A 144,179-nucleotide genomic window follows, 5' to 3' on the forward strand; every position below is an offset into this window, starting at 1 on the left:
AAACCACATCACGTGAGTGTCCCTCGGTGTGAGTAGGGGAATTGGGCCATTGAGAGACCAGAGGAGGATGTCAGGGAGCGGAGTTTGGAGCTAGCAGAGTTGTTAGATATATCTAGAGGAATGTTAAAGTCACCCAGAATAAGACAGGGGATATTAGGAGTGAGGAAAAAAGGGAGTCAGGCAGAAAGGTGGTCAGAGAACTGTGAGGTAGGGCCTGGAGGGCGATATATGAAGAGAGAGTGGAGAGAAAAGACAGATTGTGTAAACCTCAAAGGAACAGAATGAGAGGGAGGGAGGGCTTGGTATATTCTGGAAGGTGCAGTGAGGTGAGAGAAGGAAGCCCTCACCACCCTTCCTGCCATCAGGCCTTGGTTGGCTTGCGCATGTTGGCTGATTTATACAACGCCATCAGTATCTGTAGCGCCGTACAACTGTTCACCTCAAGCTGTACAGATATCTGCTGCTCTATCGAGACAGAATCGCCAGCACACCGTACAGATCAGCGCTCCCATGTTTAGTACTGCAGTTCACAGACTGCCAGCAGATGGCGACAGGTGGACACTGTAGGTTTTATCCCCATTCCTCTGGTTATTTCTATAAAAACATCTCTTCGATTAGTGAAAATCCTGCCTTTTAAGGGTAAAATATATTTTCCTATTAATATACATTTATGTTGCTCTTTGTCTCTATTTCTTAATATCTATTTACTTTTAAACAGCGCTGCGGCATCTGGTGCTCTCCCCCATTCCTCTAACATTAAACTGCCACACTCCCCCCATTCTTTGAACGTTACGGCCGCCCGGCAGAGACAGACGTCACCGGTAACAGCTTCTGTAGCATCACTAATAAAAATATTTTTCGCTGTTCGTTTTGTTTTATTTCTGGATGTTTCTTCTGCTTGAAATTCTTGGTTTATTTTATCTTTGCTATTTATATTCATTTAATGTCTCATTAGCGCAGAGATTGTTCTTAACTGTCGGGGTGCCAGAGCCCTGCCATCCCATACAAATAAAACAATGGACCAATCAGCGCCGCACCGCTTCGGGTTACCCAGCATCCTCCTGGAAAGACGCGTTTCCGTAGGATCGGAGCCAATTGCACGGGTCTGCCAGGAATCGCCTCTCTACCCGCTTTATTAACAATGAGCTCTGCCGTGCTCTGCTCCCTGGCATGGAAGGGGTTAAATGACTTAAATCCCCTGATGTGCTGGATTATAGATGCTGTTCCATGTGTTGATTTAACCCTTGCAGCCACGGATGGAGTGTGAAAAGGGGGGGTGTGGAAGCATTGCCTGCCGCTGAACGGGTTAACGCTCGGTGGGTTAGCTTCCACGTTCTCAATCGCGTACGACCCGGCGACATCCGTCTTCTCCATCAGACGTTCTGGGGCGCTCCGCACTCCTTTTTTGCCCCCATTCCGGTTTTCCCTCCCGAGCTCCCCTTTTGACCCATTTCATATTTCTTTTCCTCTCTTCCCTCCATTAACCGCACCAGACGGGGTGACCACACCACATCGCCCATGTTTTCCAGGAGCCATATCATCTTCACCTGTGCGCAGGTAAATAGTTTGTTTACACGCCACATACTTGACCCGAGCAGCCATACGTGAAATGTATCCAATTACTCGTTTTGTGTACAATTCGCACAGAATCACCCAAATTGGACAATGGAAGACTGGAGAGCGCTGCCGGGTCTGAGGAGTCTCCATTCCGGCTGCGACATTCAGATGGCCGGGTCAACAACATGAAAGGCGGGATTCGTCCCGCCTCGTGTCAGCGGGTCAGGCTAGTGGGGGTGTAATGGTGCGGGGGGACATTTTCTTGGCACACTTCGGGCCCCTGTAAGTTGTGAGGTGCGGCCCCAGAGGACGCATCCCGGTGCCCATTGCTCTCCAGCGACGCACGCGGCCATCCCCGTGATGTAAAAGAAAACGGGATTCATCAGACCAGCCGCCTTCTTCCTTCGCTCCGGTTCTTCAGCTCACCAGCCAGTTGTAGGGGCTTTCGGTGGTCAGGGGTCAGCACGGGCGCCCCACACACGCAACAAACTGCGACGCTCTGCATGTTCCCATGCCTTTCTGTCAGAACCGGCATTAACTCTTTCAGCAGTTTAGGCTCCAGTCGCTCGTCTGTTGGATTTGGCCCCACGGGCCGGCCTCAACTCCCCCGCGCATCAATCAGCCTCGGCCCCCAATGCGCTCCTGCAGACCCGACTCTCACGGGCCCCGCCTGCCTGGGAAAGGGGCAAATTCTGCAGAACCCCCCATGCATTCGCACAGCAGACGCCATTAAGATGTAAAGTGCCCGCAGAGTTATAAATACGCGTTAACCGGAATATTGGGCCCGACTGTCCCTTCAAGACGGGTGTTTCCGTTTCAGCAGCCTATCAGCACCGGCTTTCACGTCACATGACAATTAAGTCTTCTCAACAAGAAATATGGCCGGGACTAATTTTACCGATTAAATAAATATTTCTGGAAAGGGTTTGGGCGTCCGGGATTGCGTTTCCTTGGTAATGTCTTTTGGCGCGGCGTTTAGTAACGGGACACGGAGCTACATCCGGCAGCGCGAGCGAAAGAACAGCTTTAACCCTGTAACTGCCGTGCTATACAGTCGGCGAACTCTCCTGCAAATGCAATTCCCTTGGTGTCATTTGCCCATATTAAAGATGGCGGACCAAGCCGCGCCTTGTGACTCCGGTCGCGTGCCAAGCCTCTCTCTGAGTTCAGGGAGCGGTGCAGGCGTTCATTGGAAGGAGTAATCTTGGCGTCTCCATGGCAGCCCCTCCTAGCCCCGCCCTCCCGGTCAAGATGGCGCCGGTAACGATCACCGTCTGATGTGCAGCTAGAGCCGGAGGTGGAGCGGGACAGGCGCACGAGGCACCGGAGACCGGCCACGGAGCTCATCCAGCTCCACCCGTGGGGGAACCAAGCACCCTCGCCGCAGAGGGCATCGTCGGTTATGGCCTCAAACCTGCCTCGATTCTCGTGAGCCCCGGGGAACAAGCTGGGTACTGCTCACCGTCCTTGTGTATATCCTACCTCCCTTACCGTGTACCGGGCCCACACTCCCACCCTTACCGTGTACCGGGCCCAAACTCCCACCCTTACCGTTTACCGGGCCTACACCCACGTCACACTGTGTACACCCCTTACCGTGTACCGGGCCCACCCCCTGCCACACCGTGTACACTTCCACCCTTACCGTGTACCTGGCAACCTCGCCCCCCACCCACTGTGTACCCTGCACCGAGACTCCCCCACCCCTTTACTGTCCACCCCTCGCCTGGCACCCTCCACTCCCCCCTATCCTTCTAGCTGGCGCTGGCACCCCCTCCACTTGCCGGCCGCCCTACGCTCCCTCACCTCATACCTGACACCGACCCCTTCACTCGCCGAGACCCTCACTGCGACCCCCTCCATCACCTCACTCACCCCGCACCCGTCTCTCCCTCTTCTCCCCGCTCACCGCTTCGCTCTCTCTCGCCAGGTACTCGGGTGCCGGCGCTCTGTGGTGGGCCGGTGAAGCCGTCATCGTCTTGGTCTGACCTGCCGGGTTCGCTGACCGGAGGCACCGAGGCGTCAGGAGCTCCAGCCCGAGAGCGCGCATGGTGACAGCGCTGAGACAGCCCCCGGTGTGAGGACGGGGCCCTCGATGCATTGTACGTTTGGTATAACCTGACGCCGCGTGGATTAACCCCTTCCTGGGAGAAGACGCCGACAATAACAATGACCACCCCAGCTCTGCTCCCCCTTTCTGGGCGGCGGATCCCTGCCCTCAACCTGGGGACCTCCTCGATCCCCCACCACAGGGCCACGCTGAGGCTGTCCGAGAAGTTCATCCTGCTCCTCATCCTCAGTGCCTTCATCACTCTGTGCTTCGGCGCCTTCTTCTTCCTCCCCGACTCGTCCAAACACAAGCGCTTCGACCTGGGCCTGGAGGACGTGCTCATCCCTCACATAGACTCCGACAAGGGGGACAAGAACTCGGCCGGCTTCCTCATCCACGGACAGGGCCACGACCAGCACCGCCACAGGTAATCGCCGTGGAAACCCTGCTCCGGCGGGGGGAGGGCACCGGCTTGGGGGGGGTGGAGGGAATGTTACTTTATAGTGATGTCACGTCGTGTGCGGTGAGAGCGGTGACTGCGTTCTCGGGGTATTAACGCACTGATTTATATATCGCCGTCAGGTTCTGCGGTGTTGTACGACAGGAGGAAAAGTTTGAAAAGTAGTTTTATCACCATAGCAACCGGTGGGCTTACGTTGTCACGTTGTTGTCTGCACGCCTTTACAAACTTAAAGCGGATGAAATGTTTTTCATTTCGGCTGCCGGCAGCATGTATAGGTTAGGATGTATAGGTCGTGGCGGCAGCATGTATAGGTTAGGATGTATAGGTCGTGGCGGCAGCATGTATAGGTTAGGCTTTATGGGTCGTGGCGGCAGCATGTATAGGTTAGGCTATATGGGTCGTGGCGGCAGCATGTATAGGTTAGGATGTATGGGTCGTGGCGGCAGCATGTATAGGTTAGGATGTATGGGTCGTGGCGGCAGCATGTATAGGTTAGGCTTTATGGGTCGTGGCGGCAGCATGTATAGGTTAGGATGTATGGGTCGTGGCGGCAGCATGTATAGGTTAGGATGTATAGGTCGTGGCGGCAGCATGTATAGGTTAGGATGTATGGGTCGTGCTGGCGGGAGGTTAGGATGTATAGGTTGGGGGGGCTGGCGGGGATGTATAGATTGGGGGGGGCTGGCGGGATGTATAGGTTGGGGGGGCTGGCGGGATGTATAGGTTGGGGGGGCTGGCGGGATGTATGGGTCGTGTCGGCAGCATGTAGGAAGTTGGATGTATGGGATGTGTTGGGGGGGCAGGTGGGATGTGTTGGGGGGGCAGGTGGGATGTGTGGGTCGTGTTGGGGGGGCTGGTGGGATGTGCTGGTCGTGGGGGGGCTGGCCGGATGTATGGGTTGTGTGCAGTCGGTGTACAGAGTATTGGAGTTCAGTCAGTCCGTCGGAGTCGCTCCGAGGGCCGGTTCTGTCGCGTCGGCCGCTGAATGAATATCTCTGACGTCAGCCGGCTCCGCGCTTTGTTGTTGTTGTTGTTGTTGTTGTTGTCGTTAAGCGCTGACCTAGTCCGTGGCGCTGTACAGTACTGGGAGGATAACAAATACATAACAAGAGAACATTTACAGACAGATACAGCAGGAGCTGAGCACCCGGCACGTGAGCTTACAATCTAGCCTTATTACGCTTTATGCAACGTTCCTGGCAGCGATGGTGGCTCCTGAGGGCCCCGTGTGTCCTGGGATGGAAGCATGGGATTGGGTGATGGAAGCGTGTCTTGTGGGCGTGGCTGTTACATTTACATACATTGGGTGGAGTCATATCCGGGGTGTTTTCCCGCTCCCTCTGCTTGCGCCACGCAGGTCTCTGACTCACGAGTCAGGATCCACCCGGCGTTTGGTAAAAGCCTGATCCCGGGTTTCTAGAGGTTAACGTGCTGATATCCGGTGTGTGCATTCCGGCACTGAGGGTGTTAATGGGGCTGCGTTGGGGGGGGCAGTATAACCTGCGGCTCCTGCCCCCCTTATCGATGAAGCCCTTTGGTTCTGGCAGCCGAATATCTCCAATCAGCAACATAACAAATGGCGAGAGATGATTTAGTGGGGAGGAATAATCCTGCAGATCCCGGTGGGGGGGGGTTGGGGCAGGTAGTGATGACGCATGAAATGAGTTTTGGTAGCCGGCACCCGGGTCGACGACTTTGCCTGGCGGATAAGGGGTTAATTATTGACCGCAGCAATCAGTGGCCAACGAGGTGTTTGGATTGTTTCACCCCCAATAAAAGCCCCCCAAACAGTGTGAAATATACCCCGTGATGATGATCCCCGCTTTAATCCGGCGCTCTGGCTGGCTCATACATCCAGTGTGTCCTGCGGTTATACCCTGCAGTCCCTCAGCCAGGTATTGCTTTGCGGCTTAGTTGCATTGCACCGAGCGTCTCGCTCCATAATATTCAGAAAGGGCTTTATTCACTAAAGCGAGCGTCGGGGGTTGCAGGGTGAAGTTTCTCTGTAGTAAGGGCTGTATAGCGCACTCCGCTGCGTGTCTCTCGCATGTCACCGGCAGGGTGAAGCACGCGTGTCTCGGGAGGATCCGGTTACGGGGGAATACAGGAGCTCTAATCCTCGCGGCCCGGGTCACCTGACGGTAATGGGGCACCCGACGAGTTGGCACCTCGCGATGGCGTTATATACCACAATAAATAGTAACAATAATACCGCTGGCCGATTGGCCCCCCGGGGAGGGCCGAGAACTGATGTGTGGCGCTAGATCATTGGGTTCTCTGGGCCTTTTTTCAGTAAATGGGCCGATGAGGGCCGGCTTTACACGTCACGTAGGGAAGTTTTACTCTACTGAGAGGGTAGTAGATAAGTGGAGCAGCCTCCTAGCAGAAGTGGTAGAGGGTATTACAGTGAGGGGGATTAAACATGCGCGGGATAGACATCACTCTCTCGCCCGTTGTCTGGTCCGGTGACTCTTCTGACCGTGAGAATTCTTTGTCTTTAATCTCTTGTGGCCCCCATTATAACCTCCGGGGGGGTATTTAATACTTTTATATCTGATACAGCGAACGCCCCGAGGATGTCGCCTGCCGTGGCTGTGAAGTTTCCAAGCTTTCCTCGTAAATAACAATAATAATGACGGGGGTCCCGCGTGTGGCCCCTCTTTGGCCCCGGTGTCTGTGTACCTCCCTCCTCGGCGCGGCTGTTACTTGTGGCTGACACGGCGACATGCGCAGCGGGGGCAGGTCATCGTTCCGAGCCGGTGATGCTCCTGGGGGGATTCTCTGCTGATTGGCTGTGAGGATTAATTACATCCGGACCCCGACAAAACCCTTTACTTTTTCCTCCCCACAGGGAGGAAGAGGAGCAGCTGAGGAATAAGATCCGGGCCGACCACGAGCGGGCGCTGGAGGAGGCCAAGGAGAAGCTGAAGAAATCCCGCGAGGAGATCCGGGCAGAGATCCAGACCGAGAAGAACAAGCTGATGGACGAGCTGAAGAAGAAGGACTCGCAGCCCCTGCCGCTCGCCCCCGTCCCCAACTTCCCGGAGCTCAAGAGCGGGGACCCCGGGGACCCCGACGTCCGCCAGAAACGGGACAAAATTAAAGAGGTATTCCACGCAGGCGCCTGCATCCCCGGCTGTGCATTCTGCCCCTGCGCCGCTTTCATTCACTCGCACAGCCTATTCCTCCCCGTGCCTGCTCCTTCCTCGCTGCCGTTCCTGCCCCCTCCTGACTCGTCTCTCCCTCTGGAGAGAGATGCCTTGTGCCTGCGCCAGCCGCCCGCAGCTCTAACGGCAATGCAAAGCTTTTCTTCGTAGCGGGGCCCGGCGAGTGGCTGCCGGCTGGCTGTGAGTAGTGATGGAGAAAGCGGAGAGTGCGTGCGCGTCGGCGTGTCCGTGTAACGTGATCGTCTTTCCTTACAGATGATGAAACACGCCTGGGATAATTACCGCCAGTACGGCTGGGGCCACAACGAGCTGAAACCCATTGCCAGGAAGGGCCACTCCACCAACATATTCGGTACGTGTGGGAGGGGCAGCGAGGGGCAGAACGCTGCAAACCCGCGGGGCCCCCGTTACGTGGAATTAAAGGGCAGTCTGAGCCCCCCCCCGCAGTGAGGTATCTGGGTGCCAGTAATGTCCGTCCTTTATGCTGGGGATACGAGTTGCTGAGTGTTGTGGGAGTTGTCCGTTATATACGTGTGGTACCGGTCGCCCCTCCGTCAGACAGACCCCCGCTGCCGGTGAGAGGATTTCCCGCGCCGTCCAGTTGCAGTAAGAGGATTCGAAGCTTGCGCTCTAATCTCGTTTGCGCGGCCAATCTGTTTATCGGCTCGGCCGAACATCTGTCCTGCCGGCCCCTTACCTTCTGTCGTTGCCTCGCAGGGCCGATGAACATCGCCCATTAACCCTTTCATCCTTCGGACTTTGCTTCCGAGGTAATAGGCGTTCCTCTGGTTCTTGATAACATGAAACTCCTATGACTGCCAGCCAATCACGGGCAGGCTGAGCATGATGGGCTTTGTAGTCGGGTGACAGCCGGAGAGCTCAGCTGTCTTTTAACGTCTTTCTGTGTCCCGCAGGCAATTCGCAGATGGGGGCGACCATCGTGGACGCGCTGGACACGCTCTACATCATGGGCCTGCTGGATGAATTCAGAGATGGGCAGGAGTGGGTGCAAAACAACCTGGAATTCAGCGTGGTGAGTCTGCCGGTACACCCCCCCGCCGGCCCATGGACCCCCCCCCCCTGTCCTGCCTTTCCGCCGGCCCGTGGACCCCCCCTCCCCTAGTCCTGTCTTTCCGCTGGCCCGTGGACCCCCCCGCCTTTTCCGCCGGCCCGTGGACCCCTTTGCTCCTTAACCCCTTTGTGTCTGTTTTGCAGAACTCCGAGGTGTCTGTTTTCGAGGTGAATATCCGCTTTATCGGAGGCCTGCTGGCGGCGTATTATCTGTCGGGGCAGGAGGTAAGAGCTGCCAAGGCGAGGGCTGGGGGGGGTCGTGGTGCTGATGGCCTGATTGGCGCCTGTGCCCGGGAGTGCATGCGCTGGGGGGTGCTGTGTGGTACAGATGCCCCGGATAGGGTATTAAGGAGGCTTCCTTGTTGACGGGACACTTTATTTCTCGCAGGTGTTTAAGAACAAGGCGGTGCTGCTGGCGGAGAAACTGCTCCCCGCGTTCAACACCCCGACGGGCATCCCGTGGGCCATGGTGAACCTGAAAAGGTAAGAGTCTGCTGATCGCTCCACACGCGACGCGTTAAACAGATGAGGAACTCCCTCCGGCTGGATCCGGGAAGAAGGTCCCCATTGTCTTCACGCCTAATAACTCCTGGAGACGGCACCCTCTGCCCGGGGCTTCCCCCTGCTCCAGCTGCTTGATGGTTAATGGGCAGTACCTGCACGGCGGCTGGTGTTCGGAGGGCGTCGCTAGCCCTGGGGCTGGTAACTCCTCTGGGACGTCGCGCATGCTGAAATATGTCTCTCCGCAGCGGCGTTGGCAGGAACTGGGGCTGGGCATCGGCGGGCAGCAGCATCCTGGCGGAGTTCGGGACCCTGCACCTGGAGTTTGTGCATCTCACCTACCTGACCGGCAATCCCGTCTACTACAACAAGGTGCGAGGCTGGGGGTAGTTGTGGGGTCCACGGGGGGCAGCTCTGTTTGCAGCTGGGCCTCACTCATGGTGTCTTGCAGGTCATGCACATCCGAAAACTCCTGCAGAAGATGGACCGGCCCAACGGGCTCTACCCCAACTACTTGAACCCGCGGACGGGGCGCTGGGGGCAGCGTAAGTACCGGTGGGGGTTATAATCCGGGGTATAGCGGGGTAATGGATAATGCCCCCTGGCTGCAGAGCACCCCATCGTGCCGCCTGCTACCCTGGTCTGACACCCTCTGCCCTCCATCTGTTTTAACCCTCGCAGATCACACGTCTGTCGGGGGCTTGGGAGACAGTTTTTACGAATACCTCCTGAAAGCCTGGCTGGTGTCGGACCGGACGGACGTGGAGGCTCGCGATATGTACGACAACTCCATCGAAGTGAGTGGCGCGGCGCGTGACTGCGCTCCATGTACCAAAGTATTCATATCAGCAGAGTAGATGGGACAGCAGCTTTAATTACCTGCCACTCGCTCATTAATACCCCGGCCCCCGGGAGGTGGTGAGATAGAAGGGTTAAAGACGCTTGCGATGGGCTCTCTGTGGGTCTCGCTTGTGATTCCTGATCTTCCCCAACAGGCCATCGAGAAGCACTTAATCCGCAAGTCGAACGGCGGCCTGACGTTCATCGGCGAGTGGAAGAACGGCCACCTGGAGAGGAAGATGGGCCACCTCACCTGTTTCGCCGGCGGGATGCTGGCTCTGGGCGCTGACGGCTCCCCGGGAGACAAGGCCGGGCACTACTTACAGCTGGGCGCGGAGATCGCACACACGTGCCACGAGTCCTACGACCGAACGGGTGAGCGAAGGACGAGTCCGACCCCCAACAAATACCCCCCACCCCCGACTGCCGCCGCTCTGGGGTCATTTCTCTTTCTCCGTGTTATTCTCCTCTTCTTGACATTGTGTCCGATGTGCGTTTCCTCGTTAACTTTATTTTCTGTGTTCCGTGTGCGTCTTTCCCGTCCTCGTCCCATTTATACCCCCGTCCTCCATTATTAACCCTTGCAGTGCTGAAGCTGGGCCCGGAGGCGTTTAAGTTTGACGGCGGTGCCGAGGCTGTAGCCGTACGCCAGAATGAGAAGTATTACATCCTGCGGCCGGAGGTGATCGAGACGTACTGGTACATGTGGCGCTTCACCCACGACCCCAAATACCGGCTCTGGGGCTGGGAGGCAGCTCAGGTGAGTGCGATGCAGGTTCCGGGGCTCGCACCAACGCCCTAGCCATCTGCCCTTCAAACCCGTCGGGGCAGGTAACTGAGCACCTGGGGTTAGGTGATCCTCGGCTTTGAGTCTCATCGTTACATCCTTTGGTTACTAAAACCCCTGAGAGTAATGTCCTTCTCTCTGAGTCACTCGGACTCCCCCCCCCCCGGATTACTCGTGATCGCCCCCTCCTGTGCATTTCATATCCAGACAAACATCCAAAAGTTCGAATTTATTGGTTTGGCCCAAACTACCTCTGGTGGCGTCTTCCACGATGTAATCGCCTTCTCTATGTTGAGGACGAAATCTCCTTTCCTCCAATCTTATGTGACGCCCCTCGCCCCCCCCCCCGTTGTCTGGAAGATACCACTGATAGAGAGCTTTTTGCACCTACTTATAAATGTTCCTCATATCCCCACGAAGACTCCGTTCCTCCAGAGATAACATTTCCCGTTTACACCTCTCTTCATAGAGGAAATTTCCCGTTCCTTTCATCGGTTTTGTTGCCCTTCTCTAGACCCCTCGACCCTTTCTATTTCCATAATGTCTTTTCTTTTTTTTGTTGTTGTTGTTGTTGTTGTACTACAAACTGCACCGCAAATTCCAGATCCGCTCTTACCTGCGACTTATAAAGAGGCAAAGCGATGTTCGGATCTCATCCCCTTTCATTACATGACGACCTCTGGCTTGCTTTAGCAGCAGCTGCCTGGGGTTGTGCACAGCGGTCTCTTGTCGACGAGACCCAAAGCCCGTTGCGCAGACGATTCACCCGACACGCAAGCATTTAGCGTATTATTAGCGTTTGTGTTTCTTACCCAAGAAATGACGTCTCGTCCGGTTTATTGACGTAATTCTGCGTCGTCGGCAATAATCGAGGCCTCGCTTCCAGCTCCTTCTTCCAAGTCATTCATTAAAAAGGATCGGAGCGAGACCTGTGTGCCAATTACAACGCGCTCGTAACTCTGACCGGTGCTCTGTCTCCCCCCGCAGGCCATTGACAAGTACTGCCGCGTTAGTGGGGGCTTCTCGGGGGTGAAAGACGTGTACTCCTCTGTGCCAGCTTTCGACGACGTGCAGCAGAGCTTCTTCCTCGCGGAGACCCTCAAGTGAGTCCCCCGCGCGCAGCCCCCCCGTCTGCTACGTATAATGATTAAACGTATAGAAATATTCTAGCCGTACCCTATGGATTGATAATCGGATCGGATCGTATGTTATTGGGGAACGATCAGGACATAAAGTTTGTTTGCTTTTTAAAGGGGAACCCTTATATCTGACCTAAAAAACTAAGCGCTCGCTCCTGTAACTTGTAGCAGAATTCCGGGTTCAGCGCCGGCGGTTGGCGGTGGCGCGGTTGTCGGTGGCTCGCCGGCTCATGCTCTCCCCGCTCTTCTCCCCGCAGGTATCTGTATCTCCTCTTCTCCAGCGATGACCTTTTGCCGTTAGACAACTGGGTGTTCAATACAGAAGCTCACCCGCTGCCGGTCATCCGCCTGGCCAACAGCACTCTTCCCGGGAGTCACGTGGTGCGATAGGGCCGCTGGCGCAGGGACCGTTTCCTGGGACCACTGAGGGCCCGCGGGGCTTTTTCACGCACGTTCAGACTGGGACAGAAAGCCTCTCCCGGGGGCCACAATTCCATTTCCTTTTATTTTAAGTCACCCTGGTTTGCTAGCGGCGACCGACCAGCATGGCCGACTAGCGGAGACAACCGAGGGGCTCGTTCACTGACCAAACGGGGAGCTGGTGCCGGTACGAGGGGGCCACCGCGGTGGGACTGGTGACAGCATTGGGGGGGAGATTGTAAAACTCACTCTCTGGGGGGTTTCAGACACCCGAAGGGCTCTTTTGGAACTTGTTGGCAAAATGATCTGCAGATCTTCACGTAACCAAAGGCTGATAGACCGTCCCTGCGCGCCGCTGAGCGAATGTCCGCTTCTCCAATGACTTCACTTTCTGGCCGTTCCCGGGAACGGCGTCAGATTTAGAGCGACGCGGCCTGGATCACGGCGGCGAGCTGGAACCGCGCATGAACCTTTTCCACCCGAGTCCCACGTTTGGCCCGGGCCTTTGTCACGGAGGAGCCGCTCCTTCCGCCTTTTTATCCCGATGAGAATGTTCTTCTATATTTCCTACTTCTGGGGTTTCGGATCAAAGTTGAATTATCATGTAGCAGACGGTGATTACATTGATGTTCTTTTATCTTATTTTACGTTTATTTACTGTTGGGGGGCAGGGAGTGAGGGCGGAGCCCCGCGCCCTCCGCAGGCTCCCATTCCCTGTACCCCACCCCGGTGCGGAGTGGGGGTCCTCGGAGCAGCGGTGGGTTCTCAGGCTTTCACTCAATCAGTCACCCGTTATCACTTTGTCCTCCAGTAACTCCCGACCTCTGTAATAATGGGTTAGTGGTTACACAGCACCGAGCGCACTCCTGACGGAGCGGTCTCCACGCTCGTCCTCCTACCCCGCGGCATCCCGTCCTGGACTAAAAGGAGCCCTTGTGTGTTACTGAGTGGCCAGCAGAGGGCGGCAGATCTCCCCGGGGGGGGGTGTCGGTTGGTAATTCTATATATTAAGGGTTCATTCACTGACCTGGGAGCTGACGAGAGCGAAGCCCCCCGGATACACTTTGCGTAATAAAGGCAGAGCCCACGTTTCTCTTTAGAAGAGGAGGGCTGGCCCTGCATAATGTGTACTTCAAACCGGGGGGCTGTTTAAATAATACATTTGCTTTAAATCAGGTCATCCATCCTACAGCTGGAGCTAATCTCATGGTCCTTCATAATGTGAACTGAAACTGCATTAACTATACATTTTACGGGGGCTGGCTCACTGATTTATCTATACATTATACAGGTCGGGCTCGCTGATTTAACTATACATTATGCAGGGCATTTCACTGAGTCAGCTATACATTATGCAGGGGCCAGCGTCGCCCCTCCATAACGCGCAGTGAGCTCTCCCGTGATCTAGCAGTTTAGTGAATACAGCGGGTGTTTGCGCTCGGCACGTGATGCGGACGGCCGTGCGATGGAGCAGCCGTGTCAGGAGTGTAGTTTTTGGGGGTGCGTTTCCTGTGCTGTCCCCGGCGGCCCTGTCTGTCACTTCAAGTACTTTAATAAAGCTGGATTTTATTTTGCGTTAATTTATCTCCAGGCTGCTGGGCGCTGTGTGCCGGGGGGGGGGTAGGTGCTGGCGGGCGCTGTGTGCTGGGGGGGTGGGGTTGTTGCAGCCGGGCGCTGCGTGCCGATGCCGGGTCTTCACTCACATCTGTTTCTGGAATTGTCGAACGCGGTCTGCGCTGGGCCCAGAAGAGAATCTCGGTACCGGAAGGGATGTTGCTGGTCTTTTACGCCTCTTCCCCTCCCGATACCCTCTGCGAAGAACATGCGCTCCCCTCCCTCCATCTCCTTTATTCCTTCATGTAACTGTATAAAGTATACGCCGCAGCCCAATGACAGACAGAGGGCCTCATCCGAAGATTCATCTGCAACGGGGGGTAAAACCTGCATCTGTCCCTCCACTGGGGGAGAACGGAGCCGTTACTGGGCTGCACTGGTACCAGCTGTCTGTCAACTTCGTACTCCGGCAAACTACCTGCGACTGTTTAGTTTCTATTATATTTACTACTTATGGCCGTGAGGGCCGAGAAAGATTTGATCTGTTCTGAACATTCGCAACCAATTTCTGACTCGGGGCTGACTTTAGTCCCAAAACCAGAGAAAATCATTAAAAATTACAAAGAAATGAAAATTCCAGGAAATTAAACATAAATTATCTGCTGTATATTTTTTCCTGTTGGTTGCTTCTTCATAAACCACGTGATCAGCAAGTGAAATTCCTCATATTATATATTATATACTCTGCGGCCGTATAACTAATCCCGTTCTTATAACCCGTTATATCCTGTATATTCCTCATATTATATATTATATACTCTCCGGCCGTATAACTAATCCCGTCCTTATAACCCGTTATATCCCTGTATATTCCTCATATTATATATTATATACTCTCCGGCCGTATAACTAATCCCATCCTTATAACCCGTTATATCCTGTATATTCCTCATATTATATATTATATACTCTCCCCCCGTATAACTAATCCCGTCCTTATAACCCGTTATATCCTGTATATTCCTCATATTATATATTATATACTCTCTGACCCGTATAACTAATCCCATCCTTATAACCCGTTATATCCTGTATATTCCTCATATTATATATTATATACTCTGCGGCCGTATAACTAATCCCGTCCTTATAACCCGTTATATCCTGTATATTCCTCATATTATATATTATATACTCTCCGGCCGTATAACTAATCCCATCCTTATAACCCGTTATATCCTGTATATTCCTCATATTATATATTATATACTCTCCCCCCCGTATAACTAATCCTGTCCTTATAACCCGTTATATCCTGTATATTCCTCATATTATATACTCTCCGGCCGTATAACTAATCCCGTCCTTATAACCCGTTATATCCTGTATATTCCTCATATTATATATTATATACTCTCCGGCCGTATAACTAATCCCGTCCATATAACCCGTTATATCCCTGTATATTCCTCATATTATATATTATATACTCTCCGGCCGTATAACTAATCCCGTCCTTATAACCCGTTATATCCCTGTATATTCCTCATATTATAAATTATATACTCTCCATCCCGTATAACTAATCCCGTCCTTATAACCCGTAATATCCTGTATATTCCTCATATTATATATTATATACTCTCCGGCCGTATAACTAATCCCGTCTTTATAACCCGTTATATCCTGTATATTCCCCATATTATATATTATATACTCTCCCTCCGTATAACTAATCCCGTCCTTATAACCCGTTATATCCCTGTATATTCCTCATATTATATATTATATACTCTCCGACCATATAACTAATCCCGTCCTTATAACCCGGTATATCCCTGTATATTCCTCATATTATATATTATATACTCTCCGGCCGTATAACTAATCCCGTCCTTATAACCCGTTATATCCTGTATATTCCTCATATTATATATTATATACTCTCCGGCCGTATAACTAATCCCGTCCTTATAACCCGTTATATTCCTGTATATTCCTCATATTATATATTATATACTCTCCGGCCGTATAACTAATCCCATCCTTATAACCCGTTATATCCTGTATATTCCTCATATTATATATTATATACTCTCCATCCGTATAACTAATCCCGTCCTTATAACCTGTTATATCCCTGTATATTCCTCATATTATATATTATATACTCTCCCCCGTATAACTAATCCCGTCCTTATAACCCGTTATATCCTGTATATTCCTCATATTATATATTATACACTCTCCCCCCGTATAACTAATCCCGTCCTTATAACCTGTTATATCCCTGTATATTCCTCATATTATATATTATATACTCTCCGGCCGTATAACTAATCCCGTCCTTATAACCCGTTATATGCCTGTATATTCCTCATATTATATATTATATACTCTCCGGCCGTATAACTAATCCCGTCCTTATAACCCGTTATATCCCTGTATATTCCTCATATTATATATTATATACTCTCCGGCCGTATAACTAATCCCGTCCTTATAACCCGTTATATCCCTGTATATTCCTCATATTATATATTATATACTCTCCAGCCGTATAACTAATCCTGTCCTTATAACCCGTTATATCCTGGATATTCCTCATATTATATATTATATACTCTCCCCGTATAACTAATCCCGTCCTTATAACCCGTTATATCCTGTATATTCCTCATATTATATATTATATACTCTCCCCCTGTATAACTAATCCCGTCCTTATAACCCGTTATATCCTGTATATTCCTCATATTATATATTATATACTCTCCGGCCGTATAACTAATCCCATCCTTATAACCCGTTATATCCCTGTATATTCCTCATATTATATATTATATACTCTCCGGCCGTATATCTAATCCCGTCCTTATAACCCGTTATATCCCTGTATATTCCTCATATTATATATTATATACTCTCCGGCCGTATAACTAATCCCGTCCTTATAACCCGTTATATCCTGTATATTCCTCATATTATATATTATATACTCTCCGGCCGTATAACTAATCCCGTCCTTATAACCCGTTATATCCTGGATATTCCTCATATTATATATTATATACTCTCCCCACGTATAACTAATCCCGTCCTTATAACCCGTTATATCCTGTATATTCCTCATATTATATATTATATACTCTCCCCCCGTATAACTAATCCCGTCCTTATAACCCGTTATATCCTGTATATTCCTCATATTATATATTATATACTCTCCGGCCGTATAACAAATCCCATCCTTATAACCCGTTATATCCCTGTATATTCCTCATATTATATATTATATACTCTCCGGCCATATAACTAATCCCGTCCTTATAACCCGTTATATCCCTGTATATTCCTCATATTATATATTATATACTCTCCGGCCGTATAACTAATCCCGTCCTTATAACCCGTTATATCCTGTATATTCCCCATATTATATACTCTCCGGCCGTATAACTAATCCCGTCCTTATAACCCGTTATATCCTGTATATTCCCCATATTATATATTATATACTCTCCATCCCGTATAACTAATCCCATCCTTATAACCCGTTATATCCCTGTATATTCCTCATATTATATATTATATACTCTCCGGCCGTATAACTAATCCCGTCCTTATAACCCGTTATATCCTGTATATTCCCCATATTATATATTATATACTCTCCGGCCGTATAACTAATCCCGTCCTTATAACCCGTTATATCCCTGTATATTCCTCATATTATATATTATATACTCTCCGGCCGTATATCTAATCCCGTCCTTATAACCCGTTATATCCCTGTATATTCCTCATATTATATATTATATACTCTCCGGCCGTATAACTAATCCCGTCCTTATAACCCGTTATATCCCTGTATATTCCTCATATTATATATTATATACTCTCCGGCCGTATAACTAATCCGGTCCTTATAACCCGTTATATCCTGTATATTCCCCATATTATATATTATATACTCTCCGGCCGTATAACTAATCCCGTCCTTATAACCCGTTATATCCTGTATATTCCTCATATTATATATTATATACTCTCCGGCCGTATAACTAATCCCGTCCTTATAACCCGTTATATCCTGTATATTCCTCATATTATATATTATATACTCTCCCCCCGTATAACTAATCCCGTCCTTATAACCCGTTATATCCTGTATATTCCTCATATTATATATTATATACTCTCCGGCCGTATAACTAATCCCGTCCTTATAACCCGTTATATATCCCTGTATATTCCTCATATTATATATTATATACTCTCCGGCCGTATAACTAATCCCGTCCTTATAACCCGTTATATCCCTGTATATTCCTCATATTATATATTATATACTCTCCGGCCAGTATAACCAATCCCAGGTTAATGGATCTGGCCACTCATTTCTGGTGGGGTAAAATGGCTTAAAGGGGTATTAGATAAAAGGTCTTCCATAATCAGGACATGTGGATCATGAAACCCGCAATGAGCGGTAGCTTTGCTGATCTTGGTGCGCGTTGGGGTCTATGCAGTATATAATTGCCCTGTCCAAGGGGTGAGGTATGGGCAGAATAAGGTGGAGCGGCATCGTGTGACATTCTGTGACATTCTGTCGGAGCCGTCACGCAAGGCCAGAAAATTGGAAGGGGGACAAGTGCCAGAAGAGTTATCAAGACATGATAGGAGTTTTTCAGGCGCAATGCTGACAGGTGGCCATTTCGGACCCCAAGGCCGGAGGTCTCGGTGGAAATGTCTGGAGTGGGGGGTAGGAATCCCAGGGGTTAGAAAGCCAGGCCTAGGCAGAGAGATAAAGGGACCCCGGAGCCCATCCTAAAGATTCCGTAACATTAACCAGACAGAGAGGCGGCCCTCCCACTAGCCTTCATATAAACCCTAAAGATTTCAGGGATAATAACAGGGGGGGTTATTGATTATGATTATCGATTGGCTGATGGAACTGCGGGTGATTTAAATCAAGCGCCCATTCATAAGGCCCGCCTACTGTTTACTCGTTGCTTAACAACCATTTATCCCAGGACCAATCAAAACTACTTGGAACTCTCCGCGGACAGCGCAGGGAGATGAGTTGTATAGTAGGAAATAGTCCGGTGTTTGGGGATGTTTCCCCCGGTCCGGAAGGCACTGGAGCGGTGTTTCCGGTGGGGAGGCCCGGTGCAGGCACTCTCCCCGGGGGCTCAGGCCTGGCCGCGCTTGATTAAGGGTCGCAGTGATGGCGGAGGGATCTCTTGCAGTGAGCGGTGAGGTGATATATAAGGCGGCCGCAGGTGGCAGAGCTGTCAGTCAGTCAGTGGAGGGACTGGAAGGATTGAGAGCTTTTTTTTGCTAGGTGAGTGAGCGCTGGCGGGGTTAAGGGGTTCATGGTTGTAGTGGCCCCCCCGGGGCAATGTGTTTGTGGGGTTCTGTGACCTGTGAGTCCCTCCGTAGTAGTCTGACTCTGCTGGTGACCAACGGGTTAATCATTCCTCTTATGGGTGCGCAATAGTTCCCCTGCAGTCTACGGGGGGGCATGCCTCTGGTTGCCGTGGTGACTGCTCCTCGTCTAACACTTTTCACTGGAATCTAGCTATAACCCAGATGGTGGGGTGCCCCCCCCCGGGGATGACCTCGCGCTCAGGGGTTAACCAGCTGTGGGGTGTCCCCGGGGGTCGGCTGGTTCTGCTTCATGAACTTTTAATCCGTTTCTTTCTCTCCTAAAACGGTCTGCCCCTCGCTGGGGTAGTTCGCTGCTGTTAGTCTGTTAGTTAGTGTATGGGGCAATCTACCAAGAACCCAAACCAGCTGTGGGGGTGAATCGGTTGGTTGCTATGGTCACAACACTGCTTCTTTGCCCCTGAATGTGTTCCATCTGAGTCTGTTCTGGCTTAGTGAGGCTTGGTATGGGAAGGGTTAAAAAGTGTTAACCTCAGGCTGGCCTTAAGTTTCCCAAATATCAGTGTGCAGCCTCCCCGGGGAGGTGGTAAAATGACTCTAACAGATGCACCTGTCGCTCTCGGTGCTGAGTCCGGTTTCAGGAGCAGATAAGACCGGAGCGGGTGCCTGAAAGTAAACATTACCCCCCCACCCCCCCCTGCCTACAGAAAGTAACCCCCAGGGCTCTGGCTTATTCGCTGGGAGGCATGGACTGGTTTGGACTACTCTTTAAAGCTCCCAGAACAGTCGCCTGTCTATTTATCTGCCCTTATGATTTTTTTTTTTTTTTTTTTTTTTTAACCTTTTCATTCCGTTTCGCAGATTATTGCCCCGGTCGCCTTTGCTGGCTCTGCTGTTAACAGTAAAGCTATGAATATAAATTGCCCCGATACCTCTTTCCCCATCCCCCCCCCGACGTGTATGTTACACGGCATGCCCGTTGCGTGTTCCCTGTGCCGTGTTTGGGGTCCCGGGACTTGCTTCTGCGTCACCGCGCTATATTTACCCTTTAGGGCTGCGTGCCGTACACGTTAACCTCTTTTTTGCTGGGAACAGCTGCTGTAGCGGGACTTGGTTTTGGGACAGGGAAGCGCTCGCCCATGCCCCCTGGTAACCGGTCCGTGGCAGCTGCCCCCTGAGCCCTGTGGGGTATCTGGGTAACTAGAAATGTATTAATCCCTGTAAATGCTCCTTACTTGGCTAATTGACCGGCAAAGGGTTAATAAGATCTGTCTGCCGGATGCTGCTCCTGCTGTGTGCTTAACGGGTTAAACCCATATGCCGCTGCCCCCCTCCCTGCTTAGCCTTCAGTTGGGGGGGGGTCTGATGTGAAACTGCCATTTGGAATTCTGATACCGCGTATCAAGTGGAAACTCTCTGAGCCGTATCACTAACGGGGGGGGGGGGCAGCTTCCTGCCAGGGACCGGCAACCCCCCCCCCGCGCGTCTCCTGCAAAGGGCCGGGGCTGATATATAATCCTCCTGATTTATATATATCGCCATCATACGCCACAGCGCTGTACAACATAACTGGGAAAGGTGAGGGTCGTTTGCGCAGGAGCTGACAATCTAGGAACGGCTGATCCATGCAGGAGGAGCGGCTGCCGTTACTATGTTGGCGTTATTGGTAGTTTTGTTTTTAGAGTGTCAGCTCCCGGGGCTCTCCTCCTGCAGCGGTAGATAAACGTCAGGCGCTGCAGATGCCAGTAACCCTTTGATGCCCGCGCTGCTCCCTCGCTGAAGCATATGGTTGGCATCTCGGGCGGCAGTCCTGGTGTCGGGGCCCCTGCCAGCTTGCGCTCTCTAATCTGTTAGCGGACAGCGGGCCCCTGTGCCCCAGCACTGACGTCGCCCAAGAACCTGGGTTAATTGCCCTCCTCGGGGCAGTCTGCGTGGCTGGCGGGCGCTGCGTGTTCCCGGGTGACCTGCTGCTGACTCGGACCTGCTCAGACTGCTGCTTCGTGTAGCTGGGAGTTGCCCCTGGTTGCCCTCTGGATGTTTTGTTACCCCGAGGGTTTCCCTGTTCCACGCTGATGGATCCGCCGGTACCAAGCGGCACGGAATCTGCGCGCCCCACCAGTTACCGTCTAGAACTCTTCTTCCCGGTAGAAGTGAAAACCGTGCTAATCCTTTAAACTGCTTTCCGATTGGGTCAAAGCAGCCAATTGGATTGCAGCAATTACTGACTGGTGCCCCCCGGACTGCCCGGCAAATCTGAAATACGCACAGATTTCTGGAACATGCGCTTTCCGTTACAAAGAGGAATCGAGAACCCCTACCCGGTGCGTGTATGAATGAAATGCCCCCTCCCGGTATGTGTTCCCTGCTGGAAGGGCAGAGTTTAGTTGATACAGTGTCCCGACTCCAGGGAGAGACTTTAACCTCTAGGATTACTCAGCGCTCCGCGTGCTCTTCTCCTTCTACTTCCCATATCATAAAAACATTTACCGAATGCCAAGGCTTTGGGGGCCACAGCGGCTGGAGGGCCCGTAGGCTGTCGGCCCCTGGCCTGGCCCGTAGTTTGTTTTTCTGTTTATTTCGCCGCCGTCTCTCTTCCTCGCTAACGACTCTCTTCTCTCCTTCAGATATTCCAAAGTGAACCAATCGCTGATATGGCAGATAAAGAGAGCGCCGGCGCGTCCAAAGCCTGCAGCGTCCTGACCTGGGAACAAGTCAGCCGCCTGAACAGCTTCCTCACCGAGGTGGTCCCCATCCACGGCCGGGGCAACTTCCCCACCCTGAAGATCACGCTGAAGGACATCGTGCAGATGGTGCGCAGCAAACTGGAGGAAGCCGGCGTCAAAGTGCGGGACGTCCGTCTCAACGGCTCGGCGGCCAGCCACGTCCTGGTCAAAGACAACGGCCTCGGCTACAAGGATCTGGACCTCATTTTTGGGGTCAGCTTGTCCTCCGAGGCGGAGTTCCAGAGAGTCAAAGACGTGGTGATCGGCTCCCTCCTGAACTTCCTGCCCGACGGGGTCAACAAGGAGAAGATCAGCCCCGTGACGCTCAAGGAGGCCTACGTCCAGAAGCTGGTGAAGGTCTTCACGGACGCCGACCGCTGGAGCCTCATCTCGCTGACCAACAAGGACGGCCGGAACATCGAGCTGAAGTTCGTCAACTCCATCCGCCGGCAGTTCGAGTTCAGCGTCGACTCCTTCCAGATAATCCTGGACTCGCTGCTCTTCTACCACGACTGCTCCGAGAACCCCATGTCGGAGCACTTCCACCCGACGGTCATCGGGGAGAGCATGTACGGCGACTTCGAGGCCGCCTTGGGTCACCTACAGAACAAACAGATCGCCACGAAGAACCCCGAGGAGATCCGAGGCGGAGGCCTCATGAAGTACAGCAACCTCCTCGTGCGAGACTTCAAGCCGGCCGACAAGGAGCAGATCAAGTCCCTGGAGCGCTACATGTGCTCGCGCTTCTTCATAGACTTCTCGGACATCTTCGAGCAGCAGCGCAAGCTGGAGTCCTACCTGCAGAACCACTTCATGGGCGAGGAGAAGAGCAAGTACGACTACCTCATGATCCTGCGCAAGGTGGTCAACGAGAGCACCGTGTGTCTCATGGGGCACGAGCGCCGCCAGACCCTCAACCTCATCTCGCTGCTCGCCCTCCGCGTGCTCGCCGAGCAGAACATCATCCCCAACGCCACCAACGTCACGTGTTACTACCAGCCCGCCCCGTACGTCAGCGACGCCAACTTCAGCAACTACTACATCGCCAACCCCAGCGCTCCCTACAGTCAGTCCTACCCAACATGGCTGCCGTGTAGTTAGACGCCATCTTTCCCAAAGACTGACCTCTCAAAGAACGGGTTTTTGGTAACTTTTTTTTTTCTTGGTCGGCCTGACTCCTTGGGGAATTTTTATTTTTTTTTTTTTTTCCTCCCCACGCTTTAATTTATGGGATACTTGGCTCGGTAGAGATAATTTTGACCGGTTCCAGGCATGGAATCTTTTTTGTGGGCACGAGGCGATATGGAATATATTTCTGGAAAAAAAATACATAAAAAAAAAAAATTAATAAAAATAAAAAACTATGAAGAGACGGTGGGGGCCCCTGCGGGGGGGGGGGGGTGCACAGGTACGACGGGTCTCTTTTTAAAAACCCTCCTTGATAAGACGCAGCCTCCGGTCCCGGAGTGAAGCTGATTGGCTGCCGAGTGAGTTGGTTCAACGTGACTTTAAAGGCTCTGGAGAAGAAAAAAACAAAAAATGAAGGAAAAAAATATATAAAACTATGAAAAATGAAAAGCAAAATGTGAATTTTTGTTGTATGGAAAAAAATATAAAAAATGTCAGTATGGAAGTAGAGTATAAAGTGTTTGTTTAGAGTGCGGCGGCGCGGGCTGTCTCAGTGGTTTTGTGGACAGGCAGATGTGATATTTATGTTGGTTTTTGAATGAGGTTTTTGGGGACTTTTTATGTTTTTGCTTTCGAAGGAGTAGTTGGCGCCGGCCCCTCGCAGCGATGGGTTTCGGGCCGAGTCCTCAGGGTTTTTTTTTTTTTATTTTTTGGCTTTATGCAGGGATCTGGTATCGGGGGAATGACAGGCTTGTGGTGCAGACATTATTATTATTTAAAGGGTCTGATCAGGTTACAGAGAGCACGTGGGGGGGCGGGGGGGTTCCGGAATATACTGCCTTTGTCACCATGTGGCTTTAGTGTCATCTCGGTGCCTTCAGGGTGTAAAACTTTTGGCACTCAGTGGGTTAACAATCTATCCATTCCAGCAATGCAGCTCCTAATTTAACCCATTAAGGGCTGGCAGGTGCTTCATACCTGGGGGGGGGCATTCATATTGCTGCCTCTGAGTTGCATTAATGTGGGTGTTGATGGCCCCTGTGGGGTTGTTGCTATGGGTGACTGACCAGTCATGTAATGCTGCTAGAACTCCTATAATCCTCAGCCGGTAGCCTTCCCAAGCTTGAGGGGGGGTTGTGGGGCAGATGCTGTGATCATGACTTGCATTGGTGGGGGGGGGTGTAATAAGTCTGGCGTTCAAATGGTTAATGTCATGAACTGTACCGATGTAAACGGGTCTGTTGGTGCTAAAGATCCAAATAAATCCTTTAATAAATCCATGTCTTGTCTTGCGTTGCTCTGTATCCAAGGATCCAGTACCCATACAAGCGCCCCTGCCGCGGCTTTGCTCTCCTGCCCCTCAGACATTGGTGGGTCAAATGCGCCTTTGTTGCCTTTTTGCCCAGTTCTGTGGCTGGTGGCTCCTCTGGTGCGTGCCAGAACCTGCCTCTAGATGCCCTGCTCACGCTTGGCGGCGGGGGTTAATGCGCATGAATGGATGGGCGCTCCGGGGCAGGGGGGGTCAATGCGTGTGAATGGCTGGGCGCCGGGGGTCAATGCGTGTGAATGGCTGGGCGCCGGGGGTTAATGTGCGTGGATCACCGGCCTCTCGCCAGCTGCTCAGCCGCAGAACCCGCAATGGAAAAGCAAACACTTTGCCTCCCATTGTCGCTCCGGGGCCGTTGTTTACCCTCCGGGCCGGGCGCCAGCGGTCGGGGCTCTGACGGCATAAAAACCAGACCTTTAAACTCTTAAAGCGGCAGTGACCCTGTCAGGGGCCACAATCTCTACGATGACGTTCCGGGCGTGACGTGGGGTACGGGGCGGCTCGTGGGCTGATAAATCCCTGGTCCGGGGCTGACCCTTCCTGGGGATGCTGTGTGAGTGGAGGGGCTCCTGATGGGGGTGGGGCTGCTTTCTCTGACCCTTGAAACTAATTCTGATGTGACCCTGAGGGGTTAATCCTGGGCTCGGGTTCCTGAACCTTTATCTGCCGGTGTTGCCCGTGGGGCGTGCGGCCTCTAAATGTCAGAACCGGGTATGAAAGCCGAGAGTTGAGACTCCCAGGACTGGGTCCGTTCTGTGATCTGCTTGGCTGCCCGGGGGGGTGATTTTGGGGTAGAATCTGCAGATTGTTGCCGTAATCCCGACGCGTTTTGCATGTCGGGGGGGGGATCCGGACAGAACGTCCCTGGGTTTGGGTTTTTGCGGCTCTGTCTGTTGGGGGGGCCGCCCTGTTTTAGGTGACTTGTTGCCCGCGGCGCTGGCGCCCTCCCAGGGTCACTCGGGTGTCAGATTATTTCTGGCTCGCGGCCCCCGGACTGGAAGCCAAATCTCTCGCTGATATTTAAACAAGTCCCGGGAACAACAGAGCGTCTGCCAGAACACGCTGGAAAGATCCACAGCCGCCTAATCTACCGGCCGCGGGGGGGGTCGGGGTGACTCCGGCCCAGGGCATAACCTGTATTGGGGAGGAATAAGACAGCCTGGGGGTAACACTCTGATGCATTGAGGGTTGCCGTAGAATGTTTGTGGCTCTTAATGATTCCCTGGGAGGGTCCGGCGGTGATTCTGTGTCGGGGGGGGCGCACGTTACTTGCCCTCTGCATAGCCGTGGTTTTATCTTTATTTTTATATATATATATATCACACACACGCCTTCACAGGGGTAATTGGCACAGACTGCTGGGGAGGAATAAGCGGGCAATGCTTTTGTTTCCTGCTGTAAACAGGATCAGTGTCTCCAGAGCTTTGCCCGCCGGACAATCTGCTGTCCCTCTGACCGGGTCATCATCCCCTCGCCGAGGGCCGGCCGGGTCATCATCCCCTTGCCGAGGGCCGGCCAGGTCATCATCCCCCGCCCCGGTGAGGGTACTTTTTGCTGGGGCCTCAGTCCTGGTATTTGCCTCTCGCCGGCAGATCTGTGGGGCCCCCGTCAGATGTTTTCGGGCTCCTGGGATGGCCCTGTGGGGTTTTGGGGGGCGGTTTCTGCCCCCGGTTACGCCCCCCCCCGTATCCAGCGGACGAGCGGCTGGGTTGATAAATTATAAGTTTGGTGAATGTTGATTTTTGTTTTTTTTTATTCGTATATTTGTTCCAAAAGCCGTGTAAATGCGAATAATTGCAGGAAAATAAAGCTTTATTTTACCAAAATGGGGTCTTTCTGAACTTTTAAATTCGTTCTGCACCCCCCCCCCGGCTGCTCGCTATGATGAAATAATGCAGCTCCCGAAGTTTTTTTCCGCCCCGTTTGGTGTCGGATGGAGTTGCTGATCAGCGGATGAAAGCGCCGCTCCCCCCGCAGACTTTTTTCCTCCATTATTTGCTGACCATATCGGGGCCACAATCGGCCCCATTGTGCGCCTGGGAGCCGCGCCACATCCTCAACGACCTCATAGAACAAACAGAATCGCTCATCGGCACCGAGCGCCACCTATCCGGACGGGGAAACTGCCGGTATATATCTACCCCCTTTGGGGCAAATAGAGGGGGCAAATCACATCCAGCCTGGCTCTTCATGTGTCGGGAGAGACAAAACTAGGGCGACCCTTTTTCTCTGGCTGTGAGTGATGGGAGTTGGCGTCTCCAGCAGCCGCACACAATATGGCAGACTGTAATCCCATTCTGCCGGCTGTCTGGTTGGCTGAGGATGATAGGAGATGGAGTCGACTGGGGCTCCTGCGTGGGGGCTTCTTGGTGTATCCACCGGGTGAGAAAATAATTACCTGACTGGAGCAGAAACCGTTCCCTGGCGGTTTGCGTCTGATTGGCCCCCGGGGCCGGACCTGGCCGCCCGCGCTCTGAGCTGCTGCATGGTTTGCGTCACGTGGCGGAGGGACGGATGTGGCGCATGTTCTGAGGGCCCCGTGGGGTCATGGAAAGCATCCTGCGCCGCTGTCCTGAGCTGGGAGGTCCCGCTGCCCCGGTCGGTAAATACCGGCTCACGGGGCACCATCCGGGGGGGGGCAGCACTCATCAGCCGGTTATCCGGGGCCATCCTTTACCCAACGAATCCGGGGCCCCGGCCCAAAACATTAAAACGTCAGAACCCCCCCCCCGGTGTGTGATGTGTATCTGTTAACGGCCCCCCGCGCCCCCCCATGATTTGCATTGTACCCCCCCCCCGGGGGTGGTTTAGCTGAAAGCAGGTGTTGTTTTTTCCGGATCGGCTCCTGAAACCGAGAAATGAAACCAAAGCGGAGTCCGGACCCCGTCCGCTGGGGCCGCCTGTCACAGGTGCGAACACCCAGAGAAAATACGCCATACCGACCAAGTGTCCCTGTTTAGTTCACTAGTTCACCGGAGGTTCCCAGTGATGCCGTAGAGATGGGGGGGTTCCCGGTGACGTCGTAGAGATGGGGGGGTTCCTGGTGAAGCCGTAGAGATGGGGGGTTCTCGTTGACACCGTAGAGATGGGGGGGGTTCCCGGTGATGCCGTAGAGATAGGGGGTTCCCGGTGATGCCGTAGAGATGGGGAGGTTCCCGGTGACGTCGTAGAGATGGGGGGGTTTCCCGGTGACGCCGTAGAGATGATCCAGAAACCTGTAATTATGAAATTAGTGAAAAATACAAAACCAAAAATTCGGGTAAACGATGCATTGTGAAAACGATATTTTTTTGTATTGAAAGGGGGCGTCGCTGTGAGCCGGGGAGGAGCCATCTCAGGGGGTAACTGGGGGTGAGCGAGTTAATCGGGGCCTCTCCTGCCCCCAAACACTTTTTATGATCATTTGATCATTAATTTTAATAAAAATAGAAACCCCCCCGGAACATCAGCCTGAAGACCCCCCCCAGGACATCGCCTCCCGGGACCTCGAGGACGGACTGCGGGCCGCCGGTGATCCTGGATCCTTTATTTCCTCCAGAAACCGGTTTTGCTGGAAGTTCTGGTTTTTTGGCCCGAGCCGCGGACGTCACGGCTTCCCCGAAGCTCGGAGTCGGTTTTGAGAGCTTTGACGAGACGTCTGCGAGAGGGGAGCGAGAGGGGAGCGAGAGGGGAGCGAGAGGGCAGCGAGAGGGGAGCGAGACGGCCTCCATCTCAGAGCCGGGCTGGGGGTCCCTGTAACCGGCCCTCTACGTACCCTCCTGCCTCCAACACTAGTAATAATGCCTCAACCTAGGGTGGAAACCATACACAGGGGCAACAACGTTACCGGATTAACAGGCGGAGGGTTAGTGGCCCCTGAGTGCAGTATTTGTTGGCCCCTCATAACCATCAGAGTGATTTATCCTGGCCTCATACCCCCTCACACTCTCTCTAACACCGTACACTAATACCCCCTCACGCGCTCTCTAACACCGTACACTACTACCCCCACACACTCTCTCTAACACCGTACACTAATACCCCTCACACTCTCTCTAACACCGTACACTAATACCCCCACCCACTCTCTCTAACACCATACACTAATACCCCTCACACTCTCTCTAACACCGTACACTAATACCCCCTCACGCGCTAACACCGTACACTAATACCCCTCACACTCTCTCTAACACCGTACACTAATACCCCTCACACTCTCTCTAACACCGTACACTAATACCCCCACCCACTCTCTCTAACACCGTACACTAATACCCCTCACACTCTCTCTAACACCGTACACTAATACCCCCACCCACTCTCTCTAACACCATACACTAATACCCCCTCACACTCTCTCTAACACCAAACACTAATACCCCCTCACACACTCTCTAATACCGTACACTAATACCCCCTCACGCTCTCTCTAACACTATACACTAATACCCCCTCACACTCTCTCTAACACCGTACACTAATACCCCCTCACACTCTCTCTAACACCGTACACTAATACCCCTCACGCTCTCTAACACCGTACACTAATACCCCCTCACACTCTCTCTAACACCGTACACTAATACCCCCCCACACTCTCTAACACCGTACACTACTACCCCCACACGCTCTCTCTAACACCGTACACTAATACCCCCACACACTCTCCAACACCGTACACTAATACCCCCACACGCTCTCTCTAACACCGTACACTAATACCCCCACACACTCTCCAACACCGTACACTAATACCCCCACACACTCTCTCTAACACCGTACACTAATACCCCCTCACGCTCTCTCTAACACCGTACACTAATACCCCCACACACTCTCCAACACCGTACACTAATACCCCCACACACTCTCTCTAACACCGTACACTAATACCCCTCACACTCTCTCTAACACCGTACACTAATACCCCCTCACGCTCTCTCTAACACCGTACACTAATACCCCCACACACTCTCTAACACCGTACACTAATACCCCACACACTCTCTAACACCATACACTAATACCCCCACATGCTTTCTCTAACACCGTACACTAATACCCCCACACGCTCTCTCTAACACCGTACACTAATACCCCTCACGCTCTCTAACACCGTACACTAATACCCCCTCACACTCTCTCTAACACCGTACACTACTACCCCCTCACGCTCCCTCTAACACCGTTCACCAATACCCCTCACGCTCTCTCTAACACCGTACACTAATACCCCTCACACACTCTCTAACACCGTACACTAATACCCCCACACGCTCTCTCTAACACCGTACACTAATGCCCCCTCATGCTCTCTCTAACACCGTACACTAATACCCCTCACACTCTCTCTAACACCGTACACTAATACCCCACACGCTCTCTCTAACACCGTACACTAATACCCCCACACACTCTCTCTAACACCGTACACTAATACCCCTCACGCTCTCTCTAACACCGTACACTAATACCCCCTCACACTCTCTCTAACACCGTACACTAATACCCCCACACACTCTCTCTAACACCGTACACTAATACCCCCTCATGCTCTCTCTAACACCGTACACTAATACCCCCTCATGCTCTCTCTAACACCGTACACTAATACCCCCTCACGCTCTAACACCGTACACTAATACCCCTCACGCTCTCTCTAACACCGTACACTAATACCCCCACACACTCTCTCTAACACCGTACACTAATACCCCCACACACTCTCTCTAACACCGTACACTAATACCCCTCACGCTCTCTCTAACACCGTACACTAATACCCCCACACACTCTCTCTAACACCGTACACTAATACCCCCTCATGCTCTCTCTAACACCGTACACTAATACCCCACACACACTCTCTAACACCGTACACTAATACCCCCTCACGCTCTCTAACACCGTACACTAATACCCCCACACACTCTCTCTAACACAGTACACTAATACCCCCACACGCTCTCTCTAACACCGTACACTAATACCCCCACACACTCTCTCTAACACCATACACTAATACCCCCCTCACACTCTCTCTAACACCGTACACTAATACCCCCTCACACGCTCTCTAACACCGTACACTAATACCCCACACACATGGTGATGGGACGCCCTAATTCCCCCAGCCCCCGACTGGGTACTCCGGGACACCAGCGATTAACCCCTTCAGCGCCAGACAGAACCAGCGTTGTAGATAGAAGGGGGGTAATTTTGATAGAATAGACACAGCGAGCCACACGCAGTTCCCCATCAGGTCCTCCTTTGCAGTTGTCTGTAACCCGTGATCGGATCTCCTCGGCGGCTCAGACATTTGGATGACGTTTGGAGGGGCTTTACAGAGGCAGTCCCCACACGTGAACACGCGTGTAACTTCTGGTCGCGGGGCCGGTGCTTGTTGGGGAGGGTGAGACGTGGGGGTGCGTTAAGCTTTGTTTCCCCCGCGGGTGATGGGAGTTTAGACTCCGGATCAGCAGAGGGATCAGTTAAGGGGTTAGTTCTTTCCTGGGGGGGTATATCTGTGGGGCCGGTAGGGTACCCGGCGCTGTGCGCGTAACCAAGGAACGCGTCTCACCGGTCTCCGCGCGCCGAGAATTCCCGCTTTAGCTGCGTGTTTTATATTGAAATACAGGGAGGAGCAGCCGGTTAATGATACAAAGTATTTCTATTCGTTTCCCGTAACGGGATGTCGGCCCCGCGGGCCCCGGCTGGACAGCAGCCCCGTAACTGTCAATGATTACGCCGGTTTAGTGAAACCCAAAGTGTTTGTTTTGCCCTCGAATCGCCCGGCTTCTTGTTAAATCTTTATTTAAATCGTTATCTAAGACGAGGCCAACGACTGATTAAGGTTTGAGTCGTTACAGCAGGAGAAACGGCGACTAGACGGGGGCCGCCGGGGGCCGATCTGCCGGCGGGGATCCGTTTCACGTGGCTGGCGTTATGATCACTTTTTTTTCCATTGGCTGCGTTTGGGATTCTTATCTCTGCAGCCGGATCCCTCCAGCATCAGCCAATGAGCAGAGCCCGCGGGAGATCTCTTGCAGGTGATTGGTAATATTACAGAACGCGGTAATAAGCCGGGGGGGGCAGCACGAGGGGGGGCGTTGCCGCACAGGGGTTAATGGTTGCGTGAAGCGGCCCTGAAGCGTCGGCTTCCGTGGGATTTCCGTGGGCCGCTGACAGATGGCGTCGGCTAAATATGGATCCGAAAACAAAACCTGCAGCGGCGAGGAGCGGTAACGAGTGCCACGTCTGCTCCGCTCGCCTGTAACAGCAGCAGATGCCACCCGGGGGGGTCATGAAGGCACCCAGCGGGGTCAACGGCGGCACTTGGGGCAAATTATTCGCAGGGCGGGGGGACTTTTACCGCGTGACACGGAGTCAGATCCACAGGCCGTCGTCATCATCATCATCATCAGGATGTTATGGTTGATATCCCTGCTTGAACGCAGGTGACTCCAGGGTATAGAAATCACTGTCATGGCGTAATCGGAACCTGAAGGGGCCGCTGAGGGCCTATAAACCAATGAGGTTAAAGCTTTTCAGGTTTTGCTACCGACCTCCGCGAAACAAAAACATTCAACCCGAGCCGCTGAAATTCAACAAAAAAAAAAGACTCAAACCCGGGCAGCAAGGGGTTAAATAAATCAGTTTAATGAGAGGCGGGTGAGTTACCCCCCCCCACACCGGGGCCCACCAGGCCCTCAGCCTCCTCTTAACCCTCCGAGTGCCAGCGGGGCAAATGTCTGCAAAGACGGGGAACCCAACAAACCGACTCCCCTGAGCGGCGTGCGGAGGGTCTCACATGGGACGTCCAGCTCATCACACGTGACAGTTCGGCCCCCGACACGCAGCACGAGGGCCCTGGCAGGAGTCACCGCGGGGAGGAATAACTGCACCAAAAACAGGGCACATTATCAGGGAATTTATTCTGGCAGGGAGACCCCCCAATACGTCCACGCGTGGGGGGGGGTATTTACACGGGAGAGAATGATAAATAAAAGGTGGCAGTGCGTACACGGTTCCACCGCCCAGACACCGCATTCGGGGGTGGGGGTTGGAGGGCACAGCCCATGTTGACTGCTCCGGCCCCCACGGACACAGAATCACCCCGAGGAAACCAGGTCAGAGGCCGGAGAAGGAGCGCGGGGGGTAAAAGGGGCCGTTTTCCTGCAGGAGAGAAGAGAGAACGTTAATGACGAAGAGAGACATTCCGAGATACGACGAGAGCGCAGAACGAGGGGGTAAAGAGACGGGGGGGGGGGCAACATAAGGAGTGACTGCTCGTAATATATGGGGGGGTCTGTAGGACCCCCGGGTACGAATCCGACTCTCGGTGAAGCATAAGAGAAGTTCCAGAGGGGGTCTCACCCGGGCATCGTAAGCCAGAACAAACGGCGGGATCTCGATCTGCTCGGGGGGCACCGCGGAGAACAACTGCTGCAGGCTTTCTACCTGGTGGACCCTCTCCTTCAACCCCGAGACCCCGAACGTCGTGAAAAACCACGTGGAGACCTGCGAGGCCAACAGAGAGAGAGACGTTTAAATCCATAAAGGGGTTAATAAAGGACGGGGGGGAATTTATTCCAAAGGAGGAGAAAAATTACAACAAGAGACCGGAATCCAACACTAGAGAGTCAGAGACTGAGATGGAACGGGAGGCAGTTTTACTTTACTGAGAGGATGAGAGATAAGTGGAACAGCCTCCCAGCAGAGGTGGTAGAGGGTAATACACCGAGGGTATTAAACATGCATGGGATAACTCTCACCTTCGAGCGAAATGTCGGGTGGACGAAATAAAAGGCCCTCAAGTTCTTTTTGTACCTGAAAATTAAAAGCGGGGCATTAGCCAAGGATCTAACCCCCCCCCCGCAAGTGCCCTTTGTGTGCGCGGCCGGGCGACACGCGATTAACCCTTCGATTACCGCGACACGCGAGGGACCGGGTGATTCCGGCAGATTAACCCTTCGATTACCGTGACACGCGAGGGACCGGGTGACTTTAGTGCACAGCTGGTAAAGTTACCGTTAACCCGAGAAAAACAAAATTCCCTTCCGATTCGGTTGCTGCCCTGGTTGCTATGGCAATAAAAACAATTTTCTAACTTTGCCCCATAAATACTTTTCAGTTAATAACTGTGTGTGTGTGTGGGGGGGGCGGTCGGTCCGGATAAGGGGCACGAAGGATAAATGGCGTGCATACACCGCCCCCTAGTGCGCCGATGCGGAACTGCACACAGGACACGCTACGCAACCACGTTAAATACACGGACACCATAAAGGAGTAGCAGTTGGCGGGACGGCCACACAGATGAGCCCCCCGTCCCCGGGGGCCACTCACTTGATGTCCACGATGTCGTACAGGTTCCTGAGGAAGTCGGATTCGGGGTGGTTGTGCTCCCCGGTGAGCGTGTGGAAATACACCAGCACGTACTCCTTCGCTGCGACGTGGTCCATCATGTGAATGAAGTACAGCAGCGCCTGCGCGGAGACAGCGAGTGTGAGCGCACACTCCCGTACACACACACAGCAGGGGCCCGGGATCCACGTCCCCATCATACTCCAGGGCCCCATTAAAATACACCGGGCCCTAAAAGGTGCACAAATTGCGGCCCCCACCATTCCAGCGCCACTCACCTCCCAGCGGGGGGCTCCAGCGAGATGCGCAGCCGCCGCTTACCTTCTCCATGTCGATCAGCAGCACGGGAATGTTCCTTCCCACAACGACAACGACCGTCCGGCCGCAATTATCCTGCCCTGCGAGAGGACGACGCGTTAGAGATCTAAACACAGCGTGTGCGCGATGAGGGCCGGATCCAGACGGGTCACTCACCGGACTGATAGAGCGCTTTCAGCGCCGCGATGTCTGACAGGTCCTCAGTGCGTGCGCGAGAAAGCAGCCGGTTATAACTGCGGGGGAAACACACCAGTGAGACCGCGTGCTACAAGCCGGGGCGCTCTAATACGAGAGTGTCAGTGAGACCGCGTGCTACAAGCCGGAGCGCTCTAATACGAGAGTGTCAGTTAGAGTGCGTGCTACAAGCCGGAGCGCTCTAATACGAGACCGACAGTGAGACCGCGTGCTACAAGCCGGAGCGCTCTAATACGAGAGCATCAGTGAGAGCGCATACTACAAGCCGGAGCGCTCTAATACGAGAGCGTCAGTGAGAGCATGTACTACAAGACGGCCCGCTCTAATACGAGAGCGTCAGTGAGACCGCATGCTACAAGCTGGGGGTCCGCACTCACTTCCGCTGGTGCTGTTTCTGGAGGGCCGCCCCAGACATCTGCCCCTGGAGCGCCAGCCGCCGCTGCTTGTCGACGTCTCCCTCCATTCGGGCGAAAGCGTGAGAGCCGACGAAAGAGACGTCCGTCCCGGAAGCGTCCTCCTCCTCCGACTCGTCTGCAACGACATCGCAACCGTCCCGATTCGGCTCTTTCATAGGGAATTGTTTTTTTTTAAACGCAGGCCCAGCGGTTCTGCCACGTGGCCGGGCCGGCCTATTACCTGCTGATCCGCCAACAAGCAGGGGTGGGAAACGGTGGGGCTTTCCCAGCTAGAAGAGGTACGGGGGGGGAGGGGAGTTAGAAGGTGGCAGGGGGATTAGTAGGGCCCCAGCTCACCTTCGCAGGCCACGGGCTTCTCGGTGATCCGGATCTGCCGCTCGGGCACCACGGGCTCCCCGTCCGCGTTCCCGATGTCCGGGGGAAGTAAAGGCAGCGAGCGCAGCTCCTCTCCGAGCGACCGCGGGAAGTAGAGGGGCAGCAGCTGCAGATACGTGGCCTGCCGGGGGTGAACAGGTGAGTATACCGCGCGGCCCCCGCGGACGGGCACCCCCGCATACCGTGCCCCCCCCGCTACACTACCTCTTCCTGCTCCGTAACGGCGAACACCACCCTCTCCAGGTCCGCTCCGTGCGTCTCGAGGAACCGGCGCACCGTGCCTGCAGGGAGAGAGAGAGACTGTCACACCGGCTCCGGGACACTCGGCACAACCGCACCCCGCACACGCTGAACGGAACACGCTAACTAAACGCAGCATGAGCAGATTCCGGTGCATTCCCTCCCCCCGGGGCAGACTTACGGAGGGCAATGTGCGTGGCGTCCTCCAGCGGGTAGCACCTCTTCTGGGAGCTGATCACGCAGAAGCCCACCGAGGACACGGCCTGTTCCCTGCGGGAGAGGAGGGAGGGTCACGCAGGGTAACGGGGCCACAGGGGAGGGGGGGGGGGTAACGGGGCCACAGGGAGAGGGGGGTAGAGGGGTATCCGGGGGAGACGGGCAGCGGGGTCTCTCAGACAGAACCCCCCAATAACGGACCATCGATGACATCACACTTTGTGGCGCGGTGTCCACAGCCCCGGCCGGCGTGCGATCTGCAGGAGTCAACCCAAGGGCCGCCGACACAGAATCCCCCCCCGTTACCTGGCCAGCTGGAGAACGTTCCGGTAGCAGCTGTACAGCGAGCTCTCCGCCGCCGTCCGGTACCGGCTCTTGTACTTGGGCCCCACCGTGTGGATGATGTAGCGGGCGGCCAGGTTAAAGCCCTTGGTGAGCTTCGCCTCCCCCGTCCTGCAGCCTGACGGAGAGAGAGCCGAAGAGCTTACACTCTGACGACAACACTCACCGGGAAGGGGCGCTACATCCGTTAATATCGCTTTCTTAAAGGGGTCTCGTAATAGGGGGGGTCACCCCGGGGGAGCCGTCACCCACCTTTCAGCCTCTGCACGTCGTCGAGCAGCTCGGGCCCCGCCAGGCGGAATATGCTGCAGGACACGGGGTTCTTATCGGTCAGCGACTCGTTACTCGTATTCACCACCGCCGTGCAGTTCAGTAACGCCACGTCCCCCCGCCTGGGGCAAAAGCAGACAGTCAGCGATGGTGGCCCCCGCCAGCAGCAAAGCCCCCCGATCCGCTATCCCCTTAGTGATAACTTCTCCTCGTCGCCCTCATCGGGGCAAATCCACGGCTCAGTCACAGTAGGGGGCAGGAGTAACCAGGGGTAGATATACAGGATTTGCCCCTTCCTACTGAGCGGCTGCCCCTCGATTAACCCTCTCAGTAACCGGGGCTCACATATCCGCTGTTACCCCCCCATTGTGCTGTACCCGGGAGCCGCCATCTTGTTGCCCCATCACAGGGTTAAATTGCCCCCTCGCCCTGAGGTATTTGTGGCAGATTTCCAGACCTCGGTGGAGGGCACGTTGTGGTCTGGCTCAGGGAGGAAACCGGCCGACGGCTCCCATCAATCACAGGACTGACAGCACTCACGGTAACCATGGATACCGAGGCCGCAGCGCTCCGCGGGACACTCACCAGAGCACGATCTTCTCGTTGATGTCCTGGCGGTGCTGAAACGGCGAGCGTGGCCCCCAGCCCGGGTCCCGGTGCCGCGGGGGGTCCGGCACATCCTCCCCCCTCGTTACGGTCGCCCAGCTCGGCAGCGTCTCGGCATCTACAAAACACGATCTGGCGCCCAGCGGATCCATGGAGCGGAGCGGAGCCGGCCCGCATCGGGGCCCCTGCGTCACACCTGCAATCAGTGGCACAATTTATACCCGGGAGCCCCCAGCGGGCCACACGGGGCATTAGTGAGAGTACACGCCCCCACCCTGAGCCCAGAATTGCCCCGAGCACAGCTCTAAAGCCCTTAAGAGGAATCAGGACGGCCCGAACTCCGACACAAGCCCACGGCCCCCAGGGGCCACGCGGTTATCCTGCCCCATACAGGGCACAGAAGGGGCCCGTGAAATACCCACCGTATATAATACCCTCCGCAGTTACCCCGTACCTGCCTCTGTCACCCCCGTCACCTCTAATACCCCACAGACCCGACGCCTCTGGCGGCCCCCTGATACTCACAGCCCCCCCGGGGTTGGTGAGACTCCCCCACAGAACCCACCCCACTCGCCTCCAGCACATTAATGCCCCCTCCGTGTACCGGGGGCCAGGACTGAACGGTGTCCAGAAATCCGGTAAAGGGCCAACCGGCTCGGAGCCTTCCCACAAGATCCACGGACGGGGTATAACCGCAGAGCCCGTATCCACGGGGGCCAGGGGGGGGGCCGCACCACAGACACCGGCAGACTGGGGACTACACAGGGCGAGCTGCGTGACGCCCGCCTGTCTCTCCGGTGACTGCCCACGAGACCACAGAGTGATTTCCACGTGACACCAACACGCGTCACGTGACCCCTCCTCACCCCGTGAGCAGCCGCATTCCTCGGGGCAATACACGCATGCCACGGGGCAACGACAACAATGCCCATCATGCGCGACTCGATTAACCCTCTGAGTGCAGGATGCTGATTGGCTGTCTATGCCGGATGGAAGGATGGGGGGCACGTTATTTATTGATGTGTATATCGCCCTCATACTCCGCAGCGCTGTACAACTCCTTCATAACACATAACGGGCACGGGGGGAGCTCATCACTTCCTATAGATGGCATGGCTGGGGGGGGGGGCGATACATCTCAAGGAACTCGGGCAACTCACACTACCCTCATCCACCGGGGAGGCAAATTGTTACCTGGGATCAACCTGGGGGATCACACACACTGCTGTCTGTCCCGGTACCGGAGGGGGGGGGGTCACACACACTGCTGTCTGTCCCGGTACCGGAGGGGGGGGGTCACACACACTGCTGTCTGTCCCGGTACCGGAGGGGGGGGGTCACACACACTGCTGTCTGTCCCGGTACCGGAGGGGGGGGGTCACACACACTGCTGTCTGTCCCGGTAGCGGAGGAGGGGTCACACACACTGCTGTCTGTCCCGGTACCGGAGGGGGGGGGTCACACACACTGCTGTCTGTCCCGGTAGCGGAGGAGGGGTCACACACACTGCTGTCTGTGCCGGTACCGGAGGGGGGGGGTCACGCACACCTCTGTCTTTGCCGGTACCGGGGGGGGGTCACACACACCGCTGTCTGTCCCCGTACCAGAGAGGGGGTCACACACACCGCTGTCTTTGCCGGTACCGGAGGGGGGTCACACACAGAGCCGGCCTTAGGTGTTCCGGCGCCCTGTGCGAACTACTCCTCTGGCGCCCCCCCCTCACTACCCCCCTCTGCCCCTTCAAACTACCCCCCCCCCTCTGCCCCTTCAAACTACCCCCCCCCTCTGCCCCTTCAAACTACCCCCCCCTCTGCCCCTTCAAACTACCCCCCCCCCTCTGCCCCTTCAAACTACCCCCCCCTCTGCCCCTTCAAACTACCCCCCCCTCTGCCCCTTCAAACTACCCCCCCCCTCTGGCCCCTTCAAACTACCCCCCCCCCCTCTGCCCCTTCAAACTACCCCCCCCTCTGCCCCTTCAAACTACCCCCCCCTCTGCCCCTTCAAACTACCCCCCCCCTCTGCCCCTTCAAACTACCCCCCCCCTCTGCCCCTTCAAACTACCCCCCCCCCTCTGCCCCTTCAAACTACCCCCCCCTCTGCCCCTTCAAACTACCCCCCCCCCTCTGCCCCTTCAAACTACCCCCCCCCCCTCTGCCCCTTCAAACTACCCCCCCCCTCTGCCCCTTCAAACTACCCCCCCCCCTCTGCCCCTTCAAACTACCCCCCCCCCCTCTGCCCCTTCAAACTACCCCCCCCTCTGCCCCTTCAAACTACCCCCCCCCCCCTCTGCCCCTTCAAACTACCCCCCCCCCTCTGCCCCTTCAAACTACCCCCCCTCTGCCCTCAAACTACCCCCCCTCTGCCCCTTCAAACCGCACAGGGCGCCACACTCCAGGGGCGCCGCCGCCGCCGGGTCCTCCCCCGCCGCCACGGGGTCCTCCGCCGCCGCCACGGGGTCCTCCGCCGCCGCCACGGGGTCCTCCGCCGCTGCCGCCGCCGCCCCCTCTGCACCTAAATGAAAACGTTGTTTTTTTTGTTGTTGGTTTTTTTAACTTTATTTAACATCGTCCATGTTAAATAAAGTTAAAAAAACCAACAACAAAAAAAACAACGTTTTCATTTAGGTGCAGAGGGGGCGGCGGAGGGGGGCGGCGGAGGGGGGCGGCGGAGGGGGCGGCGGAGGGGGAGGACCCCGCGGCGGCAGCGGAGGAGGACCCCGCGGCGGCGGCGGAGGACCCCGTGGCGGCGGCGGACCCCGTGGCGGCGGCAGCGGCGGCGGACCCGGCGGCGGCGGCGGCGCCCCCTGGAGTGTGGCGCCCTGTGCGGTCGCACAGGTCGCACACCCCAAAGGCCGGCCCTGGTCACACACACACACACCGCTGTCTTTGCCGGTACCGGAGGGGGGTCACACACACCGCTGTCTGTGTACCGGGGGGGGGGTCACACACACCGCTGTCTGTGTACCGGGGGGGGTCACACACACCGCTGTCTGTCCCGGTACCGGGGGGGGGAGTATCGAGGGTTCCGGGTTCTCACCTCCAGCAACCACCACATTCCTTTCTCGCTTCCCCGGAAGCCCCCGGACCCCGTCCACAGCGCTGTCACCTGACCAGTTACCGGAAAGGAAGTGAAGAGGCAGGGACCTGTGTGATTGACGCGCGGGGCGGGGCGTTGTTTGCTGGGTTACGCGCATGCGCCACCTGGTGCGATCAGCGCTCACTGCGCCTGCGCAATAACCACGTGTGCGGCAGCTTGAGCACCGGCGAAGGGTGAGAGTGGAGCCAGGGCCCTAGGGGTAATAAACCGGTCGCTGGGATCTGCGTCGGTGTTTGCGCCGGCATTACCGCTAGGACTCCCCAAACGGCCCCCCCTTCCGGTACCCCCCCCCGTCCGTTTCCTCTTCCCCCTTAATTGTCACAGCTCCTGCCCCCATACTGTTTCCTAATTGCCTCTTTGCCTTCTCCCACTTTACAGTGAACTGCCCCGCTACATTCTCCTATCCAAAACTCATAACTAACTGCCCCTTTACCCCCTCTTATCACATAGGGATCACTAACTGCCCCTTTACCCCCTCTTATCACATAGGGATCACTAACTGCCCCTTTACCCTCTCATCACATAGGGATCACTAACTGCCCCTTTACCCTCTCATCACATAGGGATCACTAACTGCCCCTTTACCCTCTCATCACATAGGGATCACTAACTGCCCCTTTACCCCCTCTTATCACATAGGGATCACTAACTGCCCCTTTACCCTCTCATCACATAGGGATCACTAACTGCCCCTTTACCCTCTCATCACATAGGGATCACTAACTGCCCCTTTACCTCAGACCCCCCTCTGTTCCCCTTTTGCCCTCCTGCATTTCCTTATAAATAGCGGTTTGCAGGAGGGGGTTGCAGCTCATGGCGAGGGCTTTATAACGGGGTATAGAGCGGCGGGGGCTTTATAACGGGGTATAGAGCGGCGGGGGCTTTATAACGGGGTATACAGCGGCGGGGGTCCTGTACACGCGGGAGGTGGGATAAATGCCCCTCGCGGGGCAGATCTTCCTGCCCCGTCCCCAGGTGACCCGTGACTCCTCCCAGCCAGCGGCGCGGAACGTGTAACCGGTGACCCCGCGAACATGTGTGTGAATGAACGTGTTTTTTTTTTCCCCCGTGTAATTCAGACCCTTCGGACACGGAGCGTCTGTGTACCGCGTGACAGACGCGAGGGCGATGGGGCTCACCAAGCAGTACCTGCGCTACGCCGCCAGCGCGCTCTTCGGAGTCATCGGCAGCCAGAAGGCCAACGTCTCGTTCGTGACCCTCCGCGGGGAGAAGGGCCGCTATGTGGCGGTTGGGGCCTGCGAGCACGTCTTCATCTGGGACACCCGGAAGGGCGAGAAGGTGAGCGGGGGGCCGCACCGGGAGCGGCAATAAGGAGCAGAGTGGGTGATGCCTTTATAGATTGTAAGCTCTGGAGACCTGAGCACCAAGCGGTAGATGTTCGTGAGAGACGACTTTACGGTGGTGCCGGGCGGTAGGTGTTGACTGTGCGGTGGCGCCGGGCGGTAGGTGTCGGCTGTCCGGTGGTGCCGGGCGGTAGGTGTTGGCTGTCCGGTGGTGCCGGGCGGTAGGTGTTGGCTGTCCGGTGGTGCCGGGCGGTAGGTGTTGGCTGTCCGGTGGTGCCGGGCGGTAGGTGTCGGCTGTGCGGTGGTGCCGGGCGGTAGGTGTTGGCTGGACGGTGGCGCCGGCGGTAGGTGTTGGCTGGACGGTGGCGCCGGGCGGTAGATGTTGGCTGTGCGGTGGATGCGCGCGGTAGGTGTTGGCTGTGCGGTGGATGCGCGCGGTAGGTGTTGGCTGTGCGGTGGATGCGCGCGGTAGGTGTCGGCTGTGCGGTGGCGCTGTGCGGTGGTGCCGGGCGGTAGGTGTCGGCTGTGCGGTGGCGGCGGGCGGTAGGTGTCGGCTGTGCGGTGGCGCCGGGCGGTAGGTGTTGGCTGGACGGTGGCGCCGGGCGGTATGTGTTGGCTGGACGGTGGCGCCGGGCGGTAGATGTTGGCTGTGCGGTGGCGCCGGGCGGTAGATGTGGGCTGTGCGGTGGCGCCGGCGGTAGGTGTCGGCTGTGCGGTGGATGCGCGCGGTAGGTGTTGGCTGTGCGGTGGCGCCGGGCGGTAGGTGTCGGCTGTGCGGTGGTGCCGGGCGGTAGGTGTCGGCTGTGCGGTGGATGCGCGCGGTAGATGTCGGCTGTGCGGTGGCGGCGGGCGGTAGGTGTCGGCTGTGCGGTGGCGCCGGGCGGTAGATGTCGGCTGTGCGGTGGCGCCGGGCGGTAGATGTGGGCTGTGCGGTGGCGCCGGGCGGTAGGTGTCGCTGTGCGGTGGTGCCGGGCGGTAGGTGTCGGCTGTGCGGTGGCGCCGGGCGGTAGATGTGGGCTGTGCGGTGGCGCCGGGCGGTAGGTGTCGGCTGTGCGGTGGCGCCGGGCGGTAGGTGTCGGCTGTGCGGTGGCGCCGGGCGGTTGGTGTTGGCTGTGCGGTGGCGCCGGGCGGTAGATGTGGGCTGTGCGGTGGCGCCGGGCGGTTGGTGTGGGCTGTGCGGTGGTGCCGGGCGGTAGGTGTCAGCTGTGCAGTGGCGCCGGGCGGTTGGTGTTGGCTGTGCGGTGGTGCCGGGCGGTAGGTGTCGGCTGTGCGGTGGCGCCGGGCGGTAGGTGTCGGCTGTGCGGTGGCGCCGGGCGGTAGGTGTCGGCTGTGCGGTGGTGCCGGGCGGTAGATGTGGGCTGTGCGGTGGCGCCGGGCGGTAGGTGTCGGCTGTGCGGTGGCGCCGGGCGGTAGGTGTCGGCTGTGCGGTGGCGCCGGGCGGTTGGTGTTGGCTGTGCGGTGGCGCCGGGCGGTAGATGTGGGCTGTGCGGTGGCGCCGGGCGGTTGGTGTCGGCTGTGCGGTGGTGCCGGGCGGTAGGTGTCAGCTGTGCAGTGGCGCCGGGCGGTTGGTGTTGGCTGTGCGGTGGTGCCGGGCGGTAGGTGTCGGCTGTGCGGTGGCGCCGGGCGGTAGGTGTCGGCTGTGCGGTGGCGCCGGGCGGTAGGTGTCGGCTGTGCGGTGGTGCCGGGCGGTAGATGTGGGCTGTGCGGTGGCGCCGGGCGGTAGGTGTTGGCTGTGCGGTGGTGCCGGGCGGTAGATGTGGGCTGTGCGGTGGCGCCGGGCGGTAGGTGTCGGCTGTGCGGTGGTGCCGGGCGGTAGATGTGGGCTGTGCGGTGGCGCCGGGCGGTAGGTGTCGGCTGTGCGGTGGCGCTGGGCGGTAGGTGTCGGCTGTGTGGTGGTGCCGGGCGGTAGATGTGGGCTGTGCGGTGGTGCCGGCGGTAGGTGTCGGCTGTGCGGTGGCGCCGGGCGGTAGATGTGGGCTGTGCGGTGGTGCTGGGCGGTAGGTGTTGGCTGTGCGGTGGCGCCGGGCGGTAGATGTGGGCTGTGTGGTGGTGCCGGGCGGTAGATGTTGGCTGTGTGGTGGCGCCGGGCGGTAGGTGTTGGCTGTGTGGTGGCGCCGGGCGGTAGGTGTCGGCTGTGCGGTGGTGCCGGGCGGTAGGTGTCGGCTGTGCGGTGGTGCCGGGCGGTAGGTGTCGGCTGTGTGGTGGTGCCGGGCGGTAGATGTCGGCTGTGCGGTGGCGCCGGGCGGTTGGTGTTGGCTGTGCGGTGGCGCCGGGCGGTAGGTGTCGGCTGTGCGGTGGTGCCGGGCGGTAGGTGTCGGCTGTGCGGTGGCGCCGGGCGGTAGATGTGGGCTGTGCGGTGGCGCCGGGCGGTAGGTGTCGGCTGTGCGGTGGCGCCGGGCGGTAGATGTGGGCTGTGCGGTGGCGCCGGGCGGTAGGTGTCGGCTGTGCAGTGGCGCCGGGCGGTTGGTGTTGGCTGTGCGGTGGTGCCGGGCGGTTGGTGTTGGCTGTGCGGTGGTGCCGGGCGGTAGATGTTGTGAGAGATGACTGTATGGAGTATAACTGCCCCGTGTTTGTGCTCCCAGGTGCTCATCCTCCAGGGGCAGAAGCACGAGGTGACCCGTCTGTGTCCCTCGCCCGACGGGCTGTCGCTGGCCGTGGGGTACGAGGACGGATCCATCCGGATCTTCAGCCTGCTGAGCGGGGAGAGCGGAATCACCTTCAACGGGCACAAGGAGGCCGTGACGGCCCTGAGCTACGACCACCTGGGGGGCCGGCTGGTGTCGGGATCCAAGGTACCCTCGTAATACCCCTCATAATACCCCACACAAGGGGGCCCCCAATAGAAGCAAATGCATCTCATTGCAGGAATCTCGCCTGCTCCTGGGGGCCACAGTCTGACTAATCCCGGGGGGGGGGGATTGATCCGTATCTGCACCCCCTGTCTACACAAACTGCCCCGTATGATGCCGGGAGGATGGATATTAACCGTTTGTTACCAGGGTGGGGGGCGCTGGCACAGCGAGGGTTAATGGTCCCTTTCCTCGCAGGACACGCACGTGATCGTGTGGGATGTGATTAATGAGAGTGGTTTATACAGACTGAAGGGTCACAAGGACGCCGTCACCCAGGCTCTGTTCCTGAAGGAGAAGAACCTCCTTGTCACCAGGTAACCGCGTGGAGTCACTTGTCCTCGGAGCTAGCACTCGTTTGTGTGCTCGCCCTCTGCGGGTGGTAGGTGCCACGTATCTACTCTCCTTAAATGTTTAATGGCGGCCTCTAACCCCCGTTTCTGTCTCCTGCAGTGGAAAAGACACGTTGGTGAAGTGGTGGGACCTGGACACCCAGCACTGCTTCCAGACCATGGTGGGGCACCGGACCGAGGTACGCACCGGTAGAGTGTCAGCTCCCGTGACCAGCGTGTGTAGTTGCCGCTGCGTGGCGAGTCTCCGGCCCGTTACTCAGTGAATCGTCAGCTCTGCAGACAAAGCGTGGCCTGCAGCTGCTTTTGCGTCTCGGTGGTTCTAGAGTGATATTTTAGGACAGGTCTGTGTAGTGTTTGCAGGGAATGTTGCCCCGAGGGGGTGAGTCTCACGCGGCCACGTGTTTTAATTGCCCCCGATGCAGGTCTGGGGTATGACCGTCCTCTCCGGAGAAAGCCGTGTGCTGACGGGGTCCGCGGACAGCGAGCTGAGGGCCTGGAGCCTCTCGTACATGAAGGAGGTGAGTCGGCCCCCCGGACAGTCTCAGCGTGTCAGTCGCTCTGTATGCAGAGACTTTTGTGACCTTTGTTAACCCCTTGCATTCAGGGTGAGGACGCCGAGGCTCCGCAGACCAAGAAAGCCAGGGGTGTTTCGGAGGCTCCGGCGGCGGAGGACGGGGGGGACGCGGAGGAGGTCGGGGGGGATGTGGAGGAGGCTCCGGAGCAGGTGAGGATCGGGGGGTTCTGGGGGTGCGAAGGGGAGCAACGAGCAAACGATGATACCGTCTCTTCTGTGCGGCAGCGCATCCTATCCTGCCGCCGATACGGCTCCATCATGAGAGAAGGAAGGGACCGCGTGGTGACTCTGGGCACGGATCGGACGCAGAGGTTCCTGGCCTGCCACGTGAGTCCTTCATCAGATTTAACCCCTAACTGTTGATGGGGTGTTCCAGACTCTGTGTTCGTGGGGGTGGTTCCGACCCTGTGTCCCTGGTGTGGGGGGGGTTCTGGGTTCCGGGCTCTGTGTCCCTGGTGTGGGGGGGTTCCTGGCTCTGTGTCCCCGGTGTGGGGGGTTCTGGGTTCTGGGCTCTGTGTCCCTGGTGTGGGGGGTTCTGGGTTCCGGGCTCTGTGTCCCTGGTGTGGGGGGTTCTGGGTTCTGGGCTCTGTGTCCCTGGTGTGGGAGGGTTCTGGGTTCCGGGCTCTGTGTCCCTGGTGTGGGGAGGGTTTCTTTGTTCCAGGCTCTCTGTTCCTGGGGAGGGGGTTCCAGGCCCTGTGTCTGGGGGGGGGCTCCTGGTAGATTTCTCTGACCGCCGGGGGGGGGGTAGATTTCTCTGACCGCTGTGGTACTCCCCGCAGGGCGCCGACTCCCTGCTGGAGATCTTCTGCCTCCTGACCGAGGAGGAAATCGCCAAGAAACTGGAGAAGAAGCTGAAATCCGCCAGGAAGAAGGCGCAGTGAGTGACGGCCGGGGGTCCGGGGTCTCCCCCGGGGGCAACAGCTGGTGCAATAGTCTGTTACCCCAGGTCCAGCCCCAAACCCGCCATGTGCCCCCCAAATGTCGAGTCCGGGAGATGCACCCGGGGCAGTTTGTGCGGATGAGGGTAACGGGTGTATGTGGTTTGGAGGGGGCAGTCATCGGGTGCCCCCGGGGTTTGGGGTAACCGTGGGGTAAATCGGGTGAATAGTTACCCTGCGTGGGGTCACGTGGCGTCTCGCTGCGGCCCCCGTGTCGGCGCGATTAACCCTTCGGGGACACAATGTGACGGTTTCTGCTCTTTCAGGAAGAAATGCGGGGCCGGGGAGACCCCCGAGGAGCCGCTGATCGAACGGACGCTTCGGGACGAGATCCAGAAAACGAGCAACATTAGAACCTCCTCCAAAATCAAGTACGAGGGGCTTCTTCCTCCCCAACCCCCCAGTGTCCCCTCCTCGCGCCCCGCGCAGGCATATGTTAAACGTGTTAGAATTTCTGTGGAAGGAGTATGCTGTCACGGGGTAATAGTTACTTTATCCACGTGGATGATGTCACCCGTGGACCTCCCCTGCCCGGCGGCGGATCGGGGTCCGCGGGGTAACAAGGCCGTTCTGTTCCAGGTCCTTTGATCTCCTCGTGTGTCCGAAGGGGGCGCTGAAAGTGGTGGCGCTGCTTCAGAATAACTGCGTGGAGTGTTACTCGCTGCCGGAGGGGCCGCCGCAGCCCACCCTCACCGAGGGCACCAAGACGTACAGACTCACCATCGGGGGGCACCGCAGCGACGTGCGCACCATGGCCTTCAGCTCCGATAACATCGCCGTGCTGTCCGCGTCCGCCGAGGCCGTCAAAATCTGGAACAGGTGCGGCCGGGAGAAGGCGGCGGCGGGGGCATGACATCACCGATGATGTCACAGCCGATGATGTCACAGGGTTTACATCCGTGTCTCTGTGTTCCAGGTCCACCCTGCAGTGTATCCGGACCATGCCCTGCGAGTATGCTCTGTGCTCTGCGTTTGTCCCGGGGGATCGGCATGTCATTATAGGAAGTAAGGTAAGTGCCCCGGGGGCAAATAGAACATCCTTTGGGTATTTTCCCCAACCCCCCCAGTGTCACTCTGTACACAGCAGCCCCCATGTGACCCCGCACCCCACTATCACCCTTCCCACCCACCGGTGCCCCCTTTGCCCTCTGCTGTGCTGCCCCCCCATCTGCCCCTGGGGGGGGGTATTTCTCGTGCTGTAACCTCCTCTCTCCCGCAGTCCGGGAAGCTGCAGATCTTTGACTTGGCGTCGGGGAGCCTCCTGGAGTCCGTGGCCGCGCATGACGGGGCTTTATGGTCCATTTCTCTGTCTCCTGATCAGGTAACGATCTCCTGGTCTCGACTGGGAGGGGGGCGTCTGGATGGGGTCAGAAGTATTATTTCTGGGGGAGGGGGGTGTTATTGCCTCTGTGGGTGTGAGGGTGTGTTGTTGCCCCCCCCCCCCCGTCCTTCTGTCGGCATGAGAGCTTCTCGGATTAACCCCTTCCTGTTTTTTTGCAGAGGGGATTTGCCACCGGAGGGGCAGATAAATGCGTGAAGTTTTGGGAGTTTGAGCTGATAAGCGATGAGTCGGACGCCCAGAGCAGGTAAAAACCGACGCGCTTCGCCTTCTGTGCCTGAGCATGCGGTCACCCCGCCCGGCGGGCCCCCCCCAGCTCTCTCCTCCCCGCCCGGCGGGCCCCCTCCCCAGCTCTCTCCTCCCCGCCCGGCGGGCCCCCCGGCTCTCTCCTCCCCTCCCGGCGGGCCCCCCGGCTCTCTCCTCCCCTCCCGGCGGGCCCCCCGGCTCTCTCCTCCCCGCCCGTTGGGCCCCTGTCTCTGACGGCCCCGCCTCGCTCTCCCCTGCAGCCGGCGGCTCTCCGTGAAGCAGACCCGCGTGCTGCAGCTGGATGAGGACGTCCTGTCCGTGCGTCACAGTCCCGATGGGCGCTTCGTGGCCGCGTCGCTGCTGGACTGCACCGTCAAGATCTTCTTCGTCGATACCCTGAAGGTACGGATTCAACGCGGGGGCCGCAGGACACAGAAGTCTCTCCTTCTGATGAAAAAAATCGGCAGCGTGTTGTGTGACCACTCCGCTGGGGGGGTAGCGTGTTGCGTGACCGCTCTGCTGGGGGTAGCGTGTTGTGTGACCGCTCCGCTGGGGGGTAGCGTGTTGTGTGACCGCTCCGCGATGGGGTATTGGTGGTGTGTTATATGACTGCTCTGCGGGGGGTATTGGTAGCGTGTTATATGACTGCTCTGCGGGGCGGTAGCATGTTGTGTGACTGCTCCGCGGGGGGTATTGGTAGCGTGTTATGTGATTGCTACGCAGGGGGGTATTGGTAGCGTGTTATATCACCGCTCCGCGGGGGGTATTGGTAGCGTGTTAAATGACCGCTCCGCGGGGGGTATTGGTAGCGTGTTAAATGACCGCTCCGCGGGGGGTATTGGTAGCGTGTTATATGACTGTTCCGTGTGCCATATCCGTGTGTTAATGCCGTGTTCCCCCGCAGTTCTTCCTGTCTCTGTACGGACACAAGCTCCCGGTGCTCTGTCTGGATATCTCGCATGTAAGTTGACATCCGATTAATTCCTTCGTCTAAAGCCCTTTCACGTCACCCCCTCTTCTTGAAGGCCGCTCCGTTTATCCACCACTCCTGCGCCTCTTCCCATAGACTCCCTTTTAGTTTTATCTCATTGAATCGCGCTGTATGTGGGGTTTGTTTATACGAAGGCTGCTCGTTAGGTGGCGGCTGTAAACGAAGAAGTAGTAGGCGCCGTGATCCACTTCCGGGTGGCTTTGTGTATTCGCAGGACAGCACCATCATCATCACAGGTTCTGCAGACCGAAACATCAAGATCTGGGGCCTGGATTTTGGGGACTGCCACCGCTCGCTCTTTGCCCACGATGACAGGTTGGTGAATTGAGTTGTGGGGTAAATCTGGGGCGCCGTTCTGCCCCGGAGGACACAAAGGGCAAATACGTGGGGGGAAGGGGGGGGGATCTGCACCTTTACCTGCCGGTGGCTGCTTCCTGGGGGCCCGGGGTGGGTGACTCTGTGCTCTCTCTCTGTACTCTCTCTCTCTGTACTCTCTCTCTCTCTCTCTCTCTCTCTCTCTCCCTCTGTACACTCTCTCTCTCTCTCTCTGCACTCTCTCTCTCTCTCTCTCTGAGCGCTCTCTCTGTACTCTCTCTCTCTCTGTACACTCACTCTCTCTCTCTCTCTCTCTGCACTCTCTCTCTCTGTACTCTCTCTCTCTCTCTGTACACTCTCTCTCTCTCTCTCTGTACGCTCTCTCTCTACTCTCTCTCTCTCTGTACTCTCTCCCCCTCTCTCTCTCTGTACTCTCTCCCCCTCACTCTCTCTGTACTATCTCTCTCTCTCTGTACTCTCTCCCTCTCTCTCTGTACTCGCTCTCTCTCTCTCTGAGCGCTCTCTCTGTACTCGCGCTCTCTGAGCGCTCTCTCTGCACTCTCTCCGCAGCGTGATGTTCCTACAGTTTGTGCCGAAGACTCACCTGTTCTTCAGCGCCGGGAAAGACCGCAAAGTGAAGCAGTGGGACGCGGACCGGTTCCAGCAGGTGCAAACGCTCGAGGTGAGACGGGGCAGGAGGGCAAATCTGTGTGTGAACGGGGGGGAGGGGGCGCTGTGTGTGCTGGGGTAATGGGGGGGTCACTCGGGGTAGTGGGGGGCCAGTTTGTTGCACCCCGTTACACGCATGGCATTTTGTTTTGCCCCCCAGGGCCACCATGGAGAGGTGTGGAGTTTGGCCGTCAGTCCCAACGGGGACCATATTGTATCATCGTCACACGACAAGTCTCTGCGTCTCTGGGAGAGAACGAGGGAGCCTCTGATCCTCGAGGAGGAGAAGGAGCTGGTGAGTGGGGGGCCGAGGTGGGCCGGCGGGGGGTGGGCCGGGTGGTGTCAGGTCTGTCTCACCATCTCTAACGCGTCGTTTATTTCATTCGTGTTTCAGCAAAGAGAGGCAGAGTACGAGGAGAGTGTGGCCAGAGGCGGGCAGCCGGTGGTGAGTACTCCTGGCCCGCGGGTGTCTCTGCGCGTCTGTCTGACCCGCGGGTGTCTCTGTGCGTCTGTCTGACCCGCGGGGGTCTCTGCGCGTCTGTCTGACCCGCGGGGGTCTCTGCGCGTCTGTCTCGGTGCGTCTGACCCGCGTGTCATGTTTGCAGGTGGCTGGAGAGCGCGAGGGGGAAGCCGGTCTGGCGGGGAAGAAAACCATTGAGACCATAAAAGCGGTGAGTATCGTGGCGAGAGGACGCGGAACCCCCGCCTCTCCTGAATACCCCGACAGCGAGGACTTTTTCCTGTAATCCGCTTTAAATTCTTTTTCGGAATGTTTTTCCGGAGGTTCTGAGGAATCGGTTACACAGAACCTTCCGGAATGTCTGTAATTAGTGATAAGTGTGAGTTTGTCCCTCGCAGGCTTCCTGAGGATCTGTTAATTTATTTGTTAAATGCAAAATAAGTCAAATCGCGTGTGCTTTAAAGACACGCGTGTGCCCCGCTCACCTGGGATATAAGGATAGGTGTTATGGAGCAGATGCCCCCTCCCCCGCACCGGGTGAATCCCAGTCCAAGGGGTAGTCCCCCCTTCCCCCCCCCACGTTCCGTGCTGTGAGGCCGGTTCTGGTGTTGGACGGCGTTTGATCCGGAGTCTCTCTTTCAGACGGAGCGCATCATGGAGGCCGTCGAGCTGCACAGGGAGGAGAGCGCGAAGCTGGAGGAGCATCAGGCGCTATGCAAAGCTGCGGGCAAAGAGGTGCGTATAGACGGGGCAAGAGCCGGGTCGGGGGAGGGGAGGAGGCATGTGGGATGCTGCATAACAGTTTGACTGCGCAGGGGGAGGGGCCTGCTGTGTGACTGCACAGGGGAAGGGGCCTCCTGGCCGCACAGGAAAAGCTGGCCGCCATCGAAGCAGTAATGGGAATAATTATACCCCTGTGTCCCCTCAGCTGCCCCGTCGGACTCACCCCATCCTGCAGGCGTACGGGAACATCTCGGTGAGTGCGGTCTGGGTCCCTTTCATGTTCTGTGTTTGTCTGTGTGGGGTTCATAAAGTGCAGGGGGGGTGGGAGAGAAGGGCAGAGTGTGGAGAGGGTGAGGGCAGGGGGATGGGAGAGAAGGGCAGAGTGTGGAGAGGGTGAGGGCAGGGGTTGGGAGAGAAGGGCAGAGTGTGGAGAGGGTGAGGGCAGGGCGGTGGGAGAGAAGGACAGAGTGTGGAGAGGGTGAGGGCAGGGGGGTGGGAGAGAAGGGCAGAGTGTGGAGAGGGTGTGGGCAGGGGGGTGGGAGAGAAGGGCAGAGTGTGGAGAGGGCAGGGGGGTGGGAGAGAAGGGCAGAGTGTGGAGTGGGAGAGAAGGGCAGGGTGTTGGGAGGGTGAGGGCTATGTACCTCGGGCAGGCCGGAGGCGAGAGACGGGCAGGGATGGGATGAGGGCGCTCCGTACACTCCTGTCAGGCATCGAACTCTCTGTTGTGATGTAGGAAGTGATTGCTTGGATTTAAATGGGTGTCAGCTGGACCCCCACAGACCCCAATTCCCCCCCGGACCCCATCCCGCCACCGGTTACTAATATTCCCCCTTTTTCTAGCCCTCAGAATATGTTCTGGACGTCTTCAAGAAAGTGAAATCCAGGTAAGTCTCCGAGACGCGGTATCCGGGTGACACGGAACCGGCCCACAGATCCGAGCCACCGGTTCCACTTAATCTGTCCCTGTTTCCACGTTCCCGGGCCCTTAGCCCTGTATTCTGTTCAAGAGACCGCGTCTGCCAACCTTGCGAGTGTCTGTCGGGTGTAATTAACGCTCGGAGGCCTCGTTACGCCTTCTGTTATACCGGCGTCTGGCTGCCCCTCAGGCTTTACTGTGCCATCTGCAGTGCACTAGTAATGTCTGCCTGCAGTGCACTAGTGATGTCTGCCGTATTCTATTTACTATCTGTGGTGCACTAGTAATGTCTGTCTGTCCTTGGCATGCCTTGATTAATGTGCATCTGTAGTGTATTGGCAATGCCTGGGTGTCTGTGATGCACTAGTAATGCCTGGCTGCCCATGCGGTGCCCTGTGCTGTGATACTGATACCCCTTTTGCCCTGCGTGCAGCGAGCTGGAGGAGTCTCTCCTGGTTCTGCCGTTCTCCTACGTGCCCGACGTGCTCACGTTGTTCCGGGATTACATCCGGCGCGGTCAGGACGTCGAGCTGATCTGTCGCTGCCTTTTCTTCCTGCTGAGGTCAGTGCGATGGTGGGAGGGAAAGGGTGCAGGGCAACCAGTATTTTACTTCTTAAAGAAGGGGGCATGGAATAAATAAATGCATGAAAGAGTAAAGAAGTAGGGCGGTGGGAATGGTGTGGCAGGGGAGGGGGCAGGCAGGAGGGTTAGTCGGTGTGGTGGGGGGGTAGGTCAGTGTGTGGGGTGGTGGACAGGCAGCAGGGGTGGGTAGGTTAGTGTGGCAGAGGGTTAAGTCAGTGTGGTAGGGGGGACAGGCAGGGAGGGTAGGTCAGTGTGGCGGGGGGGTAGGTTATAGGGTTGTGGGGGGGGGGCAGGAGGGTAGGTGATTGTGGCAGGGAATGGATAGCACGCAGGATTTCGGTAGATCTGTTGGGGATCCCGTATGTGACACGCGTGCCGCACTCCCTGATCCTCCGTCTCCTTCCGCAGGATTCACTTTGGGCAGATCACCAGTAATCACATGCTGCTCGGGGTAATCGAGGACCTGAAGAACTGCACCATCTCGCGGGTGTCGGAAGCGCGGGTACGAACTCTCTGATCTCTGATTATTTTTAACGGCTGCCCCGCTAGATCCTGATCTCTTTACTCTCCCTCGTGTCTCCTCAGGACGTCATGGGCCTGAACATGGCCGGCCTGCAGTTCCTGAAGAGAGAGATCGAGGCCAAAGAGGAGGTTCTGTTCTTCGCGGACGCCACCGATCGCTTCGAGGAGCGCCGGAGGAAGAGGAAGAAGAACGAGAAGCTGCTCCTCGCCGTGGTTTAGTTCCCGCTGGACAGGTAGAGAGGATAACGATCCGTTAGTAGGATTTCGCTGCGCGATCCGCATCCCCAAAAGCTGCTCCACAATGGAAGAGGAGCTCCGGCATTGGCTCAGACTGTTGTCATGGGGACTGCTGTGCGTATCGGCACTCAGACTGTCCCATTTTCCCAGGATTTGGGGGGGTAGAACATCTTATAGTTCGATACCAGACCAGGTGTGTTCATGGGTTTGGGGTTTATCAGATTTTACCTGTACAGACCGGCGTGTGTCGGCCGCTTTATAATAAACATCTATTTTATACGATCGCTCCATAAGGGCCTGGAATGGTGAACATGCGCGACGTGCGCAGAGCTTACCGCTGTCCCCGCGTGTCGTATACACGGCATAGATTTACTGGCTACCTGCTCTGCCAGGAGGCGGATGTGGAGATCGGCAGATAATGAGAATAGATCTGTGAATCCCGGTTACCGCAAGGCTTCATTTTCATGCCGGGGTCCCGTGTGACAGCACCGTGTGTGTGTGTGTGTGTATGTATGTATATATGTATATGTATATGTGTGTGTGTGTGTGTGTATATGTGTGTATGTATGAATGTATGCACAGGCCACAAACTTCAAACGCATAGAACTTTATTGAAATGTAACAGAACAGTGTTTAATGCACGGATTCCAAGGCCCTCGAGTTGTCCCAAACATCCGGTTCAATCGCTCGGCGTCTGCGCTGTGAAGGGAGAGAGAGGACGTTACACGAGGCGCACGCAGGCCGGGTAACTGCTGCCCCCTGCTGGGGTATGGATGCAGTAACTTTCGGGTGACCCTGCGTTCCCTGCCTCCCTCCCTCCCTCCCTCAGGATTAAACGCCGTAACGCGCTCGGGGGGCTCTGTGCCTTCCCGGCCACCCACCTGTCCGCAGAGCCTTCGTGGGTCTCAGGACTCCCAGCCTGGCGTTGGGCTCGGTGCTCACCAGTCTCACTCCGGGGCTCCTTCCTTTCGCGAGCTCCTTCTCGCTCCTGCTTTCATACACCTTCTGTGTGAGGACTGGTGGGAACTGTTAAGGATAAGTAATATTTGCCTATACCCCCCCACTGTATATTATTACCCCACCACGAGGGGAAAACCGCGTAGAAGGACCCTACAATGCAGCGAATGTAAAGTCATTGAGGTCCCTCTCAGGAGGTTCTCCTCATCCTCCTGCACATCAAAGCAACCAAGAGGGCAAAGTTGGCAGCAGAGGGCATCTGATGTTTGATGGGCCCTGAAGAGCGGCCACTACCTGCCCCTGGGGCATCATGATACAGGTCGGGGCTCATCAAACCTCAGAGGTCCTCTGCTGCCAGCTTTGCCCTCTGGTGGTTCTAGGTGGTGCCGGAGGATCAGGTGGAGGGTAAAAGGTGAGGCAGCGGCCGCCATATTCCCCCAAATCAAGGATATTTGCAGTGAGCGGTAAGAAGAGGCTCTCCAGCTCGGTGTGAAGCTCCACGCAGTGACTCCACTCGGCTTCTCCCTCCGCTCCCTCCAGGCCGACGGCCATCGCAAACAGCTCCAGCTCCAGCTTGGTCTCCATCCCGGCGGCCACCTGCGGAAGCCACGGAGAACACGAATGGAACGGGCCCTGGGGTCCAGCGGACTGGGAATGCCGGGGAGTCGGCAGTAACTGGGAGCCCGTGGCATGTACCGGTACCTGCGCAGGAGGATCAGGGGTACTCACCGGTCCCGGGGTATATGTGACTCTCAGGCCGCTGCTGGGAGACGGACGCTTCACGTGGAACCTGGCAGGAGGAACACAAATTACACGTGAATTCAACTTCTTTGCATGTTTTATATGTTTCCGCCGCGTTATCAGGGAGAGGCCGTGTCTTTGCGTGTAATGTGTGTGTCATGCCTGCCGGTTCTCCCCACACCTTTGTTTTTAGTCCCCCAATTTTTTTTTTTTACATTTTGGAATTAATTTTGCGTTCGTTAGTTATTGGAGCTCCTCCCCCGGCCGCCTCTGCTGGAAGCAGGAAGCATTCTCGGGTACACTTCCTGCTCGCTTACAGGTTCACCTGCGTAACACATTTCTGGGAAACGGAGAATGAAGGGTCAACCCCGAATAATATTTAAGATGGAGGATACACTCTCCCCCGGGGCGAATGTCGTCGTGGTTTTGTGCCCTCTGGAGGGCGCTCTCAGACAGCGGGTGGCAGCGAGAGGGGAAGCTGGCCCGGCTTGTTAATGAATCCCTGGCAGGGGGTCGGTCGGGGGCCGTGGGGCCGGGACGCTCTCTGGCATCGTAGGAAGAAAGACGGTCTGAAGCCCGAGTGGCAGCCAAATGCCTCGTACAGGAAAGTGTTAACCCCGCGGGGCATGTATTATCCGGGCTGTGTTCCTCGTCCTGCACACCGAAGGGTTAATCACGAGTAACTGTTCCCTGTGAGAGAAAACATCCCTCACACAGCCGCTTTCTGCCCCCCGCCGGGGCGCTTTACTCTTCTACCCGTCACTAGGTGTCTGCAGGGGGCAACGTCCTCCCGCCATCCACAACACGTTCCGTTCTCCATGCGCGTTGCTCCGGGCTGAACCGGTGCTGTCCGCAGCCCAACTGCCCCACGTTCCTGCCCTGGCCCGAGCCCCGCGGGGTATAAAACCTGTTCAGGCACCCGGCCCCCTGGGAAGCCGCTCTGTCCCCGTTCGCTCTCCTCGGCTCCTTGTTTTATTGGTGGTTGGAGGTAAATGCCCCGGGGTCCTGTCTGCTGCCCCTCGCCAGCTACCGGGGGGCTTCTCCAAACACCGGCAGCTCCCAAACCCCAAAACTAACCCCGGAGCTTAACGGACTGCAAGCTCTTGTGCGGAGCCCACATTCTGGGAGCGACTCTTCGCAAAGCTTCTCGGTCTCGGATGAAGCCAGCGATCTCGGATAAAGCCAGCGGTCTCCGATAAAGCCAGCGGTCTCGGATAAAGCCTGCGGTCTCGAACGAAGCCGGCAGTCTCGGATGAAGCCGGCGGTCTCGCTGCGCCCCATAATTTATTTGTCTCCCGGGACTTCTGGTCCTGAGTTTCTCATCGTCCGTCGGGCCCTTTGAGGCGGCGCGGAGGCTCCCAGGGTCTCGGATAACCCGGCGTCATCTATCATCTGACAGCGTCCTGAGATCTGAGGCAGCGCGGTCTCTCCCACGGATTGGAGTGCCAGCGGCAGCCGGACGCGGGGTACGGAGGGAAGGACCATGGGGTGGGTGTCCAGGTGGCCCCTATGGTCACCTCACCAGATGGATAAGACTCCCCATCCCCCCAGGGTCCTCCCAAGCCCCTCAAAGGAGTCAGGAGACCCCTGTGTGTCCATCCTGGCGTCGGCTACTTCATGTTTTAAGTGTCATTAATCAGTCGTTGGTCTCGTCTTAGATTCAGGAGCCGGATGTCTATCCCATGCATGTTTAATACCCTCGCTGTATTACCCTCTACCACCTCTGCTGGGAGGCTGTTCCACTTATCTACCAAATCTGGACCGTCACTGGGTTGGAAGCGAGATGAGTATTTAGGGAATGGTTTCGGGATCCGGGCGCGTTCTCATCGCACTCCCGTCACATAACTTAACCAAAAACGGAATCAGCGCCCGTGTATCGCACAGCTGCCCCAAAATGAGAGTTCTCGGGCTCGTCGCCCTTTGACGGGTAATCGCCGGGGCGGGGGGGGCACTCGGGAACGTAACCTGCTAAAGTCCACGCCAACGTTCTTCACGGTGACCGCCGTGGCGTAGGTGAAGCCCTCGCAGAGGACGCCGAACTGCACGGCCGCCGGGAAGAGGTGGAATCCTCCGGGGAGGCGCTTAGTTCCCCTGCTTGTCGGGGCCGATCCGGACAGAGAGTTACCGCTGCATCTCACGGGATCCTCCGCCAAGGAGAGCTGGTAAGGGAGAAAAAGAGAAAATCACACATTTGGTGGATTCGGAACGATATACATTATCGGCAGCGGCAGTTATCACAGCGGAATCCGTCTCTGGGTGCAGTTTGCTGGCAGGCGGAGCGGCCGCACAGAGCAGTTGGTACCTTGGCGCGGGGGACGGATGGCGGTTTGGCGCTCCGGATGGAGGTCGGCAGTAATACTTTCCCTTTCCTCGGCTGTCCGGTCACGTCCACGCTCAGGCTCGGGGCTGGGGGGCGATAGGCTGTCGGTGACACCATCTCTGGCCCATTGGGGTAACTTCCACCTCCCTGCAGGGCTGGGAGGCGAGAATTGGTTACTTTATTAGGAGTTAATAAACGCGTTTCTCGTCTTCTCTCCGTGGGTTTGGGAAATTGGAGACGCGGTGCGGTGACGTCCGGCAGCCGCCGCTTACCTCTCTCCGGGCCGCCTGACTCCGCGCCGCTGCCGGGGGAGACCGCGATCCCGCAGACAGACAGCCTGTTATCCGCCTCGCAGGCTGAAGGAAAGAAATACATTTTATCTGAATAATTCATAACCAGCCCGGAATCACCAAATATCACCAGCGGGGGGAACCAAAGAACCCCCCCCCCGAGCTCACCGGCCCTCAATCATAATAATAATGCGGCATAAACACGGCATACGGGGGGCGTCCGCGGCATAAACACCGCATACGGGGGGCATCCGCGGCATAAACGCGGCATACGGGGGGCGTCCGCGGCATAAACGCGGCATACGGGGGGCGTCCGCGGCATAAACACCGCATACGGGGGGCGTCCGCGGCATAAACACGGCATACGGGGGGTGTCCGCGGCAGAAAGCTGCATACGGGGGGGCGTCCTGCGGCATAAACACGGCATACGGGGGGCGTCCGCGGCATAAACACGGCATACGGGGGCGTCCGCTGCATAAACACGGCATACGGGGGCGTCCGGGGGCATAAACGGGGCATACGGGGGCGTCCGGGGGCATAAACGGGGCATACGGGGGCGTCCGGGGGCATAAACGGGGCATACGGGGGGCGTCCGCGGCATAAACACGGCATACGAGGTTGTCCGCTGCATAAACACGGATTACGGGGGACGTCCGCGGCATAAACTCTGATCACTGAGTAAAAGGCACTATCCGCTAAGTGGTGCGGAGGTTATACGCGGAGCGCGTCGGTCACGTGGGGTTTAGACACCTGTTTGAGGCTCCGTAATCCTCCTCTCCGGATCTTTCTCATTTTCTCGCTCGCTGGGGAGCGGCGGGGGTTTTCTGGAATGGAGAGCAGCGTCTGCAGCCTGAGAGAGAGAGAGAGATCTGAGTTACGCGGGTACCGGGCCGGCGGGCGGCAGCCTCCATTACACATACATGTGACACGGAAAGGTCTATTCACCAAACAGCGTGTGCAGCTTGGAAACGCGAGGTGATCCCATTTGGCAAGCGCTTTGTTTGATCTAAACTGAAACAAGTAAGGAACTTGTGGATTCATTAAAAACTGTGTGTTAGAATGTGCGTGTGAGCGCATGGTATCGGTGCAATTGTGTGTTACTGTATGGCAGTAGAGTGTACATGTGTTAGTGTTTAGTGTCAGCATGTATGTGTGTGTGTGTTACTGTATGGTGTTGGAGTGTGTGTGTTAATGTATGGTGTTGGAGTGTGTGTGTGTTACTGTATGGTGTTGGAGTGTGTGTGTGTTACTGTATGGGGTTAGAGTGTGTGTGCGCATGTTACTGTGTGGTGTTGGCATGAGTGTGTGTAAGTAGTTGGTATCAGCATATGTGTGCGTGTGTTTGTGTTGTTAGCGTGAGAGTGTGTGTTGGTGGTGATGAGGGGTGTGCATGGGGTAAGTGGTGTGAGATAGTGTGTGTATGTGTAAGGTGCTATAGTGGTCCCTTCCCGTGATCAGCACCGGCCTCGGCAACCGTACCGTTGGACCGGCCCTGACTGTGGATCCTGCCGGTACGGCCTACATTTATCTTTGTCTCTACCGGATGCCTACGTCTGCGGCCCCTCTACATACTGGGCTCGTAACACCAGACCCCCAGCCGGGCCTTACACTAACTCTTCGGTTCGCTCGCAGGCCGGCCCGCTCAGCCATTCACAATGCGCGGTGACATCAGGGGCAGACTTTCCCTTCTGCTGCAAACGCCCCGTTTAGTGAATACGGCCCCAGTAATTGGGGAGTAAACGTCACCTGTGCGAGCAGGAAGGCTTTCCCCGGCTCAGAGCGGAAGTACGGAGGGATATCCTTCATCCTCAGCGCCGCCAGGTTTTCCTTCAGCTCCTGGATTTCCCGTCTGTGGAAAAAACAAAACAATTATCCAATAGAAAAGCGATCTGGGAAATGATGTCATTAACCCCTTAATGCCTCTATGGACATAATAATGCATCAACAAAAAAGGGTCCGGACAACTCCGGGTGTATTGGGAGATGACTTTGCTGTCTGAAGAGACAGCCAGGAAGAGACAGCCAGGACTTTATAGGATGCCCTGTGATGTCATGGTGACCAGAGAGACCCCCAAAGGAATCTCTATCTATAAAAAAGAGCCCTCTTGCCCCTGTAAACTCCACCCACTTTGCCAGAGCAGCTTTCTAATTGGTTAGTTAAATGCTAAATGTTACACCCAGCGGCCAGTAAGAACTGTGAGGGACTTGTGAGATCTTCTTCACCTTCACAGCACCGCCTGGGACCTGGGGGGCATTTGGTTAGACCCCACATCTAGTTCTGCCCCACTTTCTTCCTGCTCAAGCCTAGCTTCCCCTTCCCCAGCCCGGTACCAGCCTCTGGGGCAGTTTACCTAGAGATGGAACCAAAAGAAAACAAATGTCAAAATAAAATCCACAGGGATCCTCGAGGGCCGTTTGTGGCATCCAGGGGCATATGAGGGCTTTACAGGGCAAAGTCCGGGGTAGGGAGTGACTCCTGGGGGCCGGTACCCCACTAAACAATAATATTCCTTTTCATACATTTCTATTGAAGAAGACGGCGATATTTCCATAAAGCTGCGCCCCGAGCGTCCTGCCCTGACGTGAAATAAAAGGCTTTACCTTTCCTGCTCTAACCTGCCCGGCCAGAGCCACGCCTGCGAAGCTGCATCCCGTCTGCTTGCCGAGAGAAAAGACACGGAAACTCATTAGTTACCCCAACACGCAAAGGACATGACAACGCGTCTGGGGTACGGAGCCGAGACGGGGCACAACCTGCACCCACACGGGGGGCAAATGGGGCGACGGCCTTGTCTCCAGCACAGGTTACATGAAGGGTCAAGGGTGGGTGTCTGCGGCTACCTGAGGGTCTCCCAGTCCTCTGCGCTTCTCCGAGGCTTGGCCTTTGGTGGAAGGGCCGGTGGCGTCGGCTCGACGGCTTTCTGGTAACGATCTGCCACGTCGGCTGGAGGGGTAACGGAAGAATTAGGAGCGGCGACGCGTTTCACCGACTAACCTGCTGAGTCTGCGGATACCCGTACTCAGCTCAGAAATCCCGTGCAAATATAACACCGGGGGACTTTATACCGACGCCAGCCGCTCAGCTAGCACGGTATCTACTACCCCATCACCTTTATTATTATTCCTTGGGTCATTTCTGTCACTAATAAACATGATATAAGACACGCGGCGGTGACGCGCTCCGCTGCTACATATTATCTCGTCATAGAGGCGAGGACGCCGCGAGCGCTTCTTTCTGCAATTACTGCAAAATAATTAGAACGATGGCTCCTGGGGGGCTGGGGGGGTATATCCTTCTCGCGTGTTTCGGGTTCCGTGTTGCACCGTAAGTAACGCATTAGATACGCAGACAGCGCGGAGGGCGGATGATGGGCCTCGATGTCCTTCTGAAGGACCGGACAGCAATAACATCCACATACCGAGGGCTTTTCCGGTAAAGGACATGGACGTTGACAGCTTTCACGCGCTTGGTGCAATGAAGTCGGAGAACGAGGGTCCTTACCCTGCGGTGGCGAGTGATCGGTCAGGACGAGGGGCCGGCTGCCACCTTCCGCATGCGCTGGACTGGAATCCTCTGATGGCTCCCAGGACTCTGCGTAAGACTGGAGGAGAAACCGGAACGTAGTAACGCAGGGAGAGACCGAGCGGTGGGTTTGGCACCTGACTTTCTCTGCTGCTGGGGGTGGTGGGACGGGGAGGGGAGTAGGGTGAAGAGACGCAACTGACAGTGGACGAGCCTATGGGTATTTCAGGGTAAATGCACTGTTCCCTCTGCCGAGGGATGTCTGGGACGCTAGGCCATAATGTTAACATTCACTCAATGCGAGTGGCCAGTCAAATTAAGGGCTAACTCAATAAACTTTACTCCAGTGGTGCCCTCATTCACTAATCTGGGAGTTGTTGGCGAAGACATGCGGCTGATTGTGAGTTTCAGGTGAGGGAATGCGAGTTTCAGGATGCAAAAAATACATCCCGCCACAATACACAAATAATAAAGAGGGTGCAGGGCCCCGGGGGGCTTTAGTGAATTTGGCTCTCACCAGGACGAGTTGCAGAAGCCCAGCCGCTCGCTCTCTCTCCTCCGTCGTTCTCGGATCTTTTATTCCCGTCTCCTGCAGACGTTCCTCTTTCTCCAGGATCTCGTCGATGTATCGCTGGAAATAACAACGAAACGGGGTGACCCAAAGAACCCCGGGCCCTCGACCTTAAAACGAACGCCAGTTCCTGCCCCTCGAGGGGCAAACACACCGTACCCTCCACGTTCCCCCGAAATACCTTTAGTGACCGCTGCAGCCCCTCTCGCAGCGACTCGCTGATGGTCTCGTACCGAAGGAGTCTGCGCATGGTCAGCGCTTTGGGGTTTTTCACAATAGGTGGCGGACGTTTCTCCGTTTGGTTGCTGGTAAAGCAGAGACCCTTCCACGTCGCGGCTCCCAGGGGGGGCCCGGGGGTCTTTCTCTGAGAAGCAGGCAGACAGAATGGTTTTAAAGTTTCGGAACACTTGGCAGTTATTATAATAACGGGAAGCCGGACAGAAGAAGCCAACATCCAGACATACACCCAACATGGAAGAACATTCATGAGATCTTATACCTCAACGGGCGGGAAGGCCTCCCAGGACCGAGAAAGAAGATTTGGGGGGACCAGATCCTTTAAGTGTTTCTTCATGATCCACGGTGACGCCTCCGAGAGGGGCTTGAGGACAGTAACGCTCTGCACCCCTGACAGGAGAAACGGACGCCGTTGCGTTAGAAGGTGCGGCGGATCCCTGAGATCACTAAATGGCTGTAACCGGCTGGATCCCGGGGGAGGTTTTTGGGTCTCCAGACTGCAGATTTAAAGCGGGCCGTAGGAAGTCCGCGGCTGGCAACGTGTTTAAGGGCCATCCGTCTGCCCGCACAGAATAGCCATGGGGGCCGTTATTACCCCGCCTGGTTAATAAGTGTGATCCCCGGGGAGATCCCTCCGTGTCTAGAAGCCCCCAGGACAGGTGAAACGTCCCGTACCTGGCATCTCCAGGGTCGGCTCCTGTATGACAGCCGTTTCGGGGTCACCGTAGGAGGTCGCCAAATAATCCTCCACCTCCCGCTTCCGAAGGAGTTCACAGCCGGAGCCATCGGGGAGGACGACGAAAAACCTGATGGAGAGAGAAGATCAGCGCAGGCCCGAACAGCCCGGGACTCTGTGTGAGTAATAAACATAAGCAGGGGCATTAGGGGCATATTCGGCGCCCTGCCCGGTACCTGGGGATGTGTAGATCATAGACTTCCAAAGGGGCCCCCGGGGCCACGCCAGGCTGATCCGATTCCTTCTCGCCGTATTCGTCTTCCTCCCCGGTCTCTCCGCCGGACAGAACCACGGACGTGCTGCCGTCCACCATGACCTACGGCACGGATATATTTTTATAGCGATGCGTGTTATTTTAGGCAAAATAAATTCACAGATTTTCAGGAGTTACAGGAAGCAGGAAGTCGCGCATGGATAAAAAATATCTTCAATGTTCGCATAAAAGCCAATCGCAGAATAAGACACCATGATGTGCAGGAGCTCTGAGCAGCGCAGGGGAGCGGACCGGTACAAGGGCCAGGTAAGCCCAGGTAATCTGAATGCATCCCTTCCCACCTGGCCACGTTCCTACAGGGACATGTATTGGGGGGCAATGGAGGGTGTGGGGGGTCCAAATCCCTTCAAACCGATATGTATTTGTGACCCGGGCGTGCGGCTGCGTTACCTGGTAGAGGTTGCCCTCCGGGTCGGTGGTCTCGCAGATCACCTCCGCCGTGTGGCTCATGGTGTAGCTCCCGGGGACCTCCTGTCGGGAAGGGATCTGGGTCGAGGAACCGGTTCTCGGTGAATAAACCGCACGTCCCTCCTGGTCAATGCTGAGGCAGCCGGACAGCGGCGGGACCACCTGGGCAGAAAGAGGCATCACGACGCGCTCCGCATCATCTCCGACCCCATAAGGCTCATCATGAAAGCTCCATGTCATGCGTTGTATCAGTTAGAGGGTAAATATCCACGAAATATATATCCACTAAATATATATATATATACATTAAATATATCCACTAAATATCTATATCCACTAAATATTTATAAACTAAATATATCCACTAAATATATATATACACCAAACATATACACTAAATATATATCCACTAAATATCTATATCCACTAAATATATCCACTAAATATCTATAAACTAAATATATCCACTAAATATATATATACACTAAACATATACACTAAACATATACACTAAATATATATCCACTAAATATATCCACTAAATATATATCCACTAAATATATATATCCACTAAATATATATCCACTAAATATAAATCCACTAAATATATATCCACTAAATATATATCCACTATATATATATACACTAAATATATACACTAAATATATCCACTAAATATATATCCACTAAATATATATCCACTAAATATATATCCACTAAATATATATATCCACTAAATATATCCACTAAATATATATCCACTAAATATATATCCACTAAATATATCCACTAAATATATATCCACTAAATATATCCACTAAATATATCCACTAAATATATATCCACTAAATATATCCACTAAATATATATATCCACTAAATATTTCCACTAAATATATATCCACTAAATATATCCACTTAATATATATCCACTAAATATATATATCCACTAAATATCTATATATACTAAATATATCCACTAAATATATATCCACTAAATATATATATCCACTAAATATATATCCACTAAATATATATATCCACTAAATATATATCCACTAAATATATATATCCACTAAATATATATCCACTAAATATATCCACTAAATATATATCCACTAAATATATATCCACTAAATATATATATCCACTAAATATATATCCACTAAATATATATATACACTATATATATATATCCACTAAATATATATCCACTAAATATATATCCACTAAATATCTATACACTAAATATATCCACTAAATATATATATCCATTAAATATATCCACTAAATATATATCCACTAAATATATATCCACTAAATATATATATCCATTAAATATATCCACTAAATATATATATCCATTAAATATATCCACTAAATATATATATACACTAAATATATATCCACTAAATATATATATATCCACTAAATATATCCACTAAATATATACACTAAATATATACACTAAATATATATATATATATACACTAAATATATATCCATTAAATATATATCCACTAAATATATATCCACTAAATATATATCCATTAAATATATATCCACTAAATATATATATACTAAATATATATCCACTAAATATATATCCACTAAATATATATATCCACTAAATATATATCCACTAAATATATATACACTATATATATATATCCACTAAATATATATCCACTAAATATATATCCACTAAATATCTATACACTAAATATATCCACTAAATATATATATCCATTAAATATATCCACTAAATATATATCCACTAAATATATATCCACTAAATATATATATCCATTAAATATATATCCACTAAATATATATATCCATTAAATATATCCACTAAATATATATATCCATTAAATATATCCACTAAATATATATATCCACTAAATATATATACACTAAATATATATATATCCACTAAATATATCCACTAAATATATCCACTAAATATATACACTAAATATATATATATATACACTAAATATATATCCATTAAATATATATCCACTAAATATATATCCACTAAATATATATCCACTAAATATATATCCACTAAATATATATCCATTAAATATATATCCACTAAATATATATATACTAAATATATATACACTAAATATATATATATCCACTAAATATATCCACTAAATATATCCACTAAATATATACACTAAATATATATATATATACACTAAATATATATCCATTAAATATATATCCACTAAATATATATCCATTAAATATATATCCACTAAATATATATCCATTAAATATATATCCACTAAATATATATCCACTAAATATATATCCACTAAATATATATACACTAAATATATATCCACTAAATATATATATACTAAATATATACACTAAATATATACACTAAATATATATCCACTAAATATATATCCACTAAATATATATATCCACTAAATATATATCCACTAAATATATATCCACTAACTATATATATCCACTAACTATATATCCACTAAATATATACACTAAATATATACACTAAATATATACACTAAATATATATCCACTAAATATATCCACTAAATATATCCACTAAATATATATATCCACTAAATATATATATCCACTAAATATATATATCCACTAAATATATCCACTAAATATATATCCACTAAATATATATATCCACTAAATATATATATCCACTAAATATATCCACTAAATATATATATCCACTAAATATATATATCCACTAAATATATCCACTAAATATATATCCACTAAATATATATATCCACTAAATATATATCCACTAAATATATCCACTAAATATATATCCACTAAATATATATATCCACTAAATATATATCCACTAAATATATATATCCACTAAATATATATCCACTAAATATATATCCACTAAATATCTATACACTAAATATATCCACTAAATATATATATCCACTAAATACATATCCACTAAATATATCCACTAAATATATATATCCGCTAAATATATCCACTAAATATATATCCACTAAATATATATCCACTAAATATATATCCATTAAATATATATCCACTAACTATATATAGCCACTAAATATATATACACTGAACGCTCTATACATGCTATAAGAGCCCTTTAATAATCGCATTATCTGACGGCCCGGAGGAGGAAGGACCTGGAGTAAATGGATTTCCGATTAATTGGCCAGCAGTTGGACGGTGGGGGTATCTCACCTGGTAGACCCCCCGCGGCTCCGCCAGCACCTCTGTGCCATCTGGAAACGTGGAGTAGTAGATACCGGCTTCGCTGTTCAGGACTATGGTGGCAAATCCTTCGCTCTCCACCCGCACAAACTTGCCTCTCCTCGTAACGGTCTGCGGGGCTTCCCCTGCAAAACCATCAATATCAGGTAAAGTAAGGGAAATGATCTCAAAAAAGACAACAAATAAACTTGCATGCCCTCGCATTGATCATGTAAAAAGTCGCAGGCGCTCACAGAGTGGTGAGTCGGCGCGTTACGTGAGTGTGCAAGGGGAGTGGAGTCTGGTCCGTCGGGTTCACCCCTGTATAGACCCAGTCGGTCCCCGGTATGCACAGTCCATGTACATTCTATACATATATGTGTGTGTAGTTTTTGGATTCGCTGTCTGGTACCTGTCTCCTCGTGGTCTCCGGCCAGTGGGATCTCCACGTTTTGGTAGAAGGTAGTTATCCTGGTCCCATCGGCATGTTCCACGATGAAAGTCCCGTCCTCGCTCTGGACAGTCACCACCTGGTCTTCTCGAGTGGTCATCACCTGTCCAGAGATAGAGTCAGGTTTGTAACCGGTGTAAGCAACCCCCGAGCTCCAGAGCTGTCCTATCAACCCGAACGCCCCGAGATCATCCCAGAGCTTCACGTCGACAGGGAGCTGCGGGGTCCGCCTGACGGCAGCCGAGTCCGGCCGGGGAGCCTACTGGGCTACAACTGGATGGGTCTACTGGTTCTTATCTGCCGCCACTTTCTATGTTTACAAGCGAAGCGCAGACCCCTCTACTTTTTGGTTTTATATCAAAATGCACAAAAACTGTGGAGGGATAAAAACGCTAAACCCCAGGAGAAATGTTCCTCAGGAGTGGTGTCTGCAGCCCCCAGGGCGCGTTTTCCGTAGCAGCGGGGGTCACGTACTGTCCCGTTGACGGGGTCGGTGGCTTTGAATGACAAGATGGGCTCCAGTTCCAGTTTCTCTGAGCCTCTGGTGCCGATCTGCTGACCACCCGGGGTGGTTGTGACCCAGGTCCCAGGCTTTATGTCAGGGGGGTTGGGTGCACTGGCTGCTGGCTCTGGTGGTGGTGGCTCCACGGTCTCCTGCTTGGTTGACAATGGAGTTGTCTTCTGGCCATTTCTCCCTGCAGACATAAAACATGTAACACGCGTGTGCAGCGCACGCAGCATCCCGTTTGGGTTCCGGTTCCTGCGATACCTTTCTTGGTCCCGGTGTCAGGTGCCGGTTCCCGTCTCTGCTCTTCCGGTGGGGATGTGGGGGGGGTCACCGGCAGGGGATCACGGCTCGTCTCATCTGAGGCTTCGGCAGGTGATGGGGAGGGAGGCTGGAGCCGGACAACGGGCCCGGAGTCTGGACTCCTACTTACGCTTCCATCAGGAAAGAGAACCTGATCCATTGAAACAACAACCCGGATATCAGTTCTCTGCGTTCTACTCTGCGCAGGCCCTTTGTTTCTAGCAGATTGATGCGCGCTCAGGGCTAAGGGGCCTGCGGTTCTAGACACTGGACCCTCCCTTTGATTGGCTGAAAGTCGTGTCCCTGAGTTGGGTTCTCTAGGTAAGCCATGCGCAGACGGCCGCTCGTGGGGGTCTCTTCAGTGTTACCTGGGTGGATCCGTCCAGCATGTATTTCACCACCGTCCCCCGGGCGGTCACCACGCGAGACGCCTCCGGTACGGCCTGACTCCCGGGGCATTTACACAGCCGCCCGCTCCTCACTCTCCCCGGATAGCTCTGTCGGATCAGCAGGTTCTGCTCCCCACCTGCTCCTGACTCACCAAAAACACGGAACATGAAGAGCGGAACCGGGTGTGAAAAATTATCCGACAACTCGGGGGGGGGGCACTGTCTATGGGGGTATTATCACTGCGCTGTCTATGGGGGCATTATCACTGCGCTGTCTACGGGGGTATTATCACTGCGCTGTCTACGGGGGTATTATCACTGCGCTGTCCAAGGGGGTTTTATCACTGCCCTGTCTATGGGGGTATTATCACTGCCCTGTCTACAGGGGGTATTATCACTGCGCTGTCTATGGGGGGTATTATCACTGCGCTGTCCATGGGGTTATTATCACTGCGCTGTCTACGGGGGGCATTATCACTGCGCTGTCTACAGGGGGTATTATCACTGCGCTGTCTACGGGGGTAATATCACAGCACTGTCTATGGGGTTATTATCACTGCCCTGTCCAAGGGGGTATTATCACTGCGCTGTCTACGGGGGTATTATCACTGCGCTGTCTACGGGGGTATTATCGCTGTGCTGTCTACGGGAGGTATTATTACTGCCCTGTCTACGGGGGGGGGGTTATCTGTCTACGGGGGGTATTATCACTGCGCTGTCTACGGGGTAGGGGGGGGCTATTATCTATTATAATTACCGCACTGTGTACTGTGTGTTGTCACAGTGATTGAAAAATCGTGTCACTGAAAAGAAATCTTTGGTTATGACATCACGCGGTGTCACCTGCCGGCGTAACTCACCTGCCGAGTCGTCTCTCAGGAACGCCAGCAGCAGCCCGTTAGGACAGGAGACGTTGAGACTTTGGAAAGCGGGAGCAGCCGGTACCGGATTGGGGGCCGGAGGCAGAGGGGGCTCAGCCGGTTCCACCTGCAGAAAAGCGAGGTCAGTCCTGCTAGCTGTCCGCGTGGGCCGATCCCCCGGCGGGCGGCAGACATGGCACATACACCCGGGGCAAGAACCCCCCCCCACCGCATGCTTGGTGCTCCTCGCTCAGTGGCGTGTATTTATATTTATAATATTTATTTATATCACATTTATTTGAGTCAAAGAAACCCATTTTCTGCCAGTTTCGTCTCCATTCACTGACCTTGGCCTCCTCCGGCCCTGGGCTCTCCTCCCGTGGCGCTGATCTGGGGCTCTTCACCCGGCTGGCTTTGGGGGACTTTTGTCGGGGGGATTTGCGCGACTTCCCAGAAGGGGTGGCCGGGGGATGGGGTGGGGGCGCTGGGACAATGCTGGGGGTCTGCACGGAGGGGATGCTCAGCATGGCTGCCAGCTCGGGGTCCTTGTGCTCTGTGAAGACATGACAGATACGGGTCGGCAGCCGGGAAACACGCCTATCACATGTCACTGCGTGCCTCTTATCCCTAAAGGGTTAATCCCCGGGCCGTCGTCGGGCCGTTGCCGGGCCAGGAAGCCATATGTCAGGAACGGAGGGTCTCGGGCTGCCCCGGCTCCCAGGCCGGCCGCCCCGGTAATGGAGAGTTACGTCCCCCCCATGCAGCCTGGCGCAGATTTTACCCCCTTTAACCCCTTTATGTTCAAGCCCAGTCTTTAATATCAATGTAAGGGGTACCGGGGAAGATTCCCATCACGCTGCCAACGGGGTGCCATGGAAGACGGGGAGGAATAATCACGGGGTATATCACAGCAAGGTGACGGATATATATCGAATACTTTAGTCTCCAGTCTCACGTTTAGTGTCACAGCCTGCGCCGCGGCATAGGTTTCCGTCATTTCTGTTTTACCTGGTCCTTTGCCAGACGGGCCATAGTGGCTGAGAGAAAACCGGATCCCGCCGGCCAACGCGGCCACGAACGACCCGAATTCACTGACGCCGCTCCTTTCCGTGGCTGCTTTTTCTGTAAGAGAAATCGTTAAGACCCCTCGCTGAGTACAGAGCGCTCGTTGGGCCCCCAGCCCTTCTCCCCTCCAATCCGCGGGGTACAGGATTTAAACCATCCCGGCGCCTCCTCTCCCGGCGCCACCTATCCCAGCGCGCCACCTCACCCCCCGCGCCACCTCACCCCGCGCGCCACCTCAACCCAAACAGGGTGCAGTTTAATTTATTAACCCGTTCCCTGCTGTTTCTATACACATTATCGGGGCTTTTAGGGCCGTAGAACCCTGCGATCCCCTCATACCCAGCAAACATTCTGCCCTCCTAGAAAAGAGGGGCATCGGGGGAGGAGAGAGGGGTATCAGGGGAGAAGAGAGGGGCATCAGGGGAGGAGAGAGGGGCATCAGGGGGGGAGAGAGGGGCATCAGGGGGGGAGAGAGGGGCAGCAGAAGGACACAAGGATTTGGATTTGGGGACAAAAGAGGGACTGGCTAAGTTAAACAGGGACACTATGCAGGTATCCCGTGTACCAGATCCACAGGCTTCGCCTCCATGCGCGGCGTTCCCGTGAGTTCTTTGCGATGGATGACGGGTGAGATTGTGAGAGACAGACGGCTCGGGGGGTCCGTCCCGCAGACCCCGCAGACAGCGCAGCCATTTCCTGTGCTTTTATCCTCAAAACGCTCCGTTTTATCTCTGATTTTTACAACTTGTTTTTGATGCTGGAAATGAGAATCATGCGCAGGTGGCGGCCGACGTCTCTGGGATATATCAGTATGAAGCACCTCGAATTAACTCTCTGCACGCCTGGTGACGGCTCAGGAATACACCGTACCCGCTGTGGGGATTACCAGCCAGTACAGACCAGTGTACCCAGTACTGACCAGTATTACCAGCCAGTACAGACCAGTGTACCCAGTACTGACCAGTATTACCAGCCAGTACAGACCAGTATTACCAGCCAGTAGAGACCAGTGTACCCAGTACTGACCCGTAGAGACCAGTGTACCCAGTACTGACCCGTAGAGACCAGTGTACCCAGTACTGGCCAGTATTACCAGCCAGTACAGACCAGTGTACCCAGTACTGACCAGTATTACCAGCCAGTACAGACCAGTATTACCAGCCAGTAGAGACCAGTGTACCCAGTACTGACCCGTAGAGACCAGTGTACCCAGTACTGGCCAGTATTACCAGCCAGTACAGACCAGTATTACCAGCCAGTAGAGACCAGTGTACCCAGTACTGACCCGTACAGACCAGTGTACCCAGTACTGACCCGTAGAGACCAGTGTACCCAGTACTGGCCAGTATTACCAGTCAGTTTGGACGGGCGTTCTGTAGATATCCGTGTTATTGGGGGGCACGGAGTGTAAGCCCACCTTGCTGCTCCTCTTCTCCGCGCGGCCGGTAGGGGTTGGTGATGTGGATCAGGAAGCTGTGTCCGTCCTTCAGTAAATTCATTTTCACAAAAGAAGAGCCTGGGGTGAAAAAACACAAGAACGGGCGTCCCATCTCACGACGTGTCTGTGTGTCTGCGCATCTGCATGTCTTTCTCCGCGTGTGTCTGAGCGTCTGTCTGCGTCTGCGTGTCTCTATGTCTTTGTCTCTGTGTGTCTGTGTCTGTGTGTCTCCGTGTCTGTGTCTGCGTGTCTGTCTCTGCGTGTCTGTCTCTGTGTGCACACGCGTGAGCAGGTACACGCAGCGTGCTCTCACCTTTCTGGAAGCGGAGGTGTTCGGCCCGGATCTGGCCCCCGTCCGCCGGGTAGAGGCTCCGGCTGCTTCCCGACACTTGGATTAAATCGTCCCCCGTGTCGTAACCAATAAACTGCTGACAGAGAAATCGTCGGACCGGCTGCTTCCATAAAACCAAATCCCCCCCCCACCCCAGGGCAGAACAGCCGCCTCTCACCTTAAATACCTCCTGAGGGGCTGCCGTGGGGAGGACTGAGGTATCGCCGGCCGGTTCCTGGGGTTCCTCTGGCTTCTTTCTGTCTTTGGCGCTCGTCCCCCGACCCTGCGGGGAGCGCTTGCTCTCCCGGGATTCCGCCCGCTCGCTGCTGCCCTTCCTCCGCTTGGCCTTGGATTTGCCGCTCTTGGCGTTCCTCTTCTCCTCCCTGAGACGCTCTTCCTCCTGCAGACGATCTCGCTCCTCCTTCCATGCCTGGGAGAAAGTTCCGGTTACCGGCTCTGACGCCCGCTCACACAAACATGTCGCCCGTTAGCAGGAGCATCACTCACCTTCAGCGAGTCTTCCCGGATAAAGGGGTCCCGGGCCGGCTCGGGGGCTTCTTCTTCCGCTTTACTTCCTGGTCTGGACCGGCTGCCCTTGGGACCTAAACGGCGCAAACGCTTATAAATCCCGTCTAGCTTTCATGTGATATAACGTTTACAGGCCGCTGCATATCAGCCGTTTGTATGATTCTCGCTCTGTTATCTGATCCCCGATCTACTAAACCCCCCGACTCCTTATCATACTACCTGTGGGGAACAATAGAATGGCTCAGTCTTAATCACTCAACCAGACTCTCTGACTAATGAAAGTCTATGGAGGAACGGACTTCATTAGCATCGCCATAAAGCATCAGCTCAGTGTGGTGTTATTACTGCATACAGTGCTGGGGGGTTATATTACTGTATACAGCGCGGGGGGTTATATTACTGTATACAGCGCTGGGGGGGTTATATTACTGTATACAGCGCTGGGGGTTATATTACTGTATACAGCACTGGGGGGTTATATTACTGTATACAGTGCTGGGGGTTATTACTGTATACAGCGCTGGGGGGGTTATATTACTGTATACAGCGCGGGGGTTATATTACTGTATACAGCGCGGGGGGTTATATTACTGTATACAGCGCTGGGGGTTATATTACTGTATACAGTGCTGGGGGGTTATATTACTGTATACAGCGCTGGGGGGGGGTATATTTCTCACACAGACCCCGCTGATCCCCTCCTCCTTACTCTTGGATTTCTTGGGTGAAGCAGCCTTCTTGCCCTTCTTGCCCCGGGGGGAGGCGGCTCCGGGCCGCGCGTCGTTTTGGGTTGGTTTCAGCTCTTTCTGGATCTTCTCCTCCTGGTATTTTTCCTCCTCTTTCTGCACCCAGTCGGAGATGGAATCGGCCACCAGCTCCAGATAGTTTCTGAGTGGAGAATATAGTTCTACTAACGCTCATCCACTATCGGGGGCCCGTCACAGCCCAGGGGCCCCCAGACACAAGTTACCGACGTCCCAGCTCGACAGGCTTTGTAGATGTCACTACTTGGTACGTACGACCGGCAGAGGGGGTAAAATTCCCAGCTATTACTCAACCCCCAATGCGCCTACGTTGTAGCTCCATCCCCGACACCCTGGTTCTGACGACCTGAGCTGGACTTCCCGCCGGGCCCCTGAGCCGCGTTCTGCCTGAGAGGTCACCTTTTTACCAGTAAAACCGTACAAAGCGTGCAGCCCGAGCGCCGGCGCGCCCCTCCACTCACCGGAAGCTGACGTCGGAGTGGAGGGCCATGTCCCAGGCGTCCTGGCTCTGGCGGAACGAGTCCATGGGGCTGTGCAGCGCGAGGAGCAGGGAGTTGTCTTGGGCGAGATAATAAGAATCCATGCATTGGTATGACTGAGCCGCGTCATGCAGGACCTGCCGGGGAGGAATAACGCATTGTAACGTAGACGGTGGACAGCACAGGAAGGTAACAGGTCGGGCTATTCACTAAACTGTGAGTGCCTGCGAGTTGGCAAAAACCGAGCAGATTCACCAAATCACATTAACCCCTCACATGCAGGAGTCGAAAAAGTATGAACGTAAATGGGGTGGAAAGCTGCATTTTCCCCTTTTTCCCAACATTAAACAATTGTTATGGAGGGACTTTCTTTCACATGTCTTGGGACACTGGAGTATACCTCTAATTACCGCGCATGGGGTGGGGGTAATTTGTTTTTTAATGATTTATTACTATTTTCCCCTTTATTTTTTGGGGGGTTGGCGTTTGTATGTTTCAGGCGAGGATATGTGAGGTCACACTGAACTTGCATTACCTCACATGTAATTCTATGTCACAGGCACTCGCAAGCATGTGATTGGAGGTGAATCGGGTGGGTTGAGTTAACCCTTAACATGACTGGCCAGTCGGCTTCTTAGCGAAGAGGCCTAAAAGTGCTAAAGTAAAAGCCAAATGCGACAGGGCAGACAGAGCGAGGCAGATGGGGAGAGAGGACTGGTGTCTGCGGAATGCCCCCTCTGAGCCGGGGGCTGTACAGAGATACTGCCCAGTTACCCCGACCTCCATGGCTGGAGATAATGACCAGCAGAAGCACTGGGGGCGATGTTCCGACCCTTCTTTCGGTTTCTGTTTTTTGGCAGACCATAGTAGGTGCTGCGATTGGAGACCCTGGCCGGGTATTCCCGCCATCTTTCACCCAAAACTGTTGTGTACCTGGAGGAGAAGGTCCGGCTCATATCTTTCAGAATAGCACCAATCACTCAATGACCGTCGCCGCGTCCTCTGGATATCTGCAAGGTCCGTCTCCTATATACCAAACACAAAGATCCCAAAATGTAAACTCGCAGGCCCTCGCCCGTAAAACACAAAATGAAAACTCGCAGGCCCTCGCCCGTAAAACACAAAATGTAAACTTGCAGGCCCTCGCCCGTAAAACACAAAATGTAAACTCGCAGGCCCTCGCCCGTAAAACACAAAATGTAAACTCGCAGGCCCTTGCCTGTAAAACACAAAATGTAAACTCGCAGGCCCTCGCCTGTAAAACACAAAATGTAAACTCGCAGGCCCTCGCCCGTAAAACACAAAATGTAAACTGGCACGCCCTTGCCCGCAAAACACAAAATGTAAACTCGCAGGCCCTCGCCCTTAAAACACAAAATGTAAAATCGCAGGCTCTCGCCCGTAAAACACAAAATGTAAAATCGCAGGCCCTCGCCCGCAAAACAACTCGCAGATTAGTGACCCTGGCAGTGAGTGTTGGCCATGCGACTGGAGTCCGGTCACGTTAACCCAAGTAAACTCAACCGACCACTCTGCTTCTTAGTGAATAGACCCATTCCATGGATTCCATTTGATGAATTTGCACCATTTGATTATCTGCAGGACGCCGTAATTCTTCAAAACTTCCAAATCTTAAATTTTAATAATCCCTTTTAAACGAAATCTGCTATTTTCAAATTCAATTTAAATCATCGATTTTCTTTTTGAAAAATTACATATAAAAAAAAAATCACAACTGAAGACATCGTGACTTTGTGTTTATAACATTCGGCAGCAGAGCTTGCCCTCAGTAGTCCGTGAACGTCCGTTTGCAGAGACGTGGACCTAATAATAATAATGATAATAATAATAATGATAATAATAATAATAATGATAATAATAATAATGATAATAATAATAATGATAATGATAATAATAATAATAATAATGATAATAATAATAATAATAATGATAATAATAATGATAATGATAATAATATTAATGATAATAATGATAATAATAATAATAATGATAATGATAATAATAATGATAATAATGATAATAATAATAATGATAATAATAATAATAATAATGATAATAATAATAATGATAATGATAATAATATTAATGATAATGATAATAATGATAATAATAATAATAATGATAATAATAATGATAATGATGATAATATTAATGATAATGATAATAATGATAATAATAATAATAATAATAATGATAATGATAATGATAATAATGATAATAATGATAATAATAATAATAATAATGATAATAATAATAATGATAATAATAATAATAATAATAATGATAATAATAATAATGATAATAATATTAATGATAATGATAATAATGATAATAATAATAATAATGATAATGATAATAATGATAATAATAATGATAATAATGATAATAATAATAATAATGATAATAATGATAATAATAATAATGATAATAATAATAATAATAATAATGATAATGATAATAATAATGATAATGTGGAATTGCGGTTAAACGCTTCGTGATTTTCTTGTTTGCGCTGTCAGTGAAATATCAAAAACGCATTTTTTTTTTTAAATCCTTTTTTTTTTTCCCTCGCTGAGAGTTTTTCCGATCCTCCCTCGTTAGATCAGCACGAGGAGGGTCGTCTCCTGCCATCTCCCTCCATCCAAGATTATATTGCAAGCAGCTGGAGGGGTTTTATCCGCCGATCGCTGCCAAGCTGCCTCTGCCTTTGATTTCTTTTATGATCCCCATAATCTAAATATTTGTATTGTTAGGTTATGCGTTTGCGGTTCCTGTAAGTAATTACGCGCAGGCTCGTGTGGCTTGGCTCCCAGGCCGGGTTATTTATAGTGAGGGGAGAGGCTGTGTGCGGACAGGTGTTCAGCAGGAGGCAGCGGCGGCGCATGTTCTGGGTGTACACGATCAGCACCCTGTCTGGGGTTATATGTCGGGGCGTAGGAGGCAGGCTGGGTAACAGGTGGGGTATGGAGATAAGCCGGGGGTCCGGCTCCTCATCGCTGTAAACACAAGGGTCCGCAGGCTGCGGGGGGGTTCTCACCTTATTCTCCGCAGGTAAAACACCTTCCGATTGGCTGTCCTCTTCGTTGCCCGTTCCTGTGAACATGAAACGAAAGCCCCGTTAATGGAGGAGCAGATTTTCTGCGGGAATTTTTATATTTATCCCAAACTACGGAGAATTTCTAGAACATGAATTCTATATATAAATATCTGGAAAAGCAGAAAATGCTTCAAATTCCTGAAACTGTGAGAATTACAGCGGGGGGGGCTATCGCTAGATTCAGGGTCCGTGAAACCCCCCGATTCACGCATTTCCTTGGCATACGGACTGAGCCGCGCATGCGAGGAACGACCCTCTCCCTCTCACCCGCTGTGCAGCGCTCTCTTTGCTCGCGCATCCTCCTCACGCTTGCCGATCTCCACATCTGACGGGCGAAGGAGGCCGGATTGTCCCAGGGAATAGCGGGGTCTCCCGCCAGCATCTTTCCGGTACATTCCAGGTATCCGGACTCGTCCAGCCCCGTCAGCTTCAGGCTCTCGAAGGTAAACATCCTGAACGCCCGCCCGACGTCCTCCCGGCTCAGGGGGTCTGCAATATGACCGTTGGCCGCCATTATCAGATGAATGCGAATCTTTAAGGGGATAACGGCGTGTGTTTATTACTCACCGGCCGCGCAGTAATGCATCAGCTCGTGGATCTGAGCCAGTCTCTGCGAGTTGCCCTCGGGCGAGGGCTGAGTGAAGCGCAGGAGCTCGGACAGGGGCAGTTTTTGCAGCATCTCCCGCTCGATTTTGATCAGATCTAAAGACTTTGGGACCTGGAAGAGAAGGCAGCGAGCGGTCATGGAGACTGTCACCCTCAGAGAGGCTTTACAAAGATGCGACTCTCTGCCCTCCCTGACACTCCGCTGACACCTCACTATCTACCGTTTCGGGCTGATTTGGGTGGAATTGAGGATTAATAATAAAGGTAACTGGATGTGTGGGTGCCAAAGTCCCTGCGTTCTGGAGGACGCCCGGCATGACTTCCATCCAGCTACAGTCTTGGTCGCCGACTGGCTTCTGCTTACCTGGGCCTGGAACATGCGCTGTCTCGTCTTGTCGTGGCAGCTCATTTGCAGCGGCCCTTTGGACTGAGCCTCTTTCTCCTCCTTGTCTTGGAAGAGGAAAGTGTTGTACAGGTTCTGCGTAAAAGGGGTAAAGGAATAACGAGAGCCGGGTCAGGTTCCGCAGGCCGTGTTTCCCGATGAGGGGATTGCTGGGTTGAGGCGAGTTTCCCAGTAACGTTAACCGGCCGATACCTTCTTTTCCTTCTCGGAAAGAGACAGAGAATCCAGGACAGACAGGAGGTGGTCTGCGACCGCGGGATCCAGGCCGTCGGCGCGGGGCTCGGGCTCGGCTTCGCTGGGGGGCGCTAGATCCCTCTCTGTCGCCACAACCTAAATTACAGAATTCAGATTTTTTTCACCTCTTAATAAACATTCGGGGGGAAAATAAAGTACAGCGATTGGCTACGGCCACGGAGGCGCCTTAATGGACCCCCTGGGGCACTGCTGCTTATCTGCTGGGGAAGGCGGGCAACACTACATGAGGGTGTTAGGACGTAGCGAGGGCCACTGAGGGCCCAAACTTTCCTGTCGGCCCCCGAGGGTAACTCACCTGCTCCAGAACACAGTGCAGTATGAGCGGGACGGAAGCGAGCTCGTCGGGGACGTCACTCAGGAGATCGTTGTAATAGTTCATGTCCACGTCCGCGCTGAGACCGGCGGCTTCCGCCTCATCTGCAGGAACCGACAGCGTAAACGCGACAACGCAGGCAAAGGGCAAACAGTAAAACACAACAACCGCTGGCGATGAACCAGGCCCGCCAACGTCAGCGACCGACGAGCCACACTTTGGGTTATTTAATCATATATAGTTATAAACTAGGAAGCCGTGAACCCCCCGGCAGGTTGGCCCCCATTCGGCCCGTCTGGTCGGCCCGTTCCTCCTGCCGTAATGCATCCTGTTCACATACCGGGTGGTGAGGTCTCTGGTGGAAGGGAGAACGTGGGGTGGACGTCGTCGGGTTGGGTCTTCTTCTTGCTGCTGGGGGTCTGTGGAGCCGCGTCGGTCTCACGAGTCTGCGGGTAAAAGAGAGACAGAAAAACGCTAAAGCAGACGTTTCGGCAAAACCAGGCGTGAAAGTAGATCCCCGGCGTAGGCTGATGATGTCACTGTCTAAAGAGGTTTCCAGATATTGAAAATGTGTTAAGCAATGGGCACTTTGGGCACCAAACCTCTAACCACAGGACCAGATACAATGAGTGACTGGATGGGGGGGTCTCAGCGTATATCTCACTTCTGGCGGCGGCGGCTGGGCGGCGGGGACCTTGTCTCTGGACACCAGCGGGACTTTAACCAGCTGCAGGCTGCTCAGGTAGTGCCGGTGCTGGCGCCTCCAGTCCAGAGTGTCGTACATCAGACAGGCGACATTTTCAAAGACCTCGGAGGCGAACGCCAGCTGCGGGAGAATGAGCGGGGACAATGTATATATTATATGTAATAACGCTTATAGATAACCACCCCAGGAAGGGCTCCGGCCTGACCTGCATGTCACTGTTACCCCAGTCGGGGGGGTAGTCGCTCTCCTTCACCAAGCACTGCAGCCTGGCCACCTCCAGCAGGCTGGACCCCGGCTTCCCGCTCTCCAGAATCGGCTCCAGATACTTCCAGAAAACCTCCAGGGATTTGGCGAGAGTCGCTTTCCTCTGCTTTCCCGCTTCTAAAACTGCAGGAAAACACTCAGGAATGATCTTAATGATCTACCTGCATCGCCCAGACATTCTCCACAGCATCCGCCGGCGCTCTATGGACGTTATGTTAAGATGGCGGAAGGTATGATGTCATGGATGATGGCCGTCTATGGGAAGGGATGCACAGAATCATCTCTAGTTGTGAGGGGTCAGCGGCCCGACCATCCTTCGCTGAAAGACGTGAAGTTAAATAAATCGACGCGAACGCCGGATTTTCAGACTTTACCTTCCGGGGCCAAACTCAGATCCCCCTGATCAGCCGGCAAACTGGCGTAGCTCTGGGACGAGATCCTGATCACGGACGCCACGTGGACGCCGAGGTCGGCCAACAGAGCCAGGAGCTGAGGCTGGTAAAACCCGAGCACGATGATGTAATGGTGGACCCCATCGTCTGGCTCGTCATCTGTCAATGGATTAAAACAAGAATGCATTGGGGGGTCTCCAGCATGGTGGTCTCCGGCCTGGTGGGGTCTCCGGTCTGGGGGCGTCTCAGGGCTGGGGGTCTCTGGTTTGGAAGTCTCGGGCCGGGGGGGGCTCGATTGAGGTTTTTTTCTCTGCAAAAGCCTTGGAGGAGTTCAGCTTCAAAAGGGGGTCTCGGTGCAGAGGGGCAGATTTAACTTACGATACGGAGGCGTCAGCCATCTTGAAAACGCATACAACCACGAGAAGCACATTTTAACCCCTTAAGGACAATGGGCGGTCCCTAAACCCATTGAAAACAATGCATTTTGAGCCAGTACATGTACGGGCTTTGTCATTAAGGGGTTAATGTCCCGTCCGCCGTTGGCCGTGCGAGCCAACAAATCTCTCAGCCAAATCCCACCCTGAGGAGCAGCTACCTATATACTTGGTGTCCTCGTCTTCGCCACGTCGTCGGAGGGTTGTCTCCTTTTTGATTGGAGGAGGCGCTTCCGGTGCTTTGTTGCCTTTTCCAGGAGACTTGGCGCTGGGTGGCTTTGCTTTAGCGGATTTCTTTTTAGTCTTTTCTTCTTTTGGCTGAATAAAAAAAATACGGCAGATGATGGTGTGCTCTGCACTGCTTCCCACTGCCGTCCTGCCCAACACCGCTAGGAATGTGTCAGGACAACATGGAGGGAAGCACTGGCAGCCATCTTGCTGCCCATCGCCAGTGGGAATCATACATGAGACTGATCTCAGCATGCATGGCGTTCCCACGGCCCGTTCCCAGTTAATGGACAAACCACACAACACGCGTGTTTTCCCTGTGTGGAGAGCACTATCGCTGACTGCTTCTCATGGGCGCCATATGCCTTGGGGGGGAACGGGAATAATATGGCTGACATCGCACCAGGAACCAGTCTGATGAGACGTGATCCTATCAGGGCGTCTGTACTTTATCCTATATGTAATATGCTTTGTGTTCAGTCCACACGCGTGTAGCAGACAGTGTTATCCGTGTTTGAACGTCTCGTGCATAAAGATATGTGACTTCCCACCCCACTGACAGCAGGACACTCACTGGGTGGACGTGACCCTCGTAGTGGTGTAAAGCCCCCTGTACTGGGCGGTTGCCCCCATCGTTACCTTGTTTATGGCATCTCGTCTCTGCAGGTCCTTCTGTTTGATGCGCAGAAACTGGAATTTCAGAAGCTTGGCAATGAGAGGAAGAGGAAGGTCACCGCCGCGGTCCAGCAGAGCCTTCGCGGCCTCCGTCACCTGCAAGACGAGGTAAACGGCATAAAGAAACCGCAACAAGACCTGAAACTACATCACAGCCACGGGAAACAGCGCCCTCCACGGGCCGGGCAACTCAAAGGAGCATACAGCAGGTACATGGAGGGCCGCCATGGTGGTGCGTGAAGTACAACTGTATGGGGCAGCTGTACTTCTTGCAGTCTATGGGGGTCCGCGGGGGAAGGAGTGGTGGCCTTTTCTAAACATAGGGGCCCTGGGCAGAGAGGCAGGGGGCTTTTTTGAATATGGGAAGGCTGGTGGGAGAGGCAGAGGCGCTGGGCTGTTTTTTTTAACATGGAAGGCACCTTCGGAGATTAACATGCGGCAGGGTGGGGGACTGGGTCCTAAATTGACACTGGGCCCAGTAATGTCCGGTGGGGGCCGAACAGCACGCATGTAGCATGTGACTTCTTATTATTATTGCATGAAGCCCTAAACGGGACAGGAAAGGCCACTCCTGTCCATCACCGGTGACCCAGACCCAGCCAATGAGTCTCTCCGTGACTCTACCCTCCCAGCCGTGCGAATCCGTGCCCCGATACCCTAGGCAGGGGCATTTCTGTCTGTTTTTGCCTGTGATTGGTGAGAATGGCCGCGTCGATGCTCCAGATGTTTCCCATCAGCTGCTCTGGGAATGAAATATGTTTTGTGCTTCTCTGTAATTCGCCCCAATTTACTGCTACATGAACTTCTTATTTCTGTTTAATGTCTTCATTCTTATAACACGTCTTCAGGCGCACGGAGCCCGGACTGTCCTCCTTCTTGGCCTTTTTATAAATACCCACTGGCTGGCACTACAACAACCTCAATACTCACCGGCTGGCACCACAATAACCCAAATACCCACCACAATAACCCAAATACCCGCCGGCTGGCACCACAATAACCTCAATACCCACCTGCTGGCACCACAATAACTTCAAATACCCACAATATGCTAACCTAAAACAACCCACCCCAAGTGTTATATGAAAAGTTGATGCCACCGAGGCCTCGATTCTGCCCAGAGTCTGAAAAAGTGACAGCAGAGGGGAGGCAGAGACAAGGACGGCTACAAATGAGTAGAGGAGGCAAACGGAGAAGTCATAGACCAGAGGAGGAACCAAGGAAGAGGAGCAGGGAGGAGATAGAGACAAAAGAGCAGAGAGGAACCAGAGATGAGGAGCAGGTTAGATGAGTATTGAGGAGCTAGAGATGAGGAGCAGGTTAGGGCTAGAAACCATGAGTAGTGAGGAGCTAGAGATGAGGAGCAGGTTAGATGAGTATTGAGGAGCTAGAGATGAGGAGCAGGTTAGATGAGTATTGAGGAGCTAGAGATGAGGAGCAGGTTAGATGAGTATTGAGGAGCTAGAGATGAGGAGCAGGTTAGATGAGTATTGAGAGGCTCGAGATGATGAGCTCCAGATGAGGAGCAGGAAAGGGTTGGAGATGAGGAGCAGAGAGGACCAAGAGAAGAAGAGTAGGGAGATACTAGAGGTGAGTAGCAGAGAGGGGCTAGAGATGGAGAGTAGTGTGGAGCTCGAGAAGAGGAGCAGGTTAGGGCTACAAATGATGAGTAATGAGGAGCTAGAGATGAAGAGGAGGGAGGAACCAGAGAAGGTGAGCAGGGAGGGGTCATATGAGGAAGAATTGGACCAGAGAAGATGACAAAGCGACACAACTCAAGGACAAGGAATAAATACTGCGGGGAGCACAGCTTGGGGAAATAAAACGTTGGTGACATTTCAGCCGCAAAGAATGATTGAGCTAACATTCCGACTCCTGATAAATGGAGGGCCGGGGAGAGCCTTTTTTTGGACACATCTTCTCATCTGGCAGCTTTAAAACATTTATATATAAAATCTGAGTGTTTCACACGAGAGAAATTGGAAGAAGAGGAATGTTTGCCTCAGAAGATTGACTGAATGCCCTCAAAGGCTTAGCAGGGTATCTCCTAAATCATCACAACGACTGTTAGGTCAGGAGGAATCGGTGGGATCCGGCCAAGTCTCTTAGATCAGAATGGATGGGAGTGACCGGGGCGAGGAACTTGCGCGGCCCCCGGACCCGAGCCACCAAAGTCTATTCTTCTGCCTTACTGCCTAATTGGGGTGAAATCAGGGTATCGAGTTTTTCCGAGGGTGACGACAACACTGGGAACACACAGCTGCATTGTCCAGATGTGTGGCACCGAGGGGCCGGGAGTTTTATACTCACTTTAATGCCTGTTTTCTTTCCTTTTTTTTTTTTTACAGCTTGTTTCTACCAAATTTCATACAACTCGCTAACATCTGGATCGGTCCCCTCCGAGCCCTGCATCCACTTTATTTACTGTGAAATAAATAAAATAATCGAAAAAAAATAGCCCATAAAACCTGCTTATGGCTTTCTTGCCGTGGGCGCAGTGAGGCTCCCCCGGCCCCGATACGGAGCTAATCGTCCTAAGACTTTCCTACCCCGGTGCCTTTTTCTTTTTTCCTCCTGAATGCAGAACGGGGGTTATTTGTAGCAGGGAAATAAATGAGGTGCTGCGAAAATGTTGACATCCCCCCCCCCACGCACACCCCTCTTTTTCCTATCGTTGGAGCAATTAGGACGGGCACATGTGGTGTCGATTTCGGAGTCCAGGCTGGAGTCTGGAGGGTGCGCTCGGCACTGAACGCCAGACGTTTCCAATAGTATTTGACTTATGGATTAATTCGGTTTCCAAAAGCGCAGACAATTGTTCGTGATTCACCACCAGGAATTATCCAAAAATGCAAACGGAGACCAATCAGAGCCGTGGAATATTACGGAGCGCAAGACACAAAAACACAACATGAAAACCACAACCGTGGCGCAGATGGGATGTAACAGAGCGATAGTGCGGTACTGATGGGGGCCATCGTAGGACGGGGAAGGGGGCTCCCTCTGGGATTGGGATCACCATGTCATGGAATCTATCTACATGATGGTATAAGGACCGGATCTCCCATTGGGGAAGGAATTGGACTTCTCAATAGGATTATCTAGAATGGGATTTCTATATTATGGGAAAGCTATGTGATCTCTCTCTGGGGTGGGATCACCACCTAAATTGGGATGGAATCTATCACTGGGAAAAGAGAGGGTTGTGATCTGGGATGGGATGGGGATGAGATCACTCTCTGGGATGGGATGGAATGAGATCACTCTCTGGGATGGGATAGGGATGAGATCACTCTCTGGGATGGGATGGGGATGAGATCACTCTCTGGGATGGGATGGGGATGAGATCACTCTCTGGGATGGGATGGGGATGAGATCACTCTCTGGGATGGGATGGGGATGAGATCACTCTCTGGGATGGGATAGGGATGAGATCACTCTCTGGGATGGGATGGGGATGAGATCACTCTCTGGGATGGGATAGGGATGAGATCACTCTCTGGGATGGGATGGGGATGAGATCACTCTCTGGGATGGGATGGGGATGAGATCACTCTCTGGGATGGGATGGGGATGAGATCACTCTCTGGGATGGGATGGGGATGAGATCACTCTCTGGGATGGGATAGGGATGAGATCACTCTCTGGGATGGGATGGGGATGAGATCACTCTCTGGGATGGGATGGGGATGAGATCACTCTCTGGGATGGGATGGGGATGAGATCACTCTCTGGGATGGGATGGGGATGAGATCACTCTCTGGGATGGTGATGTGATCGATCTCCCTGTGATGGGGAGAGGATGTGATCTTTCTGTATATCTATGTGATCTCCCTCGCAAATGGGATCATTACCTAGGATGGCATAGGGGTGAGATACAATGGGATCTCTCTCTCTGGGACTGGATAGAGATGGATCTCTCTCTGGATTGGATAAAGACAGAATCTCTCTCAGGGATTGGAAAGTGATGGGATCTCTCTCCCTGGCATTGGATTGAGATGGGTTCTCTCTTGGAGATTGGAAAGTGATGGGATCTCTCTCACTAGGATTGGATAGTGATGGGATTTCTCTCTCTCTGGGATTGGATAGAGATGTAATGTCTTTCTCTGGGATTGGATAGTGATGGGATATCTCTCTCTGGGGTTGGATAGTGATGGGGTATCTCTCTCTGGGGTTGGATAGTGATGGGGTATCTCTCTCTGGGGTTGGATAGTGATGGGATTTCCCTCTCTCGGATTGGATAGTGATGGGATATCTCTCTCTGGGATTGGATAGTGATGGGATTTCTCTCTCAGAGATTGGATAGAGATGTAATGTCTTTCTCTGGGATTGGATAGTGATGGGATATCTCTCTCTGGGATTGGATAGTGATGGGATATCTCTCTCTGGGATTGGATAGTGATGGGGTCTATCTCAGGCATGGTATAAGAGTTGGTATCTGGACGGCGCATAAACAAGATCTCTCAATGAGGTCTGAGGTTGTCTAGGCAGGGGATCTCTATATTACGGTATAGATAAATGATCTCTCTCTGGGATGGGATCTCCCTGCACTGCGTGGGATACAAATTATTGCAGAGATTTCTTACAGCGGACGGTTTTCTGAGGTTTTTCTCGTGTTTCTACCAAACGCGACTCTTCCTGTTCCTACATCTGGTGCGCATTGCTGGTCAGGAGACGTTCTGCCACCATGAGAACAAGGACTAGATTAACGGTTTAAAGTGCTTTGAAGATGGTGAGTTTGGATCAAATATCATCTTCTCACAGGCAGGACCCACATAAAACATCCCGAATATAACCCAAACCACATACTGTTACGCAACATGTCGCAGTTACTGCATCCATTGTAGGCCAATTGCCCTGATAGGTGGAAAATAAGTGCAGGGCAGGGTCTGCCGGGGTAAAAGAGACAGTTTGACTGCATCGATCCGTGGGGAGAACGCAGAGAGTACCAGGAATTAGATGGAGTCAGACCAGAAGAGAAAGACCTGTCAAGGGTCAAGCTAAGGATCAAACCAGCAATACATGCAAGCCACCAGGGAAGGTCCAAGCCAGAAGACAAAGGTCACACCAGGGTCACGCTATAAGTGGCCCATTCTGGCATACAACTAGATCGGCAGATCTAAGGGGCTGGGCGGTGATCCCTGGGCTGCTTCACTAGGGCCAATCGTCCTATTGGGGTGATGTGATAAATCTTACCTCATGCACTTCAGTTTTCTGTTACATTTTATGTAGCATGCGCTGCACCGTAGAATATGCCGCTACGTCCCGGGACCCCCGTACACCCCACACCATGCCGCTACGTCCCGGGACCCCCGTACACCCCACACCATGCCGCTACGTCCCGGGACGCCTGTACACCCCACGCCATGACGCTACATCCTGGGACGCCCGTACACCCCACACCATGATGCTACATCCCGGGACCCCCGTACACCCCACACGATGACGCTACGTCCCGGGACCCCCGTACACCCCACACCATGACGCTACGTCCCGGGACCCCCGTACACCCCACACCATGACGCTACGTCCCGGGACCCCCGTACACCCCACACCATGACGCTACATCCCGGGACCCCCGTACACCCCACACCATGACGCTACATCCCGGGACCCCCATACACCCCACACCATGATGCTACGTCCCGGGACCCCCGTACACCCCACACCATGACGCTACATCCTGGGACGCCCGTACACCCCACACCATGATGCTACATCCCGGGACCCCCGTACACCCCACACGATGAAGCTACGTCCCGGGACCCCCGTACACCCCACACCATGACGCTACGTCCCGGGACCCCCGTACACCCCACACCATGACGTTACGTCCCGGGACCCCCGTACACCCCACACCATGACGCTACATCCCGGGACCCCCGTACACCCCACACCATGACGCTACATCCCGGGACCCCCGTACACCCCACACCATGATGCTACGTCCCGGGACCCCCGTACAACCCACACCATGACGCTACATCCGGGGACCCCCGTACACCCCACACCATGACGCTACATCCGGGACCCCCGTACACCCCACACCATGACGCTACGTCCCGGGATGCCCGTACACCCCACACCATGACGGGATGCCAGTAAACCGCAAAAAATTGCAGCAGGAACCGTCTTCTTTATGCGGCTGAATGTGCTCGGATCTCTTGGCAGACAGTTAGAAGGATCCGGTGGAATCTCATGTCCCAGAGCTGAAAGAATCTACTGCAACCTCTTTGTTAAGTGCTGGAGGGATCTGGTGGAGTCTCTTGTTGGAGAATTGAAATTACCTGGTGGAGTCTCTTGTTGCAGAGCTGTAAGGATCTGGTGGAATCTCCCTATTGGAGAGCTGTAAGGATCTGGTGGAATCTCCCTATTGGAGAGCTGTAAGGATCTGGTGGAATCTCCCTATTGGAGAGCTGTAAGGATCTGGTGGAATCTCCCTATTGGAGAGCTGAAAGGATCTGGTAAACCCAGAAACCAGTAAAATGTGTCGCCGTGCTCGCTGCTTTATATGGGCCTTTTTCCCTTATTTGTTTTATTGCCGGTGTCCGGTTAAAATAAAGGTACCCCCTTTTCACACCCACGTCCTCTCTCTCCCTCTCTCTCTCTCTCCCTCTCCCTCTCTCTTTCTCCCTCTCTCTTTCTCTCTTTCTCCCTCTCTCTCCCTCTCTCTTTCTCTCTCCCCCTCTCTCCCTAGCTGCACGTTTACGATGCCGTTACCGCCGCGTGTTATTAAATTCGCGTCTGATTGCTCCCTTTTTGTTTTTTTAATCTAATAAAAGGTTTTGCCACCTCCGACAGCTCCTCTGAGAAGCGGGACTTGTTAAAGGCTGTCGGATCTGACATCTGGCTCACAGACCCCGGCTTTGGCAGCAGAGGGTCTCTACGTCACGCGTGTAATAACTCATTTAACCGCGACAATCCGGCCATAGAGCGAGCTCCGGGGGGAATATCTGGCCTAACGCCGCGACCTAGAGAAGGTGTCAGTGAACGGGAACGCCACAAAGCCCGGCGTCTCGGTAAACGGGCGATTAGCGCTCCCTGCTTCCCACCTTTAGCCCTCCATTTAGTGCAGCGAGCCCGCAAGGGCCGGGCCGGAAGCTTTCATAAAGCCCTACGTTACTGTATCGTTAAAGCCTCCAAAACATGCGCGTTACGCTCCTCCGCAAATAAAAAATATCACTTCTATAAGTTACTTTCTTAAAGCCGCTTTACAGATCTCCGGACAGCCTTTGCCTAGAGTAGTCGAGACAGTTCTGGAGATCCCAGAGTTCAGAGGAGGCGGCTAAAAGTGATCAGGAAAGACTGGGGGATCTCAATATGTCCGACTTGGGGGGGAGAGAAGAGAGACAGACGGGGAGAGAGACATTTAAAGAGAGCGGAATCTAACACTGGAGGGTCAGAGGCTGAGATGGAACTGAAGGGAGTTTTACTTTACTAAGAGTGGTAGTAGATACGTGGAACAGCCTCCCAGCAGAAGTGGTAGACTGTATTCTAACACCTTAAAACGTGTGCTAAGAAGTCTTCCCGCTTCGGCGTCTGTTCACTGGGTGTTCGGTAAATGTAAAAGTGAACGAGGCTGATGAGACTTGGCTTTACATGCAGGCGGCAGTATGGGGGTAAAATATCGCGAAACCAGTCCGGAGGTCTCGAATCTCACTGGGTGGCACCGGTAGGAATCTGATGTTTCTGTGAGAATGAAACGTTTCGGGTATTAATCACCCCACTGTGGGAATAACCTGTGATACGAGAGTTCCTGCTGAAAAATTAAAAATATTCCTGCGGGGAGAAGCTTTAGCTTTTTGCTGCAGCTGCATTAAAGTATTCCGCCCGCTCTGTGTTATTTCGGGAATACATTGCTTCGTTGATAAAACCTCTCCATGCTCTTTACGGGATTAACGCGCGGTTTATGACGCCGATGCCTGGCTGAGCGCCGGGGCGCGCAGTGTTAATTCTCTATGATTTAGCGTGAAGCCCCCCGGCCCCCCGGGGCCGCTTCCGATGGCCTCCTCGCTGAGTGACAAATCGCCGTGTGTTTAATCAGGGCTTTCCAGGAGGAAATGTAGCAGCAGATCCTTCAGGCGGCGGTCAGGAGGCTGACACTAATCCTGTTAGCGTGACCGCCTGCACCCGGGGGCCGAGAGCCCAGCAAAGCCTGCAAACCCCGGCCCCCGATTAACCCCTTACCACAGAGACAGCGAGCTACGTTCCCGGGGAGAACGGCTTAACGGCGCGCGCCGGGACATCGCATATCATGTTGGAATGGGAGGTGACATTAGATTGCATGCTCTTCAGGAGAGCTGGGCGGAAAGATCCGGGCCGTAGTGAGGACAGGCAGTCCGGAATCGGTTTGGGAAAGACTCGGATCTGCCGGGATCTTACCCAAAATATTTAAGGAATCCCCTCTTTTAAATAAATCTTCCTTTTGCCCAAAAACTGCTTTTCAGCTGACATTAGCAGTTCAGGTTTCGGGGCACGCAGGGGACCCCGAGGAGTCCGGGTGTTTGTGAGGAGATCCTGAAAGCCACTTTGGCCACGTGAGTTTGGAACCATAAATAAAATAATACCCCCCCCCCGACCCCGCATCCCAAATCAGCGGAATGTGCCGGAAGTCCCGGCTCACAATGGATTTATTAGCATTCGGTTCACTTCATCACCAAATTGCTGGCTGTTTTCTTTAGAGGGAAGGTGCAGAGCATCGTACATGCGCGAGGGGCGAGTCCGCTGACGTTCTGGGGGTCCCTCCTCAGTAGGGTTCCCGAGGCGCTCCCCCCATCCTGCGTTACTCGTCTGCTGAGATGTGAAGATTTTGGATTTTCTCTCTTTTTGGGATACAGATGATGACCCGGGACGCCCTCGCAGCGCTGGCGAGGAGGAGCTGTTTGGCAGAAAGACGCTAAAAACACCCGATCTGGAGCAGTCGGAAAAACAGTAAATCCGTGGGAACGGCGACTCCGCCGGGAGAATAACGAGGAGACGCCAGAACCCCGTCTTCCCGATCCCCGGGGCGGATTCCAGCGACCGCACGACACTCCCCACCCGGCAGCCGGACGGAGAACCGGCAACCACCCCGGCGAGCAAACACATGGCTCGCTGATATCTGGGCTGCCTTACAGCCACGCAGCTTGTAAGATCCCACGCGGGGCCCTCAGGAGCCCCTCATTCGTGTCAGGTGCCATTCAGCTGCGGAATCCCCCGTGTTAGGAGGAGCGCGTGATACATTATATATAGAATATATACTGGAATCCCCTGCGTTAGGAGGAGCGCGTGATACGTTATATATAGAATATATATTATATATAGAATATATACTGGAATCCCCCGCCTTAGGAGGAGCGCGTGATACGTTATATATAGAATATATATTATATATAGAATATATACTGGAATCCCCCGCGTTAGGAGGAGCGCGTGATACGTTATATATAGAATATATATTATATATAGAATATATACTGGAATCCCCCGCGTTAGGAGGAGCGCGTGATACGTTATATATAGAATATATACTGGATCTTTGCTGAGGATCCCCCCCGCGTTAGGAGGAGCGCGTGATACGTTATATATAGAATATATATTATATATAGAATATATACTGGAATCCCCCGCGTTAGGAGGAGCGCGTGATACGTTATATATAGAATATATATTATATATAGAATATATACTGGAATCCCCCGCGTTAGGAGGAGCGCGTGATACGTTATATATAGAATATATATTATATATAGAATATATACTGGAATCCCCCGCGTTAGGAGGAGCGCGTGATACGTTATATATAGAATATATACTGGATCTTTGCTGAGGATCCCCCCCGCGTTAGGAGGAGCGCGTGATACGTTATATATAGAATATATATTATATATAGAATATATACTGGAATCCCCCGCGTTAGGAGGAGCGCGTGATACGTTATATATAGAATATATATTATATATAGAATATATACTGGAATCCCCCGCGTTAGGAGGAGCGCGTGATACGTTAGATATAGAATATATACTGGAATCCCCCGCGTTAAGAGGAGCGCGTGATACGTTATATATAGAATATATACTGGATCTTTGCTGAGGATCCCCCCCGCGTTAGGAGGAGCGCGTGATACGTTATATATAGAATATATAGAATATATATTATATATAGAATATATACTGGAATCCCCCGCGTTAGGAGGAGCGCGTGATACGTTATATATAGAATATATATTATATATAGAATATATACTGGAATCCCCCGCGTTAGGAGGAGCGCGTGATACGTTATATATAGAATATATATTATATATAGAATATATACTGGAATCCCCCGCGTTAGGAGGAGCGCGTGATACGTTATATATAGAATATATATTATATATAGAATATATACTGGAATCCCCCGCGTTAGGAGGAGCGCGTGATACGTTATATATAGAATATATATTATATATAGAATATATACTGGAATCCCCCGCGTTAGGAGGAGCGCGTGATACGTTATATATAGAATATATATTATATATAGAATATATACTGGAATCCCCCGCGTTAAGAGGAGCGCGTGATACGTTATATATAGAATATATATTATATATAGAATATATACTGGAATCCCCCGCGTTAGGAGGAGCGCGTGATACGTTATATATAGAATATATATTATATATAGAATATATACTCGAATCCCCCGCGTTAAGAGGAGCGCGTGATACATTATATATAGAATATATACTGGATCTTTGCTGAGGATCCCCCCCGCGTTAGGAGGAGCGCGTGATACGTTATATATAGAATATATATTATATATAGAATATATACTGGGCCTTCGCTCCGGAATCCCCTGCGTTAGGAGGAGCGCGTGATACGTTATATATAGAATATATATTATATATAGAATATATACTGGGCCTTCGCTCCGGAATCCCCTGCGTTAGGAGGAGCGCGTGATACGTTAGATATAGAATATATACTGGAATCCCCCGCGTTAGGAGGAGTGCGTGATACGTTATATATAGAATATATATTATATATAGAATATCTACTGGAATCCCCCGTGTTAGGAGGAGCGCGTGATACGTTATATATAGAATATATAGAATATATATTATATATAGAATATATACTGGAATCCCCCGCGTTAGGAGGAGCGCGTGATACGGTATATATAGAATATATATTATATATAGAATATATACTGGAATCCCCCGCGTTAGGAGGAGCGCGTGATACGTTATACATAGAATATATATTATATATAGAATATATACCGGGCCTTACGCGGCGGCCATGACTTCCCACGACAGAAAGAGATTTTTGTGTCCGCACGCGGCGGGGTTTATTTCTCTTTACCTCGTAAATAACTTGTAAACGTGTGTTTGTGCCGGGGCCGCTCCGGCACGGCTGGGGTTAAGCCAATAAATTTTACAATCGCGCATGTGTTAAATGAGCCCCGGGGGAGCGCTCTGGATCGCACTCCGCGTTTCCCGGCTCTCACCGCAGCTAAAAGGCTGTATTTTTTTATTTCAGCTTAAAACTGAGATGCATTAAAACTTTATGGGGCATCGCCGGGTGAAAACACAAGCGGAACGTCTCGGTACTAAACAGCGCGGGGGCCCCGGGGGCCGTCAGGCTGCTAAATACAAGGGAAAAGGCAGTGGCAGGAATAACGAGCGTGTTTTATGGCTTCATGCAAAGGGAGCTGGAGAAAGGAGATCCAGAACACTGGAGACATCGGAGAGATCCAGAGAGCAAAAGAGAGAGATCCAGAACACTGGAGACATCGGAGAGATCCAGAAACCCAAAGAGAGAGAGATCCAGAGAGCCAAAGAGACAGAGAGATCCAGAGAGCCAAAGAGAGAGAGAGAGAGATCCAGAGAGCAAAAGAGAGAGATCCAGAGAGCCAAAGAGACAGAGAGATCCAGAACACTGGAGACATCGGAGAGATCCAGAAAGCCAAAGAGAGAGAGATCCAGAGAGCCAAAGAGACAGAGAGATCCAGAGAGCCAAAGAGAGAGAGAGAGAGATCCAGAGAGCAAAAGAGAGAGAGATCCAGAGAGCAAAAGAGAGAGAGATCCAGAGAGCAAAAGAGAGAGAGATCCAGAGAGCAAAAGAGAGAGAGATCCAGAACACTGGAGACATCGGAGAGATCCAGAGAGCAAAAAAAGATGGAGAGATCCAGAGAGCAAAAAAAGATGGAGAGATCCAGAGAGCCAAAGAGACAGAGATCCAGAAAGCCTCATGGACACCCTCTTTTACATTTCAGGGGGTAACAGGGGTCTTGTCCATGCTGGGTGGGCACCCCAAGACTCGTTATTCCTGTGACTGGCGTGTGGCATTGGGGTAGTCTGGGCTTTATTTTTAACCCTACCCAGCCCAGCCCAGTACACCAAGCCGTGTGGGTTGTGGCAGATGGCATTTCGGCATCACATGCGCCAAACTTATTGTAAATATCAAACCCCCATCCCATAACTACCCCTGCCCGGGTACTAATTACCCCACTCCACGCTTAGCATCCCGGAAATGGAACATTCATTAACCCCAAGCTGCTGTCGGATGGCAGCCCAATGAGTGGCCGGTGAGTTCGGTGACACATGGCGCACTATTATTGTGCTCGGCGACACGTTGTGCACTATTATTGTGTTCGGTGACACGCTGTGCACTATTATTGTGTTCGGTGACACGCTGTGCACTATTATTGTGTTCGTGGGACACGCTGTGCACTATTATTGTGTTCGGTGACACGCTGTGCACTATTATTGTGCTCGGCGACACGTTGTGCACTATCATTGTGCTCTGCAGGATGGAGAGTCCTTACCTCAGAGAAGGAAGGAGAGTCTTTGGTCTTCTTTATTTTGGAATTTCCAAGTTCGTGGATCTAGAAGAAGAAACAAAAATCAACCTGGGCGGCAGAAAACTCATTAAATGATCCTGATTGGACGGAATTTCTGGTTGGGAAGTCGCCTCTGACCAAGGAATTCTGATACTAACAGCCGCCCCTCCACTACCTCTACTAAGTGTGGGGTTATTCCACACGGAAAGCCTCTCCTGCCCCCACTGTAAGTGCACTTGCCCCTGGCCATAAAGGCTGACAGTACCTGCTGCAGCGTGCTCTCCCAGGACACCAAGCTGAAGAGCCTGCGCATGGGCGCGCTCACGGCCTGCGACAGAGCCTTGGTGTGGACTTCATCTTCCTGCCGGTTCTCAACCACGAAAGCGATGCTCACCTTCCACGTGTCCTGGAAATATTAGGGGGACATATAATTATTTACATGCTGCGCATGCACCGGCCAAGGGCAAGTTCCGGCATACAATCCCTTCCCCCAACCCCAGGGAGACGCGCCGGTACAGCGGACACTGAGAAACATTGTCAGAGATGGGGAGGACTCCTGGGGGGGGGGTATGGTCAGGAGCAGCCAGGGTTGGGTAAAGGCCAGTTGGGGCCCTGGGGCAATTGTGTTACAAGGGGCCACTTAGTGCATTACCTGAATGCCCCAAACATACCCCGGCACCCATTACATTAGGAAGATAACAATAAATCTCATGGAAGCGGCTTGTGTCCGCAGGCTGCTGCCTGCTATACAGAGGCACACAAAGGGTTAATGCACATACATGTGCGCAACTTCATGCGTTAACACAGAGACCCCACACACAGACGCTGACAGCTATAAACACGCTACTCTCCGCAGAGCATCTCTGCTCCTGTGGCTGCCGGCTGCCGGATCCTGGCGGTAACTCTGATCTTATTGCAGCATGTGACTACAAAACCAGCTTCTTACTGGCTGGATCAGCCAGTAAGAAGCCGGTTTTGTAGTCACATGCTGCAGTAAGATCAGAGTTACCGTCAGGATCCGGCAGATGGCAGCCACAGGAGCAGAGATACTCTGCGGAGAGCGATGTCACAGGATCTGTCACATGACAGGAAGCTCGCTCTGCCATCACTGCACTGCGTGTGTCTCTGCAAATACCCCTGCTGCAAATACCCTGCTGCAAATACTCCCGCTATAAATACCCCTGCTACAAATACCCTGCTGCCCCCACAGCACCCAGCACAACAAACACTATGCAGTGCGGGGAAATACTTAGGATACACTGCAGCAATTCAGTGGCCAGTGGAGGCCCCTTTGCCACCAGGAGCCCTAGGGCAAATGCCCCATTGTTAATCTGCCCCCCTGGATGCAACTGATGGAGGGCTTTAATAATTTAAGTATCTGTGAGTGTTTCCCATCAGTTCCCCTGCCTCAGGAAGTCAGGTCTTCCAAGCCTCTGCGACCTCAACTCCCAAAAGTGTCCGGTAACGGGTCGCCGGCCCAGCTCTCCCGGAGTCACCTCGTTCTCTCGGAGCTCTCCCGGAGTCACCGCGTTCTCTCGGAGCTCTCCCGGAGTCACCACCTTCTCTCGGAGCTCTCCCTGAGTCAGCGCGTTCTCTCGGAGCTCTCCCGGAGTCACCGCGTTCTCTCGGAGCTCTCCCGGAGTCACCGCGTTCTCTCGGAGCTCTCCCGGAGTCACCGCCTTCTCTCGGAGCTCTCCCTGAGTCACCGCGTTCTCTCGGAGCTCTCCCGGAGTTACCGCGTTCTCTCTGAGCTCTCCCGGAGTCACCGCGTTCTCTCGGAGCTCTCCCGGAGTCACCGCGTTCTCTCGGAGCTCTCCCGGAGTCACCGCGTTCTCTCGGAGCTCTCCCTGAGTCACCGCGTTCTCTCGGAGCTCTCCCGGAGTTACCGCGTTCTCTCGGAGCTCTCCCGGAGTCACCGTGTTCTCTCGGAGCTCTCCCGGAGTCACCGCGTTCTCTCGGAGCTCTCCCGGAGTCACCGCGTTCTCTCGGAGCTCTCCCGGAGTCACCGTGTTCTCTCGGAGCTCTCCCGGAGTCACCGCCTTCTCTCGGAGCTCTCCCTGAGTCACCGCGTTCTCTCGGAGCTCTCCCTGAGTCAGCGCGTTCTCTCGGAGCTCTCCCGGAGTCACCGCGTTCTCTCGGAGCTCTCCCGGAGTCACCGCGCTCTCTTGGAGCTCTTCCGGAGTCACCGCGCTCTCTCGGAGCTCTCCCGGAGTCACCGCGCTCTCTCGGAGCCACCGCGTTCTCTCGGAGCTCTCCCGGAGTCACCGTGTTCTCTCGGAGCTCTCCCGGAGTCACCGCCTTCTCTCGGAGCTCTCCCTGAGTCACCGCGTTCTCTCGGAGCTCTCCCTGAGTCAGCGCGTTCTCTCGGAGCTCTCCCGGAGTCACCGCGTTCTCTCGGAGCTCTCCCGGAGTCACCGCGCTCTCTTGGAGCTCTTCCGGAGTCACCGCGCTCTCTCGGAGCTCTCCCGGAGTCACCGCGCTCTCTCGGAGCTCTCCCGGAGTCAGCGCGTTCTCTCGGAGCTCTCCCTGAGTCACCGCGTTCTCTCGGAGCTCTCCCTGAGTCAGCGCGTTCTCTCGGAGCTCTCCCTGAGTCAGCGCGTTCTCTCTGAGCTCTCCCGGAGTCACCGCGTTCTCTCGGAGCTCTCTCGGAGTCACCGCGCTCTCTCGGAGCTCTCCCGGAGATCTGGGTCCATTTCATTCTTCATTTTTGCCAAAAATAGGCATAATATAAAATAGATAACTTTTTTTTTTCTCTAGAAATCATTCTTTTTATACAATCTGTGAAGTTGGCTGGAAAAAGCTTCGACAGGCTAATAAAACTGAAAATCCTCGTTTCATCATCTTTTCCCTTAAAACCAGCAGCCAGCGACGCCAAGAGCTGAGCTCATTCTGCTTTCAGATTTCTTTCCAAATGATCTGCGAGGCCTTTTCTTCTTTTTTTTTCTGTTGTGAGATTTTTGCTCAGTGATTTACGGAATCCGCACGTTACGAAAGGCGGAAAAATGAGACGTTTCTGACGGACGGGGCGGAAAAAGCTAACGAGAAAGAGAAAGGGAAATCAACGGAGCGCGGCGGAGCCGCTTCACCCGCCACATTCCGGATCAGCCCTGATCCTATAAATCACCCTGTCGCCCTGAGATATCTGTGATACTAAAACAACAGAGAACAGGAAGCGGCTTCCAACTTCCTGCTCGGGCTGACGGAGGGAGAGAACAGGAAGCGGCTTCCAACTTCCTGCTCGGGCTGACGGAGGGAGAGAACAGGAAGTGGCTTCCAACTTCCTGCTCGGGCTGACATGGGAGAGAACAGGAAGCGACTTATAACTTCCTGCTCGGGCTGACGAGGAAGCTGCTTCCAACTTCCAGCTTGGGCTGATGGGAGGCGACACTGAGGGATCATGGGAAATAATGGAAATTTGCATGAAATGCCCAGGCTGTGCTTTTGATGGTTATCATAAGAGGAAAAGGTGATGCCGACTGCCCAGGCCAGGGGTAAGTGTGCCTTTCAGGAGTATGTAACCCCCTCGGTGCCCAGTGTGAACGCGACAAGAGCTCGTGGCCCCTTCATGTCAAACGCTTTGGTAAATATGGCGGTGATGACAGCGTTGGTGCGTTTCGTGTCGGCCGCTCTGATTTGTGGGGAAATCTGAGACGTTCTGTTTTAGACAAAACCTCTGGGCCGTCAGTCACCCGGCAGGACGCGGCCAGCGGGACTCTCTACACCCCCAACGGCAGGGGGTCCCCCAGAATCCTCCGCGGCAACCATATGGGGAGTATCTATAACCAGGACGATGAGTGGGGCAGGACCGGGGCTAAGGGGCCCTTTAAGGCCAGTGGCTGATGAATGGTGCACACACGGCTGGTGGCCAATCACGGACTGCAGGAGTCGATCTGCCACCGGAGTGTAGTAAGCGGCATTTGCCCAGCGTGTCTGATGGCCGGGTCAGGCCTGAATAGGACCGCTGGACTTGTCACGGCCCTTTATGCGACACTCAGCAAGGGGCTCCTGATATCGGATGTGTTTCAAGGACCAGGTTAGGGCCCTGCCGAGGGCCACGCTGAGTATCATAGTGACTTTCCAACGGTGCCCTTCCATTGTTAAATGAGGCACTTGGTGGGTTGTCTGGGGCCCCCCACTACCAATCACAGGCTCTGGCCCCCAAGGACGGCTGCACGATACATGCAACTTGGTGAAGACAGAACGGGTTATTATTATTATTTATTGTTTTATATAGCGCCATCAAATTCAGTAGCGCTGTACAATGGGATATTATTAACATACGGAAGAACATTTTAACCCCCCCCCCCGCCCGTGGGGCAGTAAATCCATGGGGCAGTAAATCTGTGGGGCAGAATGGGACCTTATGGGTTGCTGGAGTTAATAAAACGGCAGATATTGCCCAGTTAGGATGTCTGCCCTGTGCTGGTGGGGCCCCCGTTACCGGTAATAAGCCGCTCGTTGGCGGAGACGTTCTGGGAGGAACCGGCAGCGTCTCGTTACTAAGTGAAGTGTTTAGTGGCCCCGTTATGTCTGACGCCCTGACGCTTTCCCTATAAACCAGACGAGGCTCCTGGGGGTCCGGCCACCGGGTGGCGCTCTTACCCCACTGGCTGCCGGCGCGCGGAGCTCACAATTAGGCGGGTGTTGGGTGATTCCTCTATAAATTGTGTCCCAGGGACCGTTTTCCGCCGCGATCGCAGCTGTGGGGAGAGGGGCTGATGAAGGCCCCCCCTCCTGCCCTTAAGTATGGGGGCACTAGGGGGCACCTCCTCCTCAAAGCCCTTCAATACAATCATTGTGTTCCTATAGGAAGTACTCCCAGCCGGCACAGCTGTAAGCTTATAGGATCTGCCTGTCGCAAAGTGGATTAACCCCTTAGTGGCAACAAAAGCCCAGCTGCGCACACGTCCAGCCCTAAACTAGTTAAGTTCAGGATCTGCCCCAGACGCTGGTCCTGAAAGGGTTAAACAGCTGGGGAGTCACAGACCCCTCTCCGGGGGAAACGCTTGGTTTGTAAATTGATTTATATAGCGCCATCATACGCTGCGGTGCTGTACACTCAGCAGACAAACCGCACCCCAGAGACTGAGAAACCCATATAATATCCAGAGGAAATAATGTCAGGGGAGAAGGGGCAGATTCCCAGGGATTTTACCCCAGTCTGGTGGTGAAGGGGCAGATTCCCAGGGATTTTACCCCAGTCTGGTGGTGAAGGGGCAGACTCTCTGTGTTTTTAGCCCAGTCTCGGGGTGAATGGGCAGATTCTCTGGGTTTTTACCCCAGTCTCGGGATGAAGGGGCAGATTCTGGGGTCACACAGTCTGGACTCCTTCATATTCTCCTCTGATTTAATGATATCTGAGTGTACTGATTGGTGCTTTTCTCCCTGCTATATCACAGCTGGAATCCCTGCTTGAATTCAGGTGTCTTCATGCAGTTACCTCTTTACTACAGCCAGCACAGGGGCCCCGGGCTCTCCCTCACTGGCCCTCATGTCTGCCACCTGCCAGGCGTGAGGCGGCCATTATGTCTGCTTCTACGGGGTGACAGGCGGGAGGGGGAGAGGGGCGCCCTGTGCGGGGTACACTGATGGCGCATGCATGGGATAGACATACGGCTCCTGACTTAACATATTGTCACACGAATAGAAACCAGGACCTGCCGGCCCCATCCGGCCCCCGTCTAGTCACCCGTTTCTCCTGCTGTAAAGACTCAAACCTTAATCAGTCGTTGGTCTCGTCTTAGATTTAGGAGCCGTATGTCTATCCCATGCATGTTTAATCCCCTCACTGTATTACCCTCTACCACTTCTGCTGGGAGGCTGTTCCACTTATCTACCGACCTCTCAGTAAAGTAAAACTTCCTTCCGTTCCATCTCAGCCTCTGATCCTCTCCTCAGTTTTATGATACATTCAGGCGATGGCGCGGATAATTATTATATATATATATATCGCCATCACATTCAGCAGCGCCGTACAGCTGGAATCCTAGTAAATATCTATCTCTCGTGTGGCTTTTTTTCGGGATCCCCCCCTCCTGTGCGGTGGATTTAAGGAGGATCCGCAGGTGGAGATGGGGGGGGGCGTTCGTGTTATTTGCGGGGATTTAAAGGGCTTTCATGTTCCCGGCACCAAAGCCCCGCGTGTCACTCCCGTGATCGGCGCACACGTCTGCACACTATCCAGACCCCGGGCGCGCGGGGATGAAATATTATCTCAGGATACTGGGGCAAAGCTCTCGTTTTGTACCAATATTTTATCTAGCAGTTAAAGGGTGAAAGGGCAATAATTCTGTGATTGGCCATCAAGCCCCCCCGTGTTTTATCCCCCGATATCTGTGTTCGGCTTCGTGTCCCAATCATCTCGGAGGCGCCCGCTCGTTTCAACTTCCCCGTGATTTGTAGCCGTCTGCTTTCAATAAACCCAAAACCCGACCGATCGGGATAATGAGGACCAGAGCTCGTCCGCGCAGGAGCGCTCGGCTCCAAAACGGCAAAGTCTGACACCGGGAAAAACTGCGGCGATGGACCCAAAATCACCGGATCCAGCAAAAAAAATAATGGGAGCAAACCTAGATACAGGGAAAGTCTCACCGACAGAGCTGTTAACACAACTGAATTAATTTATTAGACAGCTTTACGTTTTAGATGAGGGAAGCCGAGATGGGTGGCAGCCCGTGGCAGAGCCAGCATCATCCAATCAATCCCCCTCCCGACGTTATTTCTCTTACAAAGGCAGCCGGAACCAATCAGCAGCAATCAGCAACTTACCAATACGGGAGAGACGGGGGGGGGACAGGAAGTTAAGACGGAAGCTCCCATGGGATACATATACGGGGGGTCTAATATATATATAAACACTATTAATCGGGACTATTTTAGTGTAAAACGTGGGGTTTTTGGTAAAGTGATTCCTTGCACCTCGTGGTGCTCTGAGCCCCGTACGACGTCACGGCGCGGATCCGACCCGCCGGACTCCCCCATTATCCAGCGACATATAGAATGCTCTCTGCGGGGCCTGGAACTTTCTTATTATTTATCAATTTCCCGGGATTTAGAGGAAATCCGGTCACCTGACTATATAAATGATTCTTTGAACCTCCATCGCTCCCCGGAGTCTCACCCTGTACCCTGTATTTATAATAGTAACATTCGGGCAAAATCTCATAATTACCAGCCCTGCATTATGTATAAATAAACCACACGTTATTATATAAATCATGATTAATAGCGGAATAATAAGTAAAACGGCTGGGATTTCCCGTACAGACCGCGGCTGGCGATGCCACAAAGCGTCGCTGACGTGCCGTTAAAGCCGCCAGCAGGAAGTGCGCATGAAACGCAGACACGCGATGCCGCAACAAAAACAGCACAAAAGTCTCGGAATTTACAGATTTTTGCTATTTTTGTTTCAAATCCCCAGTATTTTTGATGTTTCCCTGTGTGGGGGACGTGAGGCCGCTGGGGCCCGGGCGGCAGCGACGGGGTTAATAAGTGGTGGCAGTAGCGATGCATGCGCAGCGCCTGTGCCCGGGTACGGTTTCAGCCTGAGAACGCGGGTGTTCGGTTGCAGGTTTATCCGACGGCATTTCTGCTCTTCCAGATATAATTCCTCCGTCCCCCGGCGGATAACGTTTCACTTTTTTTTTTTTTTTTTACACCAAAAGATCTAACCGGCCCCCCGAATCCCGCCGCGCACCCCTAGGGAATAGAGCCCCGCTCCGCAGATTAACCCTTTCAGTGGCCCTGGGGGCAGGTAGCGAAGGCGGATGCTGTCGGCGCCGTGACATGTGCCGCGTGCCGCGTCTCTACCAGAAACAAGGCTCGGGTTCTAATAACCGCGGGGGCCAGAACTCAATGTCCGCGGGCCGCGCAGGACGGGGTGCGGAATAACACAGAGCGCGATTTCCGTCTGAAATGGATCATGAATCCAGCCGCTAAACATTGGGTTATATATATATACCATATATACCGATCTCTCGGGGTTAAAAGTGAAAGCGCCCCGGGCTGAGTGTAATCTGTCTCTGGGTTTGGGGACGGCGCAGAAATCACCGACCGGGAGCACAGAAAACGTAACATTTATACATTCTGCCAAATTTATACATTCTGCCAAATTTATACATTCTGCCAAATTTATACATTCTGCACCAAAACCCAAAACTATAGCACTGCGGAAAATATCAAGGAACGAGAATTCCCAAAATTCAACACAAACCCCGGATAAAGATACATATTATATGTGCAGGGTAAATATATATATTATCAGTGCGGGGTAAATATATATATTATCTGTGCGGGGTAAATATATATATTATCTGTGCGGGGTAAATATATATATTATCTGTGCGGGGTAAATATATCTATTATCTGTGCGGGGTAATATATTATCTGTGCGGGGTAAATATATATATTGTCTGTGCGGGGTAAATATATATATTATATGTGCGGGGTAAATATATATATTATCTGTGCGGGGTAAATATATATATTATCTGTGCGGGGTAAATATATATATTATCAGTGCGGGGTAAATATATATATTATCAGTGCGGGGTAAATATATATATATTATCTGTGCGGGGTAAATATATATATTATCTGTGCGGGGTAAATATATATATTATCTGTGCGGGGTAAATATATATATTATATGTGGGGGTAAATATATATATTATCTGTGCGGGGTAAATATATTATCTGTGCGGGGTAAATATATATATTATCAGTGCGGGGTAAATATATATATTATCTGTGCGGGGTAAATATATATATTATCAGTGCGGGGTAAATATATATATTATCAGTGCGGGGTAAATATATATATTATCAGTGCGGGGTAAATATATATATTATCAGTGCGGGTTAAATATATATATTATCTGTGCGGGGTAAATATATATATTATCTGTGCGGGGTAAATATATATATTATCTGTGCGGGGTAAATATATAATATTATCTGTGCGGGGTAAATATATATATTATCTGTGCGGGGTAAATATATATATAATCTGTGCGGGGTAAATATATTATCAGTGCAGGGTAATTTATTATCAGTGCGGGGTAAATATATATATTATCAGTGCGGGGTAAATATATATATAATCTGTGCGGGGTAAATATATATATTTTCTGTGCGGGGTAAATATATATATTATATGTGGGGGTAAATATATATATTATCAGTGCGGGGTAAATATATATATTATCCGTGCGGGGTAAATATATATATTATATGTGCGGGGTAAATATATATATTATATGTGCGGGGTAAATATATATTATATGTGCGGGGTAAATATATATATTATCTGTGCGGGGTAAAATATATATTATATGTGCGGGGTAAATATATATTATATGTGCGGGGTAAATATATATATTATATGTGCGGGGTAAATATATATATTATATGTGCGGGGTAAATATATATTATATGTGCGGGGTAAATATATATATTATCAGTGCGGGGTAAATATATATATTATCAGCACGGGGTAAATATATATATTATCAGTGCGGGGTAAATATATATATTATCTGTGCGGGGTAATATATTATCAGCACGGGGTAAATATATATATTATATGTGCGGGGTAAATATATATTATATGTGCGGGGTAAATATATATATTATCAGTGCGGGGTAAATATATATATATTATCAGCACGGGGTAAATATATATATTATCTGTGCGGGGTAAATATATATATAATCTGTGCGGGGTAAATATATTATCAGTGCAGGGTAATTTATTATCAGTGCGGGGTAAATATATATATTATCGGTGCGGGGTAAATATATATATTATCTGTGCGGGGTAAATATATATATTATATGTGCGGGGTAAATATATATATTATATGTGCGGGGTAAATATATATTATATGTGCGGGGTAAATATATATATTATCTGTGCGGGGTAAATATATATATTATATGTGCGGGGTAAATATATATTATATGTGCGGGGTAAATATATATATTATCTGTGCGGGGTAATATATTATCAGCACGGTGTAAATATATATATTATCAGTGCGGGGTAATATATTATCTGTGCGGGGTAAATATATATATTATCAGTGCGGGGTAAATATATATATTATCAGTGCGGGGTAAATATATATATTATATGTGCGGGGTAATATATTATCTGTGCGGGGTAAATATATATATTTTACCCCGAGCTCATAATATAAATTTACCTCAAGGTAATAATTTATATTCTACCCGCTCTAATAATATAATTACCCGAATGAATAATATATATAGTAACACAGAGCTGATAACACATATTTTACCCCGCACTGGTAATATATTTACCTCAAGCTAATAATATGTATTTAACCCTACGGTGATGATATATATTTTACCCTAAGCTAATAATATATATATTTACCCCGCACTGATAATATATACGGTATGTACCCCAAGTTAATAATATAGCTTTTACCCAGAGCTGATAATAAAGCTTTTACACTGTGCTAATAATAATTACCCAAAGCTAATAATATATATTTACCCCGCACCGATAATATATATTTACCCCGCACAGATAATATATATATTTACCCCGCACTGATAATATATATATTTACCCCGCACTGATAATATATATATTTACCCCGCACTGATAATATATATATTTACCCCGCACCGATAATATATATATTTACCCCGCACAGATAATATATATATTTACCCCGCACTGATAATATATATATTTACCCCGCACAGATAACATATATATATTTACCCCACACAGATGATATATATTTACCCCGCACCGATAATATATATTTACCCCACACATATAATATATATATTTACCCCGCACAGATAATATATATATTTACCCCGCACATATAATATATTTATTTACCCCGCACAGATAATATATTTACCCCGCACTGATAATATATATATTTACCCCGCACTGATAATATATATATTTACCCCCACATATAATATATATATTTACCCCGCACAGATAATATATTTACCCCGCACTGATAATATATATATTTACCCCGCACTGATAATATATATATTTACCCCGCACAGATAATATATATATTTACCCCGCACTGATAATATATATATTTACCCCGCACTGATAATATATATATTTACCCCGCACATATAATATATATATTTACCCCGCACTGATAATATATATTTACCCCGCACAGATAATATATATATTTACCCCGCACTGATAATATATATATTTACCCCGCACCAATAATATATATTTACCCCGCACTGATAATATATATATTTACCCCGCACTGATAATATATATATTTACCCCGCACAGATAATATATATATTTACCCCGCACATATAATATATTTACCCCGCACTGATAATATATATATTTACCCCGCACAGATAATAGATATATTTACCCTGCACAGATAATATATATATTTACCCCGCACTGATAATATATTACCCCGCACTGATAATATATATATTTACCCCGCACAGATAATATATATATTTACCCCGCACAGATAATATATATATTTACCCCGCACTGATAATATATATATTTACCCCGCACAGATAATATATATATTTACCCCGCACATATAATATATTTACCCCGCACTGATAATATATATATTTACCCCGCACAGATAATATATTACCCCGCACTGATAATATATTACCCCGCACAGATAATAGATATATTTACCCCGCACAGATAATATATATATTTACCCCGCACAGATAATATATATATTTACCCCGCACAGATAATATATATATTTACCCCGCACATATAATATATATATTTACCCCGCACAGATAATATATATATTTACCCCGCACAGATAACATATATATTTACCCCGCACAGATAATATATATATTTACCCCGCACAGATAATATATATATTTACCCCGCACATATAATATATTTACCCCGCACTGATAATATATATATTTACCCCGCACAGATAATATATTACCCCGCACTGATAATATATTACCCCGCACTGATAATAGATATATTTACCCCGCACAGATAATATTATATATTTACCCTGCACAGATAATATATATATATTTACCCCGCACTGATAATATATTACCCCGCACTGATAATATATATATTTACCCCGCACAGATAATATATATATTTACCCCGCACAGATAATATATATATTTACCCCGCACTGATAATATATATGTTTACCCCGCACTGATAATATATATATTTACCCCGCACAGATAATATATATATTTACCCCGCACTGATAATATATATATTTACCCCGCACAGATTATATATATATTTACCCCGCACAGATAATATATATATTTACCCCGCACAGATAATATATATATTTACCCTGCACAGATAATATATATATTTACCCCGCACTGATAATATATATATTTACCCCGCACAGATAATATATATATTTACCCTGCACAGATAATATATATATTTACCCCGCACAGATAACATATATATTTACCCCGCACAGATAACATATATATTTACCCCGCACATATAATATATATATTTACCCCGCACATATAATATATATATTTACCCCGCACAGATAATATATATATTTACCCCGCACAGATAATATATATATTTACCCCGCACAGATAATATGTATATTTACCCCGCACTGATAATATATATATTTACCCCGCACTGATAATATATATATTTACCCCGCACAGATAATATATATATTTACCCCGCACTGATAATATATATATTTACCCCGCACAGATAATATATATATTTACCCCGCACTGATAATATATATATTTACCCCGCACTGATAATGTATTACCCCGCACAGATAATATATATATTTACCCCGCACAGATAATATATATATTTACCCCGGACAGATAATATATATATTTACCCCGCACTGATAATATATATATTTACCCCGCACAGATAATATATATATTTACCCCGCACAGATAATATTATATATTTACCCCGCACAGATAATATTATATATTATCAGTGCGGGGTAATATATAAATTATTAGCTTGGGGTATGAACCCGACGCAGCACACGGGGTACCCGCGGGGGTATGAATGAAGATTAATGAATATTTGGGGGGCAGTAAGGGGGAGGGGAAGCGCGCGGCGCGGAGTATATATTATATGGTATATTAATAGATTCCCTTATTGCTTCATGGGGTTAATGTGCCGGGGATTTACCCCTTTTGGGGGATTTTTTTATTTTAATGATTTCGGAAAACATTCCCGAGCGCTGTGTGTGAAACGCGTTGATTTTCTGTTGCAGTCGTTGGTTTGTTTTACTTATTTTTGTAACAACCGTTATTTGTCTCTTGAAACCTATAGAGTGTTAGCTCCTGAGCCGAGTCCTCGTTAGCTAGTGTATCGGCTCGTCTCAGTCAGTCGGTTCTACTTCTGTCAGACCCTTTGAATGCAGGGACTGTAAGGAGCGCTGCGGGAATTATTGGTGCTTTATATTTATTTTACGATCCTCCTTTGTCTCCGGCACCCACATAACTCCTTTTATTGTAAGCTCACGTCAGGAGCCCCCCCAAGTGTTAGATTGTAAGCTCACTGGCCGGGTTCTCGGTTCCTGCTGTGTCTCTGTGCTGTGCATGTGTTAAATTGTACAGCGCCGTGGAATATGTTTGCGCTTCATAAATAAATAACGATTCCTGCGCCTCCCGAGACCCTCTCCTCCCGGATTAAAGCTCCAGTTCCACTCGGCTCAGTTAACCCTTTAACTCGACCGACAAACAAAAATGTTAAGGAATAGACAGTTTTGTGGCTGTAAGTCGGGGGGGGGCAGTTGTGTGACTCCCACCATGATTTCAATTAACCTCTGAAGCCCCCGGCCGACCTCTGACCTCAGACACGGAACTTTCTTAGAACTTTAGGAAACTCTTGAAAAAGTAAAAGCGTCTCAGCATCGCCCCAAAAACACGGAAGCTACCGGGACAGAAACACCGCGGGTGATTTATATCGCTCCCGCGGGACGCGCTCCTTATACGATAATCCCCACAGACGCTTCAGGGGGCGATAACCAGGGTTTTTGGGTTTTTTTAGGCAAATAGAAACCCAGAACCCGCCGGCAGATCAGCCTTAATCAGTCGTTGGTCTCGTCTTAGATTCAGGAGCCGTATGTCTATCCCATGCATGTTTAATCCCCTCACTGTATTACCCTCTACCACTTCTGCTGGGAGGCTGTTCCACTTATCTACTGTCCTCTCAAATGCAGCATTGGAAGCATCATTCCGGGTCCCTCTAAAATAAGGCTGTAGCCTCTGATTAACCCTCCAGATGAAAGAATAAACGCACGGATCTGTCTGCCTAAAGAGGGTATTTAATGCTTTGTGTAAGTGGAACAGCGGCTTTAATAGAGCGCCTCGCTATGCTGCTGGTGCTGCGAGGGTTAACGTGCCGTGTTCCTGCGCGGCTGGGTGTTTATGAGTTGCAGATAAACCTCGTCGCCCCGTCTGCCAAACGCCGCCCCGGCTCGTGATATTAGTTACTCGCAGCGGGAGAAATAAAACGGTAAACGCAGACCATTCGGGGCAAATCTAGCGACCGGCGCCCTTTCCCCAAACCGGTTCCTGTGTAACACGCCGCTTAACCCATTCATCCCCAGTACACAGCGCTACATCCTTACAATGCGTACAAAAAATAACTTTCCAAATAAAATCCAGCGGAGGGGATGTAAGGCGAGTCGGCCCCTGGGCCCCCGACCTGTGACGGCCTCCGACCTGTGACAGGCGCAGCAGGTGGTTACGTTTAATGGGAACAAACTGCTCACTTTTGGGATCGAAAAAGGCAGTTTTGATACCAAAGATGTATAACGCAAAATACGGAGAGTGCAGCTGCCCCCGGGTAAATCCTGAGTGGGTTTGGGAGTGTGGAGGGTGGGTTTGGGAGTGCGGAGCGTGGGTTTGGGTGTGCGGAGCGTGGGTTTGGGTGTGTGGAGGGTGGGTTTGGGAGTGCGGAGCGTGGGTTTGGGAGTGCGGAGCGTGGGTTTGCGAGTGCGGAGCGTGGGTTTGGGAGTGCGGAGGGTGGGTCTGAGTGTGCGGAGGGTGGGTCTGGGTGTGCGGAGGGTGGGTCTGAGTGTGCGGAGAGTGGGTTTGGGTGTGCGGAGGGTGGGTCTGGGTGTGCGGAGGGTGGGTCTGGGAGTGCGGAGGGTGGGTCTGGGTGTGCGGAGGGTGGGTCTGGGTGTGCGGAGAGTGGGTTTGGGAGTGCGGAGGGTGGGTCTGGGTGTGCGGAGAGTGGGTTTGAGTGTGCGGAGGGTGGGTCTGGGTGTGCGGAGGGTGGGTCTGGGTGTGCGGAGGGTGAGTAACACCTGATTATCACACCTGTACTCCAGCTCACAGGACACGCCCCACTCCCCACCCACTTCCCCTCCAAAAATGGTGTGTGACCGCCCACCGGCATCAACAGGACCTCCTACTCGCAAGGGGGGTCCGGGTAGCCGGAGCCAGAGAGTTCCAGGTATGGTTATTATGCAATAAAGCCCTTGAGACCCCCACAAAGCTGGCAGCTCATAGAACCCCCCCAAGGGTCACATTAATGCCCTGGCTATGAGGTGGGGGCCGGGTGGGATTTTTCATGTAATTTGTGTATTTTTACACTAGTAATCTAATCGTTTTCCTGAGTCCTGCACCTGTTATCAAACGCAGAAAAAGACGGCCCGGCGCCTTCTGGGGAGGAATAACGGGATGAGCGCAGACATTTCAGAATATTAATATGAGGCGATAACCTTTCGCAGACCTTCTTCTTGTTTGCTGGGTGGTGAGGAGGCAGGGAGGCAGTTTCTGGCTGTACGGTGGAGACAGTATGTGGCAGCGGGCGGAGACGCGTGGGGGGCGGAGACGCGCGGGGGCGGAGACACTGGAAGAAGGCGTGGAGAGGAGGCGCGGGGCGGGGGAGTGGAGGAGCAGGGTGTATGGTCAGTGATCCATTGGGGTGTAAGATAAGTGATCCACTGGCGTGTGGTCAGTGATCCATTGGGGTGTAAATTCGCCCAATCCCATTATTCCCGGTCTGTATTTATACCAGAAAATAACGAAGGCCTGAAAATTCCGCCAAACAATCCGCGGACAAAAAACCTAAAACGCTGCGCGATCCGGGCCGGATTCCAGCGCACGGAGTCTCAGCTCAAAAAAAGGCACAAAGTTACGTTTGGGCTCAAGATGAAAAAAGAGAAGAAATGCTTTTCTGTTGTGTTGCCATAGAAACGTGGCAAACACGTCATATTTTAGCGTAATTATTTGAGAAGGGAAAGAAATGGAGAAAGTGTAAAATATTCTGCGTCCGACAAAGAAAATAGAGTGAAATAATCGCAGTGATGTCATCGCGGGAAATAGATTTCCAAATATCCATAAATAAAGGATTCTGAACCAAAACTGGACAAAATCGCAACAAATTAATTACGCCACAACATAGAGCCAACGTAACGCCAGAGGTATGATCCCTAAACGGCGCATGCGCGCTACCAAACAGGTTTAACCCTCTGGGTGCTGTCACGCCATGCGATGACCAACCTTCCCCCCAGACAGAAAATGATAAGTAACGAGCAGCCATATTTATCATATTTAATGGAAAAAAATATACTAATAAACAACAAAAAAGGATATTTCTCTCCTTTGGCCACAAAAGAGTTAAAGGTCCCATTTACCATATGCGAGTATATTAATGTATATTAACAACAATCGCGTTACAATATTAATTATTATTATTACTATTATTACTATTATTATTATTATTACTACTATTATTATTACTATTATTATTATTACTATTATTATTACTATTACTACTAATATTATTATTATTATTAGAACTATTATTATTATTACTAATATTATTACTATTATTATTATTATAACTATTATTATTATTATAACTATTATTATTACTATTATTATTACTAATATTATTACTACTACTAATATTACTATTATTATAACTATTATTACTATTATTATTATAAATATTATTATTATTATTATTACTATTATTATTATTACTAATATTATTACTATTATTATTATAAATATTATTATTATTATTACTATTATTATTATTACTATTATTATTAACAAGGTTACTGTCTTAAAAAAATGTAGTTACTGGAAAATTAAGGATCTGCATCATTTTAAATAAAACAGGGAGAATGGATATTGATGCCGCTTATTATCGCAGGGGCTAAAATTAGATTTAAATTTTTTAAAAAAATAGAAATTTAATTTGTCAAATTCCAGAATGTTTGTAAAAATGTTATTTTTTTACATCCTATGTGAAAAATCTCATAAATTAGGGAAAATTGGCAGCACTTGATTTATTTTTTAACACTTTTTAAGTCCCAGAGGCAGGAGAGGGTTAACAATGTTGTTTTCTGGGGTTAAAGCTGCTGTATTTGTATACAGAGGGGAAGTTTTGAAACATTTTCTAATAGCAATATTTATAAAATCTTTTATGTTACATTTATTTATATAGCGCCCGCAGATTCCATAGCGCTGTACACATTTTGAGTGTAATATTAGCAGCTTTTATGTATTATTTTTTGTGTATATATATATATTTTAGGTTTCTATATTATCTCGTTTTGGCGCTAAAATATAAAAGCAAGTTATTTAAATGGCGTTCCTGACGGTCCCAAAATGAATAAAAAACAACAATTTACACACAGCCCCATCCTACATACATTTCGGTTTTTTGTATCCCGTTTTTTATTTTTTTTACCCGTTTTCCTCTGTGTTTTTAGCTCAGCTTCCAGGTCTATCAGATCTCCGCACCGCAAATACGTACGCAGAGCGCCAGCACAATATATATATATGTGTGTGTGTATAAATATTTATATATATGTGTGTGTGTGTATGTGTGTATATATGTGTGTATATATATATATATATATATGTGTGTGTATATATGTGCGTGTATGTATAAATCTGTATACCGTATATATATGTGTGTGCGTGTATAAATATTTATATATATATGTGTGTGTATAAATATGTATATACCGGTATATATGTGTGTGTATGTATGTATGTATATATATATATATATATATGTGTGTGTGTGTGTATAAATATGTATATACCGGTATATATGTGTGTGTATGTATGTATGTATATATATATATATATGTGTGTGTGCGTGTATAAATATGTATATACCGGTATATATGTGTGTGTATGTATGTATGTATATATATATATATATGTGTGTGTGCGTGTATAAATATGTATATATCGGTATGTGTGTGTATATATACCGCATATATGTATGAATATGTATATATATGTACCGCTGATGCATGTCCTAGGTGTTTGGGACTGAGAGGGTTAATCTCCGCAGATGCCCCGCAATAACCCGCAGTGTATGTGGCACTGAACGGGTCGGTGCTGCTGTTTTGTGGCGTCCCGGACGGCCTCGCTGGACGGATGAAATGATTTTACGGCTGAGCGTGGAAGCGCCTTTTGGATTACGGGGTGTCATCGCGGGATGATTCTGTGTATTCAGCCCGTATTACAAGGAGGCAGCTAAAGGGTTAACCCCCTTTCAGAGCTCTAGCGGAGGGCAGGTCTGCGTACACTGATCCAGCGATTGCTCTGGCGGTGAAAGGGTTAATCATATCAGTACATGTCTTTCACCGATATATATATTTATTTCTTCACCCCGCTATTATCGGAATTACTCTGGAATATGTTTGTTTTGTTAAATATATATATATCTAATTTAAAAAATAATAATTTTAGTAAAATACCAATTCTAAAATATTTACATAAATTTCTATATTTAACCCCAAAAAATATGTATCGTAAATGAATAAGAACCGGTAGCGGCAGGAAAGGTCCGTGACTGGTGAGTCCTCGTATTCGCGCATCCCGGCGTTTCTGAACCAAGTGACTTAACCCAATTATCAGGGGGAAACGTCCCACCGCGGGGTCTTCCGACGGGGAGGAAAAAGGCAAAGTCTCCAGCAGGAAACGTCAGGAATTCCAGTTTGATCTCGAGTTCCTCGCAGGTTTATTTATAAAGCCTCGGAGTGTCCTTATCATCGGGGGATTGTGAGACGGCTCGCCTGTCAACTACGACTCGGGACGGAGGAAACGCGACCCTCTGAGCTATTCCGATCAAAAGACAAACGGACAAAAATTCCCTCTAAACATCATTTTCATGAAAATAGATTTTTTTATTTAATTTTCAGATGTAAAAAAAAAAAATCTGAATTTCCCATTATTTTTCATTAGGGGAATATAAATAAATATTTGAATTATTTTTAACTTTAAACGGAATATTAATTTTATTTTATTTTTTAAGTTTAAAAAATGCCACGTCCGACATCCGTCAGCGGGCGCGCGCATGGATCTCTTACCCGCGACCTTAGAGGCTCCTGAAAGTGGGGTAACTAACTCTGGGGGCTGCTCCTTGGCAACAAGAAACAAAAAGAGTCAAAAAGACTGATGAATAATCCCGAAAAACAGAAATAATTGACTAGTAATTTACCGGTATTTTAAAAAAAAAATACAAAAAAACACCGCTAATAATTCATCTTTTTCAATTCTGCAAAGCAATTCGTTTAGATTTTGCTTTATATTTGCTGTATTTAATGTTAAAAGTTATGAAAAATTAAAATAGAATGCAAAAAAAAAACTTTCCTTTCACCTGAAACGGGGTCACCAACATCTGCTGGGTCTGAATAAAAATTTTCTGTGGAAATTATTTTGGGGTAACCGCTTTTCCCAAACCGTGTTCCCATCTGTGATACAGACAGCGCTTTAATATTTATAGGGATTTTATTATATTTTTTTTATATATTTCTGTCTAGATTTCACTTTTTTTTTTGGCGGGGCGAGGGTTAAATGCGTTTATTTTATGAGATCTCCATTTACCGGCTTCAAAATTTTCTGTAAAAAAAAAAATAAAAAATAAAAAAAATTGTAGCCATTTTGGTTAATCTACAGTAATGCTTTAAAGTCATGAAAAATGGATGTAAAATGTTTAAGGGGTCGGCATCAAAGTGCAGGCAGGAACTCCCAAATCTCCAAAGGTAAATCATTTAACGGAGAAAAAAACTGAACTGACAGGGAGAAAAAAAATCTTAAAAAAAATGAAGCTTCTAAATAAGTTACAGATACCGAGATGGAAATTTACTGGATTTAATCCAATTTAGAACAAAAAAATAATAATAATGTAAACTCTCCCGTCCCGTGTGTTTATTGTAAGGAATAAAAGGAGTCGATATATATCATTTCTCACATTTTTGTAAAAAAAATAATAATCAAACAGGTAGACGGCCAGATTTACTGCTTGATTTTCAAATAAAAAAAATTAAAAAAAAATCCTAGTATAAAAAATAATTTTTGTAAACATTCTGTATCGCTGCCGGTATTAAAATCCATTTTTGTTAAATTTTTACTTACCGTGTAATTAAGAATTATTTTCAATAATAATTTCATGGACTTGATAAATAATTAAATATTAAATTCAATAATAATCATTTTTTTTTTTTAGCTGGGCTCCCATTGGCTGGCGCGGTTGCCGGGGGGAAGCAGAGCGGGGGGGAAGCGGCCCCCGATATACAGGATTAGCACCTTTTTCTGAATTGGTTTATTTATTTTGGAGGCGGCGAGCTGACCGGTGAAAAATATCTTTTCTGTATAAATAACATTTGGCCCGATTTCCCGCCGTTTCGTAAATCCTGGTGAAATTTGGAAATCTTTCCGGGAAACGCATTTACATCCCCGACGCGATGCCGGAATATTCCGCCAATCACCAGAAACTGGCATTTATAAAACTGATGGGGGGGGCGATTTTACAATTTTAACGGATTCTACAAACACTTTCTGCGTCTGAAACATAAAATGAGTTTATTTCATCACAAAAATAGAAAATAAAATAAGCCGGCGATCCCGAACTCTGCTTACAAACCAAATCTGTCTTTTCTTTTTCATAAACTTTGTTTTGATTCTTTTCAGCATTTTTTCTTTCCTCATCGTGCCCCCTCTCCTCCCAATACCCCTCTCTCCTCCCCTGATGCCCCTCTCTCCTCCCCTGATACCCCTCTCCTCCCAATACCCCTCTCTCCTCCCCTGAAACCCCTCTCTCCTCCCCTGATACCCCTCTCCTCCCAATACCCCTCTCTCCTCCCCTGATACCCCTCTCTCCTCCCCTGATGCCCCTCTCTCCTCCCCTGATACCCCTCTCTCCTCCCCTGATACCCCTCTCCTCCCAATACCCCTCTCTCCTCCCCTGATACCCCTCTCTCCTCCCCTGATACCCCTCTCCTCCCAATACCCCTCTCTCCTCCCCTGACCCCCCCTCTCCTCCCAATACCCCTCTCTCCTCCCCTGACCCCCCCTCTCCTCCCAATACCCCTCTCTCCTCCCCTGATACCCCACTGTTTCCTCCCCGATCCCCCTCTCTCCTCCCCTGATGCCTCCTTTCTCCCCCACTGATGCCCCTCTCTCCCCCCTGATGCCCCTCTCTCCTCCCCTGATGCCCCTCTCTCCCCCCGATGCCCCTCTCTCCTCCCCTGATGCCCCTCTCTCCCCCCGATGCCCCTCTCTCCCCCCCTGATGCCCCTCTCTCCCCCCCTGATGCCCCTCTCTCCTCCCCGTGATGCCCCTCTTTTCTAGGAGGTCAGAATGTTTGCTGGGTATGAGGGGATCGCAGGGTTCTACGGCCCTAAAAGCCCCGATAATGTATATAGAAACAGCAGGAAACGGCTTTATAAATTAAACGAGGTAAATAAAACTCATTCTTCCTCTGAAAGCCCCACCCATTTACACAAATAGCCCCGCCCCAGTCACCCCTCTAACCACACCCCCTAAACGCCCTCATTTGCCGTTAGGTCGTCTTGGCATATTCCCTGGGGGGTGATTTTACTGCACCATTTCTGTAAATGTCCCAGTTATTCCGCCCCGTCGTGTTTTGTACCCGGGCTGCGTGTTTCTAGCTGCTCGGTGCGATTGATGAAAACATCGCTGCACAAAAATAAGGGAAAAAAAAACAAAACAACGACTGCAACAATGAATCAAATTAACACAAAACGCTCAGGAATGTTTTCTGAAATCTGTAAAATAAAAAAATATAAAAAAATCCCCCAAAAGGGGAAATCCCCGGCACATTAACCCCGTGAAGCAGTAAGGGAATCTATTAATATACCATATAATATATACTCCGCGCCGTGCGCTTCCCCTCCCCCTCCTCCTTACTGCCCCCAAAATCTATATATTCATTATCCAAAACCCCGCCGTCCAATCACAGCCAATCATCTGCGATAATACATTCCCGCCCTGTACCCCGCGGTGCCCCCTGTGCAATCTCAACCAATAGGAGCCCTGGATTCAACCAATGGAACATGGCCCGCCAATCAATGCTCAGCGACCCAGCGGCAGCACATGGGTCTCCTCCTCATTGAAAAACATATTAATATACAAATTCTCAGGACAAAAAGCCATTTTCAGTAATTACAGAACTTTAACCAAACACCTGTAATACAGCCCCAAAAAAGAACCCAGGGGCGGCGGGGGTTAAAGGGCCGGGGAATGATTTTTATGGTAAATGCGTCAGAATTAGACGCGGGGGTTAAACTCTGACCGCCGGAAAGCCGCGCAGGACAGCTGGACACAAAGTGACTGTTTTCAGGGATTTTTGTGATTTATAGTTTTCATTTTTTTTCTCAGGGCAGGGGGGGGGCGGTGACATTTTTGGCACAATTTGTTTTATTTTGCTCTTTAACTCTTTGGGGGTCAGGTAATAATGAGCAGAGCGCTGCGTGGCCCCCACACATCGTCTCCCTGGACTCGCCGCGTCCCCCGTGGCCCCTCTCTGTTTCCACGCGGCTTCATTACACCCAATCTGTGAACAGGTGCCCTGGGGAGCAAAGGGCAGATACCACGGGGGCAATTAATGGGGGAGGGGCAGCCTCAAAATGCGCTGTATTGGGGAAAATTGCTGCAAAAATGGAAGTTTAATCAAATCACAGAAATCCGCAAATCCCCCCGAAATGTACGTTACAGATTTTTCCATAAACCCAGAACCCGCAGGCAGATCGGCCCCATCCGGCCCCCGTCTAGTCCCCCGTTTCTCCTGCTGTAACGACTCAAACCTTAATCAGTCGTTGGTCTCGTCTTAGATTCAGGAGCCGTATGTCTATCCCATGCATGTTTAATCCCCTCACTGTATTACCCTCTACCACCTCTGCCGGGAGGCTGTTCCACTTAAAAGAAAAATGTTAAAAAAATAATAAACCGTGCAGACCAGAAATATTAGAGAGCATCATATGGGGGGTCGTAGCGGCACCTATAGAGGGGATCAGGACAATTTATACCCCTGCTGGTTAAATCATTACTGCCCTGACACCCCCTCTCCATGGTTACCCCACGTTCGCCCTGGTTAACCCTTTGCTTCCCATTCCCTCAGTATCCCTGGTTACCCCATCATGCTTCTGTACCACTTTCATGCAAACTTAACTCGTTCCTGCCCTGATCCGGGTTAACCCTTCGCAACCTTCCTCTCTCATTGTTTAACCCTTTGTTGCCGTCCTACCTCCTCCAGCGGGGTGCTGATCAGTCCGCTCTCCCAGTTCCGGCCGTGCGGGGCGACCCCAGCATTAGACTGCGAGCTCTTGGGGCGCTTCGGGCCCATGATGTGAACTCTAAGGCCCTGGACCGGGGTGTATCTGTGGCCCTGGACCGGGGTGTATCTGTGGGCCTGGACCGGGGTGTATCTGTGGCCCTGGACCGGGGTGTATCTGTGGCCCTGGACTGGGGAGTATCTGTGGCCCTGGACTGGGGTGTATCTGTGGCCCTGGACCGGGGTGTATCTGTGGCCCTGGACCGGGGTGTATCTGTGGGCCTGGACCGGGGTGTATCTGTGGCCCTGGACCGGGGTGTATCTGTGGCCCTGGACTGGGGAGTATCTGTGGCCCTGGACTGGGGTGTATCTGTGGCCCTGGACCGGGGTGTATCTGTGGCCCTGGACTGGGGAGTATCTGTGGCCCTGGACTGGGGTGTATCTGTGGCCCTGGACCGGGGAGTATCTGTGGCCCTGGACTGGGGAGTATCTGTGGCCCTGGGCCGGGGTGTATCTGTGGCCCTGGACTGGGGAGTATCTGTGGCCCTGGACTGGGGTGTATCTGTGGCCCTGGACCGGGGTGTATCTGTGGCCCTGGACTGGGGAGTATCTGTGGCCCTGGACTGGGGTGTATCTGTGGCCCTGGACCGGGGTGTATCTGTGGCCCTGGACTGGGGAGTATCTGTGGCCCTGGACTGGGGTGTATCTGTGGCCCTGGACCGGGGAGTATCTGTGGCCCTGGACTGGGGAGTATCTGTGGCCCTGGGCCGGGGTGTATCTGTGGCCCTGGACTGGGGAGTATCTGTGGCCCTGGACTGGGGTGTATCTGTGGCCCTGGACCGGGGTGTATCTGTGGCCCTGGACCGGGAAGTATCTGTGGCCCTGGACCGGGGTGTATCTGTGGCCCTGGACCGGGGTGTATCTGTGGCCCTGGACCGGGGAGTATCTGTGGCCCTGGACCGGGTTGTATCTGTGGCCCTGGACCGGGGAGTATCTGTATCTGTGGGCCTGGACCGGGGTGTATCTGGCCCCGGTATCTGTATCCTGGCCCCGGTAACTCTCACGTGTTTGTTTTTACTCGGAGACGCTAAATGGTTGCTGAGCAACGGAGAGCCGCCTCGGTTACAAACAGCGGCCCGTCCCATAGCCTGCTGGGTCTTAGAGCCGGTAATATTATCAGTGCCCCCTCTCCATCCCAGGCCCCTGGGCATAGTGCCCTCCATCCCAGGCCCCTGGGCATAGTGCCCTCCATCCCTGAGTCGCAGTGCCCCCCATCCCTGACCCCCGAGTCACAGTGCCCCCCATCCCTGACCCCTGAGTCACAGTGCCCCCAATCCATGGTCCCTGAGTCACGATGCCCCATAGGTGCAGGATCTGCCTTTCTTGGCCCTTGGGAAGTTATGGTTATCATAGCAGGAAACTCTCCCGATATTTCAGAGATTGGGGGGGGGTGACCTGCAGTAGGACAGCGTGAACTGGGATTAAAATGGTGGCGGCTCAGACCGGTTACCCTCATATAACGTCACTGGTCACCAGTATAACCCCAACACAGCCGGCCCGGGGCTTTAGCTGCCTAATTATTATTTATATATTTATGGCCAAGCCAGTGGGTGGGCAAAGGGGCAAATAGCTGGAGGGTGGGGAAGGGGCAAATAGCTGGAGAGTGAGGAAGGGGCAAATGAATATAGGAGGCTTCTGCAGCCCCCCCCCATGCAGTAAAGCGTCCCTTTCACATGCAGAAGAGGTTCCTGTGCCTGTGAGCTGACGATCTAACAGCGTGTGCGCAGGTACACAGAGCGTTATTGTGTTGCACTCGTTATTTCTTGTCGTTTACCCCGTTTTACAGTCCCCCTCCCCGGCCTGGAATCTGTATAAGCTTTTTATGGTATAAAGATGTGCGTCCGTCACCCGGCGGCAGATCAAAGCGTTTAAACCGGGCGATGAAAATAAACTGATCAAAGATTTTCAGGCAGAAAGTAGCGGAATGTGTAAATGATCAGATGCGGGTCCCGGGCGAGGGGCGACCCCGCCGACCGCACGCCTCATGTCTAATTACTTGCAGCGAATGGGGACGGACATCGGGGAGGAAAAAACGAAACCTGATTCTCCCGATGAGTGGAAGGAGAATGAAAGCGAAGAGCGAGGGTCGCCCGTGATGGATGGGATGAGGTGGAGGGCGAAAGACTGACATGGCCACTTTAATCCAGTCCGCAACTGCCCCCTCCTCACAGAGGCACAGGTAAACTGCCCCCGGATCCCCCTCAGTGGGTGAGTTACAGGTAAACTGCCCCCGGATCCCCCCCACTGGGTGAGTTACAGGTAAACTGCCCCCAGATCCCCCCCACTGGGTGAGTTACAGGTAAACTGCCCCCGGATCCCCCGCACTGGGCGAGTTACAGGTAAACTGCCCCCGGATCCCCCCACTGGGTGAGTTACAGGTAAACAGCACCCGGATCCCCCTCACTGGGTGAGTTACAGGTAAACTGCCCCCGGATCCCCCTCAGTGGGTGAGTTACAGGTAAACTGCCCCCGGATCCCCCTCAGTGGGTGAGTTACAGGTAAACTGCCCCCGGATCCCCCCCACTGGGTGAGTTACAGGTAAACTGCCCCCGGATCCCCCTCAGTGGGTGAGTTACAGGTAAACTGCCCCCGGATCCCCCTCAGTGGGTGAGTTACAGGTAAACTGTCCCCAGATCCCCCTCAGTGGGTGAGTTACAGGTAAACTGCCCCCGGTTCCCCCCCCACTGGGTGAGTTACAGGTAAACTGCCCCCGGTTCCCCCCCCACTGGGTGAGTTACAGGTAAACTGCCCCTGGATCGCCCGCACTGGGTGTGTTACAGGTAAACTGCCCCCGGATCCCCCTCACTGGGTAAGTTACAGGTAAACTGCCCCCTCTTACTGAATCAAGTAAGTACAGGTGAGCTGCCCCAGTGCCCACCCTCACTGAGTGACTTAAATGTAAACTGCCCCCAGCCCCTCCCATGCTGATGGAGGTAAAAGGAAACTGCCCCCAGTTCCCCCTCACTGAGTGAGTTACAGGCAAATTGCCCCAGTCTCCCCCCATTGAGTAAACTGCCCCCAGCCCCCCCATTGAGTTATGAGTCCGCGACGTGACGGCGTGTGTGTGCGATGCGCGGCTCCGGTGACCTCACAGACGGACCGCGCTGCGAGGGGGCCGAGGACTGCAGGTGCACGGGGTACAAAAATATTAGCGCAGGCTGCCCCCGCAGAGAGGGCTGGGGTAACAGCGCGCAGGCTGCCAACACAAACGTTACTGCCCCAGGGGAGCAACCATTAACTCATTCCTGCCCTCCGTGCAAACCCAGCACACCACGAGAGAGCAAACCCCAGCTGGCTCTTAAAGGGTTAATTTATTACCAGCGCTGGAAGGGGTGATGGGGGTCGTGACCCAGAACCGAGGTCCGGACCGTTACCTGTCACAGGTGAAGGCATTGATTTATTTGGATCAGGGCTGGACTGACCAGCGGGCAAACCGGGCAAATGCCGGGGCAGATGGCCCTTACGAAAAAAATACTGCAGTTTTTCTGAAGTAATACTGCAGTTTTTTGGACATGAAAAACTGCAATACTGCACATTTACTGCACTTTTACTGCATTTGTACTTCACTGCACTGCAGTTTTACTGCACATTTACTGCACTTTTTTTTATATTGCAAACCTACAGTTGTAATTCAATGTACTGCAGCTTTATTGCATTTGTACTTCTGTACAAAAATAACTGCCGTACAGTGAAGTACAAATGCAGTAAATGTGCAGTATTGCAGTTTTTTCATGTCCAAAAAACTGCAGTATTTTTTTGTAAGGGGGTGCCGGCTACCTACCTTTACTGCCCTTACCTGGGGGTATTTAGGGGTACTTTAGTTGCCCCAGGTATTACAATGACTGCGTATACAGGCATGATGGGACCCCCCTGACCCCCCCCATGTTCTTTAAGTGGCACTCCAGCTATCCTATAGACTTAAATGCATATAATCGCTGTGTGGCCCCTTTACATTTTTGGAATCCCACCATGTGCGTTTGCCCCCCCCAGGTAGATGCCCTGCTGGACGAACATGTGATGCCCTGTCCGGTGCTGGCTCGGCGGGCGCTGTGGTTGGGACGGACCCCGTGCACATGGGTGGGAAGTGCTGCCATTGTTTTCAATGGGATCGTTTTCCTGCCAGTGATTGACAGCTTCAAACAGCCAATCAGTGGCAAGAACAGTGGCCTATGGAGGAGAAGGGGGGCAGCGACTTCTGTGTCAGGTAAGAGGTTTGTGTTTATATTATTTTTTATTTCCGAAGAATCCATATGAAGTCGTCACAGAGGGTCGGAAGCTTTAATATACATTCTGCGTGGGGGGAGGGGGGCATAAGACTGTCCCTTTAAGGTTTTTAATTAGTGCCCCTCACTTTTATCTTGGGAAGGGTTAATCTGGTGGACTCTTTCCAAGAAACATTGTAGCCCTCCTGAGCTTGAGATACAATATATATAATATAATAAATATATATGGTAATATTAAATAATATAATAAATATATACGGTAATATTATATATAATAGATATATACGGTAATAATATATAATAAATATATATGGTAATATTATATATAATAAATATATACGGTAATATTATATATAATAGATATATACGGTAATATTATATATAATAAATATATACGGTAATATTATATATAATAAATATATATGGTAATATTATATATAATAAATATATACGGTAATATTATATAATATAATAAATATATATGGTAATATTATATATAATAAATATATACGGTAATATTATATAATATAATAAATATATATGGTAATATTATATATAATAAATATATATGGTAATATTATATATAATAAATATATATGGTAATATTATATATAATAAATATATACGGTAATATTATATATAATAAATATATACGGTAATATTATATATAATAAATATATACGGTAATATTATATATAATAAATATATACGGTAATATTATATATAATAAACTGAGAACGTTCCATTCCAGTGCGGGGGTCTCCTAATCTCTCCACGTCTCCTGCTGCTGTAAATACAGTCAGAAGGTGGCAGGAAAGCGGGGGCCGGTGACAAGTGGAGTCAGAACGCGCGGCCGCTTTGTCATTACGATGCTTGACTTGGGCTTAGAAAACACTCTTAATGACCCCCGGGGGGATATTTGGTACCGGGTTTCCCTAATTGTCAGAGAGCCCTAATTAGTGAACAAGCTCCATTAGGAAAAGGGTCAGGAACATAATTATGTTTGTCATCGATCCGTCACGATCATAAGTGACCCGTCCGCGTCCCGATTCCCACCGCACGCCCTTAATGTGATCGCCGTCCGTCAGCAGGAAGCAGAAATGTTTCTGCCTCTTAAGTCAAAATATCCGCCAACATGTGTCATAATATGTCAGGCGGCAGCGACGAGGACCAGCTGTCGGGGCCGGCGCGGCCGCCGCGTGAACAGGTTGAGGTGATCACGTGGTCTACAAATTTCTTGATTTCACAGAATACGGGACCAGCAAAAATCGCCAAAGGCAAATAAATGCGGCTCTGGTTTGTTGACGGAACGTTCTAAACGTTATACAGTCTGGCAAACGCATCAAGTACGAGGGCAACAGAGGCATTTGCCCTAGGGCCCCCCTGGTGGCAAGGAGCCCCCTCTTGCTGCAGTAATGTCCTTTTTCCTGTCATGTGACGGGATCAGCCAGTAGGAAGCTCCTTTTGTAGTCATGTGCTGAGAGTGGAGGCCGGGAGGCAGAAAAAGGCGATGATCAGAGTTACTGCGTCCAGCAGCCGGCAGTCACAGGAGCAGAGATACTCTGCAGGCCGGAGCGTGGGGGCAGTCACAGGAGCAGAGATACTCTGCAGGCCGGAGCCGGGGGGGCACTCACAGGAGCAGAGATACTCTGCCGGCCGGAGCGGGGGGGGCAGTTACAGGAGAAGAGATACTCTGCAGGCCGGAGCGGGGGGGGGGCAGTCACAGGAGCAGAGATACTCTGCAGGCCGGAGCGGGGGGGGCAGTCACAGGAGCAGAGATACTCTGCAGGCCGGAGCGGGGGGGCAGTCACAGGAGCAGAGATACTCTGCAGGCCGGAGCGGGGGGGCAGTCACAGGAGCAGAGATACTCTGCAGGCCGGAGCGAGGGGGGGGCAGTCACAGGAGCAGAGATGCTCTGCAGGCAGGAGCGGGGGGGGGGGCAGTCACAGGAGCAGAGATACTCTGCAGGCCGGAGCGGGGGGGGGCAGTCACAGGAGCAGAGATACTCTGCAGGCCGGAGCGGGGGGGCAGTCACAGGAGCAGAGATACTCTGCAGGCCGGAGCGGGGGGGGCAGTCACAGGAGCAGAGATACTCTGCAGGCCGGAGCGGGGGGGGCAGTCACAGGAGCAGAGATACTCTGCAGGCCGGAGCGGGGGGGCAGTCACAGGAGCAGAGATACTCTGCAGGCCGGAGCGGGGGGGGGGCAGTTACAGGAGCAGAGATACTCTGCAGGCCGGAGTGGGGGGCAGCCGGTGTCTGTGTGTCCGGAGCGGGGGTCCGTGCGAGTGGCAACGCGTGTGTTTCTGTTGGGGCGTCTGTGTAGGAAATGAATCCATGCGGTTGTTATTCGCATGCGTCCTATTTGGGGTTAGCCTTTCCCTAACTACACATACAACGCATAGCTAGCCTGGCTCACATATGTAGCCACGCCCCTCATTAAGCCACTCCCTCAGACGGAGAGCTCCAGGTAACCTCACCTGGGCAGAGTCTCCTTTTTATAATAAATAATATAATATTCCTTTTCAAAATACATAATTATAATAATAAATAAATAAAAATACGTAAATAGTCAGAAGAAGCCGAGTCGTTGAGAAGGCGCTGGTAACAAAGTGTCAGCGTCTCTCGCCTGGACCCCGGCCGTACGGCGGTGCGTGTGAGAGCGGCGGCTCTGGGTGCTGATCTCTTTATTGTGTAATATTCATTATTATATATATATTTATATTTCTGCTGTTGGGGAAACATTTAACCAAACGAAACAAACCAGCGAGTGATTCATACGCTCACACGCGTGTTATAACAGACACACATGCTTTTGCCGTGTTATGGGCCTTCACACAGGAGGAAGCGCAGGAGAGGACAGGGCTGACGTTTATGGCCTCGGAGGATGAGAAGAATGTTTCAGGGAAGCTCCGGCTGATAAATCTGTCTCCAGACCCCTCTTCATCCTGAGCGGGGGAAACATCTCGGGATTTCTTATAACTTCATACCGCCGGCTGAGAGATGAAATCCTTTTGATGAATACATGGGGGGGGGGGGAATACTAGCGGCATATCCAGAAAAAACATATATCATATTTAATGTGTTATATACATAACCCCCCAGCGCTGTATACAGTAATATAACCCCCAGCGCTGTATACAGTAATATAACCCCCAGCGCTGTATACAGTAATATAACCCCCAGCGCTGTATACAGTAATATAACCCCCAGCGCTGTATACAGTAATATAACCCCCAGCGCTGTGTACAGTAATATAACCCCCAACGCTGTATACAGTACTATAACCCCCAGCGCTGTGTACAGTAATATAACCCCCAGCGCTGTATACAGTAATATAACCCCCAGTGCTGTATACAGTAATATAACCCCCAGCGCTGTATACAGTACTATAACCCCCCAGCGCTGTATACAGTAATATAACCCCCAGTGCTGTATACAGTAATATAACCCCCAGTGCTGTATACAGTAATATAACCCCCAGCGCTGTATACAGTAATATAACCCCCAGCGCTGTATACAGTAATATAACCCCCAGCGCTGTATACAGTAATATAACCCCCAGCGCTGTATACAGTAATATAACCCCCAGCGCTGTATACAGTAATATAACCCCCCAGCGCTGTATACAGTAATATAACCCCCAGCGCTGTATACAGTAATATAACCCCCAGCGCTGTATACAGTAATATAACCCCCCAGCGCTGTATACAGTAATATAACCCCCAGCGCTGTATACAGTAATATAACCCCCAGCGCTGTATACAGTAATATAACCCCCAGCGCTGTATACAGTAATATAACCCCCAGCGCTGTATACAGTAATATAACCCCCAGCGCTGTATACAGTAATATAACCCCCCAGCGCTGTATACAGTAATATAACCCCCAGTGCTGTATACAGTAATATAACCCCCAGCGCTGTATACAGTAATATAACCCCCCAGCGCTGTACACAGTAATATAACCCCCAGCGCTGTATACAGTAATATAACCCCCCAGCGCTGTATACAGTAATATAACCCCCCAGCGCTGTATACAGTAATATAACCCCCAGCGCTGTATACAGTAATATAACCCCCCAGCGCTGTATACAGTAATATAACCCCCAGCACTGTATACAGTAATATAACCCCCAGCGCTGTATACAGTAATATAACCCCCAGTGCTGTATACAGTAATATAACCCCAGTGCTGTATACAGTAATATAACCCCCTGAGCTGGCGCTTTATGGTAATGCTATAATGTCTTTTCCTCCATAGACTTTTGAGAGATTAAAACTGATCCTAAGAATAAAAAAATGGGATTCCCCTTTGCGGCATCATCCAGGTCCCGTCTTCAGCCAGCAGTATATGATGATTACGACAACCTCAGCTTGACAGATGGAGATGGAGCGCCCCTGTCTAATTCAAAATTTATTACCGAGGAGAGCAGTTGTTAAAGGGAAAATATGGGTTTGACAGAGAGAGCAGGAGTTAAAGGGACAGCGTCGCATTCCAAACTACTCCTGATCCTAATTCTTATATGTGTTTTAAGTAGTAATAAAATAACCTCCCCTGTTGCGCTGTATGGGGGAGCCGCCATCTTGCTGCCCCATCACAGGGTATAAATTGCCCGTTGCCCTGAGATATCTGTGATAATAGCGTTACGGAGGGACCTGCATGGCTGGAAACAATCTCTAGCGCTAGAGGCTCATACGCCGTCCGCTAAAACAACGCGGGGAAAAAACAGGAAGCGGCTTCCAACTTCCTGCTCGGGCTGACGGAGGGAGAGAACAGGAAGCGGCTTCCAACTTCCTGCTCGGGCTGACGGAGAGAGAGAACAGGAAGCGGCTTGCAACTTCCTGCTCGGGCTGACGGAGGGAGAGAACAGGAAGTGGCTTCCAACTTCCTGCCTGGGCTGACATTACCCTAAACTAAATAAAAATCTGAAAACCCTAAAAATGGAACATTAAATAAAAATAATAACATCCCTCCGCTGGAACGCTTCCTATATAAGAATAGTGTTAATATGAAGATATGATGTAATATATTATTGTTGGACACAGCAGCGCTGAAACAGTCTCTGCGGGACCCTTGGAAGCGCATATTGCGTTAAAATCTCTATTAACTGTTTACGTGCCAGAGTGCAGCCTTTGGTGGCGCGCGGGGGGCGAGCAGCCACGAAAGGGTTAACGCATGTTTGGCCGCGCACAGCTGCTCGCTCTTATCTGCCCGCCACCTGTTGGCGCCCACTGTCCGGCGCTAACGAACCTTTATGAGATTATCGGCCATCGCGTCTCAGATGATTGGCTAAACAAAAACGCATTAAAATGGTGATACCTTAGAAGTGACCTAAGCCGTTCCGTGTGGGGAGCAGCTGCGGCCCCCCGCCTCCTCCCCGGCCCACTCAGCTGTCCTCTGTCACACATACGTCTCCCATCTTCCCTGCAAATCCCCCGCGATCACATTTCACCTTTCCTCCAAACACCCCCCCCACGTGTAATTAGTAATTAGAGCGAGGGAATGTTAGATCGCCCCCCCTGCCCCCCCCAGGATATTCGATTCCTGTCCATCAAATGAGAAAATCCCCCGTACACCCGCGGTGCAGGGGGTCCGATGGTCCGGGGGCCGTCAGGATATAGTTTTGTCTTTAGTGTTGCTTTTATTTTTGAAACCAGGTGTCGGGGAAAAAAAAAACAGCAGTTCAAATAACGGGATTTTCACGCAGGCAAAACCGGCCCTATTTGGCCCCCGTCTAGTCGCCCGTTTCTCCTGCTGTAAAGACTCAAACCTTAATCAGTCGTTGGTCTCGTCTTAGATTAAGGAGCCGTATGTCTATCCCATGCATGTTTAGTCCCCTCACTGTATTACCCTCTACCACCTCTGCTGGGAGGCTGTTCCTCTTATCTAGATTCAGGAGCCGTATGCCAATCCCATGCGTGTTTAGTCCCCTCACTGTATTACCCTACACCAGTTCCGTTTACCAGGTCCTCGAGGTGAGCTGGGTTTACAAAAACATTACACAATATGTGAACTTTCTTATGAATACGGTTAATGCTGTCAGCCAGTTTTTTCACCCCAGATGAGCGGAATCTGATCCATACATTATTAGATGTTATTTATGGAGCGCCGGCAGATTCCGTAGCGCTGTTCCAGTAAGGGGACGGGGGAAGGTAACAATAACGCTGAGAAGATACAATGTGGCGATACGAGGGGAGCTTCTTTCCCACCAAATACTCGTGGAACGCTCTATATGTCTCCCCGTATAACCTGCTCTCCTTTATATACAGGATTCATAATTTGTCGTGTGATGGTATGGCCCAGTAACGTTCAATGACATCACTGAAAGCCTGGGTGACATCATCGTGGAGCGAATGACCTTTTATAGATCTCCTTGTGTCACATCGGTCGCTCCGGCCCTCGGATAAAAGCAGAAGGTTCGTCGGTTTCTCTTTGTTGCAGGCGGCCCTGTACCCGCGGCCTGTACCCAGGGACACCGTATATGTGGAGCGCGTGGGGTTGCAGCGGACCTGGTGCTGAGTCCTCCATTAGTGATGTAGCCGATGCTCAGTGGGCTTCTCACTTTAGGGGTAACTGGCAGCCAAGTGCCACCCCCGGCGTCCATTGCCCTCATTTCTTGGTACCCCTTGGAATCACCCAACTTGAGGTCCGACCCTTTTCGAGGCCCTAGAGGCTCGGGCCCAGCCAGCCGGTCCTGCGCAGTACACCCCGTCGTCTCCCCACCGTCCCAGCATCCCACGTGAAATCTCCGATAAGCGTAGAAAATGGGTCATTGGCGTGACCTTGGCTCTGGAAATATCCTGGCCGCCCCGCAAAGAGGGGCCGAGAAATGGAGGCCGTTAAATTGAATTAAACAACAGGCTCTTTAATAGAAGGAAAATATTGACGTACGATAGAATGACATCCCCGCGCCCGATCAAGTAACCAGGACGAGATCTGAACCATGATTGTACCGAGGTGGAATGCGCATGGAGGAGGCCGGACGCGTCCCGGGGAGCTGTGACTAAGTCGCTTCCTTGATTTAATTAGACGTTAATTGGAAACACTCCGGGCTGCAGCGGGATAATCGCGCCTCGCAGCTGCCGTCGCGCATGGACACCAACCTCCGCTCCATGATATAATTAATGCTCCCATCTCTCTCGCGGCCCGTGGCCCTGCTCCGCTCGGAGTTACTTCCCAGGCAAGGAGACACGAAATCAGATAGAACCCTTTCTACGGCTAGAGTCAATGATGTCCCATATCACTAAAAAAACAGCTGGACATAACAAGAAATAGATTATAGACGAAAGAAAGAAAGAATGAACAGAGAAAAAGAAAAACAAGATAGAACGAGAAAATAAAAACAGAAGAAAGTAGAAGAAAAAAGAAAGAGAAAGGAAGAAAGAAAGATAGAAAGAGAAAAAAATAAAAGAAAGTAGAAGAAAAGAGAAAGGAAAAAACAAAGAAAACGATCGAAATTAATAAAGTAGGAAAGAAAAAGAGAGAAAAGGATAGAAAGAAAAAAAGAAGATAGAAAGAGAAAAAGAAAGAAGGAAATAAAAAGAGTAAAAAGATAGAAAGAGAACGAGTAAAAGAAAGAAAGACAAGATAGAAAGAGAGAAAGGAAAAGAAAAAAGGAAACGCCTTTACTGGTATTTTCCCCAAATTAGGGGGCGCTCCGTCAGTTGTGTTTCCCGAATGATGGCGCCGATGGGAATATTTGGAAGGTTGGGGGGGTTTGGGGGGGGGGTTCTTCCGTGTTGATCGATGCTTGAAGGTTTAAAGAGCGCCGCGCGCCGTAGATCTCCTCCTGAGGGGGATTTGTGGTGAAGATTCCGCCAATCGTGAATTTGTCTTTTTTTATAATAAAATTTTATTAATTTTCTGGAGGGAAAAAAAACCACAAAGACCTCACCAGCTTCAGATACCCCGGGATGTGCAGCGGGTGACAGCGCCCCACGGTTACCTCGCGATGTGCAGCGGGTGACAGCGCCCCACGGTTACCTCGCGATGTGCAGCGGGTGACAGCGCCCCACGGTTACCTCGCGATGTGCAGCGGGTGACAGCGCCCCGCGGTTACCTCGCGATGTGCAGCGGGTGACAGCGCCCCACGGTTACCTCGCGATGTGCAGCGGGTGACAGCGCCCCGCGGTTACCTCGCGATGTGCAGCGAGTGACAGCCCCCCACGGTTACCTCGCGATGTGCAGCGGGTGACAGCGCCCCACGGTTACCTCGCGATGTGCAGCGAGTGACAGCGCCCCGCGGTTACCTCGCGATGTGCAGCGAGTGACAGCGCCCCACGGTTACCTCGCGATGTGCAGCGAGTGACAGCGCCCCACGGTTACCTCGCGATGTGCAGCTGGTGACGGCGCCCCACGGTTACCTCGCGATGTGCAGCGGGTGACAGCGCCCCACGGTTACCTCGCGATGTGCAGCGGGTGACAGCGCCCCACAGTTACCTCGCGATGTGCAGCGGGTGACAGCGCCCCACGGTTACCTCGCGATGTGCAGCGGGTCACATCGCCCCACGGTTACCTCGCGATGTGCAGCGGGTCACATCGCCCCACGGTTACCTCGCGATGTGCAGCGGGTGACAGCGCTCCACGGTTACCTCGCGATGTGCAGCGGGTGACAGCGCCCCACGGTTACCCCGCGATGTGCAGCGGGTGACAGCGCCCCACGGTTACCTCGCGATGTGCAGCGGGTGACAGCGCCCCACGGTTACCCCGCGATGTGCAGCGGGTGACAGCGCCCCACGGTTACCTCGCGATGTGCAGCGGGTGACAGCGCCCCACGGTAACCTCGCGGCTCCTAACATTCCTCATTAATACGCGGCACCCCAGTTATAAAACCCCGTAACTTAGAGCGGGAATGAACCTTGGCCACCCGACATCCGGGAAAACCGGTCCCTCAGATGAGCGCTCGGCACCGGAGACATCCGTTCCGTGACCCGGACTTTCCACTCAGCGCGAGGACGGTGCTAAAGATGCCTACAGTCTGTTCTCCACATATCACAGCCCTTCTTGGGGAGGACATCGACTCTCGGGCCCTTATACATTTTATGAAGAGTATATAAGTGGAATATTCTCCCAGCAGAGGTGGTAGAGGGTAATACAGTGAGGGTATTAACCATGCATGGGATAGGCATACGGCTCCTGAATCTAAGACGAGACCAACGACTGATTAAGGTTTGAGTCTTTACAGCAGGAGAAACGGGCGACTAGACGGGGGCCGGATGGGGCCGGCAGGTTCTAGGTTTCTTTTATTAAATGGTCCGCCGGGGCTTTTCGCGGTATTAACCCCTATCGGGCCAGTGCTCCATGTTGCGGGTGGATGTAAGCGCTGCTGGTGCTCAGTAGGACGTGACTGCGCGATTAACCAGTTCTATGCCGGCCGAGCGACGGGATTGGACGGGAGATATTTAACGTTCCGTAACATTCTCAATCTTAGAAAATAATGGAGAAGCGTCGCCCCGGTAACGGCGCCCCGGTCACGGCGAGAGAAACGCGTTCACGGGGCGTGCGAAGCGTGTAACCCGCGGGGTCTCTGATATTTCACACTCGGGGGTTTCACGGATCCGGCGGTTCTTCAAGCCGTGAACACGTTAAACTTACACGGAGTCTGACACGGAGGATTACACGCGACAAGCGGGGCTGATGGATGGGCTTGTGGTTTTTTGGCAGGATTTATTCGCCTTTATGTTCCCGGCCCCGTCCCCCGCCCGATGACCCCCCCCATAAAATAACATATAAGGGGGAGAAATGAGCATGAAAAATAAATCATCGACCCTCCCCGGTTATTAGAGCCGCCGTCTCTTTAATGCTCCAGCTTCTCGCCCGCTACCAACTTTATACATTATACAGGGGGCCAGTCACTGATTTATCTATACATTATACAGGGGCCGGTCACTGATTTATCTATACATTATACAGGGGCCGGTCACTGATTTATCTATAAATTATACAGGGGCCTGTCACTGATTTATCTATACATTATACAGAGGGTCGGCTCACTGATTTATCTATACATTATACAGGGGCCGGTCACTGATTTATCTATACATTATACAGGGGGCCGGTCACTGATTCATCTATACATTATACAGGGGGCCGGCTCGCTGATTTACCTATACATTATACAGGGGGCCGGTCACTGATTTATCTATACATTATACAGGGGCCGGTCACTGATTTATCTATACATTATACAGGGGCCGGTCACTGATTTATCTATAAATTATACAGGGGCCGGTCACTGATTTATCTATACATTATACAGGGGCCGGTCACTGATTTATCTATACATTATACAGGGGCCGGTCACTGATTTATCTATACATTATACAGAGGGTCGGCTCACTGATTTATCTATACATTATACAGGGGGCCGGTCACTGATTTATCTATACATTATACAGAGGGTCGGCTCACTGATTTATCTATACATTATACAGGGGCCGGTCACTGATTTATCTATACATTATACAGGGGCCGGTCACTGATTTATCTATACATTATACAGGGGCCGGCTCGCTGATTTACCTATACATTATACAGGGGGCCGGTCACTGATTTATCTATACATTATACAGGGGCCGGTCACTGATTTATCTATACATTATACAGGGGGCCGGTCACTGATTTACCTATACATTATACAGGGGCCGGTCACTGATTTATCTATACATTATACAGGGGCCGGTCACTGATTTATCTATACATTATACAGGTGCCGGTCACTGATTTATCTATACATTATACAGGGGCCGGTCACTGATTTATCTATACATTATACAGGGGCCGACTAGGTAGGTTCTCTGCAGCATCACAGCGAGCCGCCCCCCTGGGTGATCGGACTCTGCAGCAGCACAGCGCTGGGATATGATGTCATATTCCGGTGCTCCGCTCTAAGGACGGGGGTGCAGAAGGTGGCGGGTGGCAGCACTTCCGTATCTAAGGGCAACGCCACTGGCTGAGGGTGATAAGAATCAGAATCACTTTTTGTTCTAACCCCTGTTACTATCCCAAGGACTCCTGGGCTTCCTGGCCGTGCCCTGCACAGAAGATGTTGGGTTAATTACTTTGATTAACCATTTAATGAGTTGGGGCATTTATTCCTAACCCTTCTGCCATTGAAAGGGTTAACGGCCGGATATTTTGGCTTCGTTGGCAGCCGGTCCCGGTATGGGAAGGGATTTTCCTTTTATAATCTCTCCTCTTAGAATTCATTCCGACTTCCTTCCCGACCATCATGCGAGCTCCGTGTTCTTATAAAATTAGATCCGGTGTCTTTCCACAAGGATTAGGGGCTGCGGAGGGGGGGGCGCAGAGCTTGGGGGTGTAATTATCACTAATTCCTGGGATTTTCCTCCATGTGGTCGTCCCCTGAAACTCTCGACAATTAAGCTTTTAAGACTCTGCCCCAAGTGCCCAAAAGAGGTTGCCGGCCCGGTCCGCTGCCCCGGCCAGGAAGCCGCCGAGTGGGAGGAAAGCAAAGGGATTGAGGGATTAATGGAGACAAACAATGCGCGCCATCTTTATTCACAGAGAGGGGGAACGCGAAACGCTCCCTAATCCCCCGCGGCCCAGCGATAGGCGATCCGAGACACGAGAACCGAACAAACCGGATCCGGAACCCGGTACCCAGACACATCCGGTGCCCAGAGAGGGGCCGCGTCCAACCAGCGCCACAATCACCGCAGGGTCAAAGGGGCAACTTGGTTTTAGGGGGTGTGGCTAGAGGCATGCCTGGGGGTAATTTGTGTGACTGAATGGGGCATTTAGAAGAATAATGGGGCTTATTTCCCGGTTTTAATTATAAAGTTGTTTCTTGCTGTTTTCAGGGTGGTTTTTAGGGCCGTAGAACCCTGTGATCCCCTCATACCCGGCAAACATTCTGACCTCCTAGAAAAGAGGGGCATCAGGGGGGACAGAGGGGCATCACGGGGGAGAGGGGGCATCAGGGGAGGAGACACTCCTTAATATGGAGTGCTGGGATATGATATGACATCATATCCCAGCACTCCGTTTCTTAAAGACATGCAGTGCCTCGGAGGTGTCAACTGGTAGCGCTGCCCTAAGTCGGGCCTAGGCCGGCCCCAAAGATAAATATGCCACTGGGTACAGTACTTTTTCTACACCCCCCCTCGACCCCATAACGAACATTCATTCATACCAACACGCAGACTCACTCTAACACCCACTCACTCTACCACCATACACTTACATATAAACACTCGCACATCCTTGACTGCTTAGGCCTATAGCCCGAAGAAAATACCCACCCAACACCCGAAATAAGAAACAAGACACAATTGTTGTGGGCAGGGCGTAGGCCACAGCTTTATTATTCCCCCCTTTATTGACCAGCAGAACATAAACCAATTAATCACATACTTAAACAACCCGCCAGCTACCGAACCTTTTGGGCCCGATACGGGGTTAGTGTACCACTTGCACCAAGAGTCCGAGTCCATCCGATGCCATCAGCCGTCTTCAGGACACGCCTCCCCAAGCCCGTAGGGCAAATTCCAGATAACGAACTCATAAGCGCTGGCCGGGGGGGAAAAACACAGCCGCCGTAACAATAAAAAACAGAAAACAGGAACAAACAACCCGACCTGACAGAAGGACTAAGGGTGAGCGGCGGGACAAACGCAGATGCTTCAGGAAGGCAGAGAGGGAGATGATCCCCCTTCACCTTCCTTTAACCCCTTTAACTTTAACAAAGTTGCAAAGCTCAGCCAATAAGGACAGGGGACGCTGACAAGCCATTAGGCCTAGGCCAGCAGTCATGTCCCCCTTCCCTACTGGTCCAGGGGGCCCCTTTCTCCTCCTCTCCATCTCCCAGATGCCACTCATGTACTCACACACTAACACCATACACTAACACCATACACTAACACCATACACTAATACTATACACTAACACCATACACTAACACCATACACTAACACCATACACTAACACCATACACTAACACACACACACTAACACCATACACTAACACCATACACTAACACCATACACTAACACCACACACTAACACCACACACTAACACCACACACTAACACCATACACTAACACCATACACTAACACCTTACACTAACACCATACACTAACACCATACACTAATACTATACACTAACACCATACACTAACACCATACACTAACACACACACACTAACACCATACACTAACACACACACACTAACACACACACTAACACCATACACTAACACCATACACTAACACCATACACTAATACTATACACTAACACCATACACTAACACCATACACTAACACACACACACTAACACCATACACTAACACACACACACTAACACACACACTAACACCATACACTAATACTATACACTAACACACACACTAACACCATACACTAACACACACACTAACACCATACACTAACACCATACACTAACACACACACTAACACCATACACTAACACACACACTAACACACACACTAACACCATACACTAACACCATACACTAACACCATACACTAACACACACACTAACACCATACACTAACACCATACACTAACACCATACACTAACACCATATACTAACACACACACTAACACACACACTAACACCATACACTAATACCATACACTAACACCATACACTAACACCATACACTAACACACACACTAACACACACACTAACACCATACACTAATACCATACACTAACACCATACACTAACACCATACACTAACACACACACTAACACCATACACTAACACCATACACTAACACCATACACTAACACCATACACTAACACACACACTAACACCATACACTAATACCATACACTAACACCATACACTAACACCATACACTAACACCATACACTAACACCATACACTAACACCATACACTAATACCATACACTAACACCATACACTAACACACACACTAACACCATACACTAATACTATACACTAACACCATACACTAACACCATACACTAACACCATACACTTACACCATACACTAACACCATACACTTACACCATACACTAACACACACACTAACACCATACACTAACACCATACACTAACACCATACACTAACACACACACTAACACCATACACTAAGACCATACACTAACACCATACACTAATACCATACACTAACACCATACACTAACACCATACACTAACACACACACTAACACCATACACTAATACCATACACTAACACCATACACTAACACCATACACTAACACCATACACTAATACCATACACTAACACCATACACTAACACCATACACTAATACCATACACTAACACCATACACTAACACCATACACTAACACCATACACTAACACCATACAGTAACACCATACAGTAACACCATACACTAACACCATACACTAACACTATACACTAACACACACACTAACACACACACTAACACCATACACTAACACCATACACTAACACACACACTAACACCATACACTAACACCATACACTAACACCATACACTAACACACACACTAACACCATACACTAACACACACACTAACACCATACACTAACACCATACACTAACACCATACACTAACACCATACACTAATACCATACACTAACACCATACACTAACACCATACACTAACACCATACACTAACACACACACTAACACACACACTAACACCATACAGTAACACCATACAGTAACACCATACAGTAACACCATACACTAACACTATACACTAACACACACACTAACACACACACTAACACACACACTAACACCATACACTAACACCATACACTAACACCATACACTAACACACACACTAACACCATACACTAACACCATACACTAACACCATACACTAATACTATACACTAACACACACACTAACACCATACACTAACACCATACACTAACACACACACTAACACCATACACTAACACCATACACTAACACCATACACTAACGCCATACACTAACACACACACTAACACCATACAGTAACACCATACACTAACACACACACTAACACTATACACTAACACCATACACTAACACACACACACTAACACCATACACTAACACTATACACTAACACACACACTAACACCATACACTAACACACACACTAACACTAATGCCACACAGTCACACATCCAACGCCATGCGCTCATATAACAGTTTTATTTCACTTAATAAACGATTCATGTAGGTCTAAGAATTGGGGATGACATCATGCCCAGCTGCATCACGACCATTCCATTGTGACCTCACATTATGTTGCAGTTGCTATGACAACAAATCTTTTTGAATTGCATAACACAGAAACAACGTGTTACACATAAAACATATAAACCAAGATTCCAAACAATCAAGAGGGAGATAAGAAAATCATCGCAGAGACATCGTCCACCCTGTGAGGACCATAAATTATTTCACCCCGTCGTGACGCCATTTTCTTCTTCCACTAACAATTATCTATTCATTATCAGTGATCCGTTTACAAGATCCGTGTTTGGAAGGGTGTTTAACGTGTTTTATTATTTATCGGTTATTTATCATAACAAGTAGTGCATCGCGTAACAATTTGGACAGAAGAGGGTCTTGCTCGAAGAGCTTACACTCTAGCAGTTTTAATGAGCAGGATATAGAACACCCCAGACTTCTCTGCGCTGCTGGCTTGGCGATGGCCGCGGAGACTCCCGATATAGAGCGGCTCGGATGCGCGAGTCGTCCCCAGCCAGGGACCGGCATTCCTTGCCGAGGTGCGAGGGGGATCCGGTTACCCACAAAATGGAGTCACGGCCGGTATCTCCAGAGGCTCTCCAAGCGGAGGCTGCCATGAACTAATTAACGCAACATGTGAAGGATCCACGGAGAATACACAAGAGGCTTCACAGCTGACAAAGAGAATTAGACATCTCTGTACCCACTCCAGCCGTACAAAGTGACGCCAGAGACACAAGAGAGACAGAAGCTCCGCCACGGGGGCCAGCTGGCGGCCGCTCAGGGCCTAAGGGAACGGCTTCATGCTGAACTTCACCAGGGGTTGTTCTAGATAATGCAGAGCCCTGGGGCAATAAAATCTTTCACATAAACACCCCGGGCATTAGGAAGCACTTTCTACCATTCTGGAAATCTCTCATTCAACGCCATTCAGTCTGAGACTCGGAAGCCCCCGCCAGCTGTACCCCCGGGAGTCAAATTTAAAGGGCCATGAGGGACACATACAACACCATACGCTCATACACGCTAACACCGCGCACACGCTATCATACAACAGACATTAACACACACACGGACACTAACACCCAACATATACACGCACATACACCGACACCCAACATATACACGCACATACACCGACACCCAACATATACACGCACATACACCGACTAACACCCAACATATACACGGACATACACCGACTAACACGCAACATATACATGCACATACACCGACTAACACCCAACATATACACGCACATACACCGACTAACACCCGACATATACACGCACATACACCGACTAACACCCGACATATACACACACATACACCGACACCCAACATACACACGCACATACACTGACACCCGACATACACACGCACATACACCGACTAACACCAAACATACACACGCACATACACCGACTAACACCAAACATACACACGCACATACACCGACACCCAACATATACACGCACATACACCGACTAACACCCAACATATACACGCACATACACCGACTAACACCCAACATATACACGCACATACACCGACTAACACCCAACATATACACGCACATACACCGACTAACACCCAACATATACACGCACATACACCGACACCCAACATACACACGCACATACACCGACACCCAACATACACACGCACATACACCGACTAACACTACAAATCTTATTTAAAAGGGACATGAAGGATACGAGTTCCCACGGAACGTCCAAACGGGGAAGACAGAATCCTTAACACGTTATGGAAGCCGAGATACAAGAACCCTAAAGGCCTGACGCACACATTCACACGGAGACGCAAACACACGCAGATCCCGGCCCCGGCAGAGTATCTCTGCTGCTTGGACCGCAGGCAAATAAATCTGAGACAGCGGCAAGTGGAGGCCCAATGCTACCGGGAGCTCTGGAGCGCGTGCCCCTTTTGCCCCATTGTTAAGACGCTTCCTGTTCCCTCCCTCCATCGGCCCGAGCAGGAAGTTGGAAGCCGCTTCCTGTTCTCTCCCGTCAGCCCGAGCAGGAAGTTGGAAGCCGCTTCCTGTTCTCTCCCCGCGTTGTTTTAGCGCACGGTATATGAGCCTCTAGCGCTAGAGATTGTTTCCAGCCGCGCAGGTCCCTCCGTAACGCTATTATCACAGATACCTCAGGGGGACGGGCGAGGTTGCGGTCACAAGTGAGGAGCAGAGCGTGGCCCTGAACCGGACCTTCATCAATGTTGAAGCCGCATGAAGCCTTTGTGGTACGGGGGAGGGGCAGGTCCTAAGGGACCCCCAAAGTCATTTTGGTGCATAAATGGATCCTTTGGTGTTATTACTAATGACCTGATTGTGAAATGATTTATCAGCGGATGTGCGAGGTGTTTGTTATCATATCACTGGCTGATTCATATGAAAAAGTGGCCCCCGGGCTCCGTAATATAACTCCATTCAACCGAGTCCTGATTTCAAACATGCGCAACCCCATGGAGACACGAGGATTCAGATCCGTGATGGGATAGAAACGAGGAGAAGGAGGACCCTCAAAACAGCTCGCAAGGGTCCCGCCATTTTAGGTGACATCACCAGACACCCCGGCAAAGTGACGCGGCCCACCGGCGATGGTCCGATGGTTACTCTCCATTCCCGGTTCTTCCGTGCGGCTCGCGGATTCGGTTAATCCTTTTAACCAACGCAAGAAGGGGGGGGGGAAATATGGCGGGCGGACAAGACAGAGAAAAATAAATGAAGGGCGCTGCGTTAAACAGATGCCTTTTGAGTGACGCGTAATAAATTAGCTCTGACAGATGTGCGAGGCTCCCACACAATATTTACTCAGCCCGGCTCCTGAGTCAGGGGCTGGCACCGAGCCCTGTATATTTTTCAAAGGCCGCTGAATCCCAGAAAGGGGTCCGCGCAGGAGCAGAGTTCATGTTTTGCCAGGTTAGGTCCGGTTACTGCCGGCTCCCCGGGGACTCGGCTGGATGTCGGCAGGTGCTGAGAGATGGAGGGATATTTCCGCGGGAAGCTGCAGATTCCACGGCCGTTCGCTAGTTTTATCCAGAAAAAAAGAAAAAAAAGGGAATATTTACTAAAGCGTGAAACGCGTTTACCCCGCGCCGGCTCTGAAAGGGCGGCTGTATTAACGAGGGGCTGTCGGCTACCAGATGAGACACAAGTCAGCACCTCATTTATCAAAGAAAGTTAATCCCAAAGTCAACGGCCAATAGCCTTCCCCGCCTCGCTGGTTTATTGCATAATTACAGAGGGTTACGGGGGGATTGTGGGTAATTACCCTCGTTAGCCAATAATGACATCATTTATACTGTATAGAGATCTTCTATATAACGGCCCACGTACACCGCGGAGAGAGCTGACTATGACATCATAACCCAGATGTCAGCATAGCGGTCGGGGGCTGCAGAGGTCAGTGGCAGGGGGCAACTGGGGGCTGCCCTGGATCAGGCCTAGGGAAGCTCATGGTATGCAGAGCTCCCCCTGCAGCTTGGGATTGTGGGTAATACCCCCCTGTGTGAGTGAAGGCAGTACACTGTGAGTGAGGGTAGTATATTATAGTGAGTGAGGGTGGTATACTCTCTGAGTGAGGGCAGTATATAGTGAGTGAGGGCAGTATATAGTGAGTGAGGGCAGGATATAGTAAGGGAGGGCAGTGTATAGTGAGTGAGGGCAGTGTATAGTGAGTGAGGGCAGTATATAGTGAGTGAGGCAAGATATAGTAAGGGAGGGCAGTGTATAGTGAGTGAGGGCAGTGTATAGTGAGTGAGGGCAGTATATAGTGAGTGAGGCAAGATATAGTAAGGGAGGGCAGTGTATAGTGAGTGAGGGAAGTATATAGTGAGTGAGGGCAGTATATAGTGAGTGAGGGCAGTATGAAAGACCCCTCTTTTAGCTTTAATAAAAATTCTGCTCAGCTGATATAGGGGCCGTTAAACTGTTTGCCCCTTTGGCAATGTAATGGTTAATTGACACATCCAATTAGGCAAAATCCCACCCTGTGCTCATTACCCAGCATCACGCGTGTGCGGAGAAAGCGGCCCTCGTTAAAGTGAATGGAGCCCCCCCATTAACCAGCTGGAGAGGACCCCGTAACGGCGCTCCCCGCGCAGGCGCAGGACACGCACCCCGCCGAGCGGCCGCGCAGCTCACAAGGTGAAGTCTCTCATAAAGAGACATCCGAGGAGGGGGCTTCCCTGTCAGTGTTTAAATAGGGTGATTACAACGTGACCTCTGACCTGACCTCTAACCCTGGTGGGCTTAAAGCAACAGGTGGGCGCTCATCAGCCTAAAGCAGGCACTTAGTGCTAATTGTGAGGACGACTCAGGACAATCAGCACAAATTACCCGAGACCCGGCACGTGCGCGGCCTGCAGACAAACCGGAAAATGACGCCGCGCACGCCCTAAGGACAAATACGCTAGATTGTCAGCTCCTCGGGTCAGGCGTTGCTGTAAATGAAAAGGTTTAATGTAATGCGACCAGTTGGTCCGCGTGGACTGAGTGTACGGTCAGGCTATAATGCGGGGGGTATTACAGAATGTGCGAGGGCAAATTTATACCCCGTTCCAACCGTGACTGCAGAGCCACAAATACTGATATATAATACAGCCGCAGTCACGCGTTATATCACATATATTATTATTATTTATTGGTTTATATAGCGCCATCAAATTCCGTAGCGCTGTACAATGGGTAGACAGCACATAACATGTAGTATATAACATAACAAATGGACTAACAGAGCCAACAGGTGAGGCGGGCCCTGCGCACAGGAGCTTACAATCTAGAGATATATATATATATATAGCGCCAGCGGATTCTGTAGCGCTGTTACAATAAGAGGACAATGAAAAGGAGTAATAACACTGCACTGACTGTATGGAAATTAAAGATAAGATTAAGAGAGACTGGTACGAGAGGAGAAGGAAGCGCTGTTCCTAGGAGCTGACAATCTATTAGGAGGTTGAGGGGGAATGAGACAGAAGGAGAGGCGCCGCTGGGTGAGGAGGGGGACACAGGAGGTTCATTCTGGAGGGTATGGGGAGCCAGTGGAGAGCCCAACAGACAAATGGCATTCACTGACACACGCCAGCACCATACATTAACACCTACACATTCTAACACCATACAGTAACTCGCACTCTCAGTAACTCAGTGAACGATGCACCGCACACATACATGTCTCCGCTGTGTGCACTCGCCACATGAGCTGCTGCGTTGCTTTCGCCCTCCTAATGGGTCACGTAACACACATGACATCACACAGTGACACATTCAGAGACGGAGCGTGTGAACATGTTCTGTGAAGAGAGACGTGAGGTCACGATTCCACTCGTTTCATGTCGTATCCAGAAAAAACAGCCTCTTCCTTTCCCTTCCGCTCTCTGGAAACTCTCCCTCTATTCTCTTCGCTGCAGGAGCAGAAAATATCCCGGAATAATACCGTATTTGCTCGATTATAAGACGACCCCGATTATAAGACGACCCCCCAAAATCAAAATATTAATTTAGGAAAAAAACAAAAAGCCTGAATATAAGACTACCCTATAGGGAAAAAGTTTTACCAGTAAATATTAATTAATGTAAATTATTTTCATGTTTAATAAAAGCTATGATTGAGAAAAATATATTTTTTAAATTTCCTTTTATTTGCCAACCTGCCCCCCCCAGTTATGCCACTCTGCCCCCAGAAATGCTTTATACCCCCCTATTTGCCACTCTGCCCCATGATATGCCTTATACCCCTGTATGCCACTCTGGCATATAGGGGGTTAAAAGGCATATCATGGGGCTGAGTGGCATATAGGGGGGTATAAAGCATTTCTGGAGGTATATAGGCATATAGGGGGTTAAAATGCATTTCTGGAGGTCCAGAAATGCATTTTAACCCCCTATATGCCACTCAGCCCCATGATATGCCTTTTAACCCAGCATGTACTGGCTGCCTTGGCTTGATAGGAGTGTGATTGCTGTTAGCAGTTTGATATATATATATATATCAAACTGCTAACAGCAATCACACTCCTATCAAGCCAAGGCAGCCAGTACATGCTGGAACCTGGGGATGATAGCAGTGGGATTACAGCCTCCATATGCCATGCTACAACCCCCACCCCCCTTACACATCCATGCTATCACACACACACTCACACTCATTCACAAACATTTAAATACTCATTCATTCCCTTAATCACACACACTTCACACATACTCAAAAACCCTCCCCCACCCCCTCACCTGAACTGCAGATCTCCCACTCGCAGACTTCTGCAGGGGACCGGCTGTAGCAACTTCTCTGGCCCCGCCCCCAGAGGAGGGAGGGGGGAGATAGAGTTCTGTGAGGACGCTGCAAGCTTCCTGCCCTGCTTCTAACAGAAGAGACGCTGCTCGCGACCGGTAAGCAGCATGGCGCCAGCATTTTTTTGGGGTCTGATTAGAAGACGACCCCGATTATAAGACGAGGGGTATTTTTCAGAGCATTTGCTCTGGAAAAAACCTCGTCTTATAATCGAGCAAATACGGTACATCAAATATCTGCATGGAGGCCGACAGAAAGCTCCGCATGATCAATGATTCAATGATACTTCTCAAAGGCTCGGCTGTTCCAGGGCTGGTCGTGGCTCCTTTTACAAATTTTGATTAAGAGCTAACTTTGAGTGAATTTAATCAGGATTAGGGTCAAAATATAAGTGGCTGGCGGTGGCAGCCCAGGGTCAGTAAGTCTCCAAACCGCTCTAAAGCCGGGGAGGACAATCTGCTCAGCTGTGACAGCCCATAAAGAAAGGACATAGAGTGTGTCCTGTGTGTTACACTTCCATATACTTAATAAACAGAATAAGATAAGAAACACATATATGTATTAGAAACCTACCTCATGTGACCACGTGAGACCCGGCTGTCAGACGAGAAAGGAGCAGGCAGGCATCCCCACATCCGCCTCGTAGAGGACGGGAACTCGGGGCACCAGCGGGTATCATGCACTACCCCTCCATTCATGGCTGACCACAGGGTGGCCAAGAGACGACTTATATTGGAGGACCTATGACAGGAATTACCCAGAAAAGGAGCCATGGACATCGATACCCAAAATATTCTGGACCACATTCCTTCCACTCAAACTCTAAATGAGAACTGATTCAGAGGAGGGTTGGTGTAGACTTAGCTTTTTTTTGTAGATGGTTACACCTTAGGTTTGTACACAGGAGCTGACCTTCATTGAGGAGGGGATATTTAAAATGGGATGATGCCTTCAGTAGAGTCTTTCTTATATGTCTCCGATGGGCACTGAGGTCTTTGATAGATCTTTGAAGGACGCATCTGCAAATTCTTGTCCTGGCTTCTTCATTAGCTGTAGGCATTGTCCCTTTGGTCATATACAGAGACCTAGTAGCCTACATTCACCCTGGTGTATCGCCATTCACCCTCTGGGAGGTTTTGAAGTCTTCTCATCTCCATGGGTTCCTTGGTGGGAGACTCTGAAGATGAGACAGGTTAGAGGCAGGGTGAGTAGAAGAGGATTGCTCCCCAGAGTGCAGCCATGTTTATCTCTTTTTGGGGTTGACATTCATGCAATCTATTGTCTATTTCAGTACATAACGCATTAAAGGATTCCAGGTTGCTTGGCAGCTCATGGAATGTTAATACATCTTTGATGTGATCTTGAAGGCCGAATGGCCGCTTTCAGAGCTTCCTGACTCCAGTTGGTCTCATGGGCAAGAGACACTGACCGGAAGGCTTGAGGAAAGGAGACCATGAGAGAAGAAAGTTGTTTTACCGGAGAGGCCCAGGCCAGAGAAGGGAGATTACATAAGAGACAAGAACAGCATGGATTGAGAAGACTTGAGAATGTTGATTAAGGGTTCAGGGTTCTCATTATACCTCTCA

At 51.3% G+C, this 144,179-nt stretch overlaps 5 protein-coding genes and 1 long non-coding RNA gene across 7 annotated transcripts; 4 read left to right on the forward strand and 2 right to left on the reverse strand.

Moving 5' to 3' along the window:
- Positions 1 to 3,726: 3,726 nt before the first annotated feature.
- On the forward strand, positions 3,727 to 12,161 carry MAN1A2 (mannosidase alpha class 1A member 2). Its single transcript, XM_053456554.1, has 13 exons — positions 3,727 to 4,034; positions 6,922 to 7,177; positions 7,493 to 7,589; positions 8,152 to 8,270; positions 8,453 to 8,533; positions 8,697 to 8,791; positions 9,058 to 9,181; positions 9,261 to 9,354; positions 9,491 to 9,606; positions 9,805 to 10,024; positions 10,237 to 10,409; positions 11,424 to 11,539; positions 11,833 to 12,161. Exons 1-13 carry the CDS (start codon positions 3,727 to 3,729, stop codon positions 11,963 to 11,965), a joined length of 1,932 nt encoding a protein of 643 aa, XP_053312529.1. The 3' UTR covers positions 11,966 to 12,161.
- Positions 12,162 to 12,981: 820 nt separating this feature from the next.
- LOC128474320 (uncharacterized) lies at positions 12,982 to 13,575 on the forward strand. Its single transcript, XR_008346339.1, has 2 exons — positions 12,982 to 13,286; positions 13,321 to 13,575. It is a non-coding gene; the product is annotated as an uncharacterized LOC128474320 (long non-coding RNA).
- Positions 13,576 to 21,565: 7,990 nt separating this feature from the next.
- On the forward strand, positions 21,566 to 22,787 carry TENT5C (terminal nucleotidyltransferase 5C). The gene has a single exon (XM_053456930.1). The coding sequence runs from the start codon at positions 21,589 to 21,591 to the stop codon at positions 22,759 to 22,761; it is 1,173 nt and encodes a 390-aa protein (XP_053312905.1). The 5' UTR covers positions 21,566 to 21,588; the 3' UTR covers positions 22,762 to 22,787.
- Positions 22,788 to 31,732: 8,945 nt separating this feature from the next.
- Positions 31,733 to 39,520, reverse strand: GDAP2 (ganglioside induced differentiation associated protein 2). The gene is made up of 14 exons (XM_053456909.1): positions 39,475 to 39,520; positions 36,418 to 36,634; positions 35,815 to 35,954; positions 35,527 to 35,680; positions 35,186 to 35,274; positions 34,969 to 35,045; positions 34,726 to 34,885; positions 34,351 to 34,504; positions 33,935 to 34,011; positions 33,782 to 33,858; positions 33,443 to 33,582; positions 32,872 to 32,926; positions 32,474 to 32,617; positions 31,733 to 32,272 (listed from the first exon to the last, which is right to left on the reverse strand). Exons 2-14 carry the CDS (start codon positions 36,588 to 36,590, stop codon positions 32,228 to 32,230), a joined length of 1,485 nt encoding a protein of 494 aa, XP_053312884.1. The 5' UTR covers positions 36,591 to 36,634; positions 39,475 to 39,520; the 3' UTR covers positions 31,733 to 32,227.
- A 135-nt stretch (positions 39,521 to 39,655) lies between these two features.
- On the forward strand, positions 39,656 to 52,837 carry WDR3 (WD repeat domain 3). 2 transcript variants are annotated; one of them, XM_053456908.1, is made up of 27 exons: positions 39,656 to 39,707; positions 40,614 to 40,833; positions 43,421 to 43,630; positions 43,886 to 44,004; positions 44,141 to 44,219; positions 44,463 to 44,558; positions 44,645 to 44,764; positions 44,840 to 44,941; positions 45,394 to 45,491; positions 45,819 to 45,923; positions 46,132 to 46,371; positions 46,469 to 46,562; positions 46,772 to 46,873; positions 47,053 to 47,138; positions 47,398 to 47,539; positions 48,042 to 48,098; positions 48,343 to 48,443; positions 49,014 to 49,125; positions 49,273 to 49,407; positions 49,507 to 49,557; positions 49,718 to 49,783; positions 50,215 to 50,307; positions 50,501 to 50,548; positions 51,136 to 51,179; positions 51,645 to 51,773; positions 52,203 to 52,296; positions 52,380 to 52,837. In XM_053456908.1, exons 2-27 carry the CDS (start codon positions 40,663 to 40,665, stop codon positions 52,533 to 52,535), a joined length of 2,850 nt encoding a protein of 949 aa, XP_053312883.1. In that variant the 5' UTR covers positions 39,656 to 39,707; positions 40,614 to 40,662; the 3' UTR covers positions 52,536 to 52,837. The 2 variants fall into 2 exon arrangements, with proteins under 2 accessions (XP_053312883.1, XP_053312882.1); XM_053456907.1 differs by having other exon boundaries at positions 39,667 to 39,733.
- Positions 52,838 to 53,144: 307 nt separating this feature from the next.
- On the reverse strand, positions 53,145 to 116,860 carry SPAG17 (sperm associated antigen 17). The gene is made up of 47 exons (XM_053457328.1): positions 116,735 to 116,860; positions 93,440 to 93,580; positions 93,160 to 93,219; positions 80,329 to 80,460; positions 79,623 to 79,779; positions 79,010 to 79,186; positions 78,577 to 78,758; positions 78,330 to 78,491; positions 78,006 to 78,111; positions 77,648 to 77,769; positions 77,290 to 77,427; positions 77,059 to 77,172; positions 76,656 to 76,806; positions 76,356 to 76,577; positions 76,029 to 76,084; positions 73,904 to 73,996; positions 72,953 to 73,107; positions 72,437 to 72,615; positions 71,707 to 71,801; positions 71,378 to 71,629; positions 71,182 to 71,296; positions 70,848 to 70,946; positions 69,374 to 69,487; positions 68,713 to 68,918; positions 68,334 to 68,492; positions 67,485 to 67,631; positions 67,078 to 67,267; positions 66,783 to 67,003; positions 66,270 to 66,411; positions 65,849 to 66,003; positions 62,592 to 62,771; positions 62,104 to 62,243; positions 61,867 to 61,997; positions 61,454 to 61,581; positions 61,136 to 61,318; positions 60,901 to 61,014; positions 60,363 to 60,462; positions 59,702 to 59,804; positions 58,608 to 58,710; positions 57,612 to 57,711; positions 56,844 to 56,927; positions 56,554 to 56,726; positions 56,217 to 56,410; positions 54,240 to 54,300; positions 53,963 to 54,107; positions 53,435 to 53,572; positions 53,145 to 53,247 (listed from the first exon to the last, which is right to left on the reverse strand). Exons 1-47 carry the CDS (start codon positions 116,831 to 116,833, stop codon positions 53,162 to 53,164), a joined length of 6,504 nt encoding a protein of 2,167 aa, XP_053313303.1. The 5' UTR covers positions 116,834 to 116,860; the 3' UTR covers positions 53,145 to 53,161.
- Between the last annotated feature and the right edge of the window lie 27,319 nt (positions 116,861 to 144,179).

Source organism: Spea bombifrons, chromosome 2, assembly GCF_027358695.1.
Source record: "Spea bombifrons isolate aSpeBom1 chromosome 2, aSpeBom1.2.pri, whole genome shotgun sequence".
Lineage (NCBI taxonomy): Eukaryota > Metazoa > Chordata > Amphibia > Anura > Pelobatidae > Spea > Spea bombifrons.

Bases quoted from the DNA above. Each gene is read 5' to 3' on its own strand.
- MAN1A2 (XM_053456554.1), top strand. From the start codon at position 3,727: ATGACCACCCCAGCTCTGCTCCCCCTTTCTGGGCGGCGGATCCCTGCC. The intron at 4,035-6,921 runs GTAATCGCCGTG...TCCTCCCCACAG, and splicing joins CACGACCAGCACCGCCACAG to GGAGGAAGAGGAGCAGCTGA. The intron at 11,540-11,832 runs GTGAGTCCCCCG...TTCTCCCCGCAG, and splicing joins TTCCTCGCGGAGACCCTCAA to GTATCTGTATCTCCTCTTCT.
- TENT5C (XM_053456930.1), top strand. From the start codon at position 21,589: ATGGCAGATAAAGAGAGCGCCGGCGCGTCCAAAGCCTGCAGCGTCCTG.
- GDAP2 (XM_053456909.1), bottom strand. From the start codon at position 36,590: ATGGATCCGCTGGGCGCCAGATCGTGTTTTGTAGATGCCGAGACGCTG. The intron at 35,046-35,185 runs GTAAGTCTGCCC...CTCTCCCTGCAG, and splicing joins CGCCACGCACATTGCCCTCC to GCACGGTGCGCCGGTTCCTC. The intron at 34,505-34,725 runs GTGAGCTGGGGC...ATGTCGTTGCAG, and splicing joins GAAGCCCGTGGCCTGCGAAG to ACGAGTCGGAGGAGGAGGAC.
- WDR3 (XM_053456908.1), top strand. From the start codon at position 40,663: ATGGGGCTCACCAAGCAGTACCTGCGCTACGCCGCCAGCGCGCTCTTC. The intron at 50,549-51,135 runs GTGAGTGCGGTC...CCCTTTTTCTAG, and splicing joins AGGCGTACGGGAACATCTCG to CCCTCAGAATATGTTCTGGA. The intron at 52,297-52,379 runs GTACGAACTCTC...GTGTCTCCTCAG, and splicing joins CGCGGGTGTCGGAAGCGCGG to GACGTCATGGGCCTGAACAT.
- SPAG17 (XM_053457328.1), bottom strand. From the start codon at position 116,833: ATGGGCCCGAAGCGCCCCAAGAGCTCGCAGTCTAATGCTGGGGTCGCC. The intron at 67,632-68,333 runs GTCATAACCAAA...GGTGGGGAGCAG, and splicing joins GGCAGGTGACACCGCGTGAT to AACCTGCTGATCCGACAGAG. The intron at 56,411-56,553 runs GTACCAACTGCT...CTCCCTTACCAG, and splicing joins CATCCGTCCCCCGCGCCAAG to CTCTCCTTGGCGGAGGATCC.